Source organism: Furipterus horrens, unplaced genomic scaffold (assembly GCF_987537825.1).
Source record: "Furipterus horrens unplaced genomic scaffold, mFurHor1.1.pri manual_scaffold_5, whole genome shotgun sequence".
In the NCBI taxonomy this organism is placed as follows: domain Eukaryota; kingdom Metazoa; phylum Chordata; class Mammalia; order Chiroptera; family Furipteridae; genus Furipterus; species Furipterus horrens.
Window position 1 is genome coordinate 5,619,883 of NW_028327175.1, and position 144,179 is coordinate 5,764,061.

The 144,179-nt window shown below is 39.9% G+C and overlaps 1 protein-coding gene across 1 annotated transcript; it reads left to right on the plus strand.

Moving 5' to 3' along the window:
- The first annotated feature begins 37,841 nt into the window (after positions 1-37,841).
- On the plus strand, positions 37,842-116,045 carry FGF10 (fibroblast growth factor 10). Its single transcript, XM_090278864.1, has 3 exons — positions 37,842-38,318; positions 111,125-111,228; positions 115,592-116,045. The coding sequence occupies exons 1-3, from the start codon at positions 37,982-37,984 to the stop codon at positions 115,787-115,789; spliced, it is 639 nt and encodes a 212-aa protein (XP_090134990.1). The 5' UTR covers positions 37,842-37,981; the 3' UTR covers positions 115,790-116,045.
- Positions 116,046-144,179: the final 28,134 nt, after the last annotated feature.

Sequence of the window (144,179 nt, forward strand, 5' to 3'; positions counted from 1 at the left end):
GGAAGAATAAGAAAAGAGGAAAGAATTAGTATTTTTTTAAGTTAATTAACTGATTCTATTTCCTGACTGCATTTACTATTTGATAGTTTAACAGTTATCATGTTAATGGCAGACACAGGTCAAATTCACACAAGAAGTTCAGACGGTGAGAAGGCACTAGGACATCCCACTCATTTGCTCGTATACTTTTCCTAGGGGTGGAGAAGTCGGGTAATTTGGTATAAAGACCTTGCTAGTCTTCTTTCTAGAAGTAATCAAAATTTATGTTGGTATCTGCAAGGCAACAAAATTAAAATTAAATTAATTAAATTAAAAGATAAAAATTATCCTGCGAGCCAAGTGTCACTGGTTCGATTCCCAGTCAGGACACGTGACTAGGTTGCACGTCAGGTCCCCAGTTGGGGGCACAAGTGAGAGGCAACCACACAGTGATGTTTCTCTCCCTCTCTTTCTCCTTTCTCCTCTCTCTAAAAATAAATAAACAAACAAAACAAATAAATAAATTAAAGATCTTATTTAAAAAAAATTAATGGGTGTTTATCCTTTGTTACATTGATTGAGAGAGAACATTACTTCTTGGATAACAGAAAGAACAAGAAATGGAAAGGGAAGGGGTCTTGAATAAGCAGAGGCAATCCAACCAGATCAAGTTCAGTGAAAAAATAGTACACGAAGGAAGAAGGGCAGGAGAAGAAAATTTAATCCACCAGAGGGATCCCTTAGGAAGAGAAGTATAATTTCTAGAGAGAAAGCAATATGCTGTATTTCTTACACAAGACGGAAGGGTCTTCTAGAGGTGGGAAGTGTGTAGAAGTTAGTGGATCCACAAAGAAGCAACAGAAGACTAGAGACAGCCATTTACATAACTGACATGGACTATCAGTAGCTAATCTCTCCTCCTAGAGTGAAGGCCATCGCTTCAGTGGAGAGTCCACAGGGACAGAGCAGTTGCTGACTAGTACTGTACCCAGGACAGAGATCAGTCAATAAGTGTCGTTTGAAGAACAACAAATGAATGCATCCTCTGGCTCACCTTCACTTATTTCTAACATTAAATAGATATACATGCAGTAAACAGAATCAGAGCTCTAAACTGGAAAGTACGGGATTATTAATGGCATTGTCTCACCTGTGCTCTTGTTTTGGAAGAGTTGGGATTTTGTAGGTAGAAAGGAGATTGGCAAAATAATGGTTAGTTAAATAAATATAACAGGATCTGATCACTGCACCAGAGATTATTCTGACAGACTGTTGAACACCTGACTATAGAGTATATTACACAGTATCAGCTAGAAGCCTGCCAGGTTTATACTAACTTTAAAATCAAAGTCCAGGGGGAAGGAGAATGTTATCAAATAAAACTAGAAAACTGTATATAATGAAGGACTCCCGCCATTACAATAAAACCAGTAATGCAGTTGGTACAGATGAAAGAGTTCATAGTTAAAATGACTAAAGAGAAGGTCAAGAATTCTACTGTGTGTTCAAAGCCTAGAGTATCAACAACTTTTGGAGTTTAACTCCAGATAGTAAATTAAGGTTTGTTGTTTGAAACCATGATTATAACAAAAAAAAAAAAATACTTTACTTTGTTTTAGCAAACTCTTGGAAGAAGAAGATGTAGCTGAACTCTAATGTCATGAAGATGTGAGCTTGTGCGGAACTCAAGTCTTCTGATAGCATGAAACAAAAATCTCAGGGAAGGTAAAAGAAGAGAGAACAAGGTAAAAACGGTAGAGAATGCTCTATAGCCTATCACTGAAAAAAATCTTGTCCCTACTCTTAGAACTAGAGTGATTTTGGAAATGTGCCTCGGGCAGCGACACAGTAAAAGCCCAGAGGTGGTCATATTAAAAAGTGTTTACCTAAGGAATTAAAGGCCCTGTCTTTGGGGAAAAAAACAACAACTGGATTTAGTTGAACAGAAAACAATGTTGAATGGCAGATTTAATGATTAAGACAAGGCAAAAGATAGTAGTGGTCAGAAGCAGGAAGGATTAAGGGTGACCTAGTATGGTATGGAAAAGTTTGTGACGAGAAATTCACAATTAAAATCGTCAGCAAACAAGTGTCTGGAGTGCCCTCACAGGGGACGTTTAGTGTGGGAGAGATCGGTGTGGGCAGGAACGTGAACAGGTGGCAGAGGCAGCCGCTTAAAAGAATCAGAGCACGAATCTGGAAAGGACGACAAACACAATTGAGTGGGGAATTTTCAATGTCAGTGTGATCTATTGAAAGTCTCATTTCGTCCAGAGAAACAGCAGTTTGACACCATCGTGTAAAGCATGGGTTTAATAACCGCATTGGCTTAATTTGAAACCTACCTCTACCGGGTGCCATTGGGCAAAAGACTTATCTCAATATTGGCCTCGGATTCCTCATCTGCAAAATGGGTATTGTAATAATGGCATCTACATCCCTGTCATATCAGGAGATTAAATAAGTTAATAAATTTAAAGAGTTGTACTATGACCATAGTAATCCCTATGTAAATATTAGTCTGCTCTTATTAACACAGTATTCCCTCACTTATCACAGGTATTCCGTTCCAGACCCCCTGTGCAGTAGGAACCTTCCATTTATTCTACACCCTTAAACCTACGTAACTTTAACAACATACATATACAGTACCGCAAAATCCCGCGATATAGTGAAAAACCCGTGATAAATAATTAAATATATTTTTAAAAATCCTGCAATACAGTGAGGCCGCAATAAGTGAACCGCGATATAGAGAGGGACTGTTGTACTATCAACATAGTAATCCCCATATAAATGTTAGTCTGCTCTTAATAACATGTAGCTAAAAGTAAACTACCTGATAAATTCTTTATTTACCTTAAATAAAGTTTTTTTCTGATCAAAGGTCTATCAGCCTAATTGTTTATTTTTTATTTTTTTAAAGATTCTATTTATTTATTTTTAGAGAAAGGGGAAGTGAGGGAGAAAGAGAGGGAGAGAAGCACCCATGTGTAAGAGAAACATCAATCAGCTGCTTCTCACACCCCCACCCAGGGAACTGGCACAAAACCCAGGCGTGTGCCCTGACCTGGAATTGAACCAGTGACCTTTTGCTTTGCAGAACAACGCCCAACCCATTGAACCACACCAGTCAGGGTGGTCCATCTAATTGTTAAAGAAGAATTTCCAGAGGGGTAGAAATGAGAAGACCATTAAAAAAGTGATCCTGTCTTGTCATCAACAATAATTCTTTCATTCAATGTACTTATAAGGTACCTGGACATTTTTTTAATATGTCCACTCTGATTCAGTTGGCCTGGTGTGGGGGCCAGAGATTCTGCACTTCTAACAAGCTCCCAGGAGATGCTAATGTTGCTGGTCCATAGAGCACACTGTGATTAGAAAGGCCACCAGGTAGCTGAGACTGAGTAAAGGAGACACGGCAGGAATGTAACGTGGATTTCCACACGACAGATTTCCGAGGCAGCAAGAAAAATGGGTAAGATTTTTGGGATCCAGGCCAAAACAAAAGGTGGCTCAAATCCATAGCCAGTGCTATGAGATGTAGTTTTCAAATATGATATTCTGCCTCTATAATCTTAAATAATCCTGAGGGCATTTCTATATAGCTACGGGGATCAGTGGAAAATACAGAAAATTAAAGAAAGAAAAATACCTCGGGAATAAGAGAAGTCTAGGCCTGCAAAAATAACGTTAAAAAGTTGATGAATTCTAGAATTTATTGAGGTTGGTAAAGCCACCTAAAACTAGTCTGGAAAGGTATTTTTATACTAAGAATGACACAATGAAATAGGCCCTCTATAAAAAGATTAACCTGTAACAATTATGGAGAGAACACCAAACTCCTCGGCTTTCGGCTTGCTTCTAATCACATGGTCTAACCTATAGAAAGTGGAGGTTAAAATTGGCACCAAGGACAAGAAGCTAGTACACGCTTGACTACCATATTATAGTACACAACTTTACCAAGTTAGTTCAAATGTTTCCATTTAGATTACATTTCATACTAATGAGAGATTCCTAAACAAATCTTTGTGAAAACATGAGGAGCCTAAAAGCTCTGGACAAGCCCAAGTGACCAAACATTGTCCTATTTGTTTTAACAGTGTTTTCCACGAAGTATTATCTAATCCTTGGCTGGATTTGAGACACGTTATTTTAATGATAATTAATAAAGACAAGTATTTTTTCCAATGAACTCTTATTCATCCTTAAGGAACCTACCCAAATATAACTTTTTTGATGAAGTAATTTCTTATTCTTTTACATAGAATTAGTTACATTCATTCTCTGTGTCCTCATTAATCTTCGAATACATTTTTTACTTAACAACTTAACTGTGCTTATCATTATATTTTGGTGTCTTATTTGCATGTTGCCCTGGCTGGTTTGGCTCAGTGGCTTGAGCGTCGGCCTGCGAGCTAAGTGTCGCTGGTTCGATCTTCCAGTCAGGGCACATCAGAGAAGGAAAACTCTGATTCCAAAAAACCTCCGCTGCCTTGCGGCATACCTCTTCAGGGGAAAGGCTAAGGGAGTAAACCCCGACAGAAAATCCGGAGCCGGAGTCCCTAAGGCGGTTCGACGTTGTAGCCAACAGCGGCAACTCCTGCGGCGCACCTGAAGCCAAGCTGTATTGACTCCGTCTTTCCCTTGGACCATTCAGCTGCGAAGAGAGGGGGGGTCTGCTGCATGGGCAACAGCAGACCCTCCATATCACCCCGCCCAGGCTCTGTAGCTTCAGCTTCACTGGAGAGGACACTCCAGCGTCATCGCAAGATGTCGATTCAACACGGGAGGAGACAGATGCCGTGTCACTCCCGAGTGGGACTGCACAGCCATTCTTGGCGGTGCAGATAGACTCTTAAGAAGCTACACCATCGTCTCTCGAGACGGACGGCTGCCGACGATTTGCATGTCCATTTTCCAACTTGACTGAGAACGGCTTATCTTTATCATTAAAATCCTTGTTCTGTACAGTGTGTGATACACAGGTTAAAAAAAGTTTCAAAATTGGCATCTACACACATAGAACATGTACATCGAATTCAATCTTACACTATACTCATAGAAATCTAGAATAAGGGAGATACAAGTCATAGTTGATTGGGTGGCACAGAAACTACGTCTCAAGTACAAATGTTTAAACATGGAATTTATCCCAGCTACGAACAGCACAGACTCGCAGCCCTGGTCACCTGAATTGGTGACATTATCAGCTATGTCACGTACTTGAGCAAGAGGCTTCATCTCTCCTGCTCTCTCTTGTCATGCAGGTAGCAATAGCACTACTGCACAGTGCTGCTGGACTGATTACATGAAATAATAGGTACAGAAAACACTTGAAACAGTGGCCAGCACATAAAAGCACTAGAGGCCAGCTGTTGCTGCTGCTATTTATTTGCTATTTGTTCTGGGTGCTGCACGTTAAGGCTGCCATGGGTAGGTAACCCAGTCCAGAAACAAGTCACCAAGAGAACAAAAGAGTCATAATCATTTCATACGGAAGTTTAAACTCTCTCAAACTGTAAGGCTGGAACTGAGATTTGAGAAAGGTGAAAGGAACAAGGGACAGAATAGTCCTCTTCAAAAAATGAGACAGTGAGCACCCTGGTTCTAGTTCACTCAAGAGGACAAAGACGGGGCCAGAACTGGCAACCACCTAGAGAAAGATTTAGGTTCAAATAAAGGAGAGCTTTTCTGACACAGCAAGTACAATGGGCTGTCTCTAGAGGTATTTAGGCGGGACTTAGACCACATGCTGGTAGAGTTGGTAAATATGAGACTGAAGCATTGAGAGGCAGGGAGCAGGGGTTACCTGTTTCATATGGTTCTTGAGCTTCATCGCCTTCACTTCACAGAGGAACTGAGGCCCAGAAAAATGAAGACATGTTGCCAGAGGTAGACACGGAACTCATTAGCGGCAGATCCTGGGCCAGAACCCCGTTTGCCAAATTCCCACTCTAGGGCTCCTTTTCAGGAAGTCCTCTTGCTTCAACAAGAAAGTATTTTCCAGAACAGGTAGTGATGTGCTCCCAAGTACACATGGGAAGCAGGTGCACAAGCGGGGCAGAGGGCCTGAGAGGGAATGAGTGGAACAAACCATGTGGAATCAAGCCACTGCGTCTTGGACACATAATGTCTGGAGTTTTCTGGTCATTTTGTGCATGCTAATCCCAGACATGAGTTTATTTGTATATATGTAATCATAGAGCATTCTAACATGTGAAATTTAATGAGTATAAACTACATAAACCCCAGATTGTATTTGGCAACTTTGGTTCATAGGCCCCAAATTTTCATCTGAAAGAAATGTTGGCTAAGCTTCAGTTCAATGGTCATATATATCAACTGATTTCTCTCTACCCATTTAACTACACACTCATTGTATTTAAGATTTATAGAGAAAACATTTTGAAAAACATGAGCTTTTAATATGGAGACTCCTTGGTGAAATGACAGACCCAGGTGATTGACATCCAGCAACTGTGGACTCAAATTTCTTCCATTCAATTTCTGAATTTAGAAAACCTGCTTAACTTCTAAAACCTCAGCTTGAACCCCTGTAAAATGGAGGTAACAATAGCACCTACACCACAAAACCGTGAGGACTCATTAAAATGGTTCATGCTGGAACACTACTTAATTTTCAGTTCTGTTTTATTCAATTTTGTATATCCAGTTTTCACATGGGAAATGATTCAAAGATAAGAATAATAAACTAGAAAATGTTGACTTAAGCTAAAAAGAAACATGTACTTAATTTAATGCTATCCTGTTGAATCCAAGGGAATTCTGTGCACAGATGTTTTTTGCTACAAAAGTGATTCTCACTATGTAGTTCAGAAACTCATGATGGAAAGGAAGCTCAGAGACCACTCAAGCCCCTGCTCTAATGATCTCTGTAACTCCATTCAGGACACCTACAAGTCTATGCTTGAATATCTCAAGATATGGCAAGTCTACACTTAACGGGAAAAAAAAAACTAAGAGCAAATGTATGCGAAACCATCAATATTTACCTATAGTAAAAGAAGTAAATTTTCTTCTAAGACTGTTGATAAATATAAGGAAAACACAATATATATGTTTAAAAAAATAAAACAAAACTTAAAGAGAATTAAAGAGGATAAAGGCAAAACCCCTTTAAAAACAGGGTTTTTTTAAACCTTGCCAGACTCAAAGAGACATTATGACCTATCCTATCATGTGTGTATGTGGGTGTGTTTTGGGATAAAACAGCTTTTAAGTGTTTTCTGTACTTTGTCCTTTTCAACGTGGAGGTCGTTAGGGATGAGCTGTTGCTAGTGGTTGCAAGCTGGTCTTACACTTTGGGTTTCATTGTGAAGTCTTAAAAGATCATTACATGAAAAGTAAAATGAAACCGATTCACAGTTGAAACCTCAGAATTATTTTATTCATTGACACTGGGAACTATATACCTGACAATTTCCTGAATATTTAACAAAACCTTGATATCCTAGGCTGGTAACTCTTAAGATCCTTCAAATCTCAATTTATAAATTAACAAAAGTGAAAAAAGTTAAATATTTATGAAATTATATATCTCACTAATAATATCATAAATGCCAGAAATGTTAGAGACCGTATCTGAATTGTCCACCTTTTATGAACCTATATTGTAGCACGGATTCTGGTATATAGTAGGTACCCAATTAGTCATTAAATGAATCAAATTTCAGGACAGGATAAAATGTAAATGGGAGTGTCACTATCTTTAGCTTTTTTTAGTTTACTTCTCAGTATGTTTTTCTGTTCCCTAACACCTTCTTAGTGTTAACTGATTAACTAAAGTAGTAAAATAATGCCTCTGTTTCTTTTTCTGAAAAGTGAAGATAATAACGAACCTACCCCACAATGTTATTAAGACTAAGCTAATCCAGGTAAAGGGCTTCATAGAGTCACAGCGCATCACACACAGTAAACACTGTTCTCCATCATCATCGTCCGCAGCAGTAGCAGCAACAGTGGTTATAGTTGGACCTTTCTCCAGTGAGCATTTCGGACTTTTAAAGTCTTTTGTCTTTCGGTTAGAAGCCTAGATGTGGTCTGAATAGACCCTTCTAGAGTTTAAAAAGAAACATCTCTCCTGGAAGAGTCTCACCTAAAAGTTTCCTTGAAGAGCAAACTCCCTCCACGCCCTCCCTCTATGTTTGGTGGTTTATCGCCCCCCAGCTCCCTTCTTTAGCATCCTCTCCTGAATGTTGATTGTAACACTTTAACTCTGTCTGACTGTGTTGTCTGCCCCACCCTAGTTTTCCCTTTTATTCTAATAGTCTATGGTGACATCATTGTCTCAGCTGCTTTTAATCAGAGTCCATCCATTGAAAATGGAGGGTGACCCACCAAGTGGTCCTTTACAGATGTGTTTAACAAAAAAGAGCATGTTTTATATACGTGGTTTATTTCACAGTGACATTAGAGCTTCCCAGCATCTATTATTTGAATAGACCCAGATTAACAGACCCAAATTAAATGTTTAGCATATGTTATGGCCTGAAACACTAAGCTGTCCTAACCTAATGTTCTTTCTGTATATATACTAGCTCTAAACTTTCTTAGAACAGTTATACTAATAAATATAATTAACTTAAAACTCTGCCTAGCAACACAAATTGGTGGTTGTTATGAAGTTGTTAAAATCTCCTTCCCCCATATTGCCAAAATCACCCTCCTGAATCACCTTGCACAGTGACTAAAAATGGAAGACTATTTTTATTGGGCTTTCTTGCTAGAAGAACATAACTTTTTGATGACATCATGTTTCAAATCTGGCAGAAACCAGAGTTCAAGCCCCCCTTGCTGCCTCCTGAAATCCAGGAAAGGTGAGCCACTGCCAACTGGCCAACTTTACGTAATTCACGTAGCCTTTCGTCTGTTTCACACACTATTACCCTGGGGAACACAATCTTCGCTGAGTTAGATCTGACACTTGTTTTTGACTAACTTTTGGCTTCTGAATCCACAAATGACCCCAGTTTTTCTCTATCACATCAACTTTTTAAGGTACAGGATACCCTCCCTGTGTCCCAAAAAATCACACAGAATGTACATACAAAGAAAAATAAAGAAAAAATTACTTGAAGATACTGTTTATTTAGAGCTATTTTATTCATAGAAAGGCTGTATATTGTTACTGTAAGTCAAATTGTGTACAAGTAGTAAAGTTCTGCTACCAAATATACATATTAAGGTAAAAATTTATGCTTATAGCATTTTGAAGTTCTTCAAGAGTTTCTGGACAATTTTGGTGTAATTCTGTGCTCGTGTATTTCCAAGAAAGTCCTTGACAAAGTTTTTGAATAACAACCAAGCATTCTTTTGGAGTTCTGACATTGTCCTGATGAAATGTTCATCTTTAATGAGCTGCCAAAACTGTGGGCCATCAAACACACCGGCCTTTATCTTTCAAACGACAGGCTAGGAAATGCCAAAATGAGATACTTGAAACAGTCTCCTTCAGTTGGCAAAGCTTTAACAAATGGCTTCATGAGACCCAGTTTTATGTGCAGAGGTGGGAATATCATGTTCTTTCTGTCAACAAGTGGCTCATGTAGAATGTTTGGATCACCAGGTTTGAGGTCAGATCTTGGAGGCTAATTTGACTCCACCCAATGCTTTTCACGAGCTCTGCTGTCCCACATACACAGGAAACAGGGATACTTGTGTGTCTGCGTTGCTGACCAAGAAGGAAGCAGAGCATTTGAAGGTCAACACAGATGATCCAATTGTGCTTGTGATATTGCGACAGATCAATGACTCTCTTTATGTCTTCATAGTCTTCACAGAAACAAACCGAATGGCCAGTTGGGACGGCACCAAACAAATTGCCATCATGGAGGACGACATATTTCAAGCTCCACTTTGAGCTATCGATGAACAGTCGCCATTCAGTTGCGTTATAGATTGGAATTCCCAGTTCCCCCATTAAACCGTGTACATTATGGCAATACACAAAGCCACCCTCACTTCAAAAGTACCGCAGAAATGCACTTCCTCTTGATCGGAAGTAGGATACTTTCGCTTGTTTTTCAAGCGAGTTTTTCTCGTGCAGTCTTGATGCTAGAAGCTCTGAAGCCTTTTTGGATCATCCCAAATCTCATGCCAAATCATTCAACTCATGCTTAATCAAACCCCTTACCAACTGAGTCATCTTCAGTTTCAAAATCTTTATCGTTGCTGTCACTTAGTTCTTCGCCATACTCCTGTTTTTCTAAAGAGGGTAGTTCAATGAAAACTGGCACTGGGAATTCAGCTGAATGAGGCACTGGGCGTATAGCTGATGGTAGACTAGGATACTCTATTTTACATTTATTTTTCTTGTTATATCCTGACGCTTTCACTATACAAAAGTAACAGTCACTGGAATGACCTCTGGGCTCTCGCCAAACCATAGGTATACCAAACGGCAATTTATCACGTGTTCCCTTCATCCACATCCGTAAACTCCCGACACGCTGCTTGCACAACTTGTGAGGGGCCCAAGACTTACCTTGCTCACCAAGTTTTACTTTAAAATATGCAGAATAGGCTTGCCTGACAAATGTGCTGATGTTTGTCCTTTGGGAATGATGAAACTGCCACAGGTATAACAAAACGAATCAGGGTTGTTTAGGCACTTATGATGAGAAATAGCAGAGGCAGACATGATGTGAAGGAAAGGAAACAAGTATGTATGTAAATAAAGTTAATTCTGCTTACTCCTTGTATACAGACAAGAACTCAGACTACACTTCGGAATATACTCACTATACAGAGCGGCACATAACCTCTCACCACACTGTCTCATGTGTAACTGAGTAGCCTAGACAAGTATGAACCTGTCGCTGGTCTCCAAGGTCATCCCCCACCCCTCCCCACTTGATGGAGGTTTGCTCTCAGCCAATAGGAGAGCGCCAGTGCATCCCTCGATCCAGGCTCGATCCAGTCTAGAGTGGTCGCATTAAGATAAGCTCTACAGAAAATACTTGACATGATAGAAGAAAACTAACCACAATTTTTTAAATCAGCATGCCTATTTAAGTCTAAAAGAGCTGAGAAATCAAACTCAATGGGAATTATGTTAAAAATTGTTCCCCTGTGTTATTTCTTGCAATGAAATGTAATTTACTTTTAAAAATAATTTTCAATGTGAATAAAATTTTTATTTTTACAAAAATTTATAACATTACATCTTCCTCTTTTTAAATTATTCATACTTTAGATAATCTAATCCAGTGACTCTCAACCTCGGCTGTACAGCATTTTAAAAATACAGAAGTTCTCTACCTGACTCCCAGAAAAGTGAGTGAACATTATTTTGGGTGGAAAAACAGGCACTATATTTTCATATAAGCTTTAACAGGACATTCTGATAATCAGCCATGAGGTTTTTCTCATTCATCCTAATGCAACAAATCGGTATTATTGTTGTTTTATTACAGACTGGAAATAATAATAATAATAATAAGATGATAAAGAATAAAGACAAAATCTAGACATGGAAAAGAATTATGTACCAGCCATATTTCTTTATATCCTAGCACGTCATCTTATAATTGGGAACACCTTGATCTTGGAAAGTTTTGATCTCCGGTGAGGAATGATGGAAAAGTAGAAAACTGCCTGTGATATTCTTTAAAATAGCCTTTAGATGAATGATATTAGAATTATTTGCTCTTCAAATGTCTTTTTTTTTTTTTTTTTTTGGAGCTAGTATTCTGCTTGATGAAAAGAAACAACTGATGTAGAATTACATATGTAAATGAAGTTCTTGGAGCTAATTATTAGTAACAATTTGCAATGTGATGAAAAGATGTATTAATTTGAATTTTAATGGTCAGTTTTTATTTATATACTTTTAAAAATAATTTTCAGCTCAAAGGCAAACAGAATATGTAACCGTAATTTTGAATGTTTTTCTTAATCCCAAACATATTGCATACATTGTAAATACTGCTGGACAGAGGATACCGTATCATGATGGTTCAATTATGCATTTTAATCTTAATAAAGATTCAGAGAATTTGTTAATCAATATGCATCATGACTAAATAGACAAATACCCGAGTAGTTTTAGAGCCAAACTTTCAGAAGAATCTTAGTAGGGGGGAAATATTTTTTCTGGGAAAGGTTGTACTCCTAAATTTAAATAACTGTGACTTATTCTCTGAGTCATATAATAGACATTAATATCTATGTATGATATAATGAGAACTTAAAACGAAATGTAGTTTGTTGATTCCTAATATCTATTCAAAAATAAGTTATTAACTCAATTATTCAGCGGCCTACTTTCCAGTTTATGAATTATTTATGTCCTCTGTTTTAAAGAGGTTATTACAGCTGCCATGACCAAGACAAGAGTAAAAATCCAGAACTTGATGAGAATGCTCATGCAATGTTTAAGCATGAAGGACGGCACTGATTACAAGGGCAAATAATTTTTAATTGGATGGAGAGCCTAAGCAAGATGCTTTAGAATTGTGAAGACTCGTTTTATACGGATTATTGAACAAAAGCATAAAATCATGTTCATGAATTCCCATGTGCTTCTAGTTTGAAGTGAAATACAACAGATACAATTTCTGCCAACATTAGATCTAGGAAAGGAGCTGATATGAGGTATTAAAGCTACAATTTTTATCTGATACCATTAGCAAACAAGATCAAAGTCCTGGCCATTGATTCGGAGTGGCGACTCTGAGCCCATCAAATTCCAGAACAACTTAAGTTTTTCCAAACAAAGAATATTCTGTTTGGCTCTTTTCCATGGATTAAAACAGGAAATAAACAATAGATGCAATTCATTATAGAATAGATCATTTCAACCCCAATTTCAAAATGGGTTTCTAAAAATTGAGAAACTCTTCTCATACCATCAAAAATAATGACCAAATCACTAACGATAGCCACTCCTATCATTAAAATATAATTTGTTGTTTTATTGAAATAAGGCAGTGCTGTGGATAAACATTATTACTGACAAATTCCAGCCGGGTTCCGGGAGACTATATGTGACTAATGCCTCTGTGGGCAATGTAAGCAAAGCTATCATGAATTTAGTTTTGAATCTTGTAAAGTTTTCAGATACATGTTATTATCAAAATAACAAATAATAGTCAAATGAGGAAGCTGTGACACTTGGAACTGCCCAGGTTTTACATCTTTTTTTTAAAGCCATTTTATCAATGGCACCCCTGAGTCTTTTTAAATGTTAATAAGAGTGATTTAAAACCACAAATTTTGAATGAAAATGCATTTTTTATTAGACAAGAGAAGTAACACATTCTTTATTGAAATATAATCCCCTCAGATTTAACTTCTGTAATCGATGGGGAATAAACTAAGAGCAGACACGATCCTGTTCTGGAATGTTGTGCACTTCCCCCATCACCGTCAGAAAACCAGGATCTTTAGGGCGCTAACTCAAGTGTGCCGAACAGTCACTGTAAGTTACCCTGCAGCCCTTATGTCTCAGTGCCCTTCAACTGAAATATTTAATCACGAATGATATAAAAACCAGCACGAAGACAGTAACAACGGATGGTTCACGAGATGAAAGGATGAGCTCAGGAATGGGTCACATACCAACCATCTACAACAAAGTTTAGGGCTGACCCGCGTACGCCTAGAAAACATGTGTGATGATTGTCCGGGGCAGTCGGGATTACTCATAAAGAACTTGATTTTTTAAAAATTCCTTTTCTAGCATCACTTCTTTTCAAGTTCATAGACTGTCATTAGAGATGGGTTTGACTTCTTTTAGATTGCCATTATCCCAATGAAAGTAGCTACTTAAAGCTAAGACTTAGCTACTATTTAAAAAAATAAATTCAGCAATAAAATGTCAGTGACATCATTGCCAAAATCAAACAATTATCCAACTTTTCAGAACGTCGTTACGGGAGTATTTATTAAAATACATTGTGACTATAAAGCTGAAAGTGTTTTTTCTCTCACATTTCAAAAACAGGCATACTTGGAGGGGGATTATAAATCTTTATGTTAAGAGAAGACTCAAATAAAACAATTAAGATAAGCTAATGAAGATATTTCAGGATTAAGAAGAATCTAATAGCATATGTATTTCAAGACACCTGAACCATCGCGATATCATCCGTCGTTCCCCTCGCTCTGGAAGAGAAAATGGTTCTTTTCATTATTCAGATTCTATTTGAAGTCTTGCCTTTTGGGAGAATCAGAACCAATGTTTTCCTAAGTGCCACCCTGACTGGGTTTGCACGTGTTCCTCATGAACAGCTGCTGTCGCACGCACTCCCAGTCTTCATGTGCCCATTCTCAATCCTTCCACCTCGAGTCCTAACATAGATTTGGTGATAATACTTCATGGTCTAGAAGTCAGGGGTCATGAGCTCCAAAGCCATCAGAGACACGGAAGGTAATATCCATTTGCACAGCAGCCAGGAGTGAAAGGAGCAGGACTCTAAAGCATTCAAATGCAAATGCAAATTATTTTTAAAATAAACCTAGAGGCAACCCAGAAAGCCAGATTAAAGAGGGTGGCATCAGCTCAATGGCTGCCTTGTCACATTGAGTCTAGATCAGTGGTGCTCAACACTGGCTGCACATTAGGGTCACGTATGAGTGAAAACGAAATAGAACTAACTACACATGCCCATAGAACTAACTACACATGCCCAGGTCCCTCCTCCAGAAATCTGGATCAATTGATCAAGGGTCGGGCTTGGAGCAGGGTATCTTTTGACAAGTTCCCTAGGTGATACTGATATCTGCCAAAGTTGAGAACTTCTAGTCTAAGTGATAGATTTTAGACCTAATAAATGGATTTTATTGTATCAAAGGGAGAATGTTTATGTTTTTTCTCCTGAGATGTTAATTCCTACAGGAACAGGCTGGTAATTTACATATTTATCATAAGGCCAAGCCACTGAACTGGTTTTCAAATGCCGCTCAGAGCTTTCCCTACACCACCTTCAGTCATAAGTTCATTTGTTAGACAGGGAGCTGAGGTTAGGGATACGGACAGGCATCTCAGAATGTAACGTCAGTAGCTTTGCATGTTAGGAAAGGTTTTCCAGGGACACAGAACCAATCAGGGGTGTGTGTGTGTGTGTGTGTGTGTGTGTATCACATCTACCTTTCTTCTTGAGGTGAATACATGAGCAACCTTAAATGGAGCTGCACAGTACACACTACAGGCTGCCACAGGCTAAATCTTCTCTGTAAAGGCCAGCACAGTGGTGATGATACGTCATTGTGTTCTGCTGCTTAGTTAATAGGCAGAAAACACATGTCAAGGACCACCTGATTTCCTGTCATACACCTGATCTGTCCCGATCATCCCATAGCCACCCAGTTGCAGTGCGAGCAACGCAGAGTCAACCGAAACTCCCCGTTCCTTCTGCCAGCACAATAAACCCTGTTGTGTCTCCCTCTAAAGCGTTCTTTGGACCTCTCCACTTCCCTGCAACCCTAACCCCACCCAGGTCACACCACTCCCTGACTGGTTTACGGTGATAACGTCCTGACTGGTTACCTCACCTGGTCTCAGATCATTTCACTGCTCTGTTATAGCTGTCATTTCCTTCCCATTGTCTTCAGAGTAAAACTCTTATAAAAAACCTTAATATCCTCACTATGACCTGTAAGTTCTTACTGGTCTGGTTCCAGCAACATCAGCAACCTTACACCCCAGGTTCCAACGACACCAGCTTTTTCCAAGTTCCTTGAACTTCCCAAACTTTTTCCTGCCGGAGCGTTTTTGGCTTGCCTTTGCCTTTGTCTAGAATACTCTTCCCATGTATGACTCCTCCTCATTTCCACATTTCCTGATATTCTCCATTAAATAGCTCTTTTTATTTCCCTCATACTAATTTCAACATTTAGCAGCTCACTTATTATTTCCCTAGTGACAAGTAAGCCCCAGGCAGAGACAGTGATCCTGCCCATCCTAATCTTCCCCGTATTGCCAGCACCTAGCACCATGCCATACATGAAACAGATGCTCAATAAATATTTTTGAATATCTAAGTGTTGAATGGGTACTTCAAGTTCTGACACTTTGCTACATCTGTACATAATAGAACAATCCATATGCCTCGATTTTACTAAGAGCCTGATTCTATTGCAGAGTGCTGGCCTACTTAACTAGAGCACTCTCAATAAATGTTTTCAGCTATCATGAGCACAGCTCTCATTCATCTGCTGATTCCAACACTTGCTGAATGTCTGCTTTGCCCCTCCTTGTAGGGCAGCATCATACAATGCACACGCGTCTCATCAACCTGCGATGCACCTGAGGTTGCATTAATCCTAGTACTTGGATATTTCTTTTTCCAACTTCTCATCTGGTCATTCAAGAATGCACATGCCTTGACCCTCCCCACCCCTTCAGCAGCAAGAAGGGTCTTCCATGAACTCCCACATCAGTTTGTAGTGTGACTCCCCCATGTACTCATCTGCTCCAAGCTCTATTTTTACCATCGCTGCTGGTCTGATTAGCTCAGAAAATTAGCCTCAAATTGAACACCCTTTTCTTTTCATCTGCAACATTAATGCTCTCAACCCTAACCGTGTAGCAATAGGTCAGGGGCCTGTGCCATATTTCCCCCCTCTTCATGAAGCTCAATTGAAAAGAGAATATGATAGGGTCCCAGTGCAGGACGGGGTGGCAAGCTAAACTAGTAAGAGTAGCTGCGCAGTTATACCAGGGAGACTCCACACTGTGTAAGGCTCAGAACAACAGAAGCGCATTTCTTGATCACAGAACAGTACTAGATGGGAGAACAGGGTGGTGGGCCAGCTATCACCCACATAGTCATTTGGGGACTTAGCTTGAGGAGGGTGCTGCCACCTTCAGCATGTGGCTGCCAAAGGTGCTTCAGTGAGGTCTGCCTTTTAGGTAACAGGAAGGCAAAAGGAACGTGGAGGCGTACAATGTGGGAGTTATGAAGCAGGCCTGCAAGTAGCACTATGACCACACAGAGAGCCCACGGGCTAGAACTCAGGCACGGGGGTTACCCAACGACAAGGAGAGCTGGGAAATGTAGTACCTGCTCAAGAAGCCATTTTTCAGTAACAATTCACAAACTTCTGAAGGATAACTGGCTGTGCCTGCCACAGCCCACAGTGTTTCAGAATATAGTGGACAGAACTTCTAGTCCACACAAGGAGCCCTACCTGTCTCCAGGATCCACACAGGTTTCTAATGAAGTCAGACTTGGACTAGTTTCAGTGCTGGATACCACTCCATACCCAGACTTTCAATGCCACTCTGATCTTTAGTCCTTGTAGCTGAATTTAAAAATTCTGCAAGGGGTCAAATTTCTTATTCTTCCTTGGCTTTCTACTAAAGCATAAGTTATAGCTGTATGTTTTTAACATTTTGGACAAAGTACAGCTTTCCACCCCAAATAAAACACCTAAGTCCTCTAAAAATCACTGGAAACAAATATATATTTTTTGGTAATCATGTTGCTTAAAACTATCTTTCAATCATACCTCATACCTTAACTCCAGCACTTCCAGGACCTTTGTTAGAAATTTGAGAGTCACCCCCCAATATTGGTTGAAATTTATGCAGGCACATGAGCTAAAGAAAGAATTCTCAATGAGAGATTAATGTGAGCAACCACTGACAATAATCACTTCTTCATTCATGCACTCATGTATACAGTATGTCTAGCTCTGAGGCTCAGAGAAAGAAAGTGACTTTCTGATTTATGAACCAAATATAATATTTTTTGAGTAGACTATAAACCACCCTGTGGTAGGTGCCATAATATTCATAGGATTGATTATAAAGCCTATTTCACAAAAAAATTTACAATTACATCTTAGAGTTCAAAAATTATACTTGGAGATTTTATACCCTGATTTCATCGATGAAGATCTCTTAAAATCAAGAACAGAATTCAGATTAGAACTAATAAAAATAGGTTACAGGCATTTTCAAGATGATTTCAGGAAACAACTGAAAATAACGTATTTAAGCATTGTAAGCACAGGCAGGAGTTCCCGTTTCATGGAACTCAGTCATCAGAACCCTAGTTAAGCAATGACTTTGGAGAAAAGCCAACAGAGGCAACTCCTCGGGCCCCTCTCCGAAGGAAGGCCTGGCCGGGCCTGGCCTGGGCCGCTGGCATCTGAGGGGCTACCTCACAAGATCGGTATGCCTCTGGCTTGCATCTGTGGTCCAGGGCACAGATTCCAAACACCCCTCATGTTCAAGAACATGGCAGGGTCAACTCGCAGAAAGTGTCCAAATGCACTGACAATCCAGAGAAGCCTGAGCGTCAAAGCCAAGACAACCAAAATTCCAGGCAATGCTACACTAAAAACACTATGGGGCAGAACTAGGAACTGGGAAGTAATGATCAGGATCTTTCTGCCTCTGGCTATTTTTGTTCTAGGTTGGGTACAGGGGGGACGGACCAGTATAGTACTTAAAAGATCTAGGAGAGAGCAGACAGCAAGCAAACTGGCTTTTAAAATTAGCTTAGATAGAAATTAATTATACCAGAGAAAATTTCTAAGACCATGAAGCAGGTAGGAAGAAATGAAACCTGATTTGAAAAAAGCTGATAGATCTTGGCTCTTCTTAAGCATATTCTTTACTGACTCCATTTTCAAATAGTTTTAAGTTTGACCGCTAAAGTCATTGGTGTCGTCGTCGTCGTCGGCAGCCGTCCGTCTCGAGAGACGATGGTGTAGCTTCTTAAGAGTCTATCTGCACCGCCGAGAATGGCTGTGCAGTCCGACTCGGGAGTGACATGGTATCTGTCTCCTCCCGTGTTGAATCGACATCATGCGATGACGCTGAAGCTACAGAGCCTGGGCAGGGTGATATGGAGGGTCTGCTGTTGCCCATGCAGCAGACCCCCCCTCTCTTCGCAGCTGAAGGGTCCAAGGGAAAGACGGCGTCAATACAGCTTGGCTTCAGGTGCGCCGCAGGAGTTGCCGGTGTTGACTACAACGTCAAACCGCCTTAGGGACTCCGGCTCCGGATTTTCTGTCGGGGTTTACTCCCTTAGCCTTTCCCCTGAAGAGGTATGCTGCAAGGCAGCGGAGGTTTTTTGGAGTCAGAGTTTTCCTTCTCTGATGTGCCCTGACTGGAAGATCGAACCAGCGACACTTAGCTCGCAGGCCGACGCTCAATCCACTGAGCTAAACCAGCCAGGGCCAAGTCATTGGTGTAGAGCAAGCAATTATTAACAGCAGATTTACATAAATTCTAAGAACTTAAACAGAACATTTAAGACAGCAATCCCTCCCTTTTGAAACTGTTTAATTTGTTGTCACCTAACAAAGCAGAGGCCTAAACATTTTATTATGACACTGTGCGAACACAACAGCAGGACTTTTTAGTGTAACTTTCTTAGGTTCTGGGTCCCTGAAATAGACTCAGCCACAGGAATTCACGTGTAAGTGATTTCTGAAGAAAGCGCTCCCAGGAAAATCCAGTGAGGGAGTGGGAGAAGCAGGGCAGGGAGAAGGAGAAGAAAGCCAGCCAAGAAGGAATTTCAGCAAAGCCCCTGCCCCGGGAAAAGGCTGCAACGTGATCGCACCAGGGACCTCTGGAGCACGTACCTCCCAGTTAGACTTCCGCAGGACCGGACCGCCGCCTTTCTCAGCCTTTCATTTCGCCTGGGCAAACCCTTCCTCTTTTGAACAGCCTGTAGGACTGGCCATTGGAAGTAAAAATACGATCATCCTTGAGTCGGGATTCAGTGAAGAAGCCAGTGACATCTGAGGGACTCTGGCAGAAGACTGTTAATAGCGGTGGAGTGATGGGTGATTTTAGTTTATGTACGTAGATTTGATTCCATTAAAACTATTCTTACACGATGATATGATTAACCGTTTTGATAAGGAAGAGCTATATGTGTTTTTTATCACAACTAAAGCAGTACAAGGATAGAAAAAGAAAAAAGAAGGAAATCTCCCACCAATTCTCCTCTATTTCTACTCCTTCAGTCACGAGCATTCATTCAAGTTGTTTATTTTTAACATCTTTACCCACATTTATATAAACATATGACATGCATGTAAGGTTTGCTTTTGTTTATTAAAATGGTTAATAGTATACCCAGTACTTTTTATCTTCCTTTGCCCACTTAAAAATATATTACACACACAAAAAAAAATTACACAGCCATCCTCCCAAATAATAAATATGTAAACACTTAACTCATTTTCAACTAAGAGAAATTATTCGGTAACATGGATAACTCAAAATGTATTAAATTATTTCCCAGTGAATGGCGAACATTAAAGATGATTCATTTTCTTGTCAACTACAATTAACACTACACTATAAAAACCTTGCACCTACTTCCTTCCAGGCCACTGATTTATTTTATGGCATAGATACTGAACAGGAGGGTTTCTGGGTTCTAGAGCCCGTAATTTCTCATTTTCAAGGTAAAGAGGTAAGCTGATGATCTCGCTTCCTCTCTCACTGAGAGAAGGGAAGCAATGTGGCTAGAACTTTTGCCAACTGCCCCAGCAGACTGCCCCCTGCCACCGGTCCTGTCATGAACGACCTGCCTATACTCTTCTCTCAGGCCGATGTCCAGCCGTCCGCTGGATCTCAGTCTCTCCTTCCTGCCCAAGGTCGTTTGCACTCCAGCCCTGCCCTCTCTTTTTCTCTGCCTTACAGGAACTCCATTTTTCTATTTGTTTGAGACAAAAAAATCTTAGTGCCGTCCTTGACTATTCTCTTTGTCTCTGATGCTACATGTACATCATCCAATCAGGTCAATTATTGTTAATATATATCCTGGATATAATCACTTCTCACTACCTTTAATATTATAAGGCTTGGTCCAAGCTATCATTTTTTCCCTCTAAATTATAGCTCTCACTGACAAAATGATCTGTTTCTACCTTTGTCCTTTTACAAACTATTCTCAACGCAATAGCCAGAGCGATCCTTTTCAACTTAAGACCAGCCGGGTCTTCAGCGTGAAGACTCTAACAGCCCTATGAAAGTTGCGAATCACCTCTCACATCCCAATCAATTCCTATCTTCCCTGCTTTATTCTCTTATGGCATTTATCCCATTTACGTAAAATGTCTAATTTACATATTATACATATGTATAAATTACATAAGTTTAAAATTTTATTTTTTAAATTAAATTTACTGACATGGCATCAGTTAATATTATTTCAGTGTCAAGTGTACAGTTCTATAATGTATCACCATTCAGTTGGCTGCCTTTTTGTTTTGTGGATGATTTCTCTTGCTTGAAGAAGTTTTTTAGGTTTGATGTAGTCCCATTCATTTATTTTTGCTTTTACTTCCCTTGCCTTTGGGGCAATTCACAAAAGCTTTTTTGAGACCAAGGTCCATAAGTTTAGTACTTACATTTTATTCTATCTATGTATTTCATTGTTTGGGGTCTTACATTTAAGTCTTTATTCCATTTTCAGTTAATTTTTATGTATGGTTTCAAATGGCAGTCTAGTTTCATTCTTTTGCATGTAGCTTTCCAATGTTCTCAACCCCATTTATTGAAGGGGCTTTTCTTTCTCCATATATTTTAGTTTCTTTTTCTAAAATGAGTTGCCCATATACATGTCGGCTCATTTCTGGGCTTTCAGTTCTGTTTCATTGGCCTATTTTTCTGTCAATTCCATACAGTTTAAATTGTTGTAGCTTTGTAGTATAATTTGAAATCAGGGAATCTGATACTTCTGGCTTTTTCCTTATCCTTAGTTTTGCTTTGTCTTCTATGGTCCCATAGAAATTTGATGATTTTTGTTCTTTTTTTAAATATCATTGGAATTTTGATACTTTAGATAACATGACTTTTTTAAATATGTTAATTTCTCCAGTCCATGAACACGGAAAAACTTTCCACTTCTTTGTGTCTACTTCAATTTCTTTCAACAGTGTCTTGCAGTTTTCAGTGTATAACTCCTTCACTTTCTTTGTTAATTTTATTCCTAGGTATTGCAAATGGGATTTTCTTTATTCCTTTTCCGGATATTTGATTGTTGGGATATAGAAACGCAACAGATTTCTGTACATTGACTTTGTGTTCTGCAACTTCACTGGGGTCCTTTGTCATTGTTGTCGTCATTTCTCACAGTCTTCTAGTGGGGTCTTCAGGGTTTTCTATATAGAGACTCATGCTTCGCCTTTGCTCTTCTCTGAGTAATATATTTCTGATTTCTTTCATTTTTTTTTCTACCTTTGGTTTCTCTAGAGATGGCATATAGTGTCTCTAGGTATAGATTTTAGGGGTTTTCTCCTCCTTCAGATTCTTTGAGCTTCCTAAGTCTGTGGTTTGGTGTTTGACTTTAATTAGAGTAAATTTTCAGTCAGTTGTAATTTTAAGTATTGCTTGTGTTCATTTCTTTTCCCTTTCTTGTGTTCCCATTTTGCATATGTTATACATTGTGTAGTTACTCCACAGATCTTGAATATTTTGTTCTTTTCTTGCACTTTCTTTTTCTCTTTGCTTTATAGTTTTGGAAGTTTTCATCATCATATCCACAAACTCAGTGAGCTTTTCGTCAGCCATATCCAGTCTGCTGATAAGGCCATCAAAGGAGGCCTTCATTTCGGTCACAGTACTTTTGTCCTCTGGCACTTTTTGTTTCTTAGAATTTTCATCTCTCTGCTTACATTACTCGTTTGTTCTTGTATAGTGGCTACTTTTTCATAAATTATTGTAGCAGTCCATTCAGCTTTCAACTTCTTAGGATAGAGTGGTGACTTCTAAGCTGTCTACATGTTAGACTAAAAACCCTCCATCTCAATAACGTTATTTTTTGTTTTTAATCTGGATACCCAGTTATTGCAACAGAATGTGTTGAAAAGATTATCCTTTACTACTGGATTGCTCAGGTAACTTCGCTGAAAAGCAAATCACTATATAAGCATGGATTGGTTTCTTAGGTTTCTATTCTGTTCCAGTGTCAACTTTTTGCTGTTTCATGCTGTCTTCATTACGTAGAATGACCATGTCTTTCAATCCTCCTATTTTGTTTTTCTTGAAGAGGGTTTCAAATATTTTAGATGTTTTTCATTGCTATACACATTTTTTAATCATTTGCTGATTTTTTTCAAATAATTGAGATGGTGATGGAGTTCAGTTTGGGGAGAAGTAACATCTCAAAAATAGTGAGTCTTCCAATTTTGAAATTCTGTACCTTTCCATTTATATAGCTTTTTAAAATTTCTCTCCAGAATGTTTTATTGTTCTTCTCAGAGCAGAGATCTCATACACCGACTGTTTAACTTGTCCTTAAGTACTGTATGCACTGTGACATGATTGCAAGTGGAATTTTTATACTTTATTTTCCAGTGCTTACTGCTAGTATATAAAAGTACAATAGGTTTTTCATATTACTCTAATACTTTGCAATATGGTTGAATTTAGTTACTATTTCTAGTGACTAAACAATCATATCATCTGTGAATTAAAATTAATTTTATTTCTTCCTTTCTGATCTTTATGTCATAAAATTTTTATTTCTTGTCTTATTCCAATGACTAGAAGTTTCAATCAATGTTGAATAGGAGTAATGACTATTGGTATTTTTGCCTTGTTTCCATTATATGGAGAGATATTTAATATTTTACCGCTGTGTATGGTATTAGTTATAGATTTTTGGAAATCCCCTTTTATTTCTAGTTAGCTAAGAATTTTTATCACAAATAGATGTGGAATTTTCTCAAATGCTTTCTCTGCATTTATTGAAATGACCATATTATTTTTCTTATTATTCGACTAACATAGTTAATTACAAAGATTTATTTTAAATGTTAAAACAAATGAACAGTCTTAAGAAAAGCTCTACTTAGTCAACATTTAATATGTTTTTATGCTATTGTTATGTTAATATTTTGTTAGTTATTTTTGCATCTATCTACAGAAGGGATATGGTTCTATATTTGCCTTGTTTGTTTGTTTATGCAATGCCTTACTCAGATTTTCTATTATTCTTACAATTCAGGCTCATTGTCCTCTCTTTCATAAAATGTGTAGTGTAACATTGGGGTTATTCTTTCATAATGTTTCTTAGAATTCATCAGTGAAGACAACTGTGCCTGTAGTTTATTTTGTGGTAAAACCTGCCATAACAACTCAACTTGCCTAACAGATATAGGGCTAAAGTTCATATGAGTTTTGAAGTCATTGAGCTTTCATAAATCTATAAATTTGTGTCTTTCATAATTTTCGCCACTTGTTCTTATTCTTCTCCTCCTCTTCTTTCTTCTTCTTGCCATACTTTCTCCTCTCTCTCATTTGGGACATCAATTACACATATATTAGCACATATTATATTATGTTGTAAGTCCCAGAGTTTCTTTTCGTGTTTTCAAACTCTTTTCTTCTTTATTTTTCAGGTAAGTGCAATGACCTAGTTCAGTTTTACTGATTATTTCCCTTGAAATTTTCATCCTATTATTGATGTTTTTATTGAGAATGTTGTATTTTTTAGATCCAGAATTTTTTTGGATGTTTATCTCTGTTTTGATTTCCTACCTTTGTAGTCCATATGAGCAAGCATATTTTCCTGTATGTTAATTTACTTCACTGAGTACAATTCCTTAAAGTTCTTCTATGCTAATTTGAACATTCAGGTCACTTTGGTAATGGTATCCGATGATTGTTCTTTCTCTTGAGAAAGGGTCATGTTTTCCTGATTCTTCATATGTTTGTTGAGTGAATCTGGGTTATATAGTGGATATTGTGAGTGATATGCTGTGGGCTCTGTTATATCCTTCCGACTTCAACTATATTCAACATACAGATTCTTCAGTAGCTGAAGTCTCAGCTCAGTTATGTTATCCTTAGCTAGGGTCTGTTCACACATACATGTTTCAGTGGTTAGCCAGATAACTATGTAGAGCTTACCTGATGAATTTGGGTCTCCCATTCTCTGGCTCTTTGCCTTGTAGAATTGCTCCTCACTCTCCAATGGTCAAAGTCACGGATGGCTCTGTATTTTGGTGTTTCATATCAGAAATCCTGCATTTTTTCATCAGTGTTAGTCATCCCTACCTGGCTGCTCACTTTGTGGGCACAAACTCAGCCACAGTTCCAGTGACCACATCTACATATGACAATGGCTATCATAAAAGAGAGGCATGTCCTTTAATGTATCAGTAAGGTTGCTAGAAGCATTCCCCCAGGCCAGAACTATGTCACATGCCTATCCTAAAATGTATCACCAGCACAGACTACGGTGTATTATATGTGGTTCAAAGAGCTACATGGCCAGGAGAGTGGGTTCACCAAATGCATTAGAGGCCATAGCACAAAGGAAAAGGTTGCTATTGTTCTTGGACAGGCAGGCAGTGGTGTCTCCAACATAAACCTCTGCATTGCAAAATACCAGCAGACACATTTCACATAGACGAACACAGCAATGATGGGCCCCAGAATGTGGTGATGTTAAAATTAATAACTAGATAATTTTACAAAAACAGGATTGGAAACCCTGTAATGTGAAATCAGTTTTATTTCCATCTAATTGCAGAGCCACTGAAATGGGAGTGAAATTAGTATTGGTTAAGAATTCCAGGTATGGAAACCCTAAGCATGGGATTAAAAAACAAGGAAAGCCTTCAGGAGCATACAGAGTGCTGTATTATCATACTGAGGATATATACAGACAAAGGGAAATCATTAGACTAAGAGTTGTTTAAAAATCCATGGTAAGTTTCTATTTAAAAAAGTATATAAAGTGTATTAAAAATGAGAAACACCAGGTGATAATAAAAGCAAACTTGTGTGTTTAAAGGGATAAAGTCCAGTCAGTTCAAGGGTAAAATTGATATTAAAAATTAAGTAATTTTCCCATTCAGAAGAAGGGAAAGCCAAGGATTATTTCCTTGGGATAAATTCCTAGAAATGACCTAGGAAAGATGATATCATTTTCTTCTTATTCATGCAGTTTTTGATATTTTCTTGTCAATTCATTCCTATTGGCTGAGACTGTCCGACTGCCCATCGTCCACCATCACTAAGAACTCTCAATATTGCGGATATAAATAATCAGAGTGGTCGCCTTCCATCAGGATTGTCTCTTGATTCCTTATCTTCAACCAAGTATCATGGACTTGACTTCCAACCCCTTCCCATCCTAAAGGACCCCGATTAATGCCAAAGTTTTTATGGACATTTGCATAAGATGGTGAAAAACTCTATTTTGTCAGAGTTTTCTTTAGTTACATTTGCATTTACTTATTATATTTCTCACTCTATTCCTTACTACCTTTCTGAAACAACAACAATTTTACACTTGTTTGCTGCAAAAGATTTGTATAGCAAAAAAAAGAAAAGGGAAGTTGGGCACTTCTCCAGGTTCTGTAACTAAGGGCCTAGGTCATCTCTAGCCCGTGAAAGAGAAAATATGAAAGGAGGCTGTCGTATTAGATGGACCGTTTTCCTTCATTCCATGATTCCATAATTATTCCACAAAAAATTTCAAGTAATAAGACCAGGCTACCAGTGTAATTAATGCCAATTGTTCCTACCACTGCTATCATGTGGGGCTAGTGAAATGCATCTTTTTTTATTTGGCGACTCAGAGAGCAGAGAATTTTGGAGCCAAAACGTATCTATCTCCTTGTCTAAATATTTACCGGAGGCCACATAATAATTAGTGTGGAAAATATGACCCAGGTTTCCAAACTTCCAGGGCTAGTGCTCATGCCCCTTTCCTGTTCCCCTGAACATGTAATAATTACACATAGTCTGAATTATTCTTTCCTCGCCACATACGCGTGGTAGAAGACCCTGTCACCAGCGTCGGTCATTCTATAGCTCACTGGCAGCCGGGACAGACTCAGGATTCCCCACGCAGAAGGCGGAGAAATGGTGCTTCCCCATAAGAAACGGTCCCAGGGAAGCAGACTGGTTGGAGTTTCAAAACATGGCTCACTTTAAAACAAATCACCTTCACGTAGTATAACCGTTAAAACCTTTTTAAATGAAAAGAAATCCTTACGAATTTACTGCTTACAGGTTCTCTCTGTTCTGAAACAAACACGGGTTATTTTAACTAGCTTTAATAATATTTAGACAAGAGTGCTGAAAATAAAGTATTACAAGAAGGTAAGTAAGGATTGATGTGACTGCTCTTCATGATGCCACGCACGGAAAAGGTGCTCGCGAGGGCCACCGCTCTCTGTCACGCCCTGACCCAAGCTTTCCGCTTCTTCCTCAGGAATCTCACACTCAGAACGGGGAGCAGTCTTCACCCTCTTCTCTCCACCGAAGGGCGAAGGGTGGGGCCCCAGGCCCTTAGACTTGCAGCGGCTTTGCTGAAAGGAGGGGACCAGATCGGAACCCCTGCATCTGCATGCCCGTGGAGCTTCCCTGGGCCCTAGCAGGGGGCAGCCGGGGTGACAAAATACTTCACCTTCCCCTCAGCCCCGTTCAACTATAATTTACTTCCAGCTTCCCCCCTTGCCCCTTGGAAGCTGGGAGATGCAGAGCTTTCTCCTCCGGCTCCACCAACACAAGGTCCCGTTTTCCCCAGTGGTCACTCTGTGCAGTGGCTTTGAAAAATTCACTTGGTAATAAACACAATTCAAACGGGAAAAAAGGGATTTCCTCCAAATGAGAGAAACAAATATTTTTAAGACAAAAACATGATATAAAGGCAACTAGCTCCCAAAACTTCACACAGTTATTAATTTTTTCCTAAAACATTCTTCTTCTGCCGTGTGGATACAGCCTTGTGTATTTTCAGCAGGACTAAAAGGGTCGTGTTTATCAATAAAAATTTTCAAAGTACCAAAACTAATTATACTTTATATTGCTAAATCTAGAAGTTGCTTTATATTTTTTTAAATCTGAGGTTTCCAGCTTTACCAAATATGTGGCTTTCTCGTCGTCTGTATTTCATTTCCCTTGCTTATTTACCAAAAGATAAACGAGTCACTTTTTCCCCCTGGCCTTGCTAGTATACTTTTGTTTTTAAACCTCAGGACAATTTCATTTTGGACTTTGATCATGGAAGATCCTGTCTTTAGGTTTACTGTGTTGGTTCTAATTTAAATTGTTACTTAATTTAAAAACGCGTTAACAAAATTTCATCTGACAAACTCTAAATGCAAAAGCAGAGTTGAAGATGGTGGGAGTTAGCTACCTAAATTCTGATTCTTCAGTGTTGAGTGAATGGGGGATTTTTTTCCTTACAACCTTCTTTGTTCTTTTTTTTAAGTGATTTGGCATCGGGCCTCAGGTCTTCGGTGGTCAGATTGGGATCTGGTGTAAAGAATCCTCACCCCAGGATGCTCTAGAGGCTCACTGGGCATGTCCTCAAGTAGCTTGGAACGTTTTGTCCCCACTAATTATGTAGCACCTATGAGCAGCCTTCAGCCTTGGTTTCTGAGCAAAATAAGCAAATGATTTTTCATCTTGGCACAAAACTAGCTCAGGACTCAGGTCTCCATCCCAAGGGAAAGAAGGAAAAAGGGTAACCTGACACAGAGCACAGCCCCAAGTTAGAAAAATAGGCTCTCTTTACTGTGACTGTTAAAAATCCTTAATAGAGCAGAAGAGACAGGTTTACAGAGCAAATGTCTGCATTTAGGCAAAGAAGAAAGAAACAGAGGACATGCTTTTATCAGAGCACACATTCAGAACTCAAAACTTTCTGGAAGAAATAATAAAATCAGGCACCTGAAAAAGAAAAATACAAAAACACTCCAATGAAACGTACCACGGTCCTGACCCCTTAGGTCCTTTCAACACAGATACCCCCAAACTTTGCCAGCTGGCATTTCTGAAGTTCAAAGTACTCAATATGGAATTCAGTGCATTCCTATCTGCAGGATGGTGTAGGAAGATGAGCATACGTCCTGGCTCTGCCATTTGGTCAGGTGACTTCACCTTCAACTGTGTACTTAAAGACAATACTCCTCCTCTGCCTCGTTGGTTGACAAAGGACTCAATGTCTATTCTGTAGCACTTAAAATTTCCTTGAGAAATCAAATATTCATAGTTGCCTTCCTATGACAGTGGGCTACTTTTCCGGTCCTGGTAAGTAATTCTTTTACTACAGCTATTCTTGTATCTAGAAGTTGACCTCTAAAAGAGACAGAATCTGGTACTAATTCATATACATAAAATTAACCTGTTATAAGTAAATAGCGAACTGGTGCAGAATCTGTTTATGAATTTGGAGGAAGGTGGTCAAAAGGTACAAACTTCCAGTTATAAGATAAATAAGAACTAGGGTTGTAATGTACAACATGATGGCTACAGTTAGCACATTAACACTGCTGTGTGATACACAGGGACACCGTTAAGTGAGTAGAGGAACCTGAGAGTTCTCATCACAAGAAGAAATTTTTTTAATTTTCTTTTTATTGTATCTATAGGAGATGATGACTATTAACCCAGCCTATTGTGTGAACCATTTTGCAATATATGTAACTCAAACTATCATGCTGTAGATCTTAAACTTATACAGTGATGAATGTCAATTATTTCTCAGTAAAAGTGGAAAAATTATGAAAATGGGTCAATTCATCTGTTGGCCACCTTACATTCTTTAGAGTTGAAAAATATTTTTTGATCAATTGCAAATGATTTGATAGGCTTTTCTTTTCAATAATTCAAAGCAAAACTAAATTTCTAACAAGAGGTTCTTGAAGGCATGTGTGTGATTCATTTGTGTGTGTGTGTGTAATAACAGGAACAAAAGAAGGTGTAAGGTGATTTCCTATAATTAAGTGTCTAATTATGGAAAATATGAGATTAAAATATTTCTCATATATTTCCCTATTTTTTACTACAACAAATATAGATAAAAGAGAAAAAACAAAATCAGGTAAGTAAAGATTCAGAAAATTTTGCTATCTTGTGCTATAAAGTAGGAAGAATGTACCCTAATCTGCATACAAATTAAATGAACTCGGTTAAAGGAAAAAGAGTATTTCTTTCTTACAAGTTAGTCAGAGAAATATCTCTAAGTCCTTTCTTCATCTGCTAATAAAATTTAAATGTAACAAACCAAAATATCCAAACCTCCACTGATAACCGAAATAGGAAATATGAAAGCCAGAATGCTATAGACAAGGAGCCATTATTGATTCTTGAACAGAACTTAATTAGAAAGCGATCTTATGTTTGAACTATTATCCTGAGAGCAGTCTTCTAATCCATTAGCTAGGATTCAAGTGATTGATCGAGACACTCTCCTAATTTAGGGATAGCCTAATATGTTCTCAGCCATGAGCACATGCTCTTCTAAAGGCACACATTGCAATACACCCTGGGAATATTTCAAACAACATGCTAAAGGCCCCAAAGATTCTGAAATGTGCCCTTCCTCCCTCGCCGTCCCACAGCCTCAGCAGGGGCCACTGCTCTTTCTGCAAGTGCGTTACCTCCTTTTGGCACGAGAAGGCTGAAATTCCTGGGATTTCCTGGTTGGATGCAGACAATGTACCTCATCTCTACCAGCTCTGTCATCCTGAGCAGCTTCCGCTACCCTCCCAGGCCTTTTTAAAATCCTTCCTTCTTTTTTAAAACGCATCCTTTTACATTTCTACCTGTAAAGCAAGGGCAGTAGGACTAAGTCCAATTCTATGTCAAAATATTATCAATGTTTAGGGGAGCAGGTGAGAGGGTAAAAGAGCCCCACGGATTCTAAGTTAGACTGATTTCTGTAAGTCATTTGCCTATAAAATGTATCGAATTGTTCAGACAATCACCAACCCACAAAATTACCTGTAAATGTATTTCATCTTAGCAGTTTGGGTATTACACCAGCTTCTATACCTAACTGTACAGTTCAAGGCTGTCTTCATCTCCATTTTTAAAGAATTATCTTCAGGTAAAAACAAAGAGGGCTACAAAATACTGCTATTCATTTCTCTTCTCCTTTTATTATTAAATCACAAACAAAGGGCAATATAACAAATTTACTCACAAAAAAACTTCATGCCCTTAAAGATTAGTAAAAATTTATATTCGGAAACATTAAAAATGTTCATTGGAAACTGGAAAAGGGAAAGCTAGTTTTATTATAGAGCTTCCACTACAGCTCTCCACAAAGGCATGTCAGTTGTGAACATAATTTCAACTCCACTGAATTCTTTTTCAAAAGTTATTTATGTAAAAGTATTGTATTGACTAGTTAGCAGTCAAACTGTCTTACTCTTTGATTTTGGATCTCAAAGTCATTCACTGAATTGAGAAATAATCATCAGTCACAACTCAATACTAGAATAGACTTTCCGGACGGTCAGTGCTGTGTGTTACTCTCTCATGTGTAGCTCCCAAGGACACGGCGCATGGAACAAGCACATGATGCGCCGCATGCACCTGATATGCAGCCACGCTCCCCTGTTAGCTCACAGGTACACTCACCCATGTTATTGTGCACTGTTACTCACCGCAGCACATGTGTGCAGTTGTCGGCATCCCGACTAAGACATAGGATTTACTCTGATTGATTCAGACGAAGTCGCCAGTTACAGAGGCGAAAGGAATGAGCAAAGGAGAAACGCTGATAGTTGACCAGCAACAGAGCAGAAGCTACCCTTCCTTGAGCCTCAGGGGCCAGCGGAAGAAATATTCTTGCAGGGACTGCAGTGGGAAGTGTTGATGGGGGAGAGGCAGCCACGGGCAGAGAAGAGGAGGCAGCGGGAAGAAATACCCAGAGTTCTTTCTCCTGCTGCTCTCTGATCACCTGAAGCTCCCATTCTCCCGCTGACAAAACCGGGGGACACTGGTGACGCAGAGATGTCAGCACAGAGCTGGGCAGGGAAGGACAGAAGATGGATCTGGGGACCGAGTCAAGAAGAACTAGCACCGCAAATATTGCATTCTCCCGACACAATCATATTTCTGTTAACAGTAGTTCATAGTTAATACGTTGTCTTTGTCAAAGGCTACATAACAGAGGCAGTTCGCCAAGTAGGGAGAAGGGATGTCAGGTCAAATTATATTTGATCACGTGTGCTTTACTAGGAGGCACGCAGGACAGCAGATGGACTAGGGAACTCATTGGGGTGTGATCAAAATAACATGCTAGGAAGCATAAAAATGTATCCGGGAGTCTGAGAGCAGAAAAACAGAAGAGAAACTTAAGATTGAGTGAGCAGAGAGGATGCAGCTCAAATCCCCAGACTGCAGGAGACACAGCGAGGGATTGCGCCAGGGACGTCAAACAGGACAAGACCGATCGAGTCTCGATCCTTCGTGAAACCAGAAAACAGAAGTCACAGTTCCTTCAGCTGCTTGTGTCCCGACTGGGAAAACCAGAAAGAAATTCCGGGGGTTCTTCTTTCTCCTCCCAGACCTCCCCGTTTGCTTTCTGAGTCCTAAGACAACCCTATTTTGTTCACCGTTAATAATAATTTATTGATCTGTGCTCTTTACAAGGTAACTTGCTCCGTCTTATTTATTGGTAAAACTGTGCTCCACACACAATGCCTACCTGGTGCATGACAGGTATCAGTAAATATTAGTTGAATAAAAATCAGTTAAGTGAATGGACGTAGAAATGAACACACCACCAATGCCTGTGGCAAGTCTAAGGAAAACATTATGACCTGCCAATTAATTCACAAACATAGATATTGTAACTTATATCAGGGTTTCTGCAGTTCTGATGTAGGACACAGGACTGAGAAGCCTAGTTGGACGGGAAAGGAGGCAGAGCTCTGCAGAGGGACGGCTGAGAGCTCAGAAAACAAACAGAACTTCAGAAACTTCACAGCTTTGTTAGAGGAAGGTTCTGTTTACCATCTGCTGGGAGCAGGCAAACAGCAGCTGGGTGCAAATATGTTTGTGTTTGGTGCCAAGATGCCGAGTTCCGTTTCTAACATTTTTGGTGATTTATTACATGATTTAAACCTTCTTAGATAGAATTATTTTTCCATCAACCAATCTTTTTTCACTATTGTGACACATTGTTTTCTGCTCAACAATAGATCATTAAGTCTGTTGTTTGAAAGCTAGGGAAGAGAAAATTTACCTTCCTTTGAAATTGTGAAAAATATTATTTAAGCTCATAGCTATGTTTTGAAATATCATACTATTTTATGAATACTTAATATTAGAATACAGAAAGCAGAATCAAATTATAAATGTACTTTACGAGAAGACCTCAGGCTTAGCAATATGATTTCACTTTAATTCCATAGCTCTACTACTCCTAGGTCTAATTTTCCAAAAAAATTTATAAATCCACATTACATAGAAAAAAATCTTTGAATATTCTGAAAATATGTGCTCCGCATTGCTTTCTAATCGTTTTCATTTCACAAGCTCTGATAAAATAGCCCCCTTTGCCAAGTATGTATCACCATGTATTTGGCTAATCAACTGGTAGTTAATAATTCAATCCTAAATTATTTTATTACTTTTTCCAGCTAATTTATTGCAGCAAAGATGTATTGTTTTTCCATAAACAAAGCCTTCTAACCTTTTTATCACTTCTTCCCTGGTACCTAAGACATGTTAGAGTAATGAGTGGTCAGTGATAGGGGCAGGGAGGGAGAAAAAGAACAAAGCACCTAAACCAGGTGCTTAAAAAAAGAAGGACAACAGCCTAGAGCCTCGTACCTGATTTCTAAACGGGGTTCTACCCCTGACTGACTCGGGGCAGTCCATTCGGTTTTTAAAGGAATGAGTTGAATTCAGTTCTTGCTAAGACGCCCACAGGCTTTGAAGTATTGCACTACTTACTCTCTGGAGGGTATGACCTCTTTCCCTTTCCCTAGATAGCCCTAGTTTAAAAAAAAAAAAACAGTAAGGTAGCACTATTTTATTTGGCCCCAATGCCACTGACTCTAAGCTTCATCTCTCGCTGCGTCCTGGGAAGACGGCAAGCCGCAGCGCTGGCATCTTCCGCGACCAGAGTGGTCTCGGGCTGCACCACGGGCTTTCCAAGTGGGCCCTGCACGGGGCTGCCGGGCAGAACAGCTCGGCTGGCCTTTGACCTCACTCAGTGATTATCTGAATCAGCGAGTGACACTGCCAATAACGTCACACATAATAGAACACACGTCTTATAAACTGAACCACAGACGGTGCCCAGGAACATAAAGAAGTCAGGAAGTACATGCTTCAGACATAAACTAGCTACCGAAGGACCTGCACGGACAGATGCCCACGGCTTCTCGGAGGTTAAATGGCCACATTGTAAGATTCCTCAAAGACTGCTGCCATGGCCCCACTTGGAAAAGCCTCCATCATTCCTCAAGGAATCATGTTGAACAAAAGGCCACATCTAGTTCCCCACAAATCAAGATTCAGCCTAATATTACTGGATCTGTTTGGGGCATAGAAAGAAAGCATGCCTTCCAGAAGTTGGGGGAAAAAAAAGAGAGAGAGAGAGAGAGAAAAACAGCCTTTTAGAATGAGTAGGTCTCACTCTAATCTGAAGCTTGTCCTGTCCTTTTCAATTGCCGCAGAGAAACAATTAATAAAGGAACCCATTAAGACCTGATTATTGCTGCAAAAAAAAAAAAAGGAAGGTAGAGTTTCAGTCCTTTGAAGTAACTGAGAATGATTCAGGCCTCATTACAGAGATATAATCTACATTCATACATTTATGTTAGTGATTCAAATCTATTGGGAGAGATTGAATTCCGTTAAATAGAGCATCTTTCCTGCGGGACTTTTCTCAGGCTTTCTCTGGCTAACCTAAGAGGTGACCTAACAATGCAAAGCAGTGGACTATTTAGGGATTCGACTGGGCTGTCAAAGAAAGGCTGCACAGAAAGGAGAAAGAAGAATGAGATATAATCTAAAAAGCTATGTCAGCTTTTCCTTTGGGCTGTTTTTTCAATGTCTTCCCTGCCACCACGCCGTACAGAGGAGCAGGGAAAGGCTCTAGAACTTTAAACAGCGCACCTGCTCCAAACAGATTTTTAATGTGCAAGCTCGGAAGATGTGTTTTCTCCCATTTCAAACAGAATAAAAACTTCTAACTTCTAACTTGAAGATGTGAATAACTTCTTCCACCTGCTCAGAAAGTTGGGAGATAGATGTGTGTGTGAGAGGAGGAAGGGAGGAGAGAGAGAGGGAGAGAAAGAGAGAAAGAGAGAGAGAGAGAGAGAGAGAGAGAGACTCCTTTTGGTGTGGGGGTGGGGTGTCCCTTGTAAGTTAAAAGGCTCTCAAGTGGCATCAATAGTGTTGATGTCCAGTGCAGAGAAACCCCAAAATAATAACTTCTTGGGTGTTGTAATTTTTCATGACAGATTTTTTATTGCATGGTTTCATCAAATGTAATAAAATATATATACTTTTAATTTGTTGTCAATTCAAACATTCGGATTCTGCTGAACAATTGGCCTGAAACTCTAGTCCCTTAGAAACACTACACTATCTCTCAGGCATTTGTCAGCTCCAGTAGAAAACTGTGAACTAGAAAACTGACATTAGCACTGTGAGTTCCTTTTTAAATATCCATGCTGCAGGGAAAGAACAGGATGTGTTTGATGTATGCTCCTTCTTTGCCTAACTCTCCAATTAATAGCTACGAAATCAGAGCTAATTATATTAAATTCAGAAGTTTAAAATGTGGTGTTCACCATATTGTCGTAATCTTCTGAGCACTCATTGCCATGGCTTATAAAATAATGTAGTTAAAACCTCTGATTCTAGTTTTAAATGCTTCTATTTCAAAGGCCCTGGATGCACAGGAAAAGAGAGGAGTATTCATGTAAAGTCATTTTTCAGGTCACCCCAAAACATAATTGGGCAATCATTCCTGATGCCCGTCTCCAAAGCGAGATTTTTAACTTATTTGTATCTTCTCTTGTTCACAATGAACACTGAGGCCAAAGACAGTTATACTGGGATTCTGCCTTATTGCACACACACAAGTTCTTCTGATTAGTTTCCTCCAGATGATGGTTGGAGAGGTCAAGCTCCCAAGTTCGCCTTGGAGCGATGTTTCTTCTCAGAATAGCAGCTGAAATATTGGGTTGAACCATATGAAATTGCCAGTTTTCACGGTGAGAGAAACATAAAATATTGGCAATTTCATATGTTTCAATCTGACACTAAAAGTCCAACTGCTCGACAAAATGTAAATATTTTATACCACTGCATCCTTAGGCACCCCGGCAAGCTTTCCGTCGTTTAAAGTAATTCTCAAAGAAGTGATCCTATGGGAACTCTTACTCAGATGGAAGCGGGTGATCACAGTATCTCTCCCTGTGACTAATTCTTGGACGAGGCTTTCCGAGGACTTGGTGTTGTCAGTGCCTGAGTTTCACGCAAGTTTCTGTTAGCGATGAGGGTGTTGTGGGCTGGTGAGTGCGGGAAAGCCAGGGAGATAGTAGTGCACTTACTCTGTAAAATAGAGCTCTTTAAAACGTTACATTTGCAGATAGAAAAAAAGAAAACGCCCTTTTAGGGCAAAGTGCAAAGAAAATTGCGTGGAAGAGAGATCAGCAGAATATTGGCCAAACGGTGTGGTTAAATCTTTGCAATCCTAATAAAGTGAGTTCGCTTTGAAGTGCACGCGTGATTCAGTGACTGACTCAAGTAAGCCATTACAAACCCGTTATTGGGGTCCCCGGCTTCGTTCGTGCCCAGGGAGGCAACTTTTACGCTCCCTGAGCTTAAAAGGCAGAGAAGGCCAAAGTGTGAACTTTTTACTCCATCAGCGGAAGGAGAAATCAGTGATTCATTAAAGCGCAGACCTCCTTGCAAGCTGGCAGAGAGGAAGGGGAGCTAACGAGGTCTCTCCCTTTCCTGGGCTCTCCCCACCCGTTTGTAATCTGCTGGTCTGCAGAGTCCGTCCTCAGCATCTTCTGCTTTCTCCTCCAGCCCTCCCCTCCTTCTGGGAGCGAGAGGGGGAGGGAAAAAAAAGTCAGCCAAGCACCAGGCTCCAGGTGGCTCTCAAGTACTTCGCTGCCAGAAGGAAAAAAAAAAAAAAAAAAAAAAAAAAAACCCTACGCTGGAAAACAAGTGAGAAAGGGGCTCCCCGGAGGGGATTGGTTCCGGCTGGAAGGCAGTAAAATTGGGAAAGCCGGAGGACGCGGCTCGCGCTGGTGGCCTGCGCAGCCAGCCCAGGGCGCCTTGGCAGCAATTAGCCGGAGCTGCAGGCGCAGCGGGGTGGAGGCTGCGCTGCTGGGGCGCAGGGAGAGGCCCCGCAGCCCCCCGGCCCCGCAGAGGCGCGTGCTCCCTGCCCCTCGCTCGCGGCCCCCTCCCCCGCCCTCTCGCTGGCGTTCCCAGCAGCCCGGGGTTTCGGATGTCCCACCGCCGTTTGACCCCCTCCCCTGCCTCTCCGCCCTGCAAATGAGGTCTGACCAGCAGACGCAGAGCCCACCTCTGGCTCAGCACCACTGACACTGGGACTCCGGGCTGCAACCTGTTTACAAGCCGGCTTCCCAGAGGCGGGGGGAGGGACGCGGGGCCAAACAAAACGCCGCCGCCGTGCCCCCGGACGAGAAGGGACTTTCTGCGGACTTCACCTCCACAGGCACCGCCGAAGAGGGGCGGCCCGAGGGGGAAGAGCGCGGCCGTCGCCGGGCAGCGCCTGCAGCCCTGACAGCCCCGAGGGGACGCGCCCTGCGGGCTGTCCAGCGGCCGGGGCTCCGCGCACGGGGACCCGAGGGCGCAGACCTCCGCGGGCGCACGGCGCTCCCCCGGCCTCGCGCCCCGGCCCCTGCGCGTTTGTTCGCGCTGCTGTCATTTGTTTTTCAGACTTTTTTTCCCCCTCTAACATGGTGAAGCCAGGAAGGAAGACAACAGAGTAGCTCCTGGGGGACTGAAGGGCGAGGACGACCCACGGCACCGTCGCCCCCGGACAGCTCCCGCCGCTGCGGCCCCCCGCCTCCGCCCCCGGACACTGCAGGGGCGCCCCGAGGACCCCGGACGGGAGCGAGGAGAGGCAGCGGCCCTTCCGAGGAGGGATGGGCGGTGGTGCGTTCCCTTCCGGCCAGACCCGCACCCGGAGGGAGCCCGGCAGCGGCCGCCACCTCCAGCCTTCTGGCCGCCGCGCCTCAGGCCTCACCCTTCCAGCATGTTCCTTCTGATAAGACCGTCTCCAGCGCCGAGAGTCTCAGTACAATGTGGAAATGGATGCTGACACATGGTGCCTCAGCCTTTCCCCACCTGCCCGGCTGCTGCGGCTGCTGCTTCTTGTTGCTGTTGCTGGTGTCTTCCGTCCCTGCCACCTGCCAAGCCCTCGGGCAGGACATGGTGTCACCGGAGGCCACCAACTCCTCTTCCTCCTCCTCCTCCTCCTCCTTCTCCTCGCCCCCCAGTGCCGGGAGGCATGTGCGGAGCTACAATCACCTCCAAGGAGATGTCCGCTGGAGAAAGCTCTTCTCCTTCACCAAGTACTTTCTCAAGATCGAGAAGAACGGGAAGGTCAGCGGAACCAAGAAGGAGAACTGCCCGTACAGTAAGTAACAACTGTGCGCGGCCTCCCTCCAGGCGTCCACCCCCACCCCGCACGGGGGGAAATGTGTTCCAGATGTGGCCAGCTAAATATTTACGTCCCCAACCCCTGTAAAATGATTAAGTGGAACACTTTCACACTAAATCACCCCCCCGCCCGCCCCGTGTATACATTGTGCGGCCTCACCCCTCCCTGCGGGGCTCCCTCCACCCCCCCAACTTCTTGTCACCCTATCCGCCCTGTCTCTTGGCTTGTCACTCGCCTCGCAGGACACCGGGGAGCTGTTGCAGCGCACCCCGCTCTGTCTCCGTCACCCTTGCCTGCCTCATCCAACGTCCCCTTCCCCTCCCTTCTGGAAGTGGGTCAAGGAAACACATTTTGTTTCTTTTCGCTGGCAATCTTATTACGAGTTTTTGGGACAGTTTCCTCAAGCTGAAAATAATTACCCGCTGTCAATTAGAGGGGCTTTATGGAAACTTTATTTAAGAAAGAAAAGTCAGTTCCACTCGCTCCCCCCCCACACACACACACCATCTCTTTAGATAGGAGCGAAACATTTTTCTGGTTTTGATTTTTTTTTGGGGGGGGGGTCCCTCCTGTTGGCTTGAGTGATTGCAGGGCTCGCGGTCCGCTTTTCCGGCTCCGCTATTAGTCCTGGGACTGCCTCCCCTCTTGGTAACATGATGCTCCTGTCTGCGTTGTCAATAGCATCTGTGCGGCTTTGTGGTGTCCTGTTGTAGGTTCCTTGTGAACCCTCTCATATTGCAGAGCCCCACTACTACAGCGCTGTGAACATCTGGGGCTGGATTCGCACAGACCTCACACGCATTCCCTTGTCATTCTCCTGTTTTCAAAGTAAAAGTCATAAGTCTGTTTCCATGGCTGGAGTTTCTCCCGTTGGAAAAGGTCTTTCTCCTTATTCCAATCGTGCGCTGGGCTTCTGGGTTTCTTTCCTCTCTTTCTTCCCTCCTTCGGCTCTTTTTCTTCTTTCTCTCTTGCAGGGGTGTGGGCTGGGAGGGGGTGGGGGCCCTCGAAGAGAAGGGTGGGTATTGTGTCTCTTCTTGAATCCGTCCAGCAAAGCCAGATGACTGTTGGCTTCCTTTCCCAGTGACTTTCAAGTGGCGGGTCTTAGTCATCCTCTATTGCTTGCTGTTTGAAAGGGACCTAAGCCTGGGCGGCAGCCCACCAAAAGCAGGGGACAGGGACATTTCAAGTCTTTAATGGCCAGTTAGCAGCGTCTCGAAGGTACTTTCAAGTCCCCTTTTAAAGGGACCCTTCTGTGTCAGCTGTTTGTGAGTCTGAACCAGAACTTAGCATGTTCTTTCTGAGACACTGACAAGAACGAAGACTTCATGTTCTTACTTGGGGACTCGCACACGCTCGGCATTAACTTCTGTTTCTCCTCCGCTGCTGCTTCCATTTACTAAAATTAGCAATAGGTTTACAAGTAATAACAGTTGTAGAAGGATTTTGAAGTATTCGATTTTACGTTTAATATTAAAGGTGTTAAAAGCCCATCGCCTCTATATGCTTTCCATTCAGATGTATAGAAAGTGGCTGGAACAATGTCATTTACGATAAAGATGTTTTCAGTTGTTACGTGAATTCATTAGATTCTCTACCCATAAATGTTATGGTTGATTGAAAACCTGACACATTGTTCAGTAGTGCTGGTGTCATCCAGGCAGGGTGATGGGGACGGAGTGGTCCAAACGCTTACTGATGAGTGAGCTGAGAGGTTAAAATAAATAATACCCATGGACTGAAATTCTTTTTTGTATTTTTAGTTCTTCAAGATAGCTCAAAGCACTATAATAAAATTTGAGAGTGCTACCCTTGAGCAAACTTTCTTTTTTCTTTCTTTTTTGACACTAACTGGGTTCTGCCATTGTTATATGTTGTGTCATTATGGTGGGATACAAGGACCAATCCACACTAGTTTATTTATGCAACTTAAATCACTAATTTCTAAAATAACCATCACTGTGTGATTTATGGTTTAGGAAAACGATATCCAGGGTACAAATTAAATTATATTTTTACAGTTCAGAATTATCTGCAAAGAGAAAAGTACACAACTTTCATGGCATAGACACGAGGGTGGAAAATTTTCATCCTAACTGCCCAAATATGCTAATATTTCTTCCAGATGATAAAGCTTACTAATAGTTCTTGTTAAAATTACAGTGTCTTAGACAGCAGTGCAATCTTAATGAGTGGTTGAAAATGAAATGGGGAGGGTCTTACTCTGTTAAATAATGTCAAACAGTAAATAATGTAGGCTTTTCAAGAACATCTGTATGAAGACATAGCACGTGAAAAGCAGAGGTTGAAAAGGCCTTAATTTCACATGTGGCCGGGTAATCAGAACACTGCTACGATTTCCAGCTGGACTGATTCAGCTGAACTACATGGTATCATTAAGATATTGTCTAAATGTTCCTTAATTACATGTGAACAAACTTTTGCCATGCCTACAGGGTAACCAGCCAGCCAGCCCACCAAATGGTAGCCTGTTAAATATTAGGGTATCTGTCCTCTGAAGAGTGTCAGTTCCTTGTCCAAAAACCACATTTCAGTAACATTTTCCTAAACAAGTTATTAATTATTCTCAATACACAAAGCTGTTCTTTTGAGGTTTGCTTATTTGAAGCTTAATTTTCTTTGTCACTTTTGACCCTAGTGTTATTGCTGCTAAAATACAGTAACAGCTTATCTAAGAGGTTACATGTTTGTGATGTCCTGGGTAATTAAACAACTGTTTCACTGGCTTTTTGCCAACAAAATGCTAACGAAAGGGAAGTAAGGAAATCACCCCTAAGCATTGCAAAATCATTTTTAACTTCTACCTCCAAAGCTGGTTCCCAGAATTTGGATGAGTCCAAAAATACTACATGTGCTAAAGAAACTTCTCTCCACTTGGGCGATTATTATAATTTCTTTTTTTCTTTGGGGAGGGGGGGAGCTGTTTTTTCTTCTTAGCCATTATCGGAGAGTAGAATAAAGGCGGGCAGAGATGAATTATGTTTCCCCTGCTAGAAGCCTGAGAAAGCCTGAATAATTTAGAATAGCTGTGGTGTATCCGTCACTAGATACGCTCAGGCGCATTTAGGTTTGTTTTATCATTCTTTACATCTAGAGCTCTGCCCTTGAAACATTACCACTCGGCTCCAGCTCTGGCCTCCTAGAAAGGCTGGATACAGCTGTTAGGTACCCTTGCAACCGGGACTGGTGTACTGACTTCTGAATGTAAGTGAAACAGCTGTGAGCCTCTCCCGTGGTTGTCACTTGGAGAAGAAGGGAGTCTAGTGCAAAGAAAATGTGTCCCTAAACTTGAGACTACAAAGGATGGATATTCTCAAAATGGAAAGGCACCATGCTCATGAGTCTTCCCAGAAAAGGAGTATGGGAGGCAACAGAGAAATCGGCATGCAGTGAATAGGTCATGTGTGCTTTATCTCATTTAACACTCACAAGAGTCCTATGATTTAGATATAACTATCCCCATTCTTCAACTATGAAAGCGAAGCCTGAAGCAAAGTAAATTACCCAAGGTCATCAGCTGGAATTTGGCAGCGCTGAGAGTTAAGCCTAAGTCTATTTGGTTATATCACTCCTTATTTTGCCTACTTCTCGGCTACTGGTAACACGGATTCTAATATATTAGAAGTGGATACTCCCAAACTATAAAAAAAATTATGCAAAAACATGACTGCTTCTTTCTACGAATACCAGCAGTTCTTCAGAATTAAATTGGAGCGGTAGGAAAACGCCAGTGGAACGGAAATGAACACCTCAAAGGTATCACTGCAGGTAGCTGTACAGCATCAGCCTCTGTGAGGGCACCTTCACTCATTTCAACAGAGGGCATTAGAAATGCACGACTATTTAAGAAAACCCCATGAATGTCATTGTATGTAATAATTGTTTACAGCTGAGGGCTGAATGTTTAATTGATTCCATGTGCAATAAAATAATTTGATTGTAAATACCAGTGTGAAATTGGGCTTTTGCAGAAACTTCTGATATATGATTTAAATGGAGCAAAATCTTAAGAGTCCTAAAGATAGAGAGATGATAGATAGATGATAGATAAATGGAAAAAGCTTTAAAATGAGTGCGTAAATCAAAAAGGCACTTTACCCCATAAAAATGAAAGACGATTGTCCAGGATTAAAGGTTTGTATCATTACTTTTTAACCAAGATGAGAGCTTACTGTAGGAAGTTCAATAAGCAGGAAAATAATTGTTGAGGGAAAGGGGGACTCAAATATTATCTCCTGAAAGTAATACAGGTTTCCTAGGGAGAAAGCCTGTATACAACTTAAGGCTTCCACTGGTGCCCTGTTTAAGTTGTGGTGGTTTCCTGAGCTGGGTTGCATAATTTATAACCGGCAGCATTTAATCACAAGCATCGAGGATTTATGAAGGCGGAAGGCACTGTATTTAATGTTTACGTGACTGGTCCTGTTACCTTTACTGCATTCCTACCATATGGACCCTCCACTTTGATGGCTTTATCATAAATCCATTAAAAATGCACAATTACAGAGAGTTTCCTCTTCATAAACCTGATTTATAACCATCTACCAGAAAGAAGAAAAAAAACAAAAACAGAAATCACATGCCAATATTAAAGTATGAGAATTCAGAGACACCAATCTCTAGGTCTTGGGTAATTATTGCCCAAATATATGGACTACTCTTTCCAAACAAGTTTCATAAAATGATGTTTAAGCATGGAATTTAAAAGAAGAATCATGTCTTACAGAACATGAAGGAAACTCCATTGTATGCGTATTTCTTGTGCATTTTTACTATCCAGTTTAGAGCAAAGTGTTATTCCAGTTGACTTTTTTAGTGTTTAATGAACTTATAGAACATGAATGAGCACTTTAAATTCCTTCACAATTACCTTAATGTTCAGAGGCAAACCCCATTTATTATCCAAATGTCTGACTTTCCATAAGCCAAAATGTTGGAAAAAAGTTGACAGCTCATTTGAAATGGAGCTAATGTTCCTTACATTTATGAGCTGCCTATGAATATCTATATCTTTCCTAAGCCTTAAATGTCTACATGCTTATCCAAAATTGTAGTACAAATGATATTTCTTTATTATGCTTCAGAAGGAAGATGAATGCATGTGTATTAGTTCAAAGTGATCTTAATCTTTCTTAACATTAATTCTGTGAACTTTGCAATGAAGAGTAATTCAGACGACGTTTTTAGTATTACTGTTCCAACATTTGTCAGCATTAATAGTTGATGTTTGCTTAATGTAAGTCAGTAAAATATTAGCATTTCCCTCCAAGAAATTAAAGTTCTCTTTTAATTTTCCAGTATGATGGTACATAAGATTCGTGTTTATATCATTTTAATACAGTTCTGTTTGTCTAGAAAAGTAATGAACCTCATTTTGCCTCAAGTCCTTCATGCAGAAGCACCTTAATTTTTCATGGTGTATTGCAATGGTTGAAGCTCATTTACATTTGCCCTGTGACCAACGGTGTTTATTACTTGCGCTTGCAGATTATAAATGTTTACTTTTCATAATTGGCGCTCTTTCTTTATTCAGTGCCTGTTACCTTTATCCCCGCCTACCAGTCAGTATAGCGTGTGGTAACCCTAGAAATGTGCTTGTAGTGTTAGCGAAAGAGGGTAAGGCTGCGTCTCGGGGAGCCGCCAGCAGCACTTGGGGACTGAATTAATGAATACAAAATGGTCATGCTGTACAGATACAGTTTCAAACCAAGTATGTAATTAGGACAGATTTTACACAAATAGAAAGTTGCAAGATATCTAAAAGGGAGCCAGGTGACCCACCAAGTAATGGTCTTACAGGCTCCCTGGCTTTTAAATCAAGACAGTTGTGTTCTTTCTTTGAACACTGTGTTCTAATTGGAACAATAAATCAAAGGTGACACACGGAGTCGATTCCCACGTAAGGTGGCCAACTGGACAGTGGCTGCTTGCTGCTGCTAACACGTGCATCCAATTACCACTTGGTAGATCCACGGTGCCGCAGTGAGGCATTGCCTCGTTTTATAGTGCGCCCAATAATTCTTCACCCTGAGTCTGTCCGACTTTGCCTATATCTAATCCGTCAGTATGTGTGTTATCATTAATGAGGAATTTTCGCATGTCTGGCATGCTTCCTACAATGAATAATGACATTGAGATATTAATGAGTCATTTCATGAATCAGAATAGAGGAGGTATCGATTCAGTCACTGTATCCCCAACTTCAAGTAATTGTCAACTAAACAGAACCTAATAATTAAATTAACACTAGAACTTATGAACAGCGTAGTTTAACTACAACCTAGTTCTACATAGTAACAGTTAACTATGAAATGAAGAACTTTTTTTAAAAGTCATTTTTTTTTCTATAATGATTATTATTTTCTTTGAAGGTCCTTGAGGTACTGAGCTTCACTGAAAAACACCCGCGGTGGTTCATCCTTAACCTTTTCTGAGGCATTGCCTTGTTTAAGAATAACTTGACATATTCATAGAGTCTTTACAACTCAAGGCCCATCAACTTCTTGCTAATAGTTCTGTCTTAAGGCAGTTTTACTTCTGAAATATCGGCCACCTGTGACAGCCCTGCCTCTGAGGCCTCGTGAATCCTTAGGACTTTATCACCGCTTCACCACTCCATTATTTTCTCCCCCTTTTCTTCCCTTTTTTTTTTTCCCCTTCTCCTTGGTTTCTAAACCCCTGACGTACCATTTCATCCATTATCAATGCTTAGCATTGCATGGTACAGTGAGGGTCAGTGGCCTAGACAGTCTTGAATGTGTGGCATCCAAAATAGATAGTTGATATTCGATGCATGAATTCTTCAGCCAAGCCAACAGACTCCCAAGGGAGCCTTTTCTCATTTTGAATCCCCTTTGACGTCTCCCTTGCCCCAGCATGCAAGCCAATTTCTTATAGCTTTGCCCTTTAGTGAAGTTGGCAAACCACAGATAAGCACTTTCTGAGAATGGGTGCTGGCTGTCTGGTGACTAAATCATCATTCTGCATTTTATCTCCAGGTGAAATACTCTGTTCCCAGTTACTCTCCCTGTTGGTTCATTTTACCTTCCTTCCACATTGTTTTCGTACATGCAGCATGTACCAGCTACTTTGTCAACTTCCTTATCGTCTGCCTTTGTCTGGACTCTTCTAAGAGGAAGAGAGTGAAGATGATTTAGGAAATCAAATAATTATTCCTCTTCTGTTTCAGTCATCATTTATTTTGAAGAAGATGAATGCTACTTTAGAAGTCTTTAATAGTTCCAACTTCCAGAATTTCCCTTAGGTTATGAAGCTTCTGTGTACAACCCTGCCAAATGTCGCTCCTTAAAATGAAACCCACATTCTCATTGATAGTGGTTCCCAAAGGGGGGGAAATGTACAATACACAGGCATGTACACTCCAGGCTGACCAAATATAGAAATGGACATATCTCTATTAGAAAGATTTTGAGATGCTGACAGAAGTTAGATTTCTAATTACAAGCCCACCTGTGTTCTTATCTTTCACTGATGGCTGAATTATTCATATTATATGCAGAAGCTGACTATTTACATATGTTAAATTGATTGTTACTGTAACAAAAATTAAATGCCAAGTTTCCTTTTATAGTTGGTTTCAAATTATATAGAACTATAGATATAAATATATTTCTAAAACCTAAAAAGTTTTGATGTATTGATAGTTATTCAAAGAAGAATTAATATTTTGCAACGTGGGGGAAATGGTAATACATGGATTTAAATTGTATGCTATTTATGATGTGCAGTGAGCTATATTTAAACACAATGCTATTAATTACAGTCATTACCATTGTAGTAAAACAGATTTGTAGGACATATTTTGGAATAGCTCTGCAGAAGGACATGATTTCACAAACATGCTAAGGATGCTTAACAGAATTACAGAAGTGCTTTAAAGCTGAAGCAAGACGGCTGGTAAAAGGCATATAATTAGGACGGTAGAAGCCAGAGGAAAAGCAGAAGAGGCCATAGAGCATTTAGACAGACTGCGAAGGGAGGAGGAGATGTTTGGCCAGAGTGATGAAGACAAGGGTTTTGAACTCCCAGGGAAGAAATCAAACTAATGAGTAGCACCGCACAGGGCTGACAGGACAAGGAAGGTGTGAGGGAAATATGACCCCAGCCCTGGCGTTTGACTGCTTGTTAAATGGACTGAAATGAGAGCCTGTGATCTGAAAGGAATCCCGCTGAAGGAATCGCAGCCACAGTATCAGTCAGGGGAGCGAAGTCCCAGTTCCTGCTGGCAGCGAGCGGGCGGAGGGGCTCCAAGTGTGGACTTGAATCAAAAGTGATCACGGATCTGGGCCTGGATGGAAAGTGAGCTTTGAAGACACAGGGGTGGGGGCATGTGAGGCTCCAAATCCCCAGACGATAGGGCATTATTTGGGCAAGTCATCATCAGTAACACAAGGATAGTCCCAATCCTTACCTCTTTCCTACATGGTAAAGATTGAATGAGGCCATTCCTTTATTCGACAGGAATTTATTGAGTGCCTGCTTTGTGTCGGGTACTCTGTGACACTTGCATAGAGCACTGAGCAAACAACCCCGGTTCCCCTCTCCCAAAGCTTTCCTCCACAGAAGCAAAAACTAGACAAGGAAGCAAGGAGATAAGGATGAAAACCTGCCGGCTCTGTAACAGAACTGTCGGGAACTCTTCCGAACCTCATGGCGAGAGAAGCATTTTGAAGGTGGGTGCGGGGGAACTGCATGGGGCGAGTCTAACGCCTCCCCCAAAAGTATGGAAAAGGCACACAGAGTCCAGGCTGGGTGAGAAATTTGAAGGAGGCGTAGTGCATGCACATAATAGCTCATCGGGCTTCGCACATAAGAAGCCCTCATCAGGTGGATACTGTAACAAATAACTGTGATGCTTCTCCTTGGGGGAAGGGAAAGCGTTGGAAGAGCAACTAGATGATTTGCTGAAGCGGGAATTAAAATACTGGAGTGGAAAAAAAGAGGCAGGAATAAGGAACACACCTGGTATTTTTTAAAAAGGGAAATACTAGACCTTCTGAAGTTATTTAAGATTTAGAACGGCAGTGTTTATAATGTTGTGACGTTTGAGGGAAAGAGTAGAAGCCCGGTCCATTAAAGAGACTAGCTGCAATATTTGAAAATTGGAAGTAACTTGAGGAGTGAGTGAAGAGCTGAAAATAAAGAATAGAAGACAACAACTGTATTCAAGTACACTTAGAACTACAGAAGAGATCAGAAGGAAGGAAAAAACCAGAAGAGGGCCCAAACAGGTAACTGTGGACACTGGGAGAAAAAGACGGATCATTTCATGGAAGGCAGAAGGAAGAGTGACTCAGTTTTTAAACATTTCAAAACAAATCTACTATTTCAGGTTACAATATGCTTTGAAACCAGGATTATCACAGTTGCTCAGCTTTCCGTAAATTCTGCAGTGAAGTGTCTCATTTCTCATCCCATGGCTGTGACCTTTTTGGCCCATGCCCTCCAAGAGCCTGCGATCCAGAGATAGAGACAGGAGAATGTCACAGGGAGCTGGGAGATAATATAAGGCCATTCGTACTAAATGCCAAAGAAGCAGAGCAGAAAAACAGCAACCTGCAAGAGAGAACGGGGTGCGCAACCTGAGGAGGGTCACACTGAGAATAAGGGACGTCAGCTTGACCTAGAGGTAGATAAAAAGAGAGGAGTAAGAATATCATGAAGTTTTCAGGAAACAACAGGCAGTCCAGCAGGCTGAAGCAGAATTGACAAACTAGTGGGTATGTTAGGAAACTCCAAGTAAAATACACTGAAATATGCTAGCACGTGGGAGCGAAGCGTGTCAGTATCCTTAGACTTGAGGACTTAATTTTTTTTTTTTTGCTCTAATATGGGTTAGCATGGTTTTCACTTAAAATCAGCCTTTATTTGTTTATTTTACTTTTTGAAGTAAAGAATAAACAAAAAGAAAGCACAGGGATATTTGGAAAAAAAATATAAGCTACACTACAATTGACATAACCTAAATACATTATAATTGCAGTTTGATTGGAAAACAAAAACAGTACTCAATTTATACTAGGAGCAGGAAACTGTAGTTCTCCTGATATGCACCAAATGTCATCATCTTCAGCATTCGTGATCTACTAAATGGTCCTAACTTAAAAAGCTTAACAGTCCCCACTGCAGACGTTCACACATGTATGTCCCTGGGAAGGGGTCTGTCCTTTCCCAGCAGGCCCCCAAGGAAACATATGAGGCTTCAGAATTGCCTGCTGCCCTTGCGCATTTTCCTGGTCATTCCTGTTGTAAAACACCTTAGCTGGACTTGGTTTCGGTGAGTAGAAAAAGACACAAAGTAGACTACAGCGCTTCATCTGGCGAAGGAGTACGCTTAACTACTTATTTATAAGACACACTCGGAGCAGGGTGCAGCCTGTGTGCAGCGGGGCCCACTGGCAAGACCTTCAACTTTGGAGACAAACGTCTTGATGCGTCATCTAGGTTCCTAAGCTGCGTGGCTTTGGGTGAGTTCCTCCCTGGGTCTTGAGCTCTGCAGCTGTTAAGTGAGGATGAGAGTATCACCTGCCTCAATCACTGCTGGAAGGATGTGTTTGTAAATTCACAAATGAGGCTGTAAATGTGAAGTTCTCAGCACAGGGTCAGGCACATTTTAGGAGCTCCGAAATGTTAGTTCTCTTCACTGTTTTATACTATGACTACTGGGTTGTTTTTAATGATACCACTTAATGAAAAGACGTCTAAGTCATGGGATAATAAACAATTTAGACAGGAAGTAGATATCCTCTCGCCTTACTTTACGTTATTGGTTATAAAGCACTTGAATGTTTTCATCAATTGGTTGTCAGAAATGGATTAAGTGTAATCATTGTCACTGCTGTGCTATACTGACCTCGATGAGAAAATTGAGTTTAAAAGTTACGGTGCCAGCCCGCAGCATTGGTGAGTCAAGATTCCAACCTGGGCCAATCTTAGCTAACGTGACCCTCTGTCTTGTCGTGTCTGGGACGGTCTCAGTGTGCATCCCTCGTTCTAGCACATTATTAACAGCACCCTGTTCATTCTCAAAGTATCCCAGTACAGAATCACTCCAGTCTTAGCCAGTCTGATCTGCGTGAGGCTCAAATCCACACCAGCTGATTTCCTATGAAATATCTACAGGTCTTCCCAACGTCCTTAGAATAATAGCAGCATACTTTTTGCATGTTTTGATGTGTTCCCTACCAACCCCTCCCACCTCATTTCTTACGATACCCCCCATTACAGACACACTGAGCTGATGTTAGTTCTAGAACATGCCCGTCCCGCACATGCAGCATCTGCACACATGACTAGATCTGGCTGGAGTGACGTGCCTGCCCCTGTTGTCCCCAGTGCTGCTTCCTTTCAGGTGTCAGGTAGATGTCACCTCTAGAAAGCTTTCCTGATCACTGTCATCCCCCAAACCTGTGTTCCCCAATGCCCTGTATCTAATATTTGAACCTGGTCTCACATTTGATTAATTTACCCATGTAGTTTCCTCACACACAGAGAGCTCGGGGGGGGTCGGGGGGTGGGGGACTGGGTGGATCCCATGGACTTTTACATGAAACCCTAATACCGTGTCTGGCATGGAATGGCTCCTCACTGTGTATTTATCAGGTAAATTGCCCTTTGTAACTGTGTCCTTGACACAAGTCATCAAGACTCCCTTTGATTTAGTCACCTGGCCTAGAAAGTGTGACTAATACACTGCCTACCTAAAAAACCATGGTGAAGTAAATTGTGTTTTAAAATTTTCATTCAGTTATGCGTTCTTCAATTCCGAGAATTTAGAAAAGAAGTGAGGGCCATCAATTACGTAAATGAATGTTACGTATTTAATTGCATACAAACGTGTGAATGGAAATATTGTGTAATCCTTGCAATGGGTTGTTTCCTGTATTTCTCCGGCTTCCCTAAGGCTACTGTTGGCTGTGTTCAGCGGATAGAAGTGATGACTGGACCCCACTTTAAAATTGAGACTGGCTGTGAAATAGCTATGTATGGTTTCAGTGTTGCATTTGGGCTCGGGGTGATTGGGTAACAAGAAACAAGTGATTCTTGGTGATTTCTTTAGAGAAGAATAATGAACTGCAAAGAGGGGGAATAAAGGGACAAGGTTCATACTCTCGGCTGTGTTGACACGTTTGCTGTGCGATCCTAGGCAGGTCTTTACTTTATCTTGCCCTCAGAGACTTCGTCTATGAAATGAGCGTATTGAACTAAATGATTATTATTTTTGTCCAATATGCTCATTTTCTAGAGTAAGGACTAGCTTCGTGGAGCATACCTATTAGGAGATAATAAATCTAGTATGCTGAATAATAGCTACCTAAACCTATCAGGTCCTAATCGCTGGAACCTGTGAATGTTGTTCTGTAGGACACAATTTTTGCAGATGTGACCAAATTAAGGATCTAGAGATGAGAGGATCCTGCATTATCCAGGTGGACGCTAAATGTGATTACTTGTTCTTACAAGAGAGACAGAGAAAGGTTAAACTCGTGGAGAAGGCAGAGCAGGATTTGATGATGGAAGCCAAGAAGGAGAGGCTTGTAGATGCAAGGCTTTGGCTTTTAAGACAGATGAAGGCCCCATGAGCCAAGGAATGGAGCTGCAGATGCTGGCAGAGGAGAGAAACAGATTTTCCCTCTAGAGCCAATGGAGGGAATTCCGCCCTGTTGTTGTCTTGTTTTGGGCCCAGTGACACTGATAGTGGACTTCTGGCTTCCAGAACTGTGAGAGAATAAATGTCTATTGTTTGAAGATATCAACCTTTGGTAATTGGTTATAGCAGCCACAGGGAACTAACACGGATTTTTATACTCAAAGTGGGGTGCTCTTGGAACAAATACTTAACATGTGGAAGTGCCTTTGGAATTGGATAATGAGTACAGGCTGAAAGAATTTTGAGGCAATGATAGAAATGCCTAACCTGCCTTCAACAGACGTCTGGTGGAAATAGGGACATTGGAGGCACCGTGGCGGGGGGGTGGGGGGGGGCTCAGAAGGAAGGGAAGAGCGCAGTAGAGAAAGCCTGAGTCATCTTCGAGAATACATAATCTTCATCACCAGAATGCTGGCCGAAATACAACTATTAAAAGTGCTCCTGGTGGGAGCATGTTACTGAAAACCAGGGGGAAGGCAGCCCCTGTCATAATGGGGCAGACACTCAGCTGAACTGGGCCTTGATTTGCAGGGAAAGCAAAATGTGAAAGAGATGAACTTGGAAATTGAGCTGATGAGATTTCCAAGAAAAATGTTCAGGGTGAAGCCTAGTTTCTTGTTGCTGCTTATAGTAAAGCGTGAGAGGAAAGAGGTAAAGCGAGGAAGGACGCGTGAAATAAAATAGAACTGGGACTTGATTTGCAAATTTCTCGGCCTATCCAAATTGCGAAAGAGGCTAAATTAGGAGGTTTACTATGAAGAAAGTGTGCTCTAAAGAAAAGGCCAAGGGTATGGCTGGGCGGCCTTGTGTTAGCGCTGAAAGATTAGGCATGTGACTGATGGGTTCCCCCAGCCATCTCAACAAAGCTAGGAATGGAGATTATCAAAGAAAGATCTCAGGAGGACCATCTTGTCCCCTGAGCTGAATGCCTGCGATATATACAGGAGACACACACAGCTTTTTAGAATGTTGTATCAGCAGAAACACTGCCAGGTTGGACCAAAAAAGACAGAGTTAAGACCAAATGAAAGCAAGCTCTCAGACTCCCAAAATTCTGGAGACAGGAAATAGGCTGATAAAACTATTCACTGCAAACATGGGGCTTTCAAGCAAAAGGACGGGTCTCTGGTGAGCACAGAGCCTTGGTCACAAAGGGCAGAAGCGCAGGGCAGAGGCAGAGAACCTACCCATAGGCCTAGAGGCAGGGCCCTCAACCACAATGGACTCTTCCCGGGCCTCAGAACGTAGCTGAATTTTTTCCTGCCAGATTTTGAAATTGGTTGGGACTGGTGAGGCTTTTCTTCCTTCCGTTTTTCCCTTTCTGTAATGAAAATGTGCATAATTGCTGTACTATGCCTATCCCACCATTGTGTTTTGGAACAGATACCTTATTTCCTGGTTTTTACAGATCCAGAATAGAGAAGCTTTTGCCTCAAGATAGATCATAGCCAGTCTCACCCACACCTGATTTAGATGATTTAGATGACGAGGTCTGGGAGTTTGGAGCTGATGATATTTAAATGAGATCTTGGACTGCAGTTTATGCTATAATGTGTGGTAACTTTGGGGGATGGGGTGGATTTAGTTTACCTATTGGGATGGATGTGAATTCTGGGCTCTAGAAGGTGGACTGGAGAGGGTGAATAATGGCTGTTGGAAGCTATCAGATCCTGATCTCTGAAGCTGTGAGTGTTATACGAGCATAGTAAGTTTACACTATATAAAGCATTAAAGTTTTGCGTATGTAATTAAATTAAGGATATTGAAATGAGATTATCCTGGATTATCCAACCAGGCCCTAAATACCACCACCAATGTCTTTATAACATAGAAGCAGCGGAAGACTAGATATATACCCCGAAGGCAGAGGCTGATTTGATGACGGAAGCAGAGGGAGAGATCGGAAGATGCTATATTGTTGGCTTTGGAGATAGAGGAAGAGTCCTGAGCCCAGGAATGTGGCCCAAGGACTGGTGTGCCCCTAGGGATCCCAACATCTCCTTTCAGTCCAGTGAAACTGATATGGGGCTGCTGGCTTCCAGAACTGTGAACGAGTGAGTTTCTGTGGTTTTAAGCCACCGGTTTTGTGGTCATCTCTTCGAGCAGCCTTGGGAAGCTGATACTGTAAACTGTGACAGCGTGATGTGGTCTCAATTGAGGATAATTTGACAAAACAGCACCTCCTCTCGGAAATCACTGAGCAAGGACTCACAGATGTGAGTTCAAACACTTGATCCACTTCTTATCCATTGTGTGACTGAGATACATCTCCGAGCTTCTCAGCCTTCCCCTTATTAATGAAGATGAGAACAATTTATGGGAAATTAGCGAGCAAAGTATCAGACTCAGAAGGGAACCTTACGTTTTAGTTTAGTCTAAGTTGTTAAGTTCCCAGGACGATGTGTTAAACGTTGCTTAAAAATATAGTGCATTTGCTCAGGGGCGCCTGACTGCTGGGCACTATGGCAGCAAAGGAGTGACTTGGGTGGTTTTGTGCAGAACCTGGCTGGATAGATGGTCTGTTTGTTCACTGGGTCATAAATTCTATCTGGATTCAAGGCAGGTGTTCTCTCCCGCCTCGTGGGTCCAAGGCCCACTCTCCTGAGAACCTTTCCAACCTAACGGGGATCCTTTAGAGTTCAGGGTGACAGAAGATCCATTGAATCCATGGATAAGAGGTACAATTAAGAGGGAGGGGAGTGCCCTTTCTGATGCACTGCAGTGTTCAAATCTGGGGACATTGGTGCGCATTTGTTGCTTTCTTTGGAACCCTGCACCCCGTCTCCGCCTTCACAACGGATAAAACGCATGTAACATCCTGTTTCAGCCTCTCACATCTAAAAATATTTCCACGACAGGGCAACTCTCAAAATGTATTATCCTAGACAAAAAGCATGATTCTAACACTGGCATTTCCTTTAACAGAAAAGTGGTTTGTCACCCGAACAGGGGCTGTGGAAGCTGCAGGCGGTAGTGAACGTTCCCCATTGTCTTGGAGCCACGGGGCTCTTCGGCACTTGGGCTGCCGGGCATATCTTCGAATTCAGTGTCATGAGCCCGCTGCCTTTTCTCTTTCACATTCTTTGTTAGCGGAGCGCTGAAGCTATAGTGATTTGAGAAGACAGGGAATGGTTGGGATACTGTGTGCCATCAGGAATAGCGCTCTGCTGTATGGGGCATGGATTAGCTTGACCCAGGATTAGCTTGGGCCCAGCGAGCAAGCCAGCGATGGGGACCAATCCCCCAGCCTTGGTGGCATTCAAAGGTTTCTACATGTATTCTCTGAGACCAGGCAAATAGTGTAGGTCTTTCCGAATCCACAAGAGGCTTCTGGAACTTCCTTAGTGATGGAGCGACCGCTGAGACCGTTGTGAGGTTGGGTTTGAGATCCAGCCCCTACCCGTTTCTCTTAATAAAAATAAGGTTCCTCTAACGGGTACTTAGGGAAGAGGGTTGAAGCCCATGGAGAAAGAGGCCGGATTTGCAATAGCTGATCATATGCAATACTTAGTATTTCTCAAACTTGGGTTTATGGACCATGTGATCCGAAGGACTAGGGTGTTTGCTCAAAATGCAAATTATAAAGTCCTATTCCAGAAGGCCTGCCCAGGGGAGGAGGGGTGGATGAGGGGTGCGTGCAAGGAAACCTGAACTTTAATAAACACCCCAATCATTTCTTAATCCCAGCAGACCTCTGAGAGACAATAAAATGAAGGGCGCTGCTAAGTGAAGTGGGGATGTGCTGGGATGAAAGGGCAAAGCCACCGTGAGCTCCGAATGAGCAGAAAGGTTGGCAGAAGAGATTTCTTACACAGAGGCCGTGTTTGCAGATTTTCCATCCTCACACATATTGTGCCAGCGGAGAAACTGCCAGGAGAAAGAGGAAGTCCCTTTTGAAGTGAAAACATGCTCATGTTTAAGTAGTTCTTGGTTGGTGGGAGACTTTCCAATAAATCTTAGATTAGATCAGTTTCAACTCACTATTGTAAACATGCGAAATCTGGGTGAGGATGGCAAGGCATGGCACCTACCAATGCCGGCTATTTGTCCCCACGTCCAAGTGTTCTCCCTCTGCTATTTATGAGCAAGAGCTGGGATGCTACACCAAATGACAATGGTATAAACAAAATCTCAGAGATTCGGGGCTCCTCCCTACTTTTTTTAAAAAACCACAGGAATTTGTATATATCCGCCTCCAACCCCAAGAGTGTTGACCAGAGCCTGGCCCTCAACGTGACTGCCGGAGTCCGTGGCACGGCTTCCAACGCTGGACATGTGGAGAAGAGAATATTGATGAGATGCCATCATTTCCTTGGGGACATTCTTTTGAACTCGAGCAGCCCCTTCATGTCTTATCTGTTACTGAGAGGAATTCCTCTTTTATTTGGAGAAATTCTTTCTTTCGGGTGTGGAAATCAGTTTTGTTTCAGTTCCTGTAAATGACCCTTTTGTCAGCTATGGGGACTGTCCTACAGGAAAAGCTGCAACTATGTCCACCTTGGGTGTCCCATGGGCATGAAAGTTACAGGCCCTCCTCCTGGTGTCATGACAATTTTTTATACCTCCAAAAGACACCTGAGACCAGATGGACAGCCCATATCACACAGGAACTGTCCCCAGCAAAGTCACAGGGAATGTGACTGGAAATGTTAACAAAAATTGAAAACACTTAGCACACCCTCTGATGCATCTTCTTTTTTTTCTCTCTGTGTTTTGTATACATATTTCTTCTTTGACCTAAAGGCTTCCAAGTCACTTAATAAGATTAACTAGAACCTGTTTAGCTTAGCTTAGCAGTTTATAACCACTGCCATTGGCCATGATTTATTGGTCCAAGATGGTTATTGTACTGGTCAACCTAAAGTGCCGGGACTGGGTTTTTCACAATCCAAAAAGACTTCCTAGGGTTTGAAATTATTTGCTATATCCTGTTACGCTATGATTCATTTATCCAAAGGCATTTTGCCCTAATATTTTGTGCTCCGAGGAATGCTACAAATTAGTTGAACTATTAAAGACTCTGAAATTGAACACTAATTTTATTCACTGCGAAAAAGGCCATCTGTCAATTATCAGATCATTTTTCCTTTTGGTGACAATAATTATAGAATAAAAGCATGCTGTTCTAGACTCTTCTGCCATCCTATGCCCTAATGTAGTGAGTGACACTTGAATTGACAAAGTTTTCAACTTGTAACAGTGACATTTTGTGATGCGGTGGCACTGGACACTGGAAAGAGAAAAATTAGAATTTGGAATAAGTGCTATTACTAAATTCATTCTTATTTTATATTGAAAAGTTAAGCGTTCGGTACTATGCCTGCAATCTCTTAGACTGACTACATAAAAAGTCCCTGTGTTTCTATGTTGATCATGGAATATATTTTGAGGCCATTCAGCTCTAATCCACACACGGGCTCCCCACGTGCCCTTGTTCATCATTTTGGATAGGGGCAGAATCCACTGGATGAAGAAGTAAAGCTTGCTTTTTTTTTTTTTTTTTTTTTAAAGCACTATAACAAGGATTGTTTGAGGCAGCATGGAGTGATTGACTTAAACCGATTGAACAGTGTCAGCTGTTTCAGTGCCGGTTTATAATGGGATAAAATAATAATAACAGCTGATGGTACCCTATGCTTAGTTAGGCCTAAATACTTCACAGGTGTCCTCATTTAATCTCCGAACAGCCCTAGGAGGTGACTGCCGGCACCATTCTAATTTATACGCAGATGGGAAAAGCTGAAGCCGCCAAGAGACTGAAAAACTTAACTGAAGTCTTACAGCTAATAAAGTGGTGAAGGTAGAATTTGAACCTGGTGAAAGTGACTTCAGCGGCCATGCGCTTCCTCACTATCATATTGTGCTCTTCCATAAAATAAAATATACAAGTCTCATTTAAAAATCCTTTAGTCAGGCAGAGACAAACTGGACGCTATGGTACATCAGCATATTAAATTTTATAGCTGGCAGAGCCTTATGTAGTATTCTATGCTTTTTTTAATTCAACTTCACCTACATAGATACCAAAGACTGTCACTCCTTACCATTGATAAGTTTTTACTGAAAGCCTCAAAAATCTGGCTCCTGGTCACTTTTGTCTTGATACGCCCAAAGACAAAAACAAAGCAAAGGGGGAGAATCGGTGCTTTTCCAGTAGTAACCCTTTTAAAGAATGTTCACTGACATTTTAAAAATAAAGTTTTATTGTGCTTTAATTTTTCCAGCTTCAAATTCTTTATGTCATTTATTTAATATCAGATGAGACTTTTGACCCAATCACATATGAGGAGAAAATATTTATTCTGTTTTCCTGCAGTTTGGAAACTATTTGTCTTGGTGTCACACTGCCCAAAGACATCCTCTTCCACTAAGAAAGCAAAGTTTTAGTAGAGTTTACTTAGAATTGCTGATATTTTTCTTTTTACTTAATGTTCCCATAATGCCCAAGTTCAACCCCTGAAGTCTTCTGTTTGTTAATGTCATCCGTATTAAGCTCCTACACATACATGTAGCCAGCTTTAAGTCCAAAGCAGAACTTTAAAAAGATACAGATATCTAATCAAATGAAAGATCTATTTCCTCACCTTTGCAAATGTCTTTCCTAATGAATTTCAACCAAACTAACCTAGAAGCAACTTTTGGCATACCTCACGTTAATGGCAGATTTGCTTTCTACTTTTGAAGGCAAATTGATATTCACAAATCATACGTCACAAGCCACTCAAAGTGTCAGAATCCCACAGCAGGCCCATGGTGGCTTGTTAATCTCTCTTGTTTAAAGGAAACAGGCTAATTCACTTAAATATAATGAAAGCCATGCCTACTCCGGCCCAGTCCCTCAAAGAGTGTCAGCCCATGCAAGTCCTTCCTTCCCTCTTTACTTCCTTTCCTGGCTCTGGCAATTAAACACGAAGCAAAGAAGCAATGGTTTCCTAAATGCTGCCATGTCTCAGTTACTTCAGGTGCCACCTATGTACAAAATGTGGAAGGCTTGTTTTTTGAGCATTAAAAATACACACAAGTAGGGAACCCCTGCCCGCGTTTCACCATTGTTTTCAACAACGCATCAAAGATAAACCAGGATGCCAAATCAAGGGGCCAGATGTATATATAACCTTTTGCCCTCATTATTCATTATTCTAATTGGCTTCCATTAGGGGGAGGGAAGGAAAAATAAAACAGTACAAAATAGGGAAGAACTGATACAGAGGTGGGAGAGGGAACTTTTACAGCGGATTGGCTAAAATCTGGACCCATTATGATCATGATGGAGAGCAGTTTCCAAAAGGATCAAATAAGAGATGGTTGGTATAATATTAACAGAAAGACGGAAAACATTCATCTTAATTCATGCGCCCAGAAATTGTCCAACTGTGGTAAATCGTTCCCAAGATACATTTATTATTTGTAACATTTCTCATAGTGACGTTTATTTTTGTACTTTGAAGAGTCAAATCTGCTCTGACTGCCTAGTACACAAGACCCACACACTCTGGGCTAATTGTTTTTGCAGTGATTTTTACACCTTAACCTTGTGCATGTTTCCTTTTTGATAGCACTGTCTATTGGTGGCTCTCCTTGCTGAAACTGCCTGCCACATGTAGGTCTTCCTATCACGTACCTGGGCCTGCGCTGAAAACTTCCTAGGATGAAACAGACTGTCACTGTGAACATGTGTCTTCATCAAGGCTGAGAGTCCTAAGACTGAAAATCTGAGCATTAGGGCACGGAGGGGGGAAAACAATTTTCATTGCAAGCATACTGTACATGTTAGTCATGGCTCAGTGGAGCAGGAGTGTTACGGAGCAAGAGTGGGGTTTTGTAGTTTCTTCTAAATGTATTTTTCAATAGCATTACAGACTCAGAATTGATGAGGAAAGGAAGATACAAACACCAAAAACAAAGTCTGTCCCTTGGCAAATTATTTGAGAACTGAATTAACCACGAGGAAATGGCATAAAGAGGCTGCAAGGAGATGATTGATTGAAGAGCTCCAGAAGGTGGCAATGTCTGAGGTCGTCCAGGACAACCCGCCAGAGCCATACCTACTCCTGGAGTATAAGGCCTGAGTGGCGGTTGTAGGTATGAAAGGAGCTTTCCAAGGTCATTCAGGTCACCTCCACTCTTTCCCCAGAAACCACACTCTTTGTCATTTGATATAGCTCCACCCACACTGATAGCTGACACTAATCATCACAACTGAAGAATCTACTATACTCAATAGCCAATTCTGGTGTTTGGATATACTATCTAGATAGAGGTATATTTAAATTTTTTAATTTAGCCCTTCTGTTATCTAATTTTAGCTTCCTTTGTGTTGGAACCTCCTCATGAAAAATGAGGGTAAACATCCTACTTAAAGTCTTCTACATTTTTTATTTATTACTGTCTTAATTATTTCATGAAGGCCATATAGTTTTCAGTGTATAGGTTGTTCATCTTCTTTGTTAAATGTAACCCTAAGTATTTTACAGTGACGTTATCAGTAATGAGATAGTTTTCTTCACTTCTTTTTCAGATAGTTGGTTGTTAGCGTATAAAAAGGAAGCTGATTTTGTGCTGCTTTTGTATCCTACAACCTTACACTTTCCATGTTAAAACAATCTACAGAAAACCATCCACAGAAATTATATTGCTATATTTCTACCTTAACTTTATTGAAGCAAAGGGATTCATATTATGACTGAATTAATGTGGACACTTTCTTCAGCTGACAGGATACTTTTATATACATGACCTTATTTGGTTTTCCCAACAGCTCTCTCAATGAGGCAGGGCAGGTGGTAATATGTCCATTACATATGTGCACACATGAGACATTGTACTTAAACTAAAATCCTTTCTTCTGATTTCTAATCAGTAATGTTGCTGCTGCACTACTGTACTTCTCCTAGATCAGGGTTTCTTAGCATTATGGATGTTTTGAATTGGATAATTCTTTGTTGTGAGAGGCAGGACTAACAATTGTAGAATGTTTAGCAGTATCCCTGGTCTAGATGCCACTATATGCCAGTGATACCTCTCTACCAGTTGTAACAACAACATCAAAATTATTGTCATAGGCCATGGGCTAAGTGATTGACAGTCCGATCATGTCTGGAGAAATAACTATATTAAATTACTGTTAGGTATTATGAAATTCCCTAGATGTAACACATGTATCTTCATATTAATATGCACAGGATTGTGGAATTGTCACCTTTTTGATAACAAAGGCACCTGTCCACTCACAGAGGACATCACTTAGTACCTCCATTTAATACTACTCAGGCCTTTAGTTTCCCACCATAAAGTAGTTTTTCATCTTTTTTATACGATGAGTCACAGTTAGAAATATTAATTGGCTTTTCTTTATTCTTTAAATTGCAAAAGAACAAAATGTAACCTAGAAGACTCTTAGCCACGTAAACCTTGGGCTGAGGCTGAAGTCTTTCTTTTTTCAGTGCTCTGCAGCTGTGAGCTTCTGAAATATTTAGTGAATTCTACAGTATAATACAGATATGAGGAAGTCCTGTTTATTACCAGGTGCTAATTCGTTGTCTCATTACCCTCTGATCCAGGACTTTTTTTAAAATTATTTATTTATTTATTTGTTTGTTTATTTATTTTACTTTTAGAGAAGGGGAAAAGAGAAAGAGAGGGAGAGAAACATCACTGTGTGGTTGCCTCTCACTCGCGCCCCCAACTGGGGACCTGACGTGCAACCTAGTCATGTGCCCTGACTGGGAATCGAACCAGCGACACTTGGCTCCCAGAACGACGCTCAATCCACTGAGCCACAGCAGCCAGGGCTCGGACTGTCTTAACGTGTATAGTTGCAGATACATGAAAGAGCTGGGGAGACCAATTAAGAAGGAAAAACTGACCTGTGGAAACCACGAAGATAACTAATGAGAACCAAAATAATTAAGATTTCCAATAGACCAAGACTGTTTACAAATTTGTGAGTGATTTCAAGGGGACATGTGGACCGTAACACTCTACCTTCTATATCAATAATAAATTTCCTAATGACATAGAACAAATAACCAGGTTGCCCAAAATTACTATCTTCATATCTTAGGGAGGGTCTTCCTAATCAGTGAAGAAAGGTATTGTCAATGACATTATTGGAAAGCCACATTTAAAGTGGACAAAGTCTTCACACTCCTGTTTTCACTTTTCTACAAACTTACGTTTTTCAGTAATTGTCGGGTCTCTATGACAATTTGTGTGAAGCTTGCCCAGTCCAAATTCTCACAGGAAATTGATCAGTCAAGCTTTATTTGAAGTGTCTTCAAACCTTCCAATCTGTATTTTTAAAAATTCCTATTGATCTTAAGAATATGTAATGGCTGAATCTTACTGGGTCACAACAAGCAGCAATTTTATTTCCTTATAAGGTTAAGTAACCAGTTTCCTGATGATATTCACAATTAGGAATTAAAAGAAAATTATGTTTAATTGAGATTCCAGTTATGTTAATGCCAGTTTTTACTTAAAGAGCCATTATCTTTTGCATTACCACTAGGAAATTATTAATAATGTATGCAGTGATAGATATTTACAGATCTGAGCAAGTAAAACAACTGATTTGTAACAGGTAACTTTTGGTAAATTATATTTATCTGTTGTTTTTCCTAAGAATGAATTCCAGGAAAGTGATATTGTTGTAGGATCCTGAAAAAGTTACACAGCATAGTTATTCAGAAGCACATTCATTATTTAACACATATATATTTTTTATCCTCACCCGACAACATGATTATTGAATTTTTAGAGAGAGGGGAAGGGAGGGTGATAGAGAGAGAAACCTCAGTGTGAAAAAGAGAGACATTGATTGGTTTGGCTTTCGTACATGCCCTGACCAGGAACTGAACCCACAATCTAGGGATGTGTCCTGACCGGGAATCGAGCCCACGACCTTTCAGTTTATAGGATGATGATCCAACCAACTGAGCCACACTGGCCAGGTGTCATTTGATAACTATTTATTGAGAACGTACTACATAACAGGCCCTGTGAACTACAGTACTCCCTCACTTATCGCGGGTATTACATTCCAGATTCCCCCCACCCGCGAAGTAGGAACCTTACATTTGTTCCACACTCTTAAACCTACGTCACTTTAACAATATACATATACAGTACCACAACATCCCGTGATAGAGCGAAAAATCCACGATAAATAATTAAGTATAATATTTTTTTTAATCCCGCAATACAGTGAGGCTGTGATAAGTGAACTGCAATATAGAGAGGGACTGTATATTTTGGGGACAGCAAAATTAGTCACTACTGTCTCCCACATGGGACTCACAGTCTGTAACCAGAGCACATAATCATACAGAACAGCAAAATAACAGAACAGTGCAGGCACAAAAAGAGGGAAGAGTTTGGGTCAGGAACACTCAGAGATGAGTGATGTCAAGTCAAGTTTCTCTGGGGCTGTGGGGGTGGGGGGAGGGACCTCTTCAGCAGAGGAGAAGGAATGTGTAGAATATCTCCAAGGGATTAGGGACATCGTGGGCAGAGCAAGAGTAGCACATTGAAGGGCAGATGGGATTGAAACAGTTTCTCATAGGTAGGGAAGCAAAACCCACTTTCCTTAGTATTTATTCTCTAGCACACTGCATCTGTTGATACGCCATGATATGTCTCCATAGGAAAGAGAATAATGACAAAATGCATAAAGGACCAGCTACTGTAAATATGTTAGTGCTGTCAGATTCAAGGAAATATAAAAATAGCTACTACGCTCTATGCTGTGTTATAGAAACCTTACATATGTCTTAGCTGATCCTATCAAAAATATTATGAAACAGATGTGGTTTTTTTCCATTTTTAAGGAGACCTAAGGGATAATCTGTTGACAAAGACAGCAAGTAACAAAGCTATGAGGCCAAGCTAGGTCTTCTTGAATCTCACCATTACAGAATGTTGTCCCTTTTCTATCTGCGTTGTCTGGTATAGTAAGAGTTTTAAGAGCGTATAGTCCCCTCAAGGGACTTCAGAAATGAAAGCAGAAAGTCACAAGCTGTGTTTGGGCAAAAGAAATGCAGATCACTCTCCTAGTAAGGGAGCAACCGAGGGAGTGGTAGCAGGTGACTGTGTGTGTATTTGAGAGGGAGACTTTGCAAATGCAGATGAAAGGAAAGAGAAATGGTATCCAGGTACTTAGGAAATGGAAACAAAACTGCTGAGCAGACAAACCAAAATCAGTGAAAAATTTCGAGTAAACTTACAGAAAATATCAAATGCAGATTTATTAAGTGCAATGTAATAATGAGTTTGCGAGGCCCAAAGAATCTGTCAAAGTCCAATGTTTCTAAGTCTTGCCAGACTGTGCAAGACAGGCTTCTCTCTCCTCCTTGGCTCAGCTCCTAAAAAGAGCTATTATCTGCAGAGATAATTCCGGATGCTCTGACCCCTTCCAAATTCTTATTTGATGATCAGTCATCTGGAGTGGAACTCGTACTCTCATTGGGTTTTCAGATGATGCACCAAGCTTTGCTCTCCTGATTGACACTCTGGGTCATCTCCGTGCACCCAGTGGTTCTTGAAGATTGTCAGAATTCTCAAACCTATGACATGGCCCTTGGGGAGGAGAGGGATGGGTGGACCCCTTGAGTGGCCTTCAGATGCCTCAGCATTAAAATAGAAGTTTCTCATGAGTGTCTGAAAAATCGCAGCTGTTATTTTCTCCAACTTAAAAATTTTTTGAACTCAGAAAGCAATAAACTACAAGCTAAAAAGACCCAGAGAGCTTCTGTGGGACAGCAGAAGCCATTTTTTAGCTGAACTAGCAAACCCTGTGACTGTCATCATTCCAGTCAAGATTTCAACGCTGAGGAATAATCTTGACAAAGAGTTGCATCTGCAAGGCAACTCCTTCCATGTAAAATTTTTATTATTGCCTGTAAGTACATGGAGTACCTATTAACATAGACCTGTCAGGGCACTTTGGTTTATGTTTTATATGGGTCAGCGAGATAACAAGGACAATTATTCAGAAAAATAGAAGTCTACGTTAGAAAAAAATTAGGAATTTGTCCATGTTTCCATCAACAGAAGGCTTCCTTAGAAGATCAAACCTTAAAATATCATTAAGACAGAATATTTTCTAGATAAAACCATGCCCTTAATATTGTCTGACAACCCTTAAATTGGGGCTGGAGTGGCTAGAGGTGTCTTGCTACTTTTAGTGGTAGTGATAATGATTGTTATAATATGCTGTGAACATTCATGAAGAACCCGTAGGCATAAGGTGCCAGCCCCCAAGCTTAAAGAGTTTTGCAATCTAATTTAGGAGACAAGGTTGAGAGTATAATAATAAGGATCTGTAAAAATTCCTAATTATTGATTACAAATGAAACGGCAGAGAAAATCAATACAAAATTGGGCATGAAGGAGCCAGGAAGAATTATGGGATCTAGAGAAGCAGCTGAGACACTAAGGAATTCAAGGTGGTGGTCATGGACTAAGGTAAAAGTGTGGCTAGTATGTTCAGAGGTCCAGGACCAGGTGGGTGTGGCAGCATGAACAGTGGCCACAAAGATGGGGCAGTGGAGGATTGGCAGGAAAACTAAAGGGGTGTGTCAAAAGCCATCAGAAAATCTCAAATGTCAGAAAGTTCAATGAACACATTAAATGGCTTACCTTTCACAACTACTTTTCTTAATACAGTGTGTTTTAAACAATTAAATGAAATCTGTTTTACTTAAAGATGACTCTTATATGATGAAGGCAATATCATTTCATAGTGGAATAATGAATTTTAACACTTGGACTTCAAAATTCTCCACTGTCATCATGAGCCAAAACGTTGGACGGTCAGTGGTAGATGCAAAGCTTGTTGTGGTTTGCAGGACTGGGAGGGCTGGAATCATTTGAAAGAGCAGCTTTTAGGGTTCACGAAAGGATACAGGTATTCCAAGAAGGTGATTCAGTTCAGGAAGGCGGCATTTTCTAAACAATGACAGGGATGAACACAGACCACATACTTTCGAGATGGACTCAGATTTTCCAGTCCAGCCACATGAGACTCCCGTTTCCTAGTCCGCACCAGCTACCTGGGGCTCCAAGGGGCCGTATGCAGATGCTGTCGAATAGGCACCTACTGAGAAGTCCAGTGAACGGCGCTCTCCCCTCTGATCGAGTCTGCAGGATTGACCCGAAACATCTTTATGTAATTCCACCTTGCCCTCTCCCCAATAATGTAGACGGTTTTGTGATTTCCTGAGAAAGCCATACAATGACAAATGCTAGATAGAATAACAAAGGATTTTATGCCCTAGGTGGTCCAGAACCACTGTGTGAGTGTTCTGGAATGCTCGTATGATTTTTGCTTTACTATCGTTCCAGTGTGTGTCAGAACAGTCCTAGAGGAGAAAGAAAGCTAGAAGAGAAACTAAAAATAAGCACTCTGTGAAGTAGTGTGGGTGGTTCAAGAGAAGGACGTGGTGGCACTCCAACCTCACAGAGCTTTGACTCTTGTTAGGAGGCTTCCCCTGGAGCGGGAGACAGTACAGAATCAATGCTGCAAGGCTTGAGCCTTTGGGCGCACCGAGGCGTGGTGGTTTGGGATGGCGAGTGTTGCCTCATGTTGAAAACAAATGTACCACAAAAGGAGAAAGTCTCTCTTGGAGAATATCGTTCTGAAATCTCCTGTGTTGGGAGGCTAATCCTATTAATTATATAATTCTTTTTGTGTCCTTTCAAAATAGACATATCAGTGTAAGAAACAATGTACTAACTTTCATGTTGTCATGGGTAGGACATGCACCATTCAGACTGATGTGTGGAGAGAATACGCAGCACATGGTTTTTATGTCTATATGTCTGGCTTTAATCACAGATTCTTCCCGGAATGTTGCAATCCTGGGGTGAGCTAGCTGTGAGAGTCTTCTGGGGTTCAGGCTGGCCTGCGGATTATAGGTGGGACTGCATTACAAGGCTATGGAGGTTAAGCCGTCTGAAGGGTTCCCGTCCGAGCCACATCTGTTGACACTCTGTGCGCACCCCATAAACAATCCGGAGGGAGGGAGCCCTTTATTAGCAGAGCAAGAAAGCGGCTAGCAGTCTGCGCTCTATAACGGCCTTTTGTTTTTTAGAGCTTCTGACTCAGCCCTCCTCTTAGCTTGATGTATGCTTAGTCAAACGTCTTCGTAGGAAGCCAGAGAATGAAGAGCCAAGAGGATCGAAACGTTGAATACAAATTCCCTACGGAACAGAACAGTTCTCGTTTTAAGTTTCTGTGCTGCAGGACGGCAGTCCACTGCATGCCTGGTGTTTACCTGAACTTGAATGTTCATGTGTCGTGCTGAGAGTGTCTCTGCCTTGCAGAAATTTTAGAAAGAAAGCCAGCAAGCACATGAAGGTCTTCTCCCGTGAGTATGTGGTCGGTATCTTGGATCCATTGAAGCTTCTGCCACATAGAAGCCTCCTAGTTCCCGATCAGTCACATGCTCTTATCTGTAACTCCTTCAGTCTCAAACAAAGCAAGAGCAGAAACACCCTGGGGACCCACCCATAGTCCAAGCTGACCTGGAAATGCCTTCGCCTTCCTTCCATCAAGCCTCCTGACTTTGAAGTTGCCCAGTCTCTGAAATACACCAGCTCCCCCTTTTTCTCACACGGGCTCTGCCTCCTCATCGTATAATTTAGAGGGGGGTGGTAAATTCTGAGGGAGGTAGAGGGAAATGAATAATTCCTACAGGGCTTCCTAAGGACCTCCATGGAAGGAAAGATTAGAACGCTTTAGGGTCCCGATAACCTTGTAAGTAAAAAGGTACTGCATTTAGCCATAGAGAGAAAACTACATTCACCAAGAAGTGGAGGAAGCAGGAGAATTTTGTCCCACGTTGTCATCTTTGTCATTAAACTCCTTAAGCGCCTCACAAAGAGAGGCAGAACAGCATAATGGTTAAGAATCAAGACATGGGATCTAACACTGAATTTGAACCCTGGCTTCACCATTTAACGGGCCAAGAGCCCTCGGGCAGGTTACTGAACTCGGGTGCTGTTTATTTCTCAGCCAACTAGCTAGATACGAATAGCATCTCACTCACAGAGCTGTCCGATGGTTCAGTGACTTCATGTATGTCTCCTGGTAAGTGTCAAACAAAGTTTTCTACTGGAAATTCCCCATTGCATCCTTTTCTCTGATCTCAAGTTCACTGTTGGTCCCTTCCCTATAGATCAATTTTTATATCTGTAAACTAATAAGAAAAGAAACGCTCACAGTTTACAAGGTTATCTGTTTCCACCCTACCCCAACACTGGCAGCTATGTGACTGGGTAATAGCTGGATCTTTCTGGGTTCAGGTCCCCTCTGAACCCAGAGGAGGCGGAGGTACATTGCTTGTTTGACCCGTTTTAGATCTAACAGCCAGTTACTTCTACTTAAGTTTTGTTGGTGCCAAGCCAAAATAACTCATCGTGTTTCCAAATTGCATTACAATTTATTTTTTATTTATTTTTAAAAATTTTTCAATTACAGTTGACATTCAATATTATATTAGATCCAGGTGTATAACATAGTGGTCAGGCATTTATATAACTGCTCAGACTATTTGTTTTTCAATAAAATCTTAGGAAATTACAGGTAGTGTTAGTGATCTAAATGGAATCCCTCACCTACACATGCACGTTTTTTGTAGCAATTTTTTTCTTTTCTAAAAGTTTTGGCAGTTGGAGCAGGCAGAAGTGAAACATTAGATTTTTGAGTCAAGGATGTTGTGGGGGAAGGGTTATAAGGTCACTTGGTTGGTCTGAAGTGTGTAATTCTCTTCTCTCTCACCTCATTGTTGCTTCTTCAGAGTAGCAGTTAAGTAATAGCGCATCGGTTTGATAAGGCCCTCTTGCCTTGCTAACAACTAAAACCATCCTGGACACCTTTTTGTGGACACTCCCTCCATTTCAAGCATCAGAGAACTTTAGAACTGCTTCTAAAAATAGCAGATAAATTAATGATTTTCTTGAGAAATACTTTCCATGAGAGAGTTTGACTGAGCAGCAGTTGGTAGTGCCACAGAAGACCCTTACACAGAGTAAAAAGACATGGAACATTTCTGCATTCAGAAAATATCCCTGGGACATCGATACTAGAAAAGGAACAGACACAAGCCCCGCTGCATTTGGCTGCCAGTAAAAGAGCTCGTTTTGTTTACATTATTATTCTCCAAAGAGACAAGATGAGATTGTCATTATCCAAATGTTGTCCAGTGTTTTCCAGCTCAGTTCCTGAACTCAAGGGAGAGATTGCCAAAAAGCATGTTTACAACATTGAATGCGTTGTGTAATAAAGTGTTAGGTAGATCGCTAATAAAATTACTTATTTTAGACTTAAATCTAAGTTGAAATTGGGTCTAATTCTCTTCTCCAAAGAAGACAAAGAGACTTGGCTTTTTGATAAACGGAAACGTATCCAACTTTTTGTTAATAGTGGAGGGTGAGATCTCTTTTCCAGATATTGCCCTTGGGAACCACTCCCTTTCAGTGTAAGCAGTTGGCCAGCCTCAACTAAATTGCTAATGCTCATTATCTAATTGATTTTGATGTTCAAATTTGTTAAAACTAAGTTGGCAAAGAATATTCTTTATTGTCCCGATTGGCTGACCTATGGGGGCTGAGCTGGAATGGAGTTGGTGCAAGTTTAGAAATAGAACTGAAATTCAATCCTCAGATTCTCATCATGGATTTCCTGGGGGGATATCGTACCAACTGCACCTCCCACCCTTTCCTGATACCGAGGGTTGCATGATCAGCATTCCCTTGTTAAAGTATTAGTGGACCAAGCCTTTTGGGAAAGACAATGATCAGTGTTTTGAATATTTGGCCCGAAGTACCACTTAAGATCATTTATCTCAATTTATTCTACTTACAAATGCAGATTAGGAAAACCAAGTCATGATGCTTTAAATATACACGCATCCCACTCCCGTAATATCCGTGCAGAGTCACATATAAGAAGTCTTTTATGCTAAATTGTAGTTACCCTTATTATTATAGCGCCGCTAAAGCATGGCAGAAAAAAATGGGCCCCTGGATTGTCCTTGTTTCCATGACACCTGAGTACCCTAACACCTAATTAGTCATGCTTCGTTTTGCATTCAGGGATCTGAGGTGCTTGGTGGTTCTCTCCTTTCTTAGGAAATGCTACCGTTTTAATGTGTATTGTAAATAGAGAGAGTGGGATCTACCCACACTTTGGAGTTCTCAACAAATTTCCTTTCCTTCCCACTTGAGTCTGTTCATATCGGATCCTTACGCATTGTTTTCTTTTTCTGTTCATTCTTTCATCGTGTCCACAATGAAGACATTATTATCCCAAGTAGAACAGGAATACGCTTTTACTTTTCTGTAAGTAACCGCCTTAGAAGATTATTTGTAATATTGCGTTAGGGTCAGAGTGTTTGTTAAGATGAGGCTTTTGAAGAGTCTGGGGGACAATGGCTATGCTTCCCGAATCGATCGTCTTCTTTCCGACCCCATTTTTTTCAACTCCAAGTACAAGTAAAATACATGTTCTTGTCGCTCATCTTCCTTTTCCTGCCATGGAGGCCACAATGCTGCCCTCTATGACATATAACGTGGAGACAGGGTACCTGCAAGGGGGATGAGGTGACTGCCTTTTTAAGGTCGGAGTTGACATCCACGCTGCCTACCCAGATCCGAAGCCTAACGAATGGAAAGGGAACTGGTATGGCAACGGCCGTGAATCATGAAAGCTAATAAAACCAAGATCCAATTGAAGCGGCATCTGGGAGTGAGGCTTTTAAGGAGCAGGAAGGAATGTGCACTAATTATCAGATTGTTAATATGTTACATGTGTCTTGGAGAGGAGATAGTGTGACTCAGGGCAGGCAGTAGCTGACCCAGTAGCCCTGGGTTTCATCCCCCACAGATTTAGTATTAGAACAGCAGCGGCATTATAACTTTGCTCATTGAACAGCTTCCCATAGAGGACCTAGGGCTGCAGCTGAGCATCCTGCCACTCTGAGAGGTTCTAGCATTTATATGAAGACTGGGTTTTATATGGACACCTTCTGAGCACGATGAAAAGGTTAGCTATATCCGTTAGGTGATGTGTATGGCTCTGTTGTGCCAATAAACAAAATCTGAAGGCTCTTAAGGTCCTCAGATACAATTAAAATTAAAAGGAAATTGTGTGAATTGAAAAAGCCAGTGTAATTGTCCTTTCGTGTGAGGTAGTTGAAGAGTGAGGGAAAGATACATTAAATATAATACAGATTATATTATATTTATATTTAATATGCACTTTTACTTAAAACATACATCTTTCTTAGCTGATCTGTGGAATGCCAATAATTACAGCATTATGGCAAAATATACAAGTATATTAGGCAAAAATATTCTAGTAAGAACTGGGAACATGGACATTTAACATGTCACCTATTTTTTAATTTCTGTTAAAAAGTTTTACTTGAAGAATGCAGTGTTACTAGAGATGCAATTTAAGAATCTATGTTCTCTGTTGTCTCTTTCTTTGTATTCTCCTAAGAAAAGCAAACTTTCTAACTTTCAAAAGGTAAGGTAGATCCAACCTACTCTAAATCACCTAAAGTAGAAGAATCCCAGAGAAATATAGCTTGTTATCCACCATCTTACTCTATGCTTTGCCTTATTACCTAGTTCTATTGTTATCAGTATGAGATACAAAAATAGAAGAAAAAAATTCTTCAATTTATTTACGAAATAAGTGCATTTGTTACAATTTCCTAGTATTTCAGAAATAGAACCACATGACCTGGCTGGATAAATTAGAAGTACTCTTTCAAGCTAAGCTGTATTCATGCAAATAAAATAGAACCTTTTTTTAAAAATAAATTTTTAAATTTTTATTTATGTTTTAGAGAGAGGGGAATGGAGGGAGAAAGAGAGGGAAATGCCGATTGGTTGCCTCTTTCACACCCACAGCTGGAGATCTGACCCACAACCCCGACATGTGCCCTCACCAGGAATAGAACCAGCGACCTTTTGGTTCACAGACTGGCACTCAATCCATTGAGCCATACCAGCCAGGGCAATAGAACCTTTTCTTCATGATAAATGACTGAGTTCTTTCTCCCCAATGATGACTTAGTAGACAGTTCACTTAATTGTAAAGCTAATAGGAAGAGACCATAGAGCCTCTAAAAACTTCCTTATTTCCAAGCTTCTTTTACTGAAAAAAACAAAAACAACAACAATAAAAAAAAACTCAGCTATATCCAATTTTACGAACAGAATCTTCTAATTTAGAAGGTATCTGAGAAACTCTCATTATGATATTTGGATAGTACCCTCAGAATTTCTTTTCCTTATTTCTACATAATTGCCAAAGGATTTGTAGTGATTTAAAATAAGTATAAATGCAAACTAAACCCCTAACAAGGAAATAAGAATAGGAATTATATAATAAGGGCCTTGTTGCAGTAGTTTTACTGGAAACTATATTAGGGGTTGCTATTAAGCATTAACATTGAACTCTAAGCTTACTGAACCATGAAGGGGGTGAGGGGGCGGGGGACAGAACAAAGCATAGAGTTCTCAACAAGAAAAAGAAAAGAAAAACTAACAGCAATAGAGAGGTCGTCTGGTCAATAAAAATAGGTCTTGGCATTGGATTCTTTTCTGGGTACTGAAGAGGGAGGATGGACTACGGGTCTGGAAACTAATATTTATAAGAAGATAAAGTGACCAGATATTGTTCTAAGTACTTTACCTGCATAATTTAATTCATAATCATCATAAGATCTCTGTGAAATGAGTAGTATTACCTCCATAAGATGAGAACACTGGAGGCATATGATTTCATTCTATCTACATATTGCACTATGTTACATTGTCAGTTTCCATTTAAATTTCAGAAAGTATCGCCTACCCATTATTTTTAAAAATAGTTTATTTTTATTATATTTCCATTACCATTTATCCCTCTTATACCCTTTCACCTCCCCCCACCGCTCCCCCATAATCACCACACTGTGGTCTGTGCCCATGAATTCTTTCTCTTTTTTGCTTGATCACTCTACCCCCAAACCCCCAGAGCTGTCAGCCTGCTCTTTATCTATTAGTTTGTCTCTTTTGCTTGCATCCCTGTGTTCATTGAAGCATTATTTACAACAGCCAGGACTGGTAAGCAGCCCAAGTATCCATCGGTAGATGAGCGGATATAACAGCTGTGATACACAATGGAATACAACTTGGCTCGTATCCAGTCTAAGGACAACTATAGGACATAATATTAAGTACACCTGAAAGTTTATTTTTAATAGCCATAAAACAATTCTGTTAGCATTTATTGAGCACATTTTATACATTAACTCATTTAAACTTCAGAACAATCCTTGTTAAGTACCGTCAATATCCCTATTTCACTGATGAGAAAATAAGAGTCACAGAGATCAACTTGCCCCGATTCCCTTAATTACAGAATCTAGAAATTTCCCAAGAAAATGTCCAAGTCATGTACTCCTGGTGATCTAAATTAGCACAGGGGCAGATCTTTCAATATTGTAACTTGATTGGTATCCTTGGGCGTTAGACTGTGGCTGATCTCGAAAATCAGTATCTCAATCAAAAAGTCATGACAGGAGCTGTGTAGGCGTCAAGGAAGGATTCTGAAATGCATAGTCAACATTTTTCCCTCAAAATGTAAGAGCCTGGCTTGTACCCAGGCCCAGATAGAGGTGATGCCACCTCAGCACTGATATTGCTTTTTGGAGGCATGAAGGGTTAGGCATGAGTTCCAACTGTGGCAGCTTTTGCGCTGTAGATACAAGTGGTTCTTCTACTGAACCCTGGAGTTCTAAAAATAGATTCAATGCACCCTGCCCTTGTTCATCAAATGCATGGCGTTATCTTTATTCACCAGTCCTGACGTTGTGGCCAGTGCTGAAGGACAGTCACCGGCCCATGTCAGTGCATTCCCGAGTGTGCTGCTTTCTTATGGACTGAAATTCTAGTGAACTTCTGGCCTGCCATAGCCTGAGGTAGAATCGCTAGCAGTAGGATAATTTATTCTACAACTACGCACGAGTTTCTGAATTCAAATTAAAACACAGTTCTTAGTTATCTACAAAGTGGAAATTTACATGATTCAATTCAGTACCTCCAAATGCCAAACTATTAAGAGTAGCAAAATATCAATAGAAATCAGCCAGTGGTAACCTGGAAGCCTTCCTTCCTTCCTTCCTTGAGAAGATAAGATTTCAACAATGAGATGTCATGAAAATCACATACTTCTGGCTTTCATAAGGAAAGTACACATTGTAACATGTTTCCCTGTTTATTTGAGCACATAGTATTTCTGGTCATCTAACTCCTTTTACTTATAATTCTCAAAGCCTTGGAGCTTTTTCTGTCACTAAATATTTGGAAAACCACTTAACTTTAAAAACGAATCAGATCACATCAAATGGGATAAATCAAAGTACATGACCTGTCCCTACAGCAATCATAGCCCCCAAGAATCAAGAATATTAAGAATGGACACCTAGGTTGCTTCCAGATTTTGGCTTTTGTAAATAATGCTGCAAAGAACATGGGGGTGCCTCTATCTTTTCAAATTAGTGTCTTCCTGTTCTTTGGATAAGTACCCAGAAGTGGAATTGCTGGGTTGTATGATAAGTATTTTTTATTTTTTGAGGAATCTCCATATTGTTTTCCATAGTGGCTGCACCAGTTCGCTGTTCCACTAACAGTACACAAGGGTTTCTTTTGCTCCACGTCCTCACCAACACTTATTATTTGTTGACTTTCTTGATAATAGCCATTCTGACTGGTGTGAAATAGTATCTGATTGTGGTTTTGATTTGCATTTCCGCAACGATTAGTGATGTTAAGCATCTTTTCATATAAGCTGTTGGCCCTCTGTATGTATATCCATCAATAGATGAATGGATTAAGAAGATGTGTAATGGAATATTACACAGCAATAAAAAGAATGAACTTTCCACTTGTGACAACATAGATGAACCTAAAGGGTATTGTGCTAAGTGAACTAAATCAGGCAAAGAAAGACAAATACCATATGGTTTCATTTACATATAGAATCTAAAGCAAACAAACAAACCAAACCGAGCAAAAACAGACTCACAGAACCAGAAACCAAAGGAATGTTTACCAGAAGGGAGAGGGTAGGGATGGTTGAAAAGGTGAAGGGAAATATAGTCAGTAATATAGTGGTAAATTTACACAGTAACAAATGATTACTAAAATTAGTGAAGTGATCGCATTGGGGTATAAAAATGTTGAATCACTCTATTGTATGCCTGAAACCAACATAACCAATATACACTTATATACCAACTATACCTAAAAATTAAATTTTAAAAAGGAATAAAAGAATGAATTGCTGACTTATTTTATCTACTTCCTTTGTATCTATCTACCTACCTGTCATTAGATGATAAATTAAGCCACTCTTTTAAGTAAGAAAACCGATAGATACCATTTTGTCTTTAAAGTATGCCTTTGTGTAGCTGGTGAGCATAATTTAATAAGATAAATAAAAACTCATAAATTATTATCTTCTCCCAAAAAAGAGAATAAGAGACTTTAAAATCCAAGAAAATTCAATGTCAACATGGCCTAAACTGAATTAGCTTATTTTTACTAAGTTAACGATGTCTGAGTCAGAAATCTAACCTGCAAAGATTAACCTCAACAAATAGATTTTTATATATTTCGATTACTTTGAAAATTCTTAGACAAATGTAATAAAATACATAGAACAATTTTTCATTGGGAATTATTTTCTAAACTACATACGATGCAAATATAAACAAGTTTTCTCAGCATAGAAGTTTCTAAAATCAACATTCTTCTTAAAAAGAATAACTACACTTCCACCAGAAGTGTGACTCAAAACCAAGAATGACTATAGTGATATCCCAAGCTCTTTGTTAAACCCAGACACTGGGTTTTTTAAATGTAATGAAATAAGGATAGAATTAAAATAGTCTTTCATTTTTAAGAATTCTTATTGATCATTTTATACTGAATGTATTTCTTAAATCATTCACAAAATATATATAAATCCAAATATTAAATAATTTAAGAGCATATATGTTATGTATAGTCACTTCTGTGTTGAATATGTGTGCTATGCATATATATGTTTACACACACATATAATTTCCTTACTGCTAATAGTATTGCATGTCCGTTGTTAGCAGTGTGTAAGATAAAGAGGCATTAATACCATAATTACTCATCATTCCACTACCCAGAGGGGACTACTATTCTATTTTGATCAGTTTCCTTTCATTCTTTTCTCTATACCTGTGGTTACGTAATTCTAGCTTATGCAGTTACTCCTAGTGGATGTTATACTGTACATAGTACGTTTTATACTGCTTATAGTTTTTTCTCATGGACACTTTTTTATATTGTTAAAAATATAAGTATTAGTTTAAGACTCCTATATAATAAGATCTGGCTTATGGCCATATCATGGTTTACTTAGCCATTAATATATGATACATATTTACAATATATATTTAGGAAATATATGCATATCAAGAGTTAAAATATTCAAAATAATTCTGTTAGTTTAATATTCTTGTTATCTCAAACCTTCAAATAAACAAATGAGACTTTCATTTCCCATAGCTAGTAGGTGACAGAACCAGGATTTGAACTTAAGTCTGTATGGCTCTTAACCACTCAACTTTACTGTAGTCTTCAAAAGATGACTTTTTAAGTCAAAGAGCATACAGATTTTTAAAGTTATTGGCACATATTCCCAAACCGCTTTTTGGTTTATTCTAAATATATTTAATGAGAGCAAAATTAGAATACCAAACTATTTTCAAAACCAACTATGAGTCAAACTGAAATGACATCTGCAAGGCCAAGTCTAACTTAATTTCAAGATAAAGAGATTGCATTCCAGCAAGAGAAATGCAATGACATCACCAAATAATAGTGATGTGTGTGTGTGTGTGTGTGTGTGTATTGTACATATATATGAAAAACATTACAGAAAAGAAGCCCTATTTCACAATACAACCAGTATTCTCGTAAAGAAGCAAAAGTTCATGAAAAGGGAGATGGAAATTTAGGTGGACATACAAGATTGAGAGTTTGGTGCAAGCAAAAATTTAGATCTAGAGGTGATGAAAAGACACATAAGTCAGTACCTCCCAGAATTATCCCCAAATAAGGTTGCCAGATAAAATACAGGACTCCCAGTTAAACATGGATTTGAGCTAAACAACAAGTGATTTTTAGTATAAATGTTTCCAAAATATTGCATGGGATATATATACACTAAAACAAAAAAAAACAAAGCAAAAAGAACATTCTTTGTTTATCTGAAACTCAAATTTAATTGGACATTCTGTATTTTTATTCACTAAATCTGGCGATCTACTCCTAAAGCCCTCCAGAGACTATGGGAAGAATGCCAGGTTCTACCTTATCTCAGATGGGAGTGACAGAAATTTGTGCTGAATTTTCTTTACAGCTCAGAGGATAGGGCAAACACAAAATGCATAGTTACTGTCAGAATGATTACGAAGTCCAGATCCCATGTTAAGTACCTGCTATGACCCAAATATTTGTGTCCCCTCAAAATTCATACGTTGAAATCCTAAGCCCCAAAGGTGATGGTATTTAGTAGGCGGGAACTTTGGGACGTGATAAGGTCCTGAGGCTGGCGCCCTCACGATGGGGAGAGTTCCGGAGCCCCTTCCACATGGGGGGACACAGTGAGAAGACTGTGACCCAGAAGAGGGCTCTCCCCTGACCATGACCTCAGACTTCCAGCGTACAGCCCTATGAGCAACAAGTTTCTGTTGTTTATAAGCCACTCCGTCAGTGGGATTTGGTGTAGTAGCCCAACCAGACCAAGCTAGTACCTTTTCTCTGTTTCTAGTTCTTCTTCAATCATGGCCGGGCTATTCCACTGGTGAGTTTCATTACTGTTTGCTTTGTTTAATATTTATAGCATATTTCATTCTACTATTGCCATCCCACTATCGGTTTCATAAAAGAAAATTAGTTGTAATAACTCACTGCTGGCCCACCATTAAATGTACGACTCTTCAAAACAGTTAAGACATTTCCTTAAAGAAATTTTGCAAGTCTAGCAATCCCCTATTAACCACTTCATCCCTGGGACAGCTAGAAGGCTGGTAGAATCCTTGGGGTCCTCTGTTAACCATCCTCATATTTTTTAAATAGTTTCTGTTTGCATTTTATACCAAATTATGACAGTCTTAAGAAATATGACCTGTTGCAGAATGGTTGTATGGCAGACTCCTATATTTAATTCAATAAAAGTACAATATCATGGCCCCAACATAATTAAAATCATATTACACAGACACTAAAAATAATTGTTCTATATAAGAAAAATGGAAGGAAAAAAGGAAATTGTTTTTCCATAAGAACAATAAAAGTCTTGAGCTAGCATCTCTGGCTCCCCTCCCAGTGGAACCCTGTGACGAGGACACAAGCTGAGTTTAATGAAAAATTATTAATGGAACACTTAATAAGTGCCACAACTAGACCTTTTGCTCTGTACAGAGTAATTCACAGGGCCTGAAACCAAGTACAATACATTCATATAGCAATCAAAATTAGGATATGGTATAGAAGACAAACAGAAGGAAAAACAAAAAAACCAAGGAGTGATTCTCAACAAGAGAAGGAAGGTTTGCCATGGGTAAGCCATCACACAGAGTATTCCTTCAAGTTTTTGATGGGGGTCTAGAGAGGGCACTATTATTAATAGTCTGGACTGAAGATATTATGACACAGGGTTAACTTTAGCCAGAAGCAGAGAGGAGAAATTAATCCATTTATTCATTTGCCCATTTTTTTTGCAAATATTTGTTGAGCACCTACTATGTGCTGGAACGTCTTCTAGGCCCTGAGTGTATAGAAGCAAACACATAAAAATGTCCCTGCTCTATGAAGATTACATTGTAGAAAAGAGAAATAATTTTTAAATGTACATTAATACATTTAAAAATAAAAATATAATTTTAACTTTATTTTTAAATGTAGAATACAGTGCTGTCCTAGAACTGCATTCTCAATATGGTGTCCACTAGTCTCAAATAGCTGTTTTAATTTAGATTATTTCATTAGTAAAAATTAAATGAAATTATTCAGTCTTTCGATATCACTAGCCACATTTTAGGTGCTCAATAATCACATACAGGACAGCCTAGGTTATTGAACATTTCTGTCACTGCAGAAACTTCAGGATGGGACTACTTTAAGACACTTTCTTCATGTCAGATTGATTAATTTACGAGGAGATGACATTTGTACTGAAACCTCAATGGTGAAATAAAGTCAGCCATGTCAAAAATAGAGAAAGTAAAGCTCAGGTACAGGATACAACTGTAAGGCTCCTGAATAGTCGAGTCAAGAAAGAGGAAGAAGGCCAGTGGGGCTGAGGAACCGAGTGGGAAGGTGAGAGCGGAGGGCAAGTTTGGGAGGTAGATTGGGGCTCTCTGGGCCATACCTGGGAGTCTGCCATCGACTCCATCCTAACAGGAAGGCAGTGAAGGACTATAAGTGAATGACATGATGGGAATGTTATTTTTTAAGTCACTTTAGTTGGGGGGCAAGAGACAGTAAGGGGGCAAAATGAGAGCATTATACAGGTGAAAAAAAGATGGCTTTGGACGGGACTAACAGAGGTGTAGAGAAGCGACAGGGTCGAGATGCGTGTTGGAGGTAAAACGAACCAACCCCTGTTCAGGGGCTGAAAGGTGAAGAAGTGAGAGAGAGAGAGTGGGCGACCCCGCGTTGTCCTGATATGAAGACGCCTAGGGGGGCGATGAATAGCTTTGAGAGGAAATTCAGTTGTTTGATTTTGTAGATATCAAGATAACGATGAAGATCTAAGATAATGTGGCAAATACGTTGTAGTGTATGAGCTTAGGCTAGAAATCAAGGGTAGAGACGTATAGTGGGGCCTCACCTTCATGTGTCTGTAAATTAAGTCATGAAACAGAGAGATCCCTGGGAGACAGAGTAGACACCTGGGTCTGAGTCCAGTCAACCCCGTGTCTCCATATTGAGGAGGGCAAGGGCAGGAGACAGAAGAATCACTTAGAAAGAGCGCCAGAGAGACGGAAACCCCAGGGGGCGTGGTATCTCAGAAGACACGTGAGAACTGTTTCCAGCAGTGTGTAGGAAGCGCCGTCTCAAACGCTGCTGAGAGGAGGGAGAAGCCATCGGAATTTAGCAATGTGACAGTCGTTGGTGCCTGATGCAGGAGTGCCACGTGGAAGCCCAGTCGTGTTGAGTTGAGGAAGAGGATGAAAAGCGAGAGAATGGGGATATTTAGACAACTTGCATTTTACTGAGAAGGGGAGGAAAAAACGGAGAGAAACTTGGAGAAAAACCTGAAGTCGAAGGAAAGTTGTTTTTAAGATGAGAGAGAGCCAAACATATGGCAAAGAGTGATTCTGTGTTTGGGCAGAAACTGATGGTGATAACAGTCACTCACTAGAGCTGAGATGAGTGCAAATTTAATAATCATGAACATTTTGTACGCATTAATATTCTTATAAACAGAAGAATACAAAATCTGGTTGAAATCCAATGATCTCAGAAAATACAATCTTCAGTCTTATTTTACTTACGCTTTCCTCAATGGAACTTCAGACTTTCTCACTTTCTCATTCTATCATTCATTATTTTTTCCATAAAACAAGCAATATACACCAGGGATTCCCAACCTGTTGGCATCTGAAGACCATTTTTAAGGTGAAGCTATTTGCAGACTCCCACGTGGAACTGTTATGCTTACATAATGATAAAAAGCTAGTGTGAATGCTTTAAGAAATGGATCATTTCATCAGGACAAAATATCCCCATGTATTTGACAAATAATATATATGTATGAGATACGATGCTTATTTGGGTGACAGACAGTGTGGAATGTAACCATGGATCCTCAGAGTAACAGAAGTCCTTCAGGCACCGAAGTGTCCAGTGCTCAGGCTGGAGGCCCTTACACAACACGGAAAGAAGAAAGCCAACAAACGATTGTATATACTACTGTAGCCTGGCTCGGGGACTCAGTGGGCGCATCCAAGTGCTTTTATCCAAATTCAAAAAGTTATTTTTCAAATGAAACCCTTTGAACGTCCAAAAACTTCCTCTCCTTTACTGACCCCTAGAAACCACTGACCCAGGACATACCATAAAGTCAGAACAATGCTGGAACTTACTGTTATTATTAGCAAATGTTTCACAGAAAATCATCTTGAAGGAAAACTTGTACTCGCTCAGTACTAAGGATGGAGAATACAAAATATTCGTAACTAGATGCAGAATTGGTTCAGGGTCAAGAAAAAAAAATCGGTAAAACCCTAATTTGGGGAAAAAATTTAACTTTTTCCCAAATTATAACTCAGTTTCAATCTTACATTTTTACTGTGTTGTTTTTTTTTTTTTCAATTACAGTTGACATTCAGTATTATTTTGTATTAATTTCAGGTCTACAGCATGGTGGTTAGACAGCCATATATATACTTTACACAGTGTCTCCCCAACCCCTGATATTTCCAGTACCCACCTGTCACCACAGTTATTACAATACTATCTATTATATGTGCTTTACATCCCCAAGACTATTTTGTTAGTTTTAATTTTAGGAAACAAAAAGCCTCCATTTAATCTTTTCTTTAAATGTTCAAACATATCGCGCCTTTTTATAGCAACCTAGTGGGAAGCGCAATTGCTCCAAATGCTCTTTTCCTGATAGTTTGTCTTTGGCTGAATACGGTGCCTGCATTTCTCCCCAGCCAGCAGCGAAGTGTGGCTAAGCGTCCAAACTAGACCCCATGGTGGACTTCCCTGGGCCACCTGGGCTGGGGAAGGAGCTTCCTCTCCCGTGGCGTCAGCCTCACCTGTCCCACTGTTCTCTGCGGAGGGTCCTTCATTTGCTCTCTGCCAGGATCTCTGATACAAATCTTATCCTCTCGGCTTGTCCCCTTGGCCCCAGTGCCTGCGTCCAGCTCTGCCCACCTCTCGGCTCCCTTCATCACGGCCCCGTCTGGAGCTGCCTGCTTGCAATGGGATCTTTTTCTTTTCTTTTTTTTTTTTTTGCTCTTATGGAGTAAAAAGTGGCATCCTTAGTTGACAGACACCATTGAGCTCCTCTGAGGAGAAACAGTCCCCAGCCTAAATGACTAAAATATCCCCATGGGTGTAACTGACCTTTTTAACACGTAGAGGAACTGCAGGGTGGGCAAGGTTATAAAGATTTTCATTTCCTTTACTGTAAATGACCCCTGGCTCCCTCCTTCCACGGGCGTTTTACTAGCGTGCTTGACCTAAAGCTGGCAGTCAGCAAATACTTGGAATAATGGGGTCTCTTTTTCCCATAAAAGCTTTCATAGCTTTCCCCACCCAAAATCCCTGTCTCTGTAACGCCCGTTGAATTGATTGTTCGTACTATTTATTTAGCAACATGTATATTACAGACGCATCGGTGACATCTATAACCTTTATTAACTTTTCACAGATGTTTTGCCTCTTGACAGAATGTGCTGAATTACGGTGTTCAGTGAATGTCAGTGGCTGAATGAGGAGGGAGGTTTAGATGTTAGAGCGTCCTTTCTGCTTCTTTGTATCCCGTAGTGAATAACACAAATGCAGAATTGGACAAGTAGTCATTGATTTGTCTGTAATGCTTATGAAGATAAAATTTCAGGCTAAAATAATATAGTTTTATATTGGAGACAAATAAGGGGTAAATAGCAATAGGTGTCATGGACTGTAAACATAAATTCACTAACTTCCAAATAAGATTAAATTCACAAAAATTAAAGGGACAGTGGGCTTACTAGGGGGTATACACCTAGTTTTGGAAGCTTATGATAGAAAAGGCAATGCTGCCTTCCCAGCACCAAATGGTATCTCTGCAGAGCCTACTGGTTTAGTTAAATACGGAAATAATGATAGCTATTATTTGCTGAACACTTTCCACGCCCTAAATAATTTATTTCTTACATAAACCTTAGGAAAGAGGGCTCTCTGATATCACCTCGGTTCAGGTCTATCAGATTTCAAATTCTGTGATCCAACCACTCTCTCCGTCCCTTCAGGTGATTTTCAGGAACGTTTCGGTCCTTCCACTGAGGTCCTAGAGGAGCGGTGCTGAGCTGCACTCACGGTTCCCTAGCTGATTTAGGTCTTCAGATAATGGGCTGAAATCTCTTCCAGATGAGTGCCTTACAATAGGGGTGGTCTATAATGTGGACATTCATATATATATATGCCCGTAATGTGGACATTTATAGATATTGTTTTGACCCCATGTCCCAAGTCTCAAAATAACTCACCTACTTGTAAACTCTGGTAAGTTTTATGTCCTTATGTTGTAATGCTGCTGAGGTGATGGGATGTGAGAATAGCTCAGACCTCTGTCTGTCTGTCTGTCTAACTAAATGTGTAAAATAATGAACCATATGATGTTGGTCTTTCACTCTCTTCAGTAAATAAGATCCACAACTTAATAAAGGAAAACCAAGCATGTAGTTTTACTTTAAATTCTTGCTCCTTTCTAATAATTCCTTAAAAGGGAAACCAACTTTATTTAGTCCACTATTTATTACATATAATATATCAAATTTCAATAAATCTGCATAACATAACTAGGAAGGCAAATTTTATATATATATATTGCCACATATTTCACCAAGAACTCGTGTGTAGACTTTTACTCTGGAACCTAGTGATTGGACAGACCCCAGAGATGCTAAAAAATAGGAGCAATGGAAGAATTGATTAGAACACATTTTTCTCTTATTAGATGAACTGTATTTTTCAGATAATTGGATAAATTCATCCTTAATCCGAGGTGCTCGTCATGTTAATTTCTCGGATTTATGTAGGAAAGTGGATTTTTTCTTTCCTGGGCTGACTGGATCTTTTACTTCCATATTTAGGGTAGGGGGAGCACGCATAAAATGCTAATTTTCTTTCCTCTTTCTGAATTTACCCAAAGTGACATATTCTAACCCCGAGAAGGAGAAGTAGCTGTGTAGCAAAAAAGCTACTCCATGGAGCCAAAGTTCTCCAAGGGCATTCCCTTTCAGAATGTCCTATTTGGGAATGACACCCTTTACCCATCAAGTAAAAGCTGCAGGCCAGCGACCATTTATGTCAACACTGTCAGAATAATGATAAGTAAAACGATCGCAATGACAAAGGGTGGTGCCTATGGCCATCATGATCAAGAACAATTGAACGGTCCTGGTTGGAACACTTCTTGTCTGAACGCCTGCGTGGGCCACGCTCTCAGACTTGCAGAAGTTCATCGTGTCTCTGGTATTTTGATATTAGGCCACTGCTGAGGGGTCTTTAAAGAGTTACAGGAGGGCAGCAGGAGACTAAAAAGATGGGCACTTCATGGGTACAAGGGTAGATTTCAGAGGTTTGTGACCCTTACTCAAGTTCCTAACTCCCAGGCAGTTCTCGAAGAGATTGGGACAAAAGCAAACCCAAGAATGTCACTCCTGTTCTGATGGCCACTCTCGTTCCGCCTCCCAACTTCTACATTGATGCAAATGCTCCTTCTCTGGCCTTGTACCCAGTGTCCCGCTCTCATCTGCCGCTGTCTTTGTATATTTCCTTCTCCTTGTTCTGGTCACTCCTCCTTAACTGTCCCGAGCGGTAGGTGGCTGCGAAGTGGAAAACTTCATGCCCACTCGGCAGCAGCGGCAGATGGTGAGCGAGGAAGAGACACAACGACATTCTAAAATTCCTCTCTCCGGGTCTCCCGTAAATTCTGAGCTCTTAGCATTGTCTGTCCTGTTAACCAGGAAGTAGAGAAGCACCTTAAAGTTATGGGAAAGGAACACGGTCGCATCTTCTGTTTAAGAGGTGCGTAAGAATGGAGGCGTAAGTCTTCAGAGGCAAGAGATGGGTGTTGATAGGAGCATAAAAAGAATGGGGCAGATGGCCCAAGTGGTGGGCCTTTGTTCAAGATAATCGGGAGCTTGCAAGAGAGGGAGGATTCCATCCAGTGTGAGGAAGTGAGAAGCTGAGCAGGGAAGAGCAGAACAGCCGAGATGTGAAAGATAAGGGTCAGATGGCCAGAGGAAGCCTTTAAGATAAGAGGGCACCATTCACAGAATTTCAAAGTGGAAGAAAATAAATAAGTGGAGAATTGTCAGCATGAGCCTAATAAGGTTCCTCTTTCGCCTCTAGAGTGTTGATAGGAGGTTATCACTGTATTTTAGATAATTAGCAAATACACAATATGGAAAGTTCTCCTGCTAGGAAAAAAACACAGTCTGTGGGGTCTTTTCTCGGATGCCTTCTGCGAATTATTTTTATTTTGTATCATATTTTCCTCAACACCACATTTCTTTCAGTGTTGATATATGTACATTTAAAAATAAGACACCAGTTAAATTTTAATATGTGTAACATTTTTGAGGAGTGGATTAATTTATATTCACTTGTATTACTGGATCCTGGAATGATTTAATTATTCTGATCATCACTTTACAACATTTAGAACTAAGATACACAGACTTCAAGTGAAAATAAATATATTTTACAATGTTCCTTGTGCTGTTTTGAGACAGATTAGATATTTTGGAAAGTTAAAAAAATAACCTCTTTATATTCATTGCTTGCTTTGATCACTTTTAGAAAAGAAAATAGCAAAAGGAAAGGGGCTTTTAAAAATTAAATATATTTGATCCTAAGTGAACAGGAAATTAAGAGTCACTGATGTGACTTTCCGTGAACATATATCCCCATTGGACATTGTAACCAGCTTTAAATTCATTATTAATTACAATAGCCAATTAGGTAATCTCAATCTGAATATAGTTGGCTTTTCTCCATTAATCCTCTCCATTGTCTTCTTACATTCCTTGCTGAAAAACAAAGCGTGTCTATTGTCTTTGATACCTGACACAGCGTGCACCAGTCGCAACTGGCTAATAAAATTAAAGAGCACTTTAAGTCAGCTGTTAGGGCATTTCTGATAAATAAAGTTATAGATAAACTTCACATTGTAATCCAAAACTGGGGAGAGGCTTTTGTTACAATTTAGCCTCTTTATAATAAACGTTTCTTTGAACTTGTACTGCTAGAGGGAAAGGCAAGGGGAGAGCTTTGCTGATCTTTTAAACACATCAAAGCCTCAGGAAGCTAAATGCCCTGGACAGATGCCTTTGTCAATCTGAATGGAATCCATGCCTTATCTTCTGTGGAGACGCCTCATTCATGGCCTCTCAATGGCAAAGGGAGCTCCTGTCCCTGAGGGAACTTGAGGAGACCTTCCTCATTTCCATTTCTTTCCTGTCCCTGCCCTTTGGTTATTAAGTCATCTTTTCTAAAAATCCATTCTGCACTCCAAAAAAAAAGTTCTAAGTACCCATTGTAGAAAATATAGATGTTTGTAAAGAAAAATAAAAATTACCAAGAAAGCCATTACTCAGAAATAATCAATTATTTTAGACTATTTCTTCTTTGTGATATATAGTATAGGGGATATATATGTTGAATTTAGCTTTTATAGACTTGTGATGACCTAGTGCCATATTTAAAGCTGAAATTATTTCCAATTCCTCAATTTATTACGTAATGTTATTTCTAACATTGTCTGTGATGGCTAGTGGAAATATAACAATTATATGTTAGAATAATCATTTACTTAAAACATACTGTTAGTTGGGGGCCCTGGCTGGTTTGGCTCAGTGGATTGAGCGTCGGCCTGCGAGCTAAGTGTCGCTGGTTCGATCTTCCAGTCAGGGCACATCAGAGAAGGAAAACTCTGATTCCAAAAAACCTTCAGGGGAAAGGCTAAGGGAGTAAACCCCGACAGAAAATCCGGAGCCGGAGTCCCTAAGGCGGTTTGACGTTGTAGTCAACACCGGCAACTCCTGCGGCGCACCTGAAGCCAAGCTGTATTGACTCCGTCTTTCCCTTGGACCCTTCAGCTGCGAAGAGAGGGGGGGTCTGCTGCATGGGCAACAGCAGACCCTCCATATCACCCTGCCCAGGCTCTGTAGCTTCAGCTTCACTGGAGAGGACACTCCAGCGTCATCGCAAGATGTCGATTCAACACGGGAGGAGACAGATACCGTGTCACTCCCGAGTCGGACTGCACAGCCATTCTCGGCGGTGCAGATAGACTCTTAAGAAGCTACACCATCGTCTCTCGAGACGGACGGCTGCCGACGACGACTGTTAGTTGGACATTTAGATTGTTTTCAGTTTATCAGTATTACATATACTGATTTCTGTGTATTTTTTAATGCATAAACCTTTTTTGGCATCTCTATTTCTTTGGCGTCGATTTCTAAAAGTGAAATTATTTGGTGAGAGGAAATAAGAGTTTTAAGGCTATTCTAGCAAGCTGCTTACTTGTTTTAAAAATGTCACAATTTACAGCCCTATCAGCAATTTGCCAAACCCATACCAACACTGGTCATTGGTTCTTTGCATCTTAGTTATTTTGGTAAACAAAATATATTTCTATTTTAATTTGGGTTTCTTTTACTAATTAAAGGGTTAAATATTTTGTATAGCTAAAATCTATATGTGTCATCTCTTAAATTGTGTTTTTCCACTTTTTCCAATTTTCTGTTGAGTTTTAGTTTTTCTTTTTTATTGCATTTATGGGGGGCGACATTAGTTAATAGTTATATTGGTTTCAGGGGTAAACGTCTGTAACACGTCAGCTGTATGTTGTATTGTGTGTTCATCACCCCAAGTCAAGTCTCTGTCCATCACCATTTATCCCGCCTTCATTTTCTTTTTCATCGACTTATATGAGCTCTTAATGGACTGCAGTTATCTCATCAAACTTATAGTATAAACTGTTACCTTTTAAAACACTTTTCTTTTTTATGAATTATGTATTTTGATATACAGACATGTTCTTTTAATATTCAAATCTATAATTTTCACTTTGAGAGTATGTCCTTGAGTTTAGTTTTCTCCTACCTGAGACTAGGTTATTTTCCTATAGTTTTACTTCTGATTATATTTTGGTGGTATTTTTCAAGGGTAATGTTTTCATTAGCGTGGATTTTATTGTTGATGTAATGAAAGGATCCAGTCACAACTCTTTTTTTGCCCAAAGAGTTAAGTAATTGTCTAGCACCCTATAATGAAACTTATTCTGATTTTTTTTCATGCTATCATACTCATAAACTATATTGAACATATTAAAAATTGTTCATTATTTTTTATCCTGTACCTTGCTACAAATTATTTGAGAAAGCATGTAAAGGTCATGGATAGCCCTGACTGGCATGGCTAAGTTGGTTGAGCTTCATGCACAAAGAGAAAGGTCATGGGTTTGATTCCTGGTCAGGGCACAGGCCTGGGTTGTGGGCCCGGTCCCTGGTTGGGGCACGTGCGAGAGGTCATTGATAGATGTTTCTCTCACACATCGATGTTTCTCTCCCTCTCTCCCGCCCTTTCCTCTCTCTAAAAGTACATAAATAAAATATTTTACAGAATATAATGGATAAAATAAAGGTAAAATAAACAAGTAAAATGAAACAAAGAAAAAATAATAATTCAATTGTAGATGGAATTAAGAATGAGTCAGGGCAAATTTCCACCCTTCAAATGTTACAATATGTGAGAAATGGACCATAAATAGTGACTCTTAGGTTTTCAGCAGCTAGTGAGAAGAGGCAAGTTTAGTGTATTATGAAATTCAGGATTCACAGGCATAAAAGAATAATGTTCAAAAAAATCACAATTCACCCATAAAGGAGGACATGGTGTAACATGGTGAAATATACCCTTTACTGTGTTTTTATTACAAACAGAGCAACACTGACTAAAGAAATCTGTTCTGTACTAACATATAATACCATTTTCAAGCCCATGACTTTGACTTTCTGGAGGGTTTAATCCAAGTAGAGTTTTAAAAATCATAGCTGTAAGAATGGGTTTCACACCCCTCTTAGTTTTCAGCGTAATTATTTTTAGGAGACATTTAGTAGCCCCGCATTCAAGAACATTAGGCCCGAGAGTTCTCGGGGTGCGGCCCATGCGTGTGCCAGCTGGGAGCAGAACGGGGTGACAACTGGAAAGTAGGACCGACCTGGCATCCCCTCGAGCAGCTCAAGGTATTCTGAGGTCAGGTCCTGTTTCTGAGTAGAAATCCACTCCCCCTTCCGCTCAAAGAGACGACGTACATGTCGGTAATTGGGGTCTTAGTCATCTAGTCGACCCCACTGTCATTGCTTAAGTTATTGTAGCTGTATAATATATTTTATATCTGCGAGTAAAGTATTTGCCTCAGAATTATATATTTTAAAGGTGAAATTTGACTACTGTAACTATTTTTCCAATAAAATATAAGGTCCCTTTACCAAATCAAAATATTGGAATTGTGGTTGAAATTGCATTAAGTACACAATAAATGAAAGCCTGAAATGTTTATCATATTCCTATCTCTTTATACTTGTTTTATCGCTCAAAATTTTGTTTCTTTCTCTAAGTCCTAGATACTTTGTTTGAAATTATTTTTGTTTTTATTTGTGGTTTTCATTTTATTTTCCGTAGTGGTTGGCATATTAAAACTATCAATTTTAAATATCTTGTATTGAACCAACTTAAAGAACTATTAAGGTTTCCAGATTATTTTGGTGTTTTAGTTAGGTTATCCTAACATCTAAAGGTAATGAGAGCACGGCTTCCTCTTTTCAATACTTATCCTTCTAATTTGTGTTTAATGCTGTAATACACTGATCTAATGTTAAATAAATTGTTATATTAATGGGTGTAGTTTATCTAATAGTAAACCATATTTTAATGGTTGGATAAATCTCATTTGACCACAGGCATTCTTCCTATACCTTACTAGTGAATTAATAATTAGTTAATTATTTATTATTACTTTGGGGTTCCATAGGAGCTTTCTTTTGTTTATCTTTATCATATTTTAGTGCCAGAGAGTTTTTTGGCAAAAATAAGTTGGGATTATTAACACAGCATATGCTTACCTGTTTAGAAAATTTAATAACATTCACAAATATAACCATTAGATCCTAGAACCACTTTAGGATTAGGAATTGTTTTACAATAGTAGCAGCAGTAATGGTGGTATTCTATCTTATTTAAGATAGATCCTTTTCTCTGTTGGAGTTAGGTGATGAAGAATACAGGTTCCAAGGATATTTAAAGTAATTATTATTATTAACATTTATTAATTATATTCTTATATTTTTAATATTCACAAATATCAGTAGTCATATGAGTTGTTAAAATGGGTATGCATTTATAATATAGCACCTTAAATAAAGGTTGTTTACATAACTTTTTGTTATTTTCACACTGTACTTTTCTAACATGTATAGTCAATAGGGAGGGAAACATAAAATTAATGCTAGACACATAAGCAGTCTAAGCATGTAGCTTAACTACCATGATAATTTGTACAAAAGACTTGTTTTCCATGATTAACATCCGTATATTAAACAATGAATTAAAATAGTGACCTAAATAAATAGACCTTAATTGATCACTATTAACGATCCCCAAGTTGTGAGTCAGTAAATAAATTTAGCATGGCAGAAATTATATTTGACATGAGCTCTGCAATCACAAAACCTGATGTTTCTTCCCAGTAGAATTCCCAAAAAGGCTTTTGTTTCAGTTTTCTTTTATTTTGATGAAGTATCCTTAATACTAAGAGATTTTTCATTATATATTCTAAGACATATACTGAGTAGAACACTAGCTATTAACAGGATTGGAGAATATGGGAAAGGTGAAGCTTTTCAATGATCAGGTTTTCCTGCTACAAAAAGAGAAATCTGGAAACTTCTCCAATCTAATAGCGCTTGCTTAAGGGATGATGCAGTGGGGCATCTCTTCTCATGGTTAAGATGCGGGTATGTGTGTAGCCTGGTGAGGGACCGTTGTAACCGATCAGTTACTATGTGATCTACAGACTCCCACCTGGAGGCGTAAGTCCTCATAACTGACGGTTAGAGAAAGGCAAATATATAGATTTTTAACTTATTCTCACTGTTATTCACCATACTTCATGTTGCAGTTAAATTCTGAATTGGGCACTATTTGAGAGAGATTAAATTAAACCAAATATTATTATCTCTTCAAAAATTCTGTATCATTAATAGTGTGCAAGTGAAGATGATTAGGGGAGGGAGAGACAGAACGAGTTTTCCTTTGCTATAAGGACTTTTCTTATGCTCAGTTGTGATTTCCCACCCCAGCATTTATGATCAGTTTCCACTGAGCCTTCCTGGGTTTGTTTATGAGCAGGGTATTCATTTTCCAGCAGACAGAACAATGTCAGACATCAGCTCTCTTATTCTCCTGTCATGACCATCTCAGATGGAAGAAACATTGCATATCATCATTTTTTCTAGAGCTAGTGGAAAGGATACTAGGCTGGGATTGAAAAAAAAAACTAGGCAGACCACCAGTTGTACAAAGCCAAGGAATTCATTTAACCATTGTGTACACCCATTCTGTACCGTCCAAAGGCCTGACAGTCTTGAATATAACCTCTAATAGCACTCCTATTGATGTGCTTCTGGGGCATTTCTATATTCAGGGTGTGTGTGTGTGTGTGTGTGTTTGTGTGTGTGTGTGTGTGTTTGCACGTGTGAAGTGACCACATTCCTCCATGGAGTGGGATGAGGTGGCAGACATTACTTTTTTAGTGAACTGAAAGACATCTTATGTTGGTATTGAGTTTTAATAAGCCTTTGTAGACGAGTTCTAGAAATGTTCCAAACACACTTGAAGAAAGGGCTCTAAGAAGTAGTATTTTTAAAGTAGATTCTTGCTCTACAGTGCAGGGAGAATAGATTAAAATGGAGAAGGTGGGAAATCTACAAGTTCAGGGCATAATGATAGGGCATTTATATCCTCAGAGAGAAAAATGATTTGGGGCATCTCAAAGTTTCAAGAGAACGGAGGCTGACTGAAGCCAAACACCGGAAGCTAAATTTGGACTAGTGTTTACCACTGTTGTAAAAAAGTGGTGACCATTCCTCGTTGTGTGAACAAAAGAAATGAGAACCACCTTCCGCAGCTTGTGAGCATTTGTTTCTGGAAAGGAAGAGCGGCCGAGTGTAGTTAGCGTCAGAGAAGGAAGTTCTGGGGAAGGCAATCAGATCTACAACACAGAAGGCTCTACCTTCTCTCCTGCCAACCCCTGCCTCTTCCTACAGTCATAATCCCCACGCTTACAGTACAAGCGTACAGCGAGTGGGATCCAGACACACATCATTTATTATTCAAACTGGCAGTCTTAGCATCATCTCCTTTCATTGCACTAACGAGGCAGCTGTTGAGAACATGGAAATCAAATCACACAGAAGGAAAGCACCCCCTTCCTCTGTTAGTCAACTGGAGTTAACATTTTGAAAAAGAGTGAAATGCAACATGATCTGGTGGTTAAGAGCCTACACATGTGATGTCATATAAGAGTTTGGATGTTGAATCTGTGCTTTCAACTTCCCCTTTCTTACGTATATAATGGGGCGTACAATGGGGCCATCGAGGTGATGACGGCAGTATGCTTAGCACAGGGTCAAGTACATAGCAAGACCCCAAAAGTCAGAGCTGTTGTTAATCTGCTACACTTGATCATATTTATATATTCATTTCCCCCTCTTCCACTCTGTGAAATGAACTCAAGAGAAAACAATACTTTCGTCTTCCTTGTTTAGGTCTTATACCCTCAGTACCTAGCATAGCTCTTTGAAAAACATACATAGGTATCGTTTTTATTTTTAGTTTTAGTTTTGTTTTTTGTTTTTTGCCACTCAACTTAAGCCGCTCTGCTGAAGTCCAACTGCGCAAGAGTTCAGTGCATCTGGCCGTATGTACTCTGCTCCATCCACACAGTTTACTTCTAGAAAATTGATACTAATATGGTGGATATTTTCTGTCCAAAGTGATTTTAATTGCCTTAGGTTCAACTAGTTCTAATTTTCTGTAGGTCTGTTCATTAAATTTTACTAAAATACAATAAAATATTAGAGACACATGAAATTTCAAACACAGATACTTTCATAGTACGCCTAGTTAGGCTTAGAACCTTTCTGGAGGGGACCAGTGACCACGAGCCATGTGGCTCTGCCTCCTGAGCCTTTCCACTCTGATTTCCTCCTCTTCTGCTTCCTTTTCTTCCCCCTCCTCCTCCTCCTCCTTCTTGTCATCCTGCCCTTCTCTCTCTTCTCTTTGTCTCCTCTTTCTCCCTTACTATGTAGCGCATGCTGAATATGTTTCCTTCCTTGCTTTAACCAACGATGTACCAAAGAACGCCCCCCACTTCAACTCCTGCTTTTCCAAGTGTGGTCCTAGGACCGGCAGCGTTGAAATCCCTAGGGGCTGCTCATTCAGAAGCCGAGGCCCGTCCCCCTTGAGCGACCTGCCTGAAGCCGGAGAAGCTCTGTCTACACCACCTCTAGGGAAGATATGGTTTCTCCCACTAGAGGGCGTCATCACTCGGCATTGCCGTTTATTTCAAGTATGATAAAAAAGTTCTTTTAAGAACTGCCTGCCGCTGCCAAAGGCATAGTATGCTTAGCGCCTCTGAAATAAAACCAGGGAAGTCAAACGAGGTTCCACAGAGAAAGGCAACGTTGAGATGAATGAAATGATCAGGACCATGGCACTAGCAAGGCATAGAATCAGATGCCAAAGCGTCCGTCCATTGGCGTGTTGGCTCTTGTTCGTGGACCACAGAGTTGGGGAGCAGGGCGAAGACTTTGATAATCACTTCTGGGGCGGCCTTCTTATTTTACAGAAGGGGAAGGAGATCCTGAGAGGTTAACTGGCTCTTCCTACTTCCTACTGCTCACCATGTGCCAAGCCAAAGCTGGCTTCCCTACCACGAGTAAGAAGGGATTTTAACAAGATGCTAAACATATCTCTGTCATATTCCCGGGTAAAATGGAGTTCATCCTTGTGTTTTACACATGTGACAGGTTTTAATACTGTTAGTTGTTGTTTCTGAAGAGGAGGGAGACAGAAACAGAGGCATTTGTCACTTTTTTCTTAAGTTATTTATATTCAGCTCTACTAGATCTGAACACAGCCTGGAAGAAAGGCTCCAGCCCAAGCCCCCAAAGGGCCGCATGTAAATATCAACCAAGCACTCAGTGTTGAGTAACCATAACAGCCCATGGCACAGCTTCACATTCCTTTTAGCATGATGCTAGCATGATTTCTGCTCTTGGTGGTCTCCAGTTATGGGTGTTACAACGGTTTGGCTGTTAACTGCTTTGAGTTCTCAATACCATATGGTTTTTGCATGCAAAATGGGACCAACAACATTGTGTCACAGACCCAAAGACACAGAAGGCGATGAAAACCGAGATGGTCGATCCTCGCTCGTCTGAGAAGCTGGAAGGCTTTACAAAGAAGAGAACCCAAGTTGTACATACGACACCCTTACTACAACTTGCTCACATGTCTTCAGAATGACCTTTTCAAGACTGTTTTAAATGCCAGTGCTTTTTAAGAAAACATCGAGCCAAACAGGGAAATCACACGGGAGAAATTTCTGATTTGCCACAGAAAGAACAAAGAGCCACACTGGCAATGCCCTCTGCCTTTTCTCTTTTCTCTTGCCTATCAGTGCAATTGTTTAATAAAAACTAAAATCACACAAAATGAGTAGGCAGGCACTTGGGTGTTGATGGGTAAAATGCAAGCAGTTTCTTAGATTGAGTCCCAGTGGTTGAGCAAAGCTCCAGGATGAAAAATGTATTGAAGCAAAGTCTTTGTGGAATACCCTGGCAACAAAGAAGCTCCTAAGATAAGAGCATACATTTTTTAAGGAATAGCTCATCTTGCTTAATTTCTGCCTTGACAAAGAAATTTAAACACAGCTCCCAAATAAATTTTTCATAGTCGTCTTTCATTTTCCCATTTCTTACTTTTTAGCTACAGTGTATAAAAATGATGTCATAACCAAGTGTCCTAATGTTACCAGCCATAACCACTTATAGCGAGTTACCCACAAGCTCACTTTTAATTATGAAAAATATAAATGCAAAAGACAGTCACTGAGACTGGATTAGAGTCTGAAGAGAAAGATCTAAGTATTTCTTTTCCTATTTTAAACTAAATAACCAATGAGCTCAGCCACAAAATGATATTCTGATTAATTGAGCTAGTAATCATAATGTATAATTTAAAATATTTTAATTATAAATTTGACTTTCCTGCAGTATAGACCGGATTATATACTATTTATATAAGGTATGTGTTTTCACTACCATAACAACAGTATAACAACCATAAAGAAAAACAGTAGCATTTAATAAACTTTCTTTTTCAGCATTCATATAATTCATACCATTTGGCTTTACACTACCTATTTCATCTAATAAGATCCCTTTTTCCCCATGGTAATAAAAGAACAGCTCTCGATTATTGTGAGGAATATTAGTGGCATACTCATGCTTATATCTCAAATATGCTCTTAATTTTCTGAGGCAGAGGCAAATTGCTGGTGATACCTTAATGTTTTGAGGTAGTTAATGCCAAAGGACTTGGACGTGATTTTCAACTGAATATTTGCCAGCTGTGTGGCAGAGTGAGAGGCGGAGCAGTCACAGAAACCAACTTCCTATCCTTGTTAGACTTCCTTGGGAGGATTTTAAGAAGGATTAATTAGTCAATGAGACCCGATAAGTAGTCAGCCTCACGGCTCCGGGAGATAAAAGCTGAGCCCTGCTCAGTTGTAACATAAGCCATGTGCTGAAAAAGAGAAGTGCCAATTACCACTGTGTCCTTGCACTGTTTATCATGCTTTTTGAGCCAACTTTCTTTTGAAAATTCAATACTTTTGTAAATGCTAAAAAGCTTACTCACTAAGGGATTAGAGAACTTATAGTTTTTGAATAAGTATCAGACAGATATTGAAGTAGCAAAAATATATGCAAAATATTTAACTCAGGAGTATGAGCTTATAGATAGAAAAGGACAGCTTCAGCTTAAGAAGGACAAGAGGACCTTCAATTAATTTGGCTCCTTCTAGACAAGCTTTGGACTGGCAGCTCCCCTGGGGACACAACAGTGCTGAGATTCCGTGTCTCTGTGGGGAACCAGGCTACCTCTCTTAGGAGAAGGCATTTGGTGCCAGTGCACAGTTGTCTCTTCGGATTCAGTAGAGGCTGAAGACATGTTGGAGGAAGATCTTGCCAATTACTTATTCTTAAGGATTGGGTGCTTTAGCGGGACTTGATTTTGCCACCTAAACCAGCTGATCTTTGTGTGAGACTAGCTAGTAATTTTCCCAGAACTATTTAGAAGGTCAAGGTGAATGTTTCTGATAAGGTACATGCCCATTTTCTGATATTTTTAATTTAAATTATCATGTGGATATGATGCTGGTTTAAACTGGGGACGTTGATGGAGAAGACATATGTCAACATAAAAGCCTATGATCAATATATGTCAGCCAATTGAGATCTGATCATTCAACACACATAAAAACTAGAATTGGTAAAGTCAAAAGTAAGCAATGAAATGTACCTATTTGCTAACAGTAACAGCAAAATCTTCATCAGTAATATCAGTTCTTCAAATATGTCTAGATTAGAGTCTACTTGAAATAATTTTCCTTAGACGACTTTCTCTTTGACTTTTTGAAAGTATTTATAATATGTGTGAGATTATAAGGTTATGGTTAGGAATAAGGGCATTGTACAGAATCTGAGAAAGTGTCTTGCAAAGGAAATAATGGATATTCTTTCAGCCTCTAACAAATCGACCAGAAATTTTTGTCTACCAAAAGAGTTTGTGTGTCAATATTTTGCTTCATTTTAAAAGTCAAAAATATATCTGACTTCCTAGTGTGATTGCCTTACATAGTCGTTAGCTAGGAAGGGCAATCGAAAAAAGAGACCTATCAGATTCCAATGAGTAGTACAATCCTCACTCTACGGGGATGCCAGAATTTGTGGCGGGGTTGAATGAAGGTGAGAGAAAAACAAAGTGAAAACCATGTCCACATCTAGCCATTTAGCAGTATAGTGTGCACTTGCCTTGAAGTTTCGCGTGTGAAGACAGCTAAGAAAACGTCTCCAAAGCTCTCTTTGGAGATTGAGTTGGTATAATTGGATAAGACATGTGGCGCAGGTCTGTGCAGTTAGATCACATAGCCTTGTCCCTCAGACATCATTATATTAGCAGCTGTTTTTGGGAACTGGAAGGTTAAAACAGCAGCAACAACAACACAAAGAGGAACTAATGATGATGGAAAAGGCAGGGCGTGAAACGGTCCCACTTCACCCAGTAGCGTTTAGGTCTTTTCATCAAGAAGAAACGTTGCCATCCTCTCCAGACTCAGAGTATTGACTGAGAAAGCAAAGAGGAACAGCAGCAAGGCTGTTTCTGGGCTACAGGAAGAAAGATAGGATCTCCCACCCTGTCCGAAAGCTGTTAAGCACTCAAGATGAAAAGATCCATCGGGGATTTAGAGTCAACAAGCAATTGTTTATATTTGGGCATTTGCAGCAGACCGCCTTATTGCAGCATCCTTGACCAAGCTTCTGAGGCAAAGACTTTAGGGTACTTTGGTTTAACCCTTGAAACCACGTTCTTATGATTGCACACCCATGGCAGGAAGGGGAACAAAGTGGTCCTTGAGTTTTGTTGCGGTCGAAGCAAGTGGCGTTTAGTAGGAAAAAAACGGAGCAGAATATTTCTGGATTTAGGCTTGGGACTCCATTCAATTCCTTCCCTCCCTATAACATGCAAATCACAGTGACTCTTTTCATCATCAGCTGATGGCTGTCATAGAACGTGATGCTTTTCATAGGGTTACATGTGGTACGTGCTCATCACTGGGAGCTGAATACATGTACACAGGATAATGTGAGCCGTCGGACTCCGGGTGACAGATCATGCCGAGGAGGGGAAACTAATTGGCACACGAGTGGTGGAGGGGAGAGTGGGTGCTCCTCGCTATTCCTTGGCTTCTCATTTGGCTGCACTGAGTGCACAGGGAAGAGTTGGCACACGCAGCGACAGAGGTAACACCTGCCCACGGAGCTTAGCTTTCCTCTCCTCTTTCCAGCAGAAAATAAGTGTGTCAAAGTGGAAAAGCTACTTTGCATATTACTTTCTTCAGATACACTAACTATTTTTGATCCATGATTATATATGGGTGCCTGCGATGTGGACCATAGGAAGAAACGGAAGAGTCAAGTTTTCAGTTAAATAGGGGCAAGTCGAGTCTCTTCCTACCTCCAGCCAAATTCTCTCTTCTCTCTCTGCACCATAGTTCTCACTTCTGTCAAGCAATCAAAGATTTGACTTTTGAAAGAATCTGAAATCTGCATACTGAAAATGTTCCCTGATATATATGGAAACATGACTAGATCTGGTATCAATGCATAAAGAAATAAGTTCAGTGACATAGTTGCTGTAACCTACTCATAAGGAAACATTACTTGGTAGAGTTCTACCTGTGTTCCATTTCCATGGTCGGCCATAGTTTAATTAATACTTTTAAACTTTGAAAGGGCATGACTACTTTTATTTCATTGTGTCTAATTAGGTTTTTTTTTAATTTTTAAAATTGTTTTTCTAACCGATTTGTTTATGTAAGACAGATGTGCATGTTTTTATTTATGCATCTATTTAATAACACCTACTATGAAATGCATTGTGTATTGTGGGTCCTGATTTCTGAGTTTGTTTTTGTAAAATATGGAAACTTCAAGTATATTCCCTTCTAAAATTAAGTTCTGATACTAAATTTGACATCTGTTTGGACACCATTTATAAAGATCCTTATATGAAAACAAATAGAGTTTACTTTGAATCGTACCCAAGAATAATCTACACTGAAATATTTCAGTGTTGTACTAAATTAAATTATATTACAATTCCATTTTTTTCCCTGACCTTCTAGAATCAGTAGTAGAGGAGGAAAGCTTTGAAATAGCAATTAAATGAAACTATTGAATGTTACTCATTCTTCTTTATGTTTCCATTAATTTATTAACCTGACTTGCTAAAAAGCCAAACACTTCACTGAGAGTTGTTTTTTCCATTTTGATGGTAATCTGACAAACTTATTTACAAAATTTTGTGGTCCTTTCTAAAAGCTTCTGTTTTTCCCTGTCCTATATCAATGCACCAAAATTTTAATCACCATAAATTATTATAAATTAGTCATGTTACTTCATGAGCTTAATTATTTGACAATGCAAACTTATCAGAATTGAGCAAGTCAATTCAAGTTCCTTCTTACAATTGATTATATTGTGTTTCTTTTGGGAAAAATGCTTTTTCAAACTTCGATGAGTAAATGTAAGTGGAAACATTTCTTTAAACTCTTAGAATTCTATCCAGTCGAACTGAGATATACCACTAAGAAGTTAAGATAACTGACAGCCTCAGTTCCCAGGCCGTCCCCCCTCTCCTCACCTGCTTGCAGCTGCCTGGGAGTTTCCCATGATAGCAGGGTGCGTAACCCTGAGCTCCGTTTGGCCTTGATCATCCCTCTGACTTACAGCTGCAAGATAAATGACTGAACACAATAATACCTTTCTTCTTCTCCCTTAAAAGCAAGGCACTTCCCCCTTAGAAGTTTGAAGTTGGAGCCATTCACGGCACGGCTTCCTCCCCACCTGCTAATTCCCTCAATGAACTTCTTTTTCTCTGCTCACTGCACCTTCATGGTTCTCTGAGCGACTCCATTCGTACAATAACTTTTCTTTGAATATTATTTTTTCCCTCAATTTTTAAAGGTTCTTAACAATTCTGGGAATAAATGAATTAAGATGAGACATTTATAATCAACATGGTTTGCATATTTTAATGCAAGATATACAAAATCAAATTAGTCCAGTAATTTTATTTCTCTCGGCGTTTCTTTCTTGTTAACTTTTGGGTATTGGTTTCCTTTTAATCCCTTTTTTCTCTTGTAATCTGGATCCCAGAAATATCTTATATGCATGAGAACTCAAGGACATAGTAGTTGTAATCTGCCTTCTACTCTTAAATGCTGAACTTTCAGCATGTTTTACTAAGACTCGAACAAAAGCTCGTATGAAATAACGTTTGCCTGAAATATATATATTTTCCACATATTTGTCTCTCAGCATTTTTAAAAGTTCTCCTAATTGTTCCTAACACTGAGCGATTATTTGAGACACCCCCCCCCCCACATATAATGTTCCCTTATCCATCAGTTTTCAGTTTCAAAATTGGGTCAGAGAGATGTTTTCTCTTAAAGTGTTTGTGCACTTTCTCAAGAGCTTACTACTGTAAACCAATTTAAGCACTGGTTTTTAAATAAGATGGAATATCGAGATAATGTCTGGTCTTTCACCATGGGAAAACATATATCATGTGTCAGGTAGAATTCATCTTGTCCAGTAATTTCTTTAAAGATAGCTTATCAAATCAAGAATTAATGAAACTACAGAAATGCTCATTGAGAGTTACAATGTTCCATTTCCCATGCATAATTACAAAAACAACTAAAGGATATCTGTTGGGTCTAATATCATCTGCAGTTGCTTCTCAGTAAAGAAGGAATAATACCTTCCTTCCTCCAGCATGTGGTTAAGGTAATAGTATCTAAGAAAATCTTTTTTGGGCCCAATGTTGCTTTTCCCATGTTGTCTACGCTAGAGTATCTGACCCGTACACTGAGACTTAATCTTTGCTTTTCTACTGTCTCAAAATATAGTTTTAACTACCTGAAAAAAAAATCCCTTTACATTAGTTTCCATGAAAGTATCCCCGCCAGTGTACTCAACAAGATACTGGCTGTGTGATTTACTAGTGAGCAGGAATGAATGATGCTGTCTTCTTCTAGTGCCAAACCAAGAGATTCCTGTTCTTTGCCAGCTGTGTGTTGTGGTGATGATGGGGCATTTCCATAAACTTTAGGGGAAAGAATCACTTCTGCCTTGGTATATGGCCAACCAAGGGCCATCTTCAGTCCAGAAGACCATGATCTTCATACGTGTTTTGATTAACTTCCCCTTTTCAGCAGAAGGCAGAATTTCTTGCTTCAAAATCATGGGTTACAGAAACATACCGTTGCATATATGGCAGCTTCATGGTTCACTTTAGCAAGTGTATAGGTTACTTGTCTTTTACACAAATAAAAATATACATACTAAGAGTAGTATTTATATCTCTTAGCAAGTATTATAATTACTCTCTAAGTGACTATGGAAAGAACCTTTGAAAGAGTTAATAAGCTAATTATATATTATCCCATACTATGTTGAAAGCTTGGCAAATTCCCAACATACATGTTCATAGGGAGCCGTGAGCATGCACCTTAAAACTTGCTATACATTAGTCTTTTAAACTCCTAGGGGCTGTTCATGCTTAGCTAACTTGTGACCACTTCAAGGAATGCCGTAACCTTTTCTCTTGCCAGAAACCCAGCATCAAGATGTGCTCTGCTGACCTGTTTTATTTTTTTCATTAAATTGAGGAGAAACGATGTTCTATATTATATTTAGTTATCCTAAAGAAATGTGTAAGAACTTGAGTGAATGTAGTAGACATTTTCTAAGAATACATTTAGAGTAATTAGATATATTGACATGATGATCACTTAGTGAAAGACGCCGAGAAGCGGTTCCTCTAACCCTTTGTGTTGGCTTTTGAATTTTTCTTATTTCATTAATAAAGTGCAGTGCTTGAACTCTACTCAGATGAATTGTTTCTATGTAATGCACAAGATAAATTAGCCTATGAAACATTGAGTAGGTATAAAATCTTTGCCTGGCTGCCAACAGTTTATAAATGTTTATAGGAACCTCAGGGTGTACTAGAAAGAACATGTACTAACTATTTATTTCAGGCTGTAAGTAATCTAGAGGGGCTTGGCTAGGTCCCTCACTGGCCCTGGGTTTCCATGTGTCATCGATCATGGCAGGGCATCAGGGACGTACCAAACAATCTCTAGATTTCACCACATTTGTCTCTGGTTCCACAATTTACTAAAACCTAGCATTATCTTCAACCTCAAACGATCTGAACTTTTCTCACTAAATAAATGAGACTAAGTTTTCTAATTTAGTAATTTTAGTTGACTTCAAGGCTTTGAAAATCTCTGCTTTAAAATTAGACTGATTAGAAATTTGGATTGAATATAGGCTATTTCCCAAAATAATTTGAAATGACTTAATCCTTTGGGGGAGGAGGGGAGATGTTGTACCACTGATGCCTAGCAATGCCTCCTTATCGCAGGAGATCTAAATTAGGGAGTTAGTTGGCTTTTACTAGAGTATAACACCTTTCTAGGTCCTGGCTGGTTTGGCTCAGTGGATTGAGCGTCGGCCTGCGAGCTAAGTGTCGCTGGTTCGATCTTCCAGTCAGGGCACATCAGAGAAGGAAAACTCTGACTCCAAAAAACCTCCGCTGCCTTGCAGCATACCTCTTCAGGGGAAAGGCTAAGGGAGTAAACCCCGACAGAAAATCCGGAGCCGGAGTCCCTAAGGCGGTTTGATGTTGTGGTCAACACCGGCAACTCCTGCGGCGCACCTGAAGCCAAGCTGTATTGACTCCGTCTTTCCCTTGGACCCTTCAGCTGCGAAGAGAGGGGGGGTCTGCTGCATGGGCAACAGCAGACCCTCCATATCACCCTGCCCAGGCTCTGTAGCTTCAGCGTCATCACAAGATGTCGATTCAACACGGGAGGAGACAGATACCATGTCACTCCTGAGTCGGACTGCACAGCCATTCTCGGCGGTGCAGATAGACTCTTAAGAAGCTACACCATCGTCTCTCGAGACGGACGGCTGCCGACGACTAGAGTATAACACCTTTCTAGTATTGTTTTGACTTCTCTGTAGGTGTTTCCAGCAGCAATAACATGACAAGAGACTGTATTTTACATTTACATGGTTGGTTTTTAAAACTCTGCCTCCACAGCAGTGCACATTTTCCTTCCTTCACCTTTTCAGGTTCAGAGAGGAAAGACAAGCCACAGGGGAGGATTCCCTCAGGTTTTTTTCCCAAATAGGAAATGCAGGGCGTGTAATCAGAATCGGGCCAACGTGGGGTGCGGGCAGGCTGGCCAGACCAAACCAAACCAAACCAAACAGGATTTCTAACTTCCCAGAATTTTTTGAAGAACTTATATATTTACTAAATAACAAAAGGAAAACCCTAATAAAGAGCTTTATAAAACTTTATATACAAATATATTTTCTGAAACAAATATAAGTTTATCTTTTAAAAAGTAATATTTTCAGTAATTACTCTCTGCCTTCCTCCTGACCCTACTACCATTAAAATAAATTGTGTTGGGATTTCCTTAGTGTATCTTCATCCTCCCCCTCTAAACGCTTCTGTTTTAATCTATTTCTTACTATTTATCCCATTGTAAAATGGGGTCCAATGTCAGTTACCTTGGGTCACAGTAAATGATACCAATGTGAGTATTTCCAGTATTTTTCCTCCTGGATTGCTGGTAATGGGGATTGGGAGTAGAGTTCCTATCTCCAGGGGCACGCAGGCTTTTCTAGGTATTTTATTTCATGTAAAATGATACATACAATCTTTTCTCATTTTGCAAGTTAATTAAACTTATATTAGCACTTACTGTGGACAACCCACAAGAATTTCAAATAAATTCTTATTCTTAGAAACATGTAATTTATGTCTTATTGTGAAGATAATCTAAGAACACAGAAGGTAACACTTGAAAATATGGCACTGTTATAATATTGATAATTATCTATTTCCTGACATAGTTCAGTAAACATAGTTCAATAAATGGACAAACAAAATTTCTGCTGGTGAGAAAAACAATCAAAAGAAAATGTAAAGCTTACTAAATCTGTTCACCTAGTACAGTGTCATAAGAGACACATTAAATGATCCCATGCAAATATTTTTGACTAAAGGCCAACATGAAAGAACCCAGAGTCATATTTCATTTGCAATAAAAATGCTGTAGGATATTAATCTTCATCACAGTTTAACAATTAGTTTACCACAAGGGATTACTGATCATAAATTGTGTTGTTAGTTTCCGATACTTTTAATGTTAGATCCATGACGAGAGTTAAATTACAATACCGGTCAATTAAAATAGCCTTTAAGTCAAGAAAAGTTTTAGAATATGCCACTGTGCAGATCCATAAAGCCAACAATCACTGCATTTATTTTATGGCTTGAAGTACCAGATGAGAACGTAAAAGATCATTTTGGCTTTTAGCATTTGGGGGAAGATAGAGCGTCTTACATAGAAATGATAAAGGGTCTTCCGTGAATGCAGGTCTTGTTTCCGTGTTCGATTCTAAATGAATGTCAAGGGTATGTGAAAGAACTGTGGCTTATAGAGAAACTAAATATCTCCCCTGAATTATGCTGAACAGGCAGCTAGGGTCTATCATAGCACAAGGTAGACCAGACACAGATTAATGATTAGCACACTTGTGTTCTCCTTTTAAAGGCGGTGAGATCAGTCGAGAGCAAGTAGGTGCCTTTAACTCTGGGTAGAGGGTGGGCAATCCTGTGAATCCCTACTGATTTGTAGCAATTTCTTGGCCTGAGAATAGTGTAAAGGCCTCATACACCTTTAATTCCTAGTGTGAACACACTTAATCCTATAAGAATGTTTATTAAATACTTAAAGGGATAGTTGAAGACCGTTAAGTTTCCACTAACACTTCCACGCTCTTATTAAGGAGAAGAAGACAAAGAATCTGATAATAATCTTATTGCAAGTCTGAAAAACTGACTATAGAAAACAAGGTCGTACATTTGTAAACAAATTCCAAATCCAGATAGCACAGTGATGCAGATGTTGAAGGTCTACACTTATCAAAAACAAGCGTAACAAAACCCCAGTACCTCTTTCCACATTCTTTAAAAATTGTTCTTTGATGTTAAGCTGCTACAATTATTTTGTGTCTATTCCTGTTTGTGGTTCTGCTTCTCTGCACATGTTTCTGTCAATACTTTTTTATATCAAAGGCCTGCTCTATCTCTGAGTCATAGTTTATAGAACAGTGTGTGGTCCTTGGCCCAGCAGAATCATCATTGCTTGGGAAATTGCTGGAAAGTCAAACTCTCTGGCACCTTCCAGATGATTCTTACGCATGCTCAAGTTTGAGAACCACTGGTCTAAAAGACTTGATTAGCTTGCCAGCCATTCTGATTCAGCAGACAGTAAATATACCTTTTCATAGTATCCACAATGGAGACTATGGAATCCTATGAGCTATAAGCAGTTAGCCCCAGGGACTCTGAGACTCAGCGAGTATAACTGACTTATCCAAGTTGACACAGCTAGTTAAGTAAGAGCAGAGATGTTAAGACAAGGTCTTCTGCTCTTTTGGAGTGGCCGCCTGCTTCCCTCTCATTCACATGCAAGCCCCTCCATAAATTTCATCCCATGAAATATGACTTTGCTGTTTCCTTTAAAATGTGTGTGAGGTCATTCCCAGCGTCATTGTGTGTGTGTGAGAGAGAGAGAGACAGAGAGAGACAGAGAAATAGACATAGGGCAGCAGGGTGGAGAGAAATGAGAGGAAATAAGTACAGAATACAAAAATTACAAAGGTACATTTTGACGCTCTTTCAAGAGAGTTAAGCTAGACCTAGACACAGTGTTTTGAAATTGTTGGATCAAGCAGACAGACAATCCCACACAGGCTTAAAGCATGTGGGGGTCCTTAAGGTAAGAGATACAAAGATAGTTCCGTTACCCTGCAGTTCCGTTACCCTGCAGCTAGGGCTTTCCCTCCCCAGGCCTCAAGCACCCACTCTCCTCCGTTCTGCATGCGCCACTTGTGGGGTATTTCACCGGGCACACGCTATGCATGAATTTGGTGACAGTTTTCTACTCCATAATCTCCATGATATTTTTTTGAGCTCATGCAATTGTCAAGCAGGCAAATAAACCAAAAACTAGCACCAGATGCTTATTAAAGGCGACAACGCAGATTTTGTTCAGACTACTGCAGGAAGGGAGAGAGACTGCAGTGTTAACAGAGCTCAACCCTAAGTAAGAAAAAGGTGGCTGCAGTTTGTAAGGGAGAACAGATAGGAACCGAGAGGGATTGCAGGGAATTGGGAAAGGTGGGCACAAAGAGACTAGAGCAGCGGTTCTCAACCTGTGGGTCGCGACCCCTTTGGGGGTCAAACGACCTTTTCACAGGGTCGCCTAAGACCATCGGAAAACACATATATAATTACATATAGTTTTTGTGATTAATCGCTATGCTTTAGTTACGGTTGGGGGTCCCCACAACAGGAGGAGCTGTATTAAAGGGCCACGGCATCAGGAAGGGCGAGACCCGCTAGCCTAGAGGCTATGCAGAAAGGAAGTTACAGAACGCAGCCAGGGGAGAATTACCAGATACGGCCGGCGAGGTGGGCTGGGGCAATGCACAGTTTGCAGTTTGGCGACTCTGAATTCTGTTAAGTAAAGGCTCAGCACAAGGGCTAGGGTCGCCGGGAGGGGTACGGCCAAGTGAGGATGGAGGCCAGGCTAAAGTCTGGTCAAGTCTCTTAGCAGAATATTCAGGAAGGCCCTTTGTGCTCTGTGGGAGTCCAACAGGTCACATAATTTTTTGAGGCTTCGTTTAATTTAGCTCTGTTTCCCTTTAAAGAGAGGTAAAAAAAACGTCATATTTGCAGTATATCTAATTATTATGATGAACGTTATTTAGATATTGAAAACTACTACATATTTTTTTCCGGACATGATCATATAAACCTAGACTCTTTTGGACTTCCTAAATGTAAAGTAGCATTTTACTGCCAAGAACCATGAGTGGAGTCATGTTTTAAACAAGTTCAAGGGTGTAAATGAGCTAACTACCAGCTGAAAAAAATAATTGTTGTTTAATTTTTTCAATACCAATGTTTATGAAGCAAAATTATACCCCACTTGATCATCTGCAAATTAGCTATTATAATTTTTATAACATAGGAAAAATTACTACATTTGCTTTATCATGTATATGAAAGACAAAACAAATAGAGTTTGCAACAGACGTAAGGCTAGGTATTTTTATCTTTCCCCTAGAATTTTAACATCATATTTGTGTAGAAGTCCACTCTCTGTACCTGAGAACATACAGAAAGAGGCATTATGGTTTCTACACAAAACTTCATGTCATTTATTCAGAAAAGAGCATTACCAAAGTCTGTCCATGTTTTTAATTCAGTTCGAACCAGATTACATATTTAGTTAATCAGCTGCTGAGCACAGTCTCCTTTCACAACAGAGGAGGGCATCGGAGCTGACTGTGATGGCGGGGTCATCAAGAAAAACATTAAATGTTGATTATCATCTCTACATGTGAACAAAGAAACGAGGGAACTTAAAAATTTTACTAGAGAGAATTATGCTTAGTGAAATAAGCCAGGCAAAGAAAGCAAAATACCATATGATATCACCTAATACAGGAAACTAAAGAGCAACACAAACAAACGAACTAAATAGGACAAGGAGCAGAATAACAGTCAATAGGGGGGAGGGGAGAGGGAGAGAACGGGGATAAGTAAGAGAAGGGTCTAGTCAAGGAACGTGTATGAATGACTCATGGACATGGACGACGGGGAGGGACATGATTGTGGGAGAAGGGATGGGCTGGGAGGGGGGAGCAATGGGGGAAAAATGGGACAATTGTAATTGAAAAACCAAAAAATAAAATTAAAAAAAATTTTTAATTCCAAAGTATTTTTAATAAAGTCAAAGAACTGTAAAACTTCAGTTAGCTTGGAAAAATTAATCTCTGTAAAAGTTGTGTTGACAAAACTCTATGCTTCTCTAAACTACTTCTAAAATCTAAAACTCAATTGCTTGCTAGAATATGGGGGAAAGTTTTTAAAACAGGTAAAACTATCTTTGTCATTTCTTTTGTTATATTGCTATTTCCAACGTTTAACAAAGTCTAACAGACTGGAAAGAGAATGGGCTTTGGCCCCAAACACCAAATTTCCTCTACTGTAGTATGTGTTCACCAATTTCCTTAATTTCCCCGAGATTCTGCTTCAGCATTGTAAGAACATCATAGTCACCTGACAGAGGCTGTGAATATTCCATGAGCCATCAAAGCACATAGCACATGGGAGTGACTCTGTATCCATTCTTGACTATTGAGCTGATACTGTCTTTAAATTCAGCTTACCCCAAAGGTGCTTTTCTTCAAGAAGAGTGTTGCCTTGACTAGAGACCTCGCACCCTAGGTGGCCTTTCTGACCCATGTTGGAGAAGCCTTTGCTCACAGTTTTAATAGTAAGTAGCTGCAGAGCCATACATCTATTACTTAGAAAATTCAAAGGCTTTTAAGATTTATCATGATTTTCTTAGAAATAAAAATACTTCTATTTTGTAATTCACCAACTTCTCCTTTGAAGCACACATTTTGACGTTTCCTTTTTTATTTAATTTTATTTTTCTTTTTTATGCTGTGACAGTTGTTCCTGCTTTTTCTCCCTTTCCCTACCTCTACCCAGTCCCCCCAGCTAACCCCCATCTCGCTGCCTGTGTCCAAGGGTTGTGCACACGTGTTCTTGAGTTAAACTCTTCACCATCTTTCCCTTCTGACATTTCCTTTTACGTTCATTTTAGTTGGATGGGGAGCTATTACTTAACCTCAAGGTTTTACAAATATGATTCTAGTGTCAAAAGAAAAAAAAAATCTGCATTTAACGAGTGTCCAATCTTCCTGTACTCTTTATTTATTCAGTAAATATATATTGAGTACATATTATGAACTGTGAACTGTTCTACTAAAAAATAAAGACCGCGGCAATTGCCAATGTACTCTGAGGAACATACACAGTTGAAGAGAGAAGACTCACAGCGGTTCTGAAGGAAGACCACATCTGGAGCCCCGAACCCCGCACGCTTGGCTGTGGCCACAAAATCTCCAACGTGCACAGAGTAAATGTGACGGCAAGCCTGAGGAGCTCGGCGGGTTTTTCTGTACGGTATTAGAATGTATTATAATAGATCTTTTTAGGATGCCGACAACCATTTATGAGAAAAAGATTGAAATTTGACTTAGAGAGGGTAGGATTGGTGTATTCTGCTATATTTTATATTAATCATGATATATTTCAGCACATTGCCTACAACTATCAAACTATATAACATGATAATCTATTCTGAGTTAAAATATTTAGAGAAAAATAACAGACGTGACTGATTCTGAATTCATGAGGCTCCGACCTTTATGAGATGCTTCCAGGTTTCACAACTAATTTTTGGACAAGTATGTCCCTCACCCGGGAAAGCACCGCTGTTACTCAGCGGAGCACAAGGCGCACTTTTGCCCAGAGTGGCGGGCGCAGTGCCGTTGGCAGGAACGCCGGCCGTGGCTCCCGCACACACGGGGCTCTCCTCCCTCCTCGGCCCGTCTTTACTCCCGGACTTTTCTGTGCCCAGAATACTCCCCTCGACCTCAGGAACTTCCACCTGTTCAGATCCTTCCCCTCAGGCCCTGCCGTGGGAAGGCCCGCGTCTAACACTGCCATCTTTTTCACGATGACTTCTTTATTGCTTACAGCCATGATAATACATTTTCTCTCTGATAGAGCACTTAATATACTCTCTGTATTGTAATTACTTCGGTTATTAGTGTCATTATCCTTCCCAGTTTCAAAACTCCTCGAAAGCAAAGACTGTGTCCTGTTTGCCTGTGCATCCCCCAGAGTGAGAGCTCACCCAGGCCTGCCCACGTATGCGTCATAGGTGCCAGCTGAGTAACCCTTGGGGTTCCTTTGTATGTTCCTGTTCCGTTTATCTTAAAAGAGAACAACGGGATTTTGCATTTATTTTTTGTACCTAGCCTCGGCTTCTTGTATCCATTCTATTAAAACTTTATTTGTCTTTTTCTTCCTCCTGTTGTGTCTATGAAGAAATATTTAAGGAGAAAGTTGCTATCCAGCACAATCCCTTTCTTATCCTCAGAGCCCCAATCGTCCTGGCCCAATGATTGCTGAGGAGAATGGATCAGATGCTTCTCCTCTGGAGAAGAATGAAAAGCATCAACTAGGAAAGATGCTTGTGAATGGCCACCTCCCCAGATTTACTCAAGGATTCCTCAAACCATAACACACCCTGCAAGTTAGAAGAAAAGAGGATTTACATGAAAATTATGACTTCTGTTTAAGACATAAAGAAAGTCTATTAGATTTCCTTCTCTGAAACTCAGACACTGTTCTCTGTCCCATGCCTGTTAAAGACCATTATGTCAAGGCATCATTTTGTCACATGGTTTGCCAACAGGATTCCCCTGCTGGAATGGCAAAGAGCAGGGAGATATGATATGGAGGTAAAATAGTCAGAGATTGAGAGCAAGGTATTCTGAAAGTCAAGGCTCACATGTTGGGTCCGTCATTACTGACTGCACGTAAGTTATACAACCTCAGTGCCCTCTATTTTATAATCTGTAATTGAGACTAGCAATACCTCCTCATAGGACTGTTAGGAGAATTAAATTGATCAACTACAAGCAAGTACAGTACTTCTTACAATATGCAAATTAACGTGTGTGGATGAGTTTATACCTCGAAGACAACTACCAGCATAAAGAAAATGGATGTCAAAAGTATAGATAATGTCTCCTTCACCCTTTACAATCTTTCCTTCATTTGGGCTTGTCAATCAAGATCTATCTTCCTCTATGGGTGCTGTGTTAGGTTGGAGGCTTCCTACAGGATACCTGGAGAGAATGGCCCATGGCATGTAGTTCTGGCACATGTCTGTCTAGTTATGTCAACTTTGCAATGGGGAAACTCAAGCATTTCTGTTGACATCCACAGGGCTCATCGACCTGTGAGAGAAAGGAGGGCATTCATGTCTTGAGAACAAGACACTCTTCCATTGGGAAGAGTATAAACACACAATTTTTCAACCATGTTTAAGAATGTATTTCTTATAATAGCTAATATAAGATGAATAATAACATATGATCAACTTCCAGGTTTGATGGGGTAAGCCAATAGGAATTTGTGGGTTCTGTTCAGGATTACCAACTTGGTGAAGAAGTTCTAAAATCTAGAACCTTTGGAAGAAAACGTCCCTCTAATAATAATATAGAGGTCACTAAGCTCTAGGCAAGTTCTAACTATTTAATATATATACCTGATTTAATCGTGACAACAAGACTATAAGGGAGGTGCTATTGTCCGTTTTACAAATGCAGTTAAGACTCAGGCAGTTCCGTGGCCTCTGTGCCTTTCACCAGTAAATGCAAAGCCAGGATTCAAACCCAGCCACTCAGGATACCAAGGCCTTTCATAGTCATTACTCTGCTTCCCTACCCCAAGACAGCTTTCTCAAAAGTTATAAACTAAGAAGTAGTTGGTGCCCAAGGTCTGCTTAACCTAAGGGAGGTGGATATTTTGAGTAGACTATCAAATATCTTTTCTCTAGTTTCCTACAAACTTTTCAGAGAAAATTATCTCTAGATGAATCAACCAAAACTTGTGTCTTAGGGGGAAAGGTGTTTTGTCTTTCAGTTACTAATTCTCTCAGTTTTCCATTCTTTCTAGGAAAAAAAAAAAAAAAACTTTAAAAATGCTGATGGATGTTCTCCCAACCTAGAGTAGTGATTCTGCTATTTGAAAGACAATGTAGATGTGGGGATAGTCTCTCTGTACCTCAAAATGTCAACGCTTTGGCCAAAAACAAATTTATCCGTTAAATGTAGCCAAAATATTTGGTTTATCCAAGTGTCTGACAAAGAAAAAATAGTTTACCACTGTTCTTACAGATTGAGGTAAATCACACGTATTATTGACATACTCTACGGATTTAATTCAATGCCATACTATAGATGTGTGCTCGGATAAGATTTTGTGAAATCTAGGCTAAGATGAGCAGAGTTGTTTCAATATTTATGGGGTTGAAAATGCAGAGTTAGCAAAGGAAGCATTTTAATTAAAACAATATTTTCTCCTATATGCCCAGAGTGAAATACAGGGGAATTCTTTTAAAGAGCTACTACTTTTTTTCTATGCAGTTTCTGGGTTTTTAAGCACATTGAAAGAGGTTGGGGTTTTTTTCCATTTTTTTTTTAATCTTTTGATTTTTAGAACCATCAACAATAAACTCACTGGCTTCTTCTGATTTTCCTTTCTCTCAACTAACTTTAGGTGACTCTTTCAGTGTGGCCTTTTTAATTGTATGTTCTAGGTATCCTGAAGATAACTTCCGTGGAAATCGGAGTGGTTGCCGTCAAAGCCATTAACAGCAACTACTATTTAGCCATGAACAAGAGGGGGAAACTCTATGGCTCAGTAAGTATTCTGCTTTTACTTTCAAAAATCACTGCAGGGCATTCCTACCACAGTTTTGGAGTGCTCCCCCCGGACATTGAATCGCTTTGGTATCGCTCCATCACTAGTAAATAGAGTCATAGCAGACTGCTCGGCAGCATGTCAGGGGCTGGCAAGGCGGCTCTGCCAACCCTGTGATCTCCCCGTTGCTCAGCCGTAGGTGTGCCACACAGGCTGCTGCTGGCATCCGTCAGTCAATGCTCTGGACTGCTGACCGGGCGGGCTGTCACGGAAGCATCTGGGCAGCTCGGCAGGGGCACTGCAGACAACTTGGACAAGAGCATTGAAAATAAAGATCTTGAATTGAGTAGAAAACCATGTAACGTGTGTGTGTTACAGCTGAAGATAGAACAGGGACTCGGGTGTTTTGTTTTCTGTTAAAATCTGAAATGGGAGCTGTATCAAGAAATTCTTTTTGTGTGCCATTCAGTCAACTCCAGAATTTTATTTACCTAGACAGTAGATAACAGTGATTAATTCTGTCATGGAGCTGGGACAGCCTGTGCTTTGGGTAGATACATCCTGGTGTTCCACAGAAAGTAGTAAGAAATGTCTCTTTAAAATGTGTTAATAAGCTTATTTTGCTGATTAACATAGGATGGGAGTGCCAGCAGCTCTCAAATTTGTGTATATGAATCACTGAATTTATTAAAACATGCTCCCAGATCTTCTGAACTAGTAAGTCCGTGGTGGGGTCTAAGATTTTGTACTTGCACGAGGTCCCAAGTGTTGCTGATGCTACTGGTTTGGTAACCACAAGTTGCAAATCATGGGAACTTGAATCCCTAATTGGTCTGGATATAGAATAGCCTTGTATTTCATTCATATCAGGTCCACTGAAAATCAGAGAGTCAGAGGTCCTTTGGTTCAGTCCCTTTGGCTGGGGTAGATACTTTGGGGATGGGGGGAGTCCGGAGAATTTTAGTTTCATTTTCCATTATATGTTGCTCTAGTAATGAGCCTCGAAAAGTAATAGACTATTTTTTAAAAAGTGGTTTCAGTTAGGGGTTCAGAGCATAATCACTTGTGAGGCATTTTTTCTTTTTCTTTTCAATGAACATAGCCAGGTTCCTCCTTCATCTACTGTCCCCAGAATTACTGGGTAAAAAGAAATTCTGATACACACACACACACACACACACACACACACACACTCACTCATAGTCAAACCAGTGCTTTAAAGTCGGCTGATACGGATTTAGGTTGAGGGAGAAAATGTAAAGAATTAAATTACAGTGAAAGACTGAAATAATTTTTAATTGATAAAGTATACTTCTAAAAAGAAAAAAGGTGACACCACGGAGAAGCGAATCTCTCACATTACCCATCTCCTGAAAGCGTTTAATACTCTTCCTCCCATTCCCCTGCATCCTTTCTTCTGTTCCATCACAGCTCCTGTGCCACGCCCACGCTTCTTCCTGAGCTCGGAGGCCTAGAAGTTATTTCATTCTCTCTGTATATCTAAAGCAGGCGCCCAGTGGCTCTCTGTCACACCCCCCCATTTTAATTATCTGCAATGGTTCTTACCAGCTATTTTTCTCATGAATGCGTTTTTTTGTTGACTGTCTTCTCCCAGGAGATGGCGCATTTCAGGAGGGCAGGCTCTGCCTTGTGCCCGCTCTTTTCGCAGCGCTGAGAACCACGCAGTCCAGAGTCATGCCAGGCATAAACCTAACAAGCGCTCCAACTAGCTCAGCTCAGTCCAGCCTCTGCCAGAGAGAAACCCGCTCTCTAACTGTAGCGCACTGCCTTGTGATTCTGCATTACCATCAGGAAGAGCGGAAAATTATCAGTTCTCAAATTAACTGGAAAATCTCGTCAAATTGAATATTCTGTTCAGAATGGAATAGGAATAGGAACTTTGCATCTAAAGGGTATACCATCAAAACACAGGAGTACACACCTAATATAATTCTCTCTGTCATGTGACAACTCTTGTAATCCCTGCCTTTCATTGGGAGGGGAGGTAAATTCCACTGATTTTATAAGCCTTCTTAAAAATATCAATTATGCACCCAGAGAGATTAAACCAGCTCCATACTCTATTCTCTCTTGCATATTTTCCTCTATTTCCTTTTGGAAAAACTATCTCTCTCATATTTTCATTATTCATTCTCTGAACGATGCATCTATTTTATTACTAGTTTTCTCTTGATTGACAGAATTAAGAAAATAAATTATAAAACTGAATTTAAACAGAACAGGCCCTCAAAGGGCATGATGTCAGGACGAACACAATTTACCTGGTATCCCAAAGCACTCCAAAACCTTTCTCTAAACTAAGACTCTACTTTGAGATCTTACTCTAGCCTAGGCTTTTTTTGAAAAAATGACTTTAATACTTATGATTTACCTAAACGCTACAAACAGCCTAGATTCTTAGGCCCCTCCTGCTGATATACTGGTACAGCATTTGAGCTGTGGCCTAAATATTAAAAACATCTGAGATGAGGCATCTGCTCTAGGTAGACCTCACTTTCAGGAGCATTGCCCTCTGCGTTTATCTGAGGGAGCTAAACTAATTACGCATCCCCTGCTACTTTGCTATATGCAGCTCTGTTTCAAATATAAAATTACCGGAAATTATCTCAATCCTCCCAGTGTCTAAACTGCACCTGGTTTATTGAAATTAATATAATTGTCCATGTAAAAATCATCTTTGCTTTGAAAACCATATAGGTTTGTTTGTTTGTTTTTTAGGTTATTTATTGTGAGAGCAAGAGGAGGAGGGGGAGAGAAAGAGATTTGTTCTTCACTTACGTATTCATTGATTGGTTGCTTCTTCTGTGTGCCCTACCAGGGATCAAACCTGCAAACTTAGCATATCAGATCAATGCTCTAACCAACTGAGCTACCCAGCCAGGGCTGAAAACCATATAGTTTTAAGCAAACGTAGATGAATACGTAGAAAAAAATAAAGAAACATACTAAGGATTTTAAAATGCAGAATTTTTATGTTCAAATATTTACCTTAAATAATTTACTTTCTTGTTACTTTTAACCAAATAAATCATCATTTGAATATTACTTTTAAATATTACTTTATATAAGAGAAGCACATAGGATAAATTAATTCCAGGTAACAAAGCTTAAACTAACCACATTAACATAAACGATAGCTCTTTAGGATGTTTCTGACAGCTTTCAAAATTATGATCTAGCCCACATAGCCCACAGAAAGCTGGATATTTAATATACATATGTTCAATAATTATAAATTAAGTCGAAATTTCAAAAAGTCCTGAGGTGAGAGAAACTATTTGAACTGCCCAGTAGAGGCTTCAACTGAAATAAGCCTACAATGCCGTTTGTATGGATGGAGAAGATCGAGCCAGAAGAGCAAAAGCCCTAATTCTTGAACTTCTGAACGGCTTTAGTTTGGCTCTAAGGAGGACATTTTTGAAGCCAGAGTCTAGAGATTAGTAAGGTACCTTCCCTTCGTTATTAACTCCAGAGTGAGATCCTGGATTTATGGAATGAATAAGACATCAATCCTTGTCCCAAAAGACCCCCTTAAAAACACATGGTCACTTGAAACAAAGCCAAAGCATGATAGCCAGAGAGTGGAATTTCACAAGATCAAAGTCTTCAGGCTTATACAATGTAGGCAGTGGTAGTCACCGTACTTATAATTTCTTTGATATGGTAATTTACAAAGTAAGGCACTTGATGCCCTCATTTTCAATCATTCCTGGATTTCAGAATAAAACCGATCAAAATGCCAAATTATGGAAAATTGTAAATAATTTCCAAAATTGAGAAATCTGGAATTCAGAAGAGAGGAAGGCACCCTGCCTCCACCTGGCCTCATGGTTATTCTAGAATTATTATGGTTTGTTATGAGATCTGCTTTCTCATCAATGTGGCTGTATTTATTGTGGATTTATAGGTAGCTACAGTTTGAAAACTTAAAAAGCTCACCTTTTTTGTGTCATTTAATTTTTCCCATGAGGCACCTTAGTTATTACTCTAAAAAAAAAAAAAGATTTTAACACTGTTCTATATCATTTATTTATCACAAATATTGTTAATGGCATGTTTGTTTCATGATAAACATCGTGGGCACTTACAACATGTCATATTCAGGGCATGCCAGCATGTGGTTATGATGGCCAATTAAAATAAATCATGTGCCTTCAAACACAGAATCTGCTTTGCAGTTACGAGTTCTACTCTCCTGTTGTAGACACGGCGTAGTAAGTGCCCAATTTATGGACAGACATCAACAGCAAACAAACCCTTGGACTGGGGTTCTGCGGATGGATTGTGTCAGATGGCATCAAGTATCATCATAGGAATGAACGATTTTGTTTTCTCTTTGCAGAAAGAATTTAACAACGACTGTAAGCTGAAGGAGCGGATAGAGGAAAACGGATACAATACCTACGCATCCTTTAACTGGCAGCACAACGGGAGGCAGATGTACGTGGCGTTGAATGGGAAAGGAGCGCCCCGCAGAGGACAGAAAACTCGAAGGAAAAACACCTCCGCTCACTTTCTTCCAATGGTGGTCCACTCATAGGAAAAGGCCGTGCTCGTGGGCCCAGGAGAACCAATGACTCTTCGGCCAGGAATAGTGGGTATTCTTCACGAAGACAGTAGCTCAAAAGGCAAAGACTCAAAAGAGAGGAAGTCTTGGATGCTTTTTGTACTCACTGCTGACATGTGACGTTCTTTAACTAGTCTGTGTCATGCCTTATCGTTGAGATAGAGGTGGATCAAATGGGATGGGTGTTATTCCCAAGCAGACAACCTTATGGCTACGTTTTTGCTTGAGTTTTTGGTTTGTTTTTTGTTTTTACATCTGAGATAAAACTTAAAAGGACATGAAAACAATCTGTTGAACGATCTTCGGAAAAGTTATTTATGGAATATGAACTCGCATCAAAGACCTTCATTTCTCACTCAAGCCTGACAATTCGATGAGCAGTGAGACACGCAAGCTTGTACTGGACAGCACTTGGGTGACATTACGTCACAACCAAAGGAGCTCTGGGCGTGGTGTCGTGGGAGCATTGGCCAGCACTCAGAAATGTACACGTGTTAGTGTAAAACTGTTCTAACAAAACCAACAGCATGGTACGCTTGTGCATTCTGCCTTCATCTCTTTCTATTTCTAAGTTATTTATTTAATAGGATGTTAAATATCTTTCAGGGTTTTAAAAAGTACCCTCAGCAGCTGCCCCCTGATTTGCCTTTTCTTTCTCTTTAGCACACCACACGCATGTCCATCCCAAAGCATTTTTAGAACTCGGCAAACACTTCCAGACTAGGAGATGACATTGGAGAAGCAGCGTGAGTGCCCCACGGGCCATCAGTTGACTTAATCAGCGCTTCCGCAAAGAGAACCATCAACCATACACATGACAGTGCTGTGGCATGGCTTGAGTGACAGATGTCTGCCATCACTTAGAAACATGTATTACCGCTAAGGCTTCCGTGCCTGATAAATAGACCAAAAGGCTAATTTTTTTCTCTTCCAGTACATCAATGGGTCTCCAAGAATATAGGAAAAGAGGGAAAATTAATTGTTAAATACCCCTTAGTAGCCTCGCCTCATCACTTACTAATGATTTTCTTCCATTAAGATGAAGAGGCTGTCTTCCTACTTAAGAACCCTCTCTGAGTACCCCACAGGAAGTCTCAAGGATTTGGTATGAAGTGCACCTTTCCCAGGGGCTGAATCTGAGCAAATACATCCGGCACAAGTGTCACCACACACTGAAACCTGTTCGAGCCGTATGGTCTAGTCTTTACAAAACCAAATAAAACTTTATCCTCTGTAAATTTCACGAGCTTTGGAAGGTTCCATAATGCAGCCATATCGGAGTTCATTTTGTGAGAGCAGGTCTAGGAAACAGTACATCACGTCGTATTCTACTAAAGGAATACATAAGCCTTATTTGCAGTGTCTGTAGTGATTTTAAAATGTAGAAAAATACTATTTGTTCTAAATATTTCAAGTGATAACTGTAATAATATGTTGATGCTGCAGTTTTTGTTTTCCTGTCTCTTGTTTTGGAAAGGTCTGTTTATTTTATTGCTTGGACATGATATTTTGGTCCAAGAGAAAAGATTCGCTAAATGTGTCCTTTTACTAAAGTTTAACCTCTAGAAAGGCTGGTGGTTTGTGATCTTCTCTTATAACCTAAGTGTGTCACTGCTTAACCAGCTCCTCCAGTTAATCTGTTATTTAAGAATTAGCTTTCTTAAGAAACTTTCCCATAGAATAATCCTATGAAGATCATCTTTTCTGATTCCTTAAAAATGTTGGGATTTCAAAAGAAATGCAGTTGAGGCAGTGATTTGGCTGATGGCTAAAGTTGCATTTCGTGGTACCTGACTTCCAACTTGCTTTTTGACAAATGGGATACTAAAAATGTTTCACTTTTGTGGTTGGAATCTGCATGTTAAAATTTAATTGGTAACGGAGTCTGGGAGCTATAGTATAATGCATTCCTATCAGAACTAGATTATCTTTGTTCTTTTATTTTAAAATAATAATTGCACCTGACACATAAACATGGACCACCCACGGCCAAAATTAAATGTTTGATGAGACACATGTAGTATGGGATGACCACGGTCACAGCAGGTAGGGCACAGACTGGATTCCTATTTCACAGAGCCATTTAGATTTCCAAAGAGACTGTAAACAGTCATCATTACGGTACTGAAAACACTGAACCAGCTTCTAGCAAAATGTATCAAAGCTTGCAGAAGCCAAAAATCATAAACATCTCCCTTACCTCTCCCCCTCAGTGGTCGTGCGCATACACACACACATATAGAAACAGTTTGATAAGGAGGAATGAGGTTCTCTTATATTTAAAAGTGGGATCTTTGCTCGGTACTGAGACAGAATTCCGGTCCTCTTTGCAATTGGATTTGCTACTGAAGGAAAAGCAGTTCTAGCCCTGAATGGTTTTTTTTTGTTTTGTTTTTGTTTTTGTTTTGTTTTTTGTTTTAAATCATCACGATTTTGGGAGCTCTGCCTCTGTGGGAACTGCGCACACTCCCAGTCCCCCCGCCCCACAATGTCAAGTTACAGCATCCAGAAATGTGCATCCACCTGAGCGCGGGCTCCTGAGGAGACTCCCCCCCTAATGATATAGAACCCCTCCTTCCTCCTGCTTCCCAAACGGCTGAACAGTGTATAGCATGTTACATTTAAATAAATTAATAAAAATGCTGGGAAAGGAAAAATAAAAACATCGTCCTTGTTTGCTTTATTAGCCTAAAACCTCACCTGGTAATAGAGAGAAGCCCGAGGGTCGTGTGTGCGGCAGGACGCGGGTAAACACCCCGCAGCCCCAAACGACAAGAACGGAGAAAACGTCGCTCAGACGTGTGTACAGTTCTGCTAATGACAACCAACTGCTTTCGATGTCTCCCTCGTGTTCAGGTCCACCTGGTTTACACAGTGGATAGAGGAGGACGGTCTGAGTACAAGGATGGCTTGTGAAAAGACAAGACTGTTGGCGGAAAGCCAGGAGGCTGCGAAGTCTGATTTCAAGGCCATAGAGCAGGCCAATGACTTTGATTTGAAAAGGAGAGGGGAAACAAAATACAGAACAACGGGGCTCCACGGCCCGAGCAAGGTCACGGGCGCTATTTAAATAGAGAAACATCCATGCCGCACAGATCTAATCATTCTTGTGCTGTAAATTCAGGGTTGATTCTTATTCACAGAAGTAAAATGTATCTTTTCCTTATCATTGTTTAAATAGAGACATCTGTAGCAAGCCATGCACTATTTCAGGGAAGATACCGAGTTCATTAGCGGGAGCACGTTTCCATGCAAATACCACATTGATTAAGAATTCTTTTCTGTTTCACTGCATAGGACTTTTGCAACTTACACTCAGCAGTCAGGGAAAAAAAAAAAAAAAAAGAGGGATATTTTCGAAGGAATCCTGGACAGAAAAGGGAAGCTCCGTGTTCCGCCAGGACTAGAACATGAAGCAGCTAAGACCTGCCTCCTTTCAGGCTCTCCTTTCTCTCGTCCCTCTGATCAGCTTTATTTGCTTGGCGACTGCTCGTGTCCAGTCTACTTCTTTTCCAGCTCCAGCACACAAAACCTTTCCTCAAGATCATAAAGTAGGAACATTCTAGGTGTGGCTCATATTGGCCAAGGATGAATTAACATACCCACCTCTAGAGCAATCTGTATGGCAAAGGAGGTGGGCACTGTGACTGACCAAGCTTCGGTCACATGACCAGGGTGACAAGGGGTGGATTTTGGCACCCTCCACAATCGGGACTAATGAAAAGCAGTGTACCCAAGGGTGGCGCGGGGCAGTGCAAAATCAAAATGGTCCTTAGCTACGTCTGCTTACATGAGACTACTGATTTACACATCTTCAAATCTTGCGTTTTTCACTAACTCTAGTCGGCCTTCACCTATTTATTCAAATCGGAGCTTTCAAGATCTTATTCTCAAATGCGCTTTTTAAAAAATGGGGAGATTGGATTTGTCTTGTTTTGTTTTGTTTTAAAGCCAAGAGTAGGGCCCTGACTATAGTCAGGCTCCCTGTAATTCTGCAGACTTTAAAGAACGATCATTGAAATGAATGCAAGTTTTCATGAAATAAAAAGGTGGTCCTCCTACTAAGTATCAACTATATCACAACGCGACGGTATAAGTATTTCTTTAAGTTTATCCCAAGAGTATGTTACTAGTATTTTCAAGTATATCAACATGTAGAAGAAAATCTAAAAATGCCATTTGTTTTTTTTATTGTAAAGTTTTAAAAAAGAAATAAAAAGAAAAAACCTGCTTTATATCTTTTACTGTTGTGTGTACATTCAATAAGTTAAAAAAAACTTTATAACATGCATTTTTCTTTTGCTGATTAGAAAGTAATAAAATACAAAATGCCCTTTTAAGTGAATAATCTGCTAAAAAAAAAAAAAAACCTTGCAAACCCTGTCTATTATTTAAAATGGAATAATCATGATCAAACCAATGAGAGCAGGGGACTCGGCCTCCTTCCTAAGTGGCTAATAATGAACATTTCCATTCGGCGGATCCATCGTAGCAGGACAACAGTTCTATACTCGAAGAGAACGGCATAGGCCAACAATATATGCATGTGGCAAGTATTAGCTGACATGTTTGTATTATCCTCCACAAAAGAGTCGACATTCATGTTCCAGTACAGGTCACTGCCTCTGCTGGAAGTGATCACAGCAGATGGAGAACGGGAACACCCCATGTCCCCATGACAGCTGTCAATTGGACACGTGCCTTCGTGCAGCTCAGGCAGAGCCCCCACCTGCAGACAACCAAGTGCAGGAAAGCCTAACCCTCCCCAGAGTTGGGTTTAATTATCTAATACGCGTCTTAAATGCCTAACTAATCTCACAGTTTTCTAAATGATTTAGTTATCACGTCTGTGGTCCATTTAAGCTGCTGACAATGCAAATATTCTCAGAGCGGTCTTTCAAGGAGAGTGATTTTAAATCAGCATATCATGAGGTACTATAATGTTTAAGAAAGACTCCTTTTTATGGTGATAGGAAGCATTGAGGTTAGGGGTCACATCGATTCAAGTCGACATTAAAAATACTTAACAGCTGGTATTGAAACACAGACTTTTCAGTAGCCATTTTTTGTCAGTGGCATGATCAGTGTGTTCAGACGGCACTGGTATTTCAGCCAATATTTATAAAAATTACATAAGAAAATGTCTGTTTAGGAGGAGCTTTCCTACTAAGAAAAACAAAAAAAAGAAACACTGACAAACGGCATTGCATAGAGTCAAGATACAAACAACACCTTATTTGTTTGCCTGATAAGTTGAATATGGGTTGTAAAGTGCATTTTACAACCCAAGCTTAACTTCATGCAGGAAAAAAGAAACTAAACGGGAATTTTTTAAATAGTATTTTTAAGTCAGCATTGGCAATCATTCCTCCTTATCATCCCTAGGAGAATTCTGCATTCCATCCTTTAAGATCTCCAGAGAAGTAGTCAAATCAGCATATTTTAATTGCAACGGTTTCTCTCTCTCCTCATTTTTAAATCCAGGTGATGTTAAATTGCTATGCGAAAGCTATTTCCTTAAGGCTCAGAAGGAAAAGACAGACTTTATTTAGACCAATACCTACTTGAGTTACTTCAAATAAATAAAGATGCCACAGTAATCTTAGCAGAGATTGTGGGAGGCAATTAATTAATATTGGGTACCTAGAATTATCGTTAGAGTCTCCTATGTTCTTTGAATCATGTTTCTCTCCATGCATATAAATATTCCATAGTGATAAGATTCATGGTTTCTAATCATTTAAGTTTTTCATTCCTACTATTGGGAAAATAAATAAATACAAAATGTAAACACAGGGCCCGTTGTGGGTTAGAGGTCATAAACGCCTGCCATTCATGGTAGTTTATACCAGAGATGAGTACCCGGATTTACACTGATTTACAACTCCATCTTTTTAGGCTTAATTTTTCCAGTAGAATTGCAGAACCCACTCTGAATCCAAAGACTTTACTGAAATGGTTCTTATGAGCCTACTGTGAAACCAGAACACAGCTGGATAATAAGGGTCCCCTTCTCCAAAAACTGTATAGTAAATTCATTTTTTAAAAAATGAGAAGGGTCCTGTAAATATAGGCACATTTGTCAAACATCCTCTCTTCATTTCTTTATCACTCCTTTGATCCCTCACCAGTGAAGCCAGTGATATCCAGGGCTCCTATGATGCTCAGTATTTTACCCCATTTCTCTACCATTCCCCCCCCCCCATCTTCTCTTTGTACGAGGGCAGTGAACCGAGCAAGGAGTCAGGAATAAGCTAGTTAAAAGGTGGAGCTCAACCGTTCTAATTTTATATCCAAATTTTATAAATGATAAAATTAAGATTCCTATCCTTTCCCAGAGCTCCCTGCTAGGTAATGAATGCAGGTCTCCCGATTCCAAAATCACTCTTCTCTCCATTATATGGGCCCTCTACCAAAAAATAAAAATTAAAATTAAAACTACATTCTTTACAGCCCTATATTCTTTTCCATTTTTTAGAAATCTAATTCCAAGGATAACTAAGGTGTTTTATTTTAATGACACATTTCTCTTTATGAATACTTTTGGGGGAGGAAGAGCACGTATTTTTCCATCAGAGAGAAGATTCTTAATTCTGGCTCTGCCACTTCTAGCCGTATAAACTTTGAAAAGTTACCTCATTTAAAATAAGAATGACTGACCAAGCCCTGGCTGCTGTGGCTCAATGGATTGAGCGTCGGCCTGTGAGCCAAGGGTCGCTGGTTCGATTCCCAGTCAGGGCACATGACTAGGTTGCACGTCAGGTCCCCAGTTGGGGGCGCGAGTGAGAAGCAAACACACAGTGATGTTTCTCTCCCTCTCTTTCTCCTTTCCCCTCTCTAAAAATAAATAAACAAACAACCAAATAAATAGATAAATAAAAAGAATGACTGACCAAAAACCTTGACTATCCTAGCACTTGGAACAGCAGTAAAGAGGGAAAGCTATGATATTTATTAACCATTTTGTATAACGGCTAACAAGCAATAAGTGTTCAATACATGCTAATTTTCTGCCCTCTTTTTTGTCAGATGTGAACACTTATTTTAAAATTTTCTTAATGTGACAAAATGATGACCGAGTCACCTTCAATATTGCTACATTCACTTGAGATTCCTTTATTACACAGATATCTAGTTTAAGTTATGTATTCTTTCTTTCTTCTGACCATTGATCTGACCATCGCTGCCCGTTAAAACCCTACTTCTCAGCACTGTGGATACTGGGCTCCGCGTCAGTGCAGAGGAAGGAATTTGTGTCTGAAGCACAGTTTTCCCCCTGGAAAGATGGGCTTTCTGGGGCATCAGCACAAAGCAGGCAGAGATCAAGTAAAAAGAACCTACACACAGACTCAGCTTTCTCACTTGAGATAGGGAGGGGCTCTGTCTGTGGACTGAGATTTACAATGTTTCCTTGAAAGGAATGAATGAGCACTTCTGGAAAAGTTATAAATGTCTCAGTAGAGCAATGGTTTGGCAATTATTCAGCCTTTTATTTATTTTTACCAGCTAACACAAAGCATCATTTTCATCCACAGTGGAAGTGGTGATTGTCCCACCGACAGAGAGTGGAGTACACAGAAAATGGGCAAAGATAGCTTGCACATTCTGTGCTGTGTGGCCACCTTCTACTGAATTCTTAATCCTTTTGTAAATATCTTGAGAAATAGGGAAAATATGCTTACGTCTTTGTTTCCAAGAGAGCAGTTCAATGTTTAGAATCCTGCAGAGAAATGGGTGGCGCACTGCCCAGATCCCCTCTCAGGACCTAGGACTCGTTCCCCAGTGGCTGAAGGCAGGCTGCATGCCCCCCTCTCCCCGCTATGGAATCCACAGCCCACGACAGCTCCGTGTCAGGTATAAAAGCCTTGCCCCTTTGCTCGGTCGGAGATAATCTGATGGGGTCATTCCCCAAGGGATCAGCTGAGACATTTGTTGGGACTTCATCTCAGATCATCTATTTCCCTCCTCTTGTCCCTGCTTCCTTCACCCCCGACCAATGTCCCCAGAGCGCTCGCCAGCAAACTTCCTCCGGGCCAGTCTCTGTCCCAGAGTCTGATTCCTCTGGAAGTGGATACAAGACATCTTGTATGGGCAGCTGGTTGGTTTTTAAGGTGGGCACAATTTCACAAAATGGTAGCAAACCAGCTACCCCTTCTTCCGAATGACGGTTGCCTCCATTTTAACTTTAAAATAGTGTGTGAGTTTATTAAGCCCATGGGAGAGACTTCGGACACAGAATGCTTCCTGGGAACGGGCCGTTGAGGGAGAGACTTAGGATCAAGTTGGAGAGGGCCAACAGCATAGGGCAGCCGGCCCTAAGCTAAGGGCCAAAATGAGGCAGAGGCCAAAGAGCCCCGTCTCAAATCCTTCTCTTTTTGTGTCGTGAAAGAACCCTCAGGGAGAACCGGTGACAGACAGTTCAGCTACAGACAGCAGAAAGGTTAAACAGTGTCCACGACGTTTCACAAAAAATAAAAATTCCTGAAAGTCTCCTTACAGGAAAAATAAAGTCAGTATAAGCGGTAAATGAGAGATGTGTCGGTACACGAATTCCACTGCAAGAGGGCTCATTTCAATTTCCCATGAGTCCAAAAAGCAAGAAACAATATTCTCACAACTAAGAAACTTCCAAAGTATCCCCTCCAAACAGTTTCTGGGACATAATTATTTGTATTTCATAAAGCTAATCACTGATAACAATTTGCTATTATTTTTTTTTTCCAAAGTGCTATGTTGAAATTCCATTACTGGGAACCTCAAACATCATTATCTAGGACAATTCCCTATTATTATGTTGGAAATGAAACTTAATTTTAGGTTTCCAATTCCAAGTCCCAAGTGGGAACTAAATGTCACAGAACAAAATGTCACGCAATGAGATCGGATACTAAAGTATGTGACAGTAAGCAGATGTTTCCCTAACAATTACCACATAGCAAAAGCCAGACAAAAAAATTAGGTACAGAGCTTCTCACAAGACAAAGGGCCCCCACACAGTTATTCAGCGTGCTAGTATTTGCCAGTTTGTATTCTGATGAGCATAGCAATACAGAATAAAAGGCAAAGTATGATTATTACAGGAAATATGTTTTTAAAGAAATTACTCGAATAGATCTCCAGGTGACAACTCATGATATCAATAATACAATCCAGGTTCTTCTTTTTAAAACATGAAGTAGGGGCAGTAGGTTCTTAATTAGTCTCCTAAGACACTCGTTACCACCATCCCTGCCTGCCTAACACCCTCCCACTAACTCCTTTACCATCCGGGACGCGTGAGAAGACGGACAAGGAAGAGAAATGGCACTGAGGAGACAGATGTTCGGCTCAGGCACGAAAAGGCCAGATTAGGCAAGACCAAAGAACAAGAACATCACTCCCCTTCCCTTTGGATACTCTGCATGACCAGATCATCGGTGAATCTGAGTCCTTGGATCGATTCCTGAACATTAACATCTAATTGCCAATTTCAGGAAGCAAATGATATATTTCAGGGCAGATGGTGATACGTATCTACTTTTAACACTGTGGGACAGTTGTAGCGGCTGGTAATAAAACCAAAGATGAAAACAGAAATGCTCTTCAAGCCCAGTGGAGGCAGGTGCCCCAAACTCCATGAGACAATGGTAAATATTAGTTTAATGGTTTAACAGATCAGAGGAAATATTTCAATAACCAAAAGTCAGAAATAGATATAGGGATTACAAAGCCTTCTGATGTAAACCTAAACTTCGATTATAACAAGTCTTAGATGTAATCAACATGGTGTAAGAAAGAGTTTCACACAGGAAAACTTAAAATAATGTATATTTAAGTCATATTACATGTGCAATATTTTTTCTGGAGGCTCTAAAATATTCTATGAACTAGTATAGTTTTATATTAATATGCATGAGTTTAATATGGGATATTATATTTAATATGAGAAGGAAAACTCTGACTCCAAAAAACCTCTGCTGCCTTGCGGCATACCTCTTCAGGGGAAAGGCTAAGGGAGTAAACCCCGACAGAAAATCCGGAGCCAGAGTCCCTAAGGCGGTTCGACGTTGTAGTCAACACCGGCAACTCCTGCGGCGCACCTGAAGCCAAGCTGTATTGACTCCGTCTTTCCCTTGGATCCTTCAGCTGCGAAGAGAGGGGGGGTCTGCTGCATGGGCAACAGCAGACCCTCCATATCACCCTGCCCAGGCTCTGTAGCTTCAGCTTCACTGGAGAGGACACTCCAGCGTCATCGCAAGATGTCGATTCAACACGGGAGGAGACAGATACCGTGTCACTCCCGAGTCGGACTGCACAGCCATTCTCGGCGGTGCAGATAGACTCTTAAGAAGCTACACCATCGTCTCCCGAGACAGATGGCTGCCGAAAAATATGGGATAGGATAACAATTTGGGAAGTGTTTTAAGTTCTAAAATATATCCTTTAGGTTTTTTTGAGGACCTCATTCTTCATTATATTGAAGATATCACTAGGTAGCTAAAGTACAAAGTACTATAAACAGGCTGTTTTCTTAATTTCTGAGTTTGCTAATACATTGTAAAATATAAAACTATAGCACATTCCTCTCTCTATCCACTTTCCCAAGGACAACTGTGGTGGAAATGCCACTTGCCTTCGGCAGGCTCGGTATGTAGCATGTACGAAACAGTGACCATGGCGATTTAAAGGGAGGAAGTCCAGGGTCTGCGCCTCTAGGACTCTGTGCCAGCTTTTATTCGGTGTGTGTGTCACGTGCCACTGAGTCAGCTCTGACCCTGTGCGTGAGGCGCGTACACTGCCATGTTCTCACGGCCCTGCCCAGCTCCTGCCCACTCACACCTGTGGCTGGTTTTTAAATGGAGTCAATCCATTCCATATTTGGTATTTCCGCACCGCCTTCTATTTTTCTGAGCATTGTGGTCTTTTCCAAAGAACCCCGACTTCTTATGAGGTGACAAAGTAGGACAGCTTCTGTTTTGTCATTTCCACCCCCTGCAATGTTTCGGGCTTCATTTGCTGCAGGACCTGCCTACCTGTTCATCTTTCTGGCGGGCCAGGGCGTCTGTAGCGCTCCCAGGCAACACCGGAGTTCAGAAGAATCACTTTCCACCAGCCTTCTTCACTGTTCAGCTTTCACGTCCATACTTAGGAACTGGGGAGACGAGGGTGTGGATGACCCCAGCCTCGGTGTCTGCCGACACAGCTTTGCTCTCGGGGACCTTTCCTGACCCTCCCATCACTGTCCTTCAGAGCCTCGGCCTTCTCTGGGTTTCCTGGCTGAGTCTCCGCTGGAACTGACGACCGAGCCAAGGTAAGCAAAACCTTGACCACTCTCAGTGTCTTCATTGCGTATGTTACAGTTGTGTGCGTCTTCTGTAGGCGGGATGTTTGTCTTCCTGGCCCAAGGCGGTGGCATTTGTCTCTCTCACTTTCATCGGAAGTTCTTTCACATCGCTGCTACCTTCTTTCAGTCCTATGGTATCATCTCTGTATCTGAAGTTGTTGATATTTCTTCCACAGATTTCCACCCCCGCTCCTCTGAACCTAGTACTGTTTTTCGCATGATATGTCATGATGCAGATTAAACAAATAGGAGGATGAAATGCACCCTCGTGTGACACCTTTACCTAAAGGAACCCATTCCTTCTCTTCGTATTCTGTCCCGGAAGGGGCCTGCTGTCCCCAGTACAGGTTGGGCATAAGGACACTCAAGTGTTGAGACGTGCTATTGCTTTCAGAGAACCTCATAGCTTTTATACGCCATGCCTTTGTTTTCATTGCTGCGTGGAATTCTATTTCGTGAAAATAGCACAGTTTACTTACCGACCCTCAATCTGATGTACATATAGGTTGTTTCTAAATTTCCATAATTACCGATGCAGTACATGCCTTGTATAAGTCCCCTTTGTGTAGAAGGTCAAAAGGCCTCTTTACTATGTAACTAGAGATGAACATCTTTGAACTTTCCCACATATTGTCAAGGTGCTATTCAAAGAGTCTCCAAAGAAAACATTTTAATATGGTTTGTTTTGTTGTCATTTTAAGAAGTTCTTCCCTCTCTGAATATAAAGATTTTTCTCTTATAATTATTTCTAAAAGCTTTGAAGATTTGTTTCATATTTACACTTTCAATTCCTATGAAATTTATTTTTGTTATAGTGTAGGATATGGAAAAAATTTTATTCTTTTCAGTATGAATAGCCAATGCCATCCCTATTTAACTTCTAGGTCCACCTCTGTCATGTATAGAGGATAACAGTATTTTTGTTTCATACAAATGAAAAGACCTTTGGAATTGAAAGGAGTATTATTAATAATTTGCTCAGACAACAGGCATAAGCAAGAATAGTCAGTCCCAGGCAAACTAAGACATACAGACATTTCACTCGTAACTCAAATTCAAATATGTGTGTGGGTCTAGTTTTTAACCACTTAGTTTTATTTGTTAAAATGTGCCTATTCTTATAGCCACAGCACACAGTTTTAGTGATTAAAGGTTTATAATGCCAGATAGTTTGGGACAAGTTTCAATAAAATTTTCAGAAAGACAAAACTTACAGTGTGGAAACTATTACATATAAAGTTCAGACAGGACAATGATATTTGCAGCACGTAACACTGAGAAAGATTAGTTTGCAGAACACCTACAAATTTCTAAGGAAACAAAACAATAAGAGACCACTTCACACCCATGAAAACAACACTGGAAATGCTGATGGCACTACGTTGTAGAGAAATTTGTTAAAATGGAAAAATCTCCTGTACTCCTGTCTCTTGGCAGATGGAGGAAAAAGAGAGCAATCTATTAACTCCTCCTTCACCAAAAATGTTCCAAAATGCTTCGTGGCCCTTTTCTATTGTATATGAGTTTTCAGATCACTTTGTCCTCTTCCTCTAAAAACTATTTTGGTTCATTTGGGTGGTTTGTCTGCTCTCAACTGGCTACATCACAGTTTGCTGGTCTAGAAGAACACCAATGAATTTAAAATATGAATAATGTTGCTTTATTGCATTAAGAGATCAATGTGCTGTATTACCCTAAGGAGCAAAGATGCCATAGAATATTTGTTGCCAAAACAGCCTTCGCAGGGGAGTGCATTGGGAGTGCGGGAGGTCAGCTGCCGCAGGCTGTCCTCAAACTGCCACTGTATCACAATGGCCATTCTTTTTTAAACTTTTAAATTGAACTTTTATTTTGAGATGCTCATAGATACACAGGCAGTTGTAAAAAAAGAAAAGAAAAGAAACAGCAAGATCCTGTATATCTTTACCTAATTTTCTCCAATGGTAACACCTTGCAAAACTATAGGACACTATCCCACGCAGGACACCGGGATTAATCGAGTGAACATAAGGGACTCCGTCCTTGCCACAAACATCTCTATGTGGCCCTATTATAGCCACACCCACTCTCTTCCCTTCCCTACCCCGTTCTTAACACCAGGAAAAATCTAGTCTGTCCTCTATTGCTATCCTTTTGTCATTTTCAAAAATGGTATATAATGAAATCATACCACATGCAACTTTTCGAAGGGAGAGGAGAGGGAAAGGACGGGAAGAGGATAAGAGAGAAATTCAGAGTGTCACTTGGTGATTTTGACTGAATTGTTCAAAACGCGTGGCCTCCTTAGGGGAAGTCAAGTTTTCCAACTGATTCCTTCTCTTGTTTAAACAAGCTTTCTACCTCGCCTGCTACATTTAGGTTGCCTCCTTTTTAGTTACATCCCTGCCAGCTGTCCTAGCAAATTTGGCGAAGGAAAGACTCTGGAACGCTAAACTCAAATGGCAGAGCCTAGCTGTACTTCTAAATCATGACAGAACAGCGACTCTTTCAGTGACTGTGCTGGTTACTATTTCTCTCCTACCTAAGCATGTACCCTGGGCTCGGGAATTGAGTATCTCTTTCTTGCTAACATGGTGAACACGTCTCTCACCGCTGTCTTCCACCCTCGGTCTCCTCTGGCACACTGTTCTCAACACTTATCAAATCCACAAACATGAGGGTCCCTCGGGACTTCTGCCCTTGCTGGTCCTACTTTGGGAGACTCTTCCCCCATGGCATCTGTGGGACTCACTCATTCATTCTCATCAGGTCTCTGCTTAAAAGTCACTTTTCAGAGAGGCCTCGCCTAACTAGTCTGCTTGACACGATAATATCCGACATATTATATATTGATTTGTTTAACTTCCACTGGAATTTCAGGTCCATAAAATAGATATTTTTTTCTATTATATCCCCAGAACTTAGACTAGCTCCTCTGGCATGTAGTTGGCAAGTAAATATGTGTTGAGTGAATAAATACACGAATGAAAAAAAGAATTTGCACATCCTTAGAATGCCTGACTGTCCCCACTGATTGGGCTTGGGGGAAGCCTTACTGCTGCGTATTTGTGAAGTAGGAAAATTCAGAGGAAAAGCTTGAAAAACAACCACAAAATGAACGGCAAAACAAAGGAGAGAACCTAAATTTCAGGATGCATGGCTTAAGTTCTACCCCTCACCCCCGTGAAGCCTCTGACTATCCCCCACGTTTGCCTTATTATCTCAATTTTGGTTCATTATCTGCCATTCGTGCATCTGTTCAACCCACTGGAAATTTTACAGACAGATCTTTTTTAACATAAAACTTACAGCAAGAGTTGGCTTCCTCATTTCAGATCTGCATTACCCCAAGAATATGCTTTCCCCGTAGTATTTTGGCATTTCCCTTCCCGGCTCTAGTCAGATCCCAGAGGCCGAAAGGTGTTCCCAAGTGAAAAGTAACAGGAAGGAAAAATTAACCAAACTCCCGAAGCCTCCAAAAGAGATTGGTTTCAAGTTTCATTTGCCTTTTGGTGTGGATTAGTCAGGAGAAGTGAAGGGGGAGCGTCACTGTTTTATTCAGGCTAAGTATTTAGGTTTGAGATATTGCTCTGTTAAGCTCCTCTTGAAGTTTCTTTATTCAAATCTCTCATGTTTCTTGGTGACAACTTATTTTTAACCAGGTTCCCTTCGTGTGTATTTAGAGAATTTTCTTACCGGGAGCCAGAACTTGTTTAACATCATCAGGATGGACTTTGTTAAATAGGGGACAGATGCCGACTTTTCCATAATACATAAAAATCTTGTAAAATTCCTTTTTAATTGGGCATGAAATATACAACAGACTCGTTGCCACCTATGTAGAATGACATATTCAAGAATAAATATATATGATGGTGTACACACACACACAATAGTTTTTTCAAAGATTCGGGAAAATAAACACCTGTAGAAAAGATTTTACATGTTACTTGTTATGCAGGTGAAGCTAACCTCACAGTCACCAGCCACATTTGAAAAAAAGAACAATTTTCTATTCCTTTCAGTAATATAAATGTTCATTCTACAATGATGAAAATCATTATCACTCCTGGCCTTTCTCATTATTGCCTTACCTGCTCTGCAAAACCCAAGGTAAAATAACACAATATATTTTTTTCATACTCTATTTTACAAACCTATTAAAGAATTAGCCTCAACAATCTCAGTATTTTGGAGAGAATATAGACACTGGGGTCCCACCTACCAGCATTCAAACCCTGGCTCGGTCATTGATCAGCTGAATTTAATGTCAGCTTACATATATAGAAAACTAGGGACTGAGATTCTTTTCTTGAAGGTTGAAATAAAGATTTAAACAGAACAAGGAAAGCTCTTGGTTTACAGAAAAAGCTCAGTAAATGCATAACCAACTAAACTGTGAGAAGACACCTAGAAGATTTCTTACTGATATTTCTTTTCAAATGAAAAATTGATTTGCCCCATAAATTTGTCAGACACATACACCTTAATAATGTTAACATTAGAAGGATCTTACCCTGGCTGGTTTGGCTCAGTGGATTGAGCATCGGCCTGCGAGCTAAGTGTCGCTGGTTCGATCTTCCAGTCAGGGCACATCAGAGAAGGAAAACTCTGATTCCAAAAAACCTCCGCTGCTTTGCGGCATACCTCTTCAGGGGAAAGGCTAAGGGAGTAAACCCCGACAGAAAATCCGGAGCCGGAGTCCCTAAGGCGGTTTGACATTGTAGTCAACACCGGCAACTCCTGCGGCGCACCTGAAGCCAAGCTGTATTGACTTCGTCTTTCCCTTGGACCCTTCAGCTGCGAAGAGAGGGGGGGTCTGCTGCATGGGCAACAGCAGACCCTCCATATCACCCTGCCCAGGCTCTGTAGCTTCAGCTCCACTGGAGAGGACACTCCAGCGTCATCGCAAGATGTCGATTCAACACGGGAGGAGACAGATACCGTGTCACTCCCGAGTCGGACTGCACAGCCATTCTCGGCGGTGCAGATAGACTCTTAAGAAGCTACACCATCGTCTCTCGAGACGGACGGCTGCCTTCCTTCCTAGAAGGATCTTGGAGAACACGTAGGTCAATCCATTCATTGTATAGATGATAAAACAGAAGTCCTGAGAAATTAACTGATAGAAGGGAGAAGACCTCAATCAGCCCAGCTTCAAATTAATAACAAAAAAGTTCATTAAAAGTGAAGTTCATAATTCCAGGAGCTACCACTTTCTTCTTCTTGTTGTTATTACTTCCATCTCTTTTCATATGGATATTTCTCCATATTTGTTGAAATTGAAGCCTAAATATAATTTTACAGTTTTTTTAAGTCTATGATTTGAGAAGTGGGGAAAGAGATATGAAGTGGAAGAAACACAGAAAAAGAATATCCTGTGGAGAAATGACTGTTGTTTATAGTCTTAAATTCTGGACAGCCAAGTGTCCTCACGTTTATTCCCACTCTGCTGGAATTTTCTTTTTGTTTATATCAGAGTAAAAGACCACTAGGCTCTAATACCATGGTCCTCAACCAAGCAGGGGTCATGGAGAGGAAGGAATGTGTATGTGTCAATGGTGAGTCTTCATCTTCCTCTCCTCCATTGATAATCACTAGATTAATTCATAGGATCAAAAGTGGGGTGTGCAAGCTGCAAAACCTTCTGTATTCTGCATGAAAAATTTTGTTATATATTTTAAGCACGCCTAATATCTAAAAACACACAGGCTCTGTTGACCACTCCTAGTCCTTTGTCCGATGCCCATGAGCGCCCACATAGGTGAGACAGCCCAAGAAAAGACAAGAGTAAACAATGAGACAACCAAGAGTTGTTTGCTTTTATGCATCGAGTGGAATTCACACATGGCCAGCTCAGCGGATTTATAGATTATGTTCCCTAGTTTTAATTAAACTAGCCCTCACAACAGGGACAATTGGCTTTAAAGGGCTTCTATAAATAGCCAGAATAAGGATAACATTCCTAATAGACACATAAGCAAACAGCTAGAATATAGTAGAGCTGGAACTTTTTCTCCTAGAACAAGCCTTTAGCTGCATTACAAGGTTCAAAACGGTAACTATATATAATCTGATCTGACATGATAAGCTACACGTAGTTTTTTTAATAAATAGTCCATTTCTTCAAAGTAAAGTTTTATCAATGAGCTTGAAAGTAAAGCTTTTTAAGAAGATATATTCATTGTGTAGTAAGAGTAATTTGAAAATAGAGGTTTGGAAATATTTCCATTGTTACACAATTTTATGTTGAAAATTATATACATTTATTACTTAAAAATTAGTGTAAAAAATAAGGACTTGTAATCTCTGTCTTTGAGATGGTAGCAATATAAAAGAAATCATAGACAAATAGATAATCTTGTACACAGTATAATGTGATAAATAATATAGTAAGTCATCTTACAGAAAAAAGGCTGGGTAAATTGTGGAAGAGGATCATAGATAAAGGACATTAATTTGGCTATTAGAACAGGATAAGAATTAACAGGTGAAGAGAAAAGAGATAAAAGAACAGAATAAATAGCATCATTAAAAATGGAGGTACAGGATTGTAGGGAAAAGGAATATTGGAATAGTCACTGCCTCATTTTTCACAATAGTTTTATCACATATGAAGATATTCTTAAACAACATGTTTAGTTTTGCATACTTTTGAAGTTTTTATAAGTGAACTCATATTCTATGTGCTTTCTCTTACTTTTTTCCCCAAGGTTTGACATTCATCCATGTTGATACATCGGTTGCAGTTCATTTATGTGCATTGTCGCAGAGTTTTAGAAAAGTTTCACTAATTACTTATTTATTCTAGTATTAAAGGATGCAGAGGTTTTGTTTGTTTATTTTTCTTTCTGTTTTTGCTGCTATAAACACATTGTCTAGTGTGCCCACTCGCCCAGGCATAGCATTCCTGGACTGTGTGCGTTTATTCACTTACAAGGCGATGTCACTGGTTTTCACGGGGAGGATAATACACTGCCCCCAGCTTCTCCTCACCATGCCTCCTCACCAGCACTTTGTATTTTCAGAATTAAAAAAAGATACTTATAGTGATCTGGTGGTGTGAATGGGAACTAATTTTAACTTATATATTTTTTGCTATTAATAAAGATGAACATTTCATAAGTGTATAAGTCATTCTTGGCTTCAGGTCTGTCCCCAATAACTATTTCTTAAATTAGTGAATAATCAAACAACATTATGTATATCCCATTAAATTATAGTGTTACAGCAAGATTCTACTACTTTTCTTAGGGTACGAAGAATTTTGAAAACCAAACTAATGTTATTGGAAGATGTCCCTATGCATTGTTTTTTAGGGATGGTAGTTCCTGCTCTAAATCTACTATAGAAATACTTGGAATGCTTTAAGTCAGGCATAGTTTCCAGCCCTAGAGAACTTATATCAGGTTTCAGAATGCGCCATCACCTTTGTTGCGTCCAGGTATTGAAATATACAGTTCTTCCGGCTATTAATGCCTCCATCCCAACCCATCTTTCAGGTTATGGATTCGCGATTCTCTTAGGTTCTACAGATCAAACACTTATTTCTCCAATATTGATGCTAAACTTCTGTGGTGGACCCTTGTCATTCCTTCCTCCTTGCTGTCTCACACAATCATATTTTACTTTGTCACCTCTCCTCATTGCTCTGAGCAGACAGAAATCATGTAGAAAGCTGTTATTCTGAATTTAAATTTTTGAAATAATCATATGTTTAATAATATGCACAGTCCAAGAAACCAATGGATATTTTTTATTACAGACATGTTTTAAAACATCAGAATCTGATGTGCTTTACACTCCTTAACATTTGGGAACAGTTATATTCTTTCCACTACAAATTTTATATATATATATTTTAGGAATACTATTTTCATAAATACATATTCACTATTTGAATTAATCCCATTTGTGTCTTTCTGCCACACTTAATATATGTAGTTTAAATAAAAAAGAAAATTAGTTTAATTAACCATTTCAATGAAAATAGTTTTTAAATAAAAGCAATTGCCAGAAAAACAAATAGAAGAATCAAGTCAAAAGGAGTATGCTGACACCAAATTAAATATGTTTACTTATTCAAATACGATAGTATCATTTTTTACATACGAACAAAAGCGTCTCCTCTGAGGGCAAAGTGATTTTCTGGGGGGGGCCTTCTCCTCCACAAAACGCAAAGTGCAAGAATGATTCCTAGCGCTTCACATATTGGTTTGGTTTTCATTTGCTTCCCCTTGAAATATGTGTGTCATTTCCATGTTATAGACATTACTATGTGTCTGCGTCTAGAGAGTTCAGTATTAGAAATATTCCATTTGAAAGCGTTTGTATGTACATGTTATTTTCAACATTATGCTGCAAGCGTTCTTCAGGGCATAAGAGAAAGATCAGCGCTGCACACCACAAATGTGTTTCATTTCCATCCTTCTTTCCCGAGGGGAGATGGGAGGCTGCAGAACTTCGGGGAAATTCACTGCCTGCCGACTTGCAGAGAGCACATTTTCTAGGACTCTGAGTAATTATAGGTGTTGCGCCTCCAAGTCACAAGTCATTCAATGGAAGGAGTTGTAACTAGGGTTTTAATTCTGTTCCCGAACACCGAGATTCACCATCACCGGCAGGAGCTTCTCCCATGGGGAATAAGGTAGACATTTGGAAAACACAGCGTGTTACCCCACGAGCAAATGGACATTAAAAAGAAATGGACAGTGGATTGAGTGTCGGCCTGAGAGCCAAGTGTCGCTGGTTCGATTCCCAGTCAGGGCACATGACTAGGTTGCACGTCAGGTCCCCAGTTGGGGGCACGAGTGAGAGGCAACCACACAGGGATGTTTCTCTCCCTCTCTTTCTCCTCTCCCCTCTCTCTAAAAATAAATAAATAAACAAAAAAACTAATTAATTGATTTAAAAAAAAAGAAATGGAGATGAGAGGTAGAGCTCTCCTGAGTACCTAATATGAGGTGCTGCTGTGTATGTTGATGATCACTTCAAATCGTCCACAGTTACACCTTTTTTCAAAATACTGACTCATTTGATAGCTTCCTTATGTTTAGTCTAGTGAAGTAATCTTTTTAGTCTGATTCCAGCACCTTGGAATAGAACTCATATTTTCAACTTTCTTAATGTGTGTATTTCACCCCAAATTTTTGAATACTACTAATTAAAGCTAGATATGAAATTAGTTATTTAATATTTGATAATGTGGGTATAGATGTTGAGGAAGAAACAATGTTCTGTGTAATTTTTATATTATATCAGTACCTCTTTTTAGAGAAAGTGTTTTCTTACTTCCCAGTTTGATCTTCCTTTATATATGTGTCTGTAATTTACACACAATTTATACATGCACACACTCACATAAGAAAGAAGTCTAATTGGTTGGACAAAACCTAATTTTCTGCATGCTATATATTATTATAATTCCCATTGAAGTCATTTAATTACTTGGATTTTTAATTCTTTTACTATGTTGGTGTTTTTCAAACTTGTGAAGGAATTTTAGGAATATTTTGTTTCAAGTTACCAAGTAACTTTGGTGGTTATCAGATAATTGTGTGATTTTGTTCTTGTGTCTGTAGCGAATAACTCTCTTACCATAGATGAAGAGCCTGTAAAATGAATTCAAAACCCTCTCAACTGTAAGTCACTGCATCAAAACTTGGACCTGTGAACCCCATGGAAAGACGAATCCAGCTGCCTCTCAACAGCTCATAGAATAATTAGATCACAGGTTTTGTCATTTCACTGGATCAATTCTGCTCACTAGTTAGAATTCACCAATGTCATTTTTGTTTTTGAAACCTCTCTCACACTGCGATATGAGGTGACTACCGGAAAGTCCACCTGTGACCAATAAGGAAGACCACGCACTACTTACAGGGAGGTGTCCACTGAGCACCTGCAGTAGACTTGACCAGAAGTACCCTTGTCTGATTAACAACCGCTCCTCTCTCATGGGTTCCTCTAACCATCCCTACTCAGGAAGACGCCTAAGTAACCCATTTCCATTTCCTGAAGCCAGTCTACCCAAGTGACACCAAGGCAGAGGGACAGGACTGAGACGGCAAATTGAGAACCTGCTTTCTCAACTCAGCACTAGTTTTCCGTTCTGTTTTGTTTCACTTTTTTGACATTTGTTCCTAGCAGGCGTTAATGCTGTGGAAAGAGTGTGACAATTTTCTATTTTCACAGAACTGTTGGTGGGTGGGAGGAAGAGCAATGGAGACAAGATCGATGCAAGTGGAAGGAAACTAAATGGGAATCAGGTCTCAGCCTAACGGTAACACCCCAGCTAGAACGTGACATGGGGACAGGGACCTCAGCTGTCTTATTCAGCTCTAGCCTCGTGGCCTAGAACAGTGGCTGGTGCACAGTAGCAGCGCACTCTGCGTCTGGACTGTCTTGACCATGACCCTGCTTGTAAATGTGGCAACATGTGCAAGAGGGGACATTCATGTGACCTGGAGTCAAAACAGTCAAGCGCATCTCTGATTCTTACAGAGCCGTTAACTGAGAACTAATGAACATTTCAAGGGGCTGATAAGCAACTCTCCTCAAGCATGCTCCTCATTTAAAAACCATTTCTGATTCTCTTTCTACCAACACTACTACTACTGTAATGCTACCAAGGATGCTTAACTTTTAACATGCTTGTTTTAAAAATACCATCCTTCGTGGTTTTCCTGCATGCAACAATTTTTTATTTCTACTTAATATTTTTGAGCCTCATTATCACCAGGTATGTGATCAGGTACTGAGAGAATGAATATGAATGAGTCATGGTTCATTCCTCGAGGATCTCACAACCCAGTATGCTCAAAATATAACTGCCGTACTAAAAACTAACTGCTGTAGCAGGAAGCAGAAAAGCAGACCTCATTAGGGACTCACTGTGTCCCCTGCTTGTGATAAAGCAGGAAGCTACTGCTTTCCATAATCTTGCAAGGTAGCTTCTATAACATTTGATTTTACTTCTGAGGAGTCTGTATTAATAAAGGCAGACTTTCTTTCCAAAGCAAGAACTTGTATTCCTGGGATCTACCCTTCATTGTGCTGACCACACTATACCACAACCTGTACCTCTGGGACCCAAACTTCATTGTATTCATATTCAGTTACCTCTTCTATCAGTCCCTTTGCTATCTCTCCTCTTCTTATCCCCTGGCATACCCTCTGGCATGAGTCAAAGAAATACAAAATTACCTAAGCTTAGATACCCTTTGGTAAGACATGCATCCAAAAGTTTCTTCCCATGATCAAGGTGATATAGAGACCCCATATTCTGTGTTTGAAGAAAGTCAGAATTGCTATTGTGTTAAGGGAGACGCAAGGCATAACTCAAGCTGATTGAAGTACTGTTTTTACCAAGAACGCAATTAACTCAACAGGAATGTGTTCCCACAGCTATTCCAAGACATCTGGGTGTTTAAATACATCCCCTTTAACCACACAAGAGCCTTCACCAAAAACATAACAGCCAAGTAATATTTTCTGCTTCGATCTGCTAGATGGTTCAAATACTTAATCTGTAAAAATCCTGTAAGGATTTACATACATTTCTATTGCTTTTGTCTGAATCACCAGATTGTCGTTTTTTAATAATGCACTCTGCTAACTAGACACCCAAACTTAAATTGTGAGTTCAAAACAACCTTGTAAAAACTAATAGATGCCATTTATATGCACTAAGTCTTGTCTCTGATTTCATAAAAGTCTTTTTCCAATGGCATCATTCATATGAAAGAAATATGTTTGTTTTTAAGTTTTTTTCTTCTCCACATTAGTGGCTGCTATTCACTCCTCGTTATTAATATTGTAGTACAGAAAGTGTACTCCTCTGAACAATGGTGTGGCTACTGTGGCTGGAAAAACATAAGATTTTGCTTACAAAGAATTAGCCACCAAAGCAAATAAACTGGTTTTGAACTATACAAGCTTCCCACAAAAAGTTTCTGGGATTTCTGACCTTGTTTTTCCTTTGGGTAAACAGAATTCAAGGACATGAATAATAACCGTTGCTGACATAAGGTTCTTAGACTTCACGTACTGAATTCATTTTTCCCTGTTTCTGAGCTAATGCTGCCCTTCCAACGTGTAAAAACAATCTGATAACAAACCTTTCAGGTCACTATCACTTTCTTACAGCTCCAGTGCATTTTAAAGTTTTTTGACAGAGCAGCACGAGGCTACATATCCTTTTATCTTTCAGGCAAAAGTTTATATTTTAAATGTTTTATATATTTAGTTTGTCATTCTTCTCTGAAACAAAGTAGTAGAAAATAAAATTGGCCATGTAATTCAAAGTCATAGAAGAGCTATGGTGTTTGTCTTTTACATAGATTTCCTCCCAGAGAACAGACAGGTAACCATACTTGTAAAGATAGGGAACTGATCTGAGAGTATTCATTGCCTCTGAATTTAAAGAGGTCATTTCTTCCGGGTTGACTAGTTCTTAGAAATAATTTTGTATAATCTTGTTTCTCTTTGCTTCCTGTAGAATTACTTATGTATCTTAGTTCACTGTCTGGTGCATAATAAGTTCTCAAATATTTAAAGAATGAATGAACAAATGAATAAAATAATACATATATAGGAAAATATTTAAGGCAAACAAAATCATATCATTACAGAATATATAAAAGCCCCTTAAAATAACTACTTAACCCGCAAATAGATAGCTTTTAGTGTGGCTAACTTTCTACCAGAATAGTGGGTGTAGAAATAACAGATGTTTTTACTTAGGTCATTGTGGTGGCCTGAAAATAATTATTTCCTCTTTTGAGTGCCTTGAGGACATGTGGCCAAGAACAAAAATTTCAATGCCTTGTAGCTCCAGTGGAGACACATGTAATGGTGCATCTATCATCAAGGTAGCCTGGGATAAAACCTTGGCAGCCTATGAACATGACAATGCCATATTGTATAGTGCACCTTGTAAAACATAGGCTGAAAAATCTGTACTAAAGTGATAGGAACCCACCAGGTTGAGAGGCAGTGGTTTGAAGGAAATTTAACATTTAAGAGTAAACAAAAGCTGACCCTATCCTGACCACATCTATGCTTTACTTGCAAGTTATTATCTATTAATAGGTTCATCCTGTAAGCAATTGAGAAAGAGATTTCTTTTTATGGAATGTGTAGTGACGTGATGGGTTCGAAGAGACCTGAAGGTCTTATCAACGAACTCCTTCCACAGTCCTGTTCAGGAAATCTTTCACTTTCTGTCCCTTTTTTTATAATTGATGAAGTGTATGTTTTGGGGTGATAAGATGCTATGATGCAGACCTATTGTTGAAAATAACAGTCCTTGTGAATCTGTGTTGCATATAACTGATGAGTTCTGACTGCATTATCAGAGATGAGGAACAATGCTAAGACTGTGTTGGACCATGAGAAGTCCAATCCATGAAAGAAATTATTTTCTTTGAAGGGCTCCAAAGAAACCAAGTCAAATCCTGGCCAGAAATCTTAATGGCGTACTGTATAGAAAGATTAGGTTTACCAAATTCACGAGTCGCCAGTCATGAAACTTTTTCCTAGGTTTTCAGTTCAATGAAATTTTTCATTACTGGTATGTCCCAATACAATTGATTCTGGTATTCAGACCTTATATGCTATGACCTTGCTAAACTCAATTTTTAGTTCTAAGAACTTTTTTGTAGACTCTTTGTAGAGTTTTCATAGATAGCCATCTCCTCTGTGAAGAGTTATTTTCCTTTCTTTCCATTCTGTATAACATTGATTTGCTTATCTTCTCTTGCTTTCTTGACTTCTTCTATTTACTTTACTCTTTTAATCACTTACTTTCAGTTATTTACTTTTACTTACTTCTCTTAGTGACTGGGAGGATCACGGCGATGATGTTGCACTGATTGGGTGAGGATGTATGTTTCTCTTTCCCAAACTCAAGGGGGGAAAATCCGGTCTTTCACAATTAAATGTTATGTTGGCTCTTTTTTTTTTTTTTTTTTTTTTTTTTTTGTATCTTCCTTTGTTGGATTGAGAAAAAGTAACCACTTTCCCTAGTTTATCAAGAGTTTTTTTCTGTTTTTATATTTAACCTTTATTGCATTTTTTCCATTACTCTTTAGTCCCTTTATAATCCATCCCTGCAGCAATTATCACACTGTTACTCATGTCCATGGGTCCTTCTACCTTTCTGCTCAAACTCTCTGCCACTGAACTCCCACCTTAGATATCATCCTGCTCTCCATCTATGGGTCTGTCCCCACTTTCCTTGTTAGTTCAGTCTGTTCATTAGATTCCACATAAGAGTGAGTTCATATGGTATCTGTCTTTCTCTGACTGGCTTATTTTACTCAGCATAATGATCTCCAGGTCCATCCATGCTGTCACAAAGGCTAAAATTTTCTTCTTTTTTAGGGCAGAGTAGTACTCCATTGTGTAAATGTCCCATAGTTGTTTTATCCACTCACCTACTGATGGACTCTTGGGTTGCTTCCATATGTTGGTGATTGTAAATAACACTGCAGGAAACATAGGCTGATTATGCTTTTTTCGAATTCGTATTTTGTGTTCCTTCAGATATATTCCCAGAAGTGGGATTGCTGGGTCAAAAAGAGATCCACTTTTAATTTTTTGATGTATCTCTATACTGCTATCCACAGTGGCTGCACCGGTCTACATTCCCAGAAACAGTGCAAAAGGGTTCCCGCTTCTCCACATCCTCGCCAGCACTTGTTGTTTGTTGATTTATTGATGACGGCCAGGTGTGAAGTGGCATCTCATCGTGGCTTTAATTTGCATTTCTCTGATGATTAGTGATGTTGGGCCTCTTTTCATGTGTCTATTGGCCATTTGTATGTCCTCTTTGGAGAAGTGTCTCTTTAGATCCTTTGCCTATTTTTTAAATAGGGTTGTTTGTTTTTTTGTTGTTGAGTTTTGTAAGTACTTTATAAATTTTGGATATTAACCCCTTATCAGATGTATTGGTGAATATGTTCTCCCATTCTGTGGGTTGTCTTTTATTTTGTTGATGACTTTCTTTGCTGTGCTTGATATACTTTTAGTTGTTTATATTTTACTTTGTTTCCTGTGCCTGAGGATATATACCTGAAAAAAACTGCTATGAGCAATATCCAAGATTTTGCTGGCTATGTTTTCTTCTAGGATTTTTATGGTCTCTGGACTAACATTTAAGTCTTTGATTCATTTGGAATTTATTCTTGTGTGCGGCATAAGAAGGTGCTCTAGTTTCACATTTCTGCATGGATCTGTCCAATTTTCCCAACACCATTTATTGAACAAACTATATTTTGCCCATTGTATGTGCTTGCTTCCTCTATGAAATATTGAGTATAAAGGTATTGGTTTATTACTGGGCTCTCTATTCCATTCCATTGATATATGTGTCTATTTTTACATCAATATCATGCAGCTTTGATTAGTATGGTCTTATAACATAGTTTCATATTAGGTAGCATGATTCCTCCAACTTTGTTCTTCTGTCTCAGGATTCTTGTTGTTATACAGGGCCTTTTGTGGTTCTATATAATTTTTTTTAATATTAGGTCTAATTCGGTGAAATACATCATTGGAATCTTGATAGGAATTGCATTGAATCTATAGATTGCTTTGGGTAGTATGGGCATTTGGATAATGTTAATTCTTCCTATCCATGAACATGGTATGTGCTTTCACTTATTTGTATCTTCTTCTATGTCTTTCTTCAGTGTCTTGTAATTTTCCAATACAGGTCTTTTACATCCTTGGTTAAATTTATTCCAAGGTACTTGATTCTTTTTGTAGCAACTGTGAATGGGATTGTTTTCTTAATTTCCCTTTCTGTTAGTTCATTATTGGCATATAAAAATGCAACTGATTTCTGGATATTAACTTTGTATCCTGCTACTATTGCTGAATTCATTAATCAGGTAGAATATTTGGGGTTCTCTATGTACAGTATCATGCCATCTGCAACTAATGACAGTTTTACTTTTTCCTTTTCAATTTTGATGCTTTTTATTTCTTCTTCTTTTATGACCACTGTGGCTAAAACTTCTAGAACTATGTTCAATAAGAGAAGTGTAAGCAGACTTCTTTGTCTTGCTCCTGATCTTAAGGGGAACGCCTGTAGTTTTTGCCCATTGAGTATGATACTGGCAGTAGGTTTGTCATATATGGCCTTTATTTGTGTTTAGGTATGCTCCATCTATTCCCACTTTGCTGAGCTTTTATCATAAATAGGTGCTGGATTTTATCAAATGCTTTTCCTGTGTCCATTGATATAATCATGTGTTTTTTATCCTGCAGTTTGTTTATGTGGTGAATAACATTTATTGATTTGTGAATGTTGTACCAACTTTGCATTCCCAGAATAAATCCCACTTGGTCATGGTGTCTGATCTTTTTGATGCATTGCTGTATTCAGTTTGCTAACATTTTCTTGAGGATTTTAACATCTATGTACATTAGAGATATTGGCCTATGATTTTCTTTCATTGTAGGTTCTTTATCTAGTTTTGGAATTAGGATAATGCTGGCCTCATAAAATGAGTTTGGGAGCCTTCTTTCCTCTTGAATATTATGAAATGGTTTTAGAAGGAGAGGTGTGAATTCTCAGAATGTTTGGTAAAATTAACCTGTGAAGACATCTGTGCTGGAGCTTTCGAGTGTTGGGAGTTTTTTGATCACTGTTTTAATTTTGTGATTTAGTTTTGGAAGATTATATGCTTCTAGGAATTTATCCATTTCATCCAGGTTGTCCAGATTGTTGGCAAATTGTTGTTCATAATATATTTTTATAATCCTTTGTATTTTTTTGGTCTCAGTTTTTATTTCTCCTCTTTCATTTCTGATTTTTATTTATTTGGGTCCTTTTTTATTTTCTTTTTTTAATTAATTAATTTATTTGTTTGTCTGTTTATTTATTTTATTTTTAGAGAGAGGGGAAAGGAGAAAGATAAGGACAGACACATCACTGTGTGGTTGCCTCTCACTCGCACCCCCAACTGGGGACCTGACGTGCAACCTAGTCATGTGCCCTGACTGGGAATCAAACCAACAACACTTGGCTCACAGGCCAACGCTCAATCCACT

Excerpts from the sequence above, each read along its gene's own strand:
- FGF10 (XM_090278864.1), top strand. The coding sequence starts at position 37,982 with ATGTGGAAATGGATGCTGACACATGGTGCCTCAGCCTTTCCCCACCTG. Across the intron at positions 38,319-111,124 it reads GAAGGAGAACTGCCCGTACA|GTATCCTGAAGATAACTTCC; the intron begins GTAAGTAACAAC and ends TGTATGTTCTAG. Across the intron at positions 111,229-115,591 it reads GGGGGAAACTCTATGGCTCA|AAAGAATTTAACAACGACTG; the intron begins GTAAGTATTCTG and ends TTCTCTTTGCAG.